Source organism: Anser anser (genome assembly GCF_964211835.1).
Source record: "Anser anser genome assembly, chromosome: 19".
Lineage (NCBI taxonomy): Eukaryota > Metazoa > Chordata > Aves > Anseriformes > Anatidae > Anser > Anser anser.
In genome coordinates this window covers 6,500,743-6,613,077 of record NC_139740.1, presented here as the reverse complement: position 1 = coordinate 6,613,077, position 112,335 = coordinate 6,500,743, and the positions used below count along the sequence as shown (strand labels likewise).

General features: G+C 47.3%; 4 protein-coding genes and 1 long non-coding RNA gene across 13 annotated transcripts in view; 2 read left to right on the top strand and 3 right to left on the bottom strand.

The window, feature by feature from the left end:
• CD7 (CD7 molecule) overlaps positions 1 to 2,714 on the bottom strand; it is an 8,530-nt gene extending 5,816 nt beyond the window's left edge. The window contains exon 1 of one of the 2 annotated variants that reach the window (XM_083805658.1): positions 1,836 to 2,714. In XM_083805658.1, the coding sequence (XP_083661784.1) occupies positions 1,836 to 1,908 (73 nt within the window). In that variant the 5' untranslated portion in view covers positions 1,909 to 2,714. The other variant, XM_083805659.1, reaches the window with a different exon arrangement.
• Positions 2,715 to 3,043: 329 nt separating this feature from the next.
• Positions 3,044 to 14,183, bottom strand: LOC310884206 (uncharacterized protein). 3 transcript variants are annotated; one of them, XM_083805663.1, is made up of 6 exons: positions 13,793 to 14,183; positions 8,995 to 9,194; positions 7,864 to 8,175; positions 6,950 to 7,099; positions 6,358 to 6,474; positions 3,044 to 5,068 (listed from the first exon to the last, which is right to left on the bottom strand). In XM_083805663.1, exons 2-6 carry the CDS (start codon positions 9,155 to 9,157, stop codon positions 4,950 to 4,952), a joined length of 861 nt encoding a protein of 286 aa, XP_083661789.1. In that variant the 5' UTR covers positions 9,158 to 9,194; positions 13,793 to 14,183; the 3' UTR covers positions 3,044 to 4,949. The 3 variants fall into 3 exon arrangements, with proteins under 3 accessions (XP_083661789.1, XP_083661788.1, XP_083661790.1); XM_083805662.1 differs by having other exon boundaries at positions 6,352 to 6,474; positions 13,793 to 14,178; XM_083805664.1 differs by having other exon boundaries at positions 6,352 to 6,474; positions 8,995 to 9,145; positions 13,793 to 14,166.
• A 7,564-nt stretch (positions 14,184 to 21,747) lies between these two features.
• On the bottom strand, positions 21,748 to 83,051 carry LOC310884208 (uncharacterized protein). Its single transcript, XM_083805666.1, has 9 exons — positions 83,041 to 83,051; positions 47,811 to 47,938; positions 28,518 to 28,558; positions 28,376 to 28,485; positions 27,245 to 27,556; positions 26,328 to 26,477; positions 25,730 to 25,852; positions 24,908 to 24,940; positions 21,748 to 23,775 (listed from the first exon to the last, which is right to left on the bottom strand). Exons 4-9 carry the CDS (start codon positions 28,455 to 28,457, stop codon positions 23,657 to 23,659), a joined length of 819 nt encoding a protein of 272 aa, XP_083661792.1. The 5' UTR covers positions 28,458 to 28,485; positions 28,518 to 28,558; positions 47,811 to 47,938; positions 83,041 to 83,051; the 3' UTR covers positions 21,748 to 23,656.
• On the top strand, positions 32,197 to 34,245 carry LOC310884213. Its single transcript, XR_014574081.1, has 2 exons — positions 32,197 to 32,699; positions 32,894 to 34,245. It is a non-coding gene; the product is annotated as an uncharacterized lncRNA (long non-coding RNA).
• A 9,443-nt stretch (positions 83,052 to 92,494) lies between the features above and the next one.
• On the top strand, positions 92,495 to 99,393 carry LOC310884201 (urotensin-2 receptor-like). 6 transcript variants are annotated; one of them, XM_083805654.1, is made up of 3 exons: positions 92,495 to 95,042; positions 95,211 to 97,320; positions 97,689 to 99,393. In XM_083805654.1, exon 3 carries the CDS (start codon positions 97,833 to 97,835, stop codon positions 98,979 to 98,981), a length of 1,149 nt encoding a protein of 382 aa, XP_083661780.1. In that variant the 5' UTR covers positions 92,495 to 95,042; positions 95,211 to 97,320; positions 97,689 to 97,832; the 3' UTR covers positions 98,982 to 99,393. The 6 variants fall into 6 exon arrangements, with proteins under 6 accessions (XP_083661780.1, XP_083661779.1, XP_083661778.1 ...); XM_083805653.1 differs by having other exon boundaries at positions 92,495 to 95,353; positions 96,336 to 97,320; XM_083805652.1 differs by having other exon boundaries at positions 92,495 to 95,353; positions 95,508 to 97,320.
• Positions 99,394 to 112,335: the final 12,942 nt, after the last annotated feature.

The following is a 112,335-nucleotide window of genomic DNA, read 5'->3' as shown; positions in this document are numbered from 1 at the left end:
AAATTATATCAGATTTCTTGATCTATAAATATCAAAGTAAGTTGCAAATATAATTATTTCTGTCTGTAGAACAGCTCTGAAAACCTGAACCTGAGTCTTACTATTCTTTATATGTAGTCTCTTGACTGTCCTAAACCCTAGAGTGCCTTTCATCCCCATTAACCTGCATGATTCAACACACCCCCAAAGCTCAAAAGTTTTTGGTGAAAAAAAGTGGCTTCTGTCACTCACATAAAAAATTTAGTCTGCACTGTAGGTTCCCAGTATGATCCTCTTAGCTCTTAAAATATCAGCTTCATTGAACTGAGCCCAATAATTGCAGCTGATTGAGGATCTAAATCTGGAGTTCAAAGGGATGACAAAATGACAGAACAGAAGAAAATTGTATATTTCAAAGAAAAGAAAAAAAGCTTTAGCAATATGAGGGAACTCAACAATGTAGCCTCTTAGGAAGAGAACTGCAGAAGGTATAATGTTACAGCCTATTTTAAGAAACAAAGGTATAAGAACACATAAGGAGACCCTTTGAGTTCTCTAAAGACCTGAACATCTGAAAAAAAATTAACAGAAAGTACTCATGGAATGAATAGCAAAGAACAGATCAAATAACAAATATAAAAGAAATTACATTACAAGCAAGAAAAAAGAATTGAAATATAGAGTATTGGCTATCTTGGAAGAAAACAGTATAGGAAGGGTTGAATATTCAGGTGTTCACAATCAGCGTAAGGTACCCTACATACTTAAAACAACTTATTTTAATAAGGGAACCATCACAGAAGTCAAACACAGAAAGATTGCATCACGAAAATTCAGATAATGTAGGTCAATCCAACCTGTCCAGACATGAGGACATTCTACATCCTACACTATTAAGAAAATTAAAGCAACCCAGGAGTCATCAGCAATTACCTTTCAGCAACAGAGAAATGGTGCAATGGAGAAGGCTGGAGAAGTGCAAAGCACTCCGCCTTAACAAACAGAGAAGGAAAGTCCAGGGAATTGATCCCCATCAATCAAAAATCAGAAGTTCTAAGCTGACCCCCACTTATGCGTTCTAAGAACCCAGGCAGTTAATGGCAAGCAGCCACAACCACTCAATCATTTCCTCCAAAACATAAGAGTTTTTAAAAGTCCAAAGGTTAAATTATATTTGCAGAAATCAGTATCAACTCCTCAGCAAATGACAAAAACACTTGAAAATGTTAGCACCAGTTTCAATGCATCTTCTATTCAAACCCGTTGATTTGTGGATTTTATTTATTTTTTTTTTCCTCAAGTCACCATCCTTCCCGGTTATTAACAAACAAACCAGACATCATGGGGAGAAAAGGGCTATCTGGCTGTTTGGGGCATCTTTTTCCTCAGTCTCTTCTCCTTAGAGAGCCTCACAGTTTTCCCCAACTGTGCCTCCAGCTTGTGCTCTCAATAGCTACAACAACATACAATTGATATTTCTAGTAAGGTTTTATTACACCTTCACCGATTACATGCCTAGTAAATACTAACACTCATTTCTATCCAGTAACGGGCTCCCCGTGTCAGCCTTGAGAATACATACACAATTCACGTTGAATTACTAGGAAAATAACTTCCACTATTGTTACAGAGAGTAATTTGTGTGTAGAAAAGAAAGCTTCAGAGCATAATCCTCTTTCATTTTTTTCTAAAAATGCATTGTGAAATGTTAGAGAACATTTTTTTCAGAGTACCACCTGCTTTTGTCAATGGTGAATTTCCCAGGAACATCTCTGAGAGGATAAGTTAAGGAGGAGAAAAAAATATATATATTGAAACTTGTGAAATGTAAGAGCAGCGATGTTGTATGTACGTACCACTCTGGCCAGGGACAAACAGGAGAAGCAGAAGAAAGAGAGACACAGCTGGGAGAGATGATGTCTGCAGCATTTTCCAAGGTCTTTTTAGCTGATCTTCTCAATAACCCAACTGATGAGCTGAAGATGTGAAGAAAGGATTGTGTGCCAAAACCTGGCTGATATCTTCCAGCTACATCAGCCGCTTTCTAACCGAGTTCTCTCCCTCTCCCCAGCAACTTGCTTCTTTTGTCTTCACATCACAGAGACTGTGACAGAGAGGGGAGCGACAGATTTAGAGAGAGGTGTATTTTGTTGTTGACTTCACACTGGCAACGCCCACACTTTACTACCACGGAACAACTCCCAGATGTGGGGGCTGTTACTGGAAACATAGGCACGAGCTGCAGTCGATACAGACTGTCAGTGCCCCCCAGGCTCAGCAGCCTGCCAGGTTGCAGGCTGCAATTGAAAGAGCTGGCTTTATAAGGAGAAAGTGGGAGAAAGATACTCCATTACTTCAGCTAAACCTTAAATTATTATACAAAGCCTGCTCACGCACTTGCAGGTTTGACCTGTATTTTGCCAATGACAAGCCTGTGTTCTCCAAGCAATGGTATGGTGTGCATTTTCTGAGCAGCAGCACGGTGTGTACCTCTCCCATAGCTTCACACTTAAAGACGTTCCGTTGCTGCAAGCCACCAGCAAAAGGGAAGCTCAGCTATAGCTCACATCCTACTCTCTCCCTGATAAGACAAACAGCTCTTCTTGCAGGAATGGTTCTCTCTGTGAATGTACAGGGAAAGGGAGTGTTCCCAGAGAAGTTCTTGAATGCTTGACAGCTGAGAAAAGTCATCAATCCTTGTAAAGAAACTCGAGTTCAGGTGGGTTGTGAAATGAGCTTTCAATTAGCCCTATGAAGGCTCACTACTAGATAAAAAAGCAGATGGGAGGAGGGATTCCTACTCCTGGACTTTGGTTTTGCAATACTCAAGAAGTAGATCATCACAATAATGCTGGGTTATGAGTATGGGGCTCATGTGATGGTGATGCTTCGTAAAGGACATGAACAAGCCAAAGAACAAAATGATCGATGCAGGGTTACCAGTGAACAGCCAGTTTTAAAGTTGACATGGCATTGTGATGACTACAAGAACACAAAACTAAGCTCATTAAAATAAAACTGCAACTATCAAATTATGCCATTTATTGAGTCAGGCCACCTGATATTTTCAGTTGATTTTTATTTCAGAACTATTTGCGTGGATATATTTATTTGTCAAAAGGCACATAAAGCAACATCATTCACTTGCTGAGAGCCAAGAGCATAGATCATTAAAGCCCTTTTCCCAAGACATCAGATGACTGGCATTACAGGCAAAACACAGCTCAGGAGGCGCAAATCAGAACAGCTGGGAGTGACACCTCTGACTATCACTGTCTGCAAAATCAGCAGTAGGAAGGCAGAAAAGATGAGAAGGAAAGTGTGTGCTTGGGTGAACCCCAAAGTCAGTTTGTGAATTGCATCTTGTGACAGATTTAGCTGAGCAACTGTCACTGCGCGGAACCAGGCAGGTAACCTTTATTCTCAAGACTTGACTAGCTCTCTGGCCCCAACTGGTGTTAAAGATTAGAAATTAAACTTGCACGCTATTAAACTTGAATCCCCCAAATTACCACAATATAAGTTGTCAAATAGCATGTTGTTTCTTTTTCAAAAAACTCAAAATCTGAGGGTACACAAAAAAAGAACAGTGTCAGTCATCAATTTGACCACCCTACACGCACACACGAATATGTATACACACATTTGTTTTTCCCCATTAAAAGACCACATCAGAGAACTGCGATAGCCTTTAATTTTAAGACAGTGTTTTTCTAGGTCTAGGAAAATCAGGTACGCATCACTGGAATCTCCTGAAGCCCAGCACACAGCTCAATGCATCAATGGGAATGCTTGGCACTTCCACAGAGGCTCTCGCAGCAATGACTTACAGCAGAGAAACAGAGCCAAAAGTAACACCCATGATAGCTGCACTGGAAAAATGCACGTTGAACTAATCATACTGTTGCAAAACAACACAGAAATTCCCTACTTGTATTTGAAGGACCTTCCAAAGTTTTGAGGTTAAGAAAAAAAAAAAGGTCCATAACTTTTTTGTATGCTTTTGTATACTTTTTTTTGGTATTTTTTATGTATACAGAGTCACACAACATCCTATATCCTCTGAGATTTCCTGCCGATAGTGCCAGCTTACAGGTTTATGGTTGGTTAAACCATGCAAAACATGATTCAGCAAGCATCCATCCCGCTTCGGGGATGTGCTTTTGCAATTTGGATGCTGCTGCTTTTTGCTCAAAAGCCTGATACTGGTTTGGGTATAATGCAAATTTTGAGGATTTACTCAAATCAAGCATGAGTAGTAAATCATTTGAAGATGACATGCTGCCTGAGAACTACCCTTTGGGGATCCCTGAAGTGCAGGCCCTCCTGTCTCTGCTGCACAGGACAGAGCCCGCAGAGTAGCCTTCAGCCTGCAGGTGGCTGCAAAACCAGACTTTTGGCTCAGAAGGCCAAACCGCTCTGATGAAACAAGCCGGTCACCTGTACAGGCTGGATGAGGCTCTGGAGAGCCTGAGCTAGCGGGTGGTCTTTAAGGTCCCTTCCAACCCAAGCTGTTCCATGGTTCTACAAAACTCCTCCTTGAGGAAATCTAGAACCCACCTGGGAGTTAACGGATGAAAAACTATGGCCACGCTACTGTGTTATGACATGGAAGATATGCAGAGAACATCTCCATCAGGGTTCAAGACGGCCTGCCTGAGCACAGATGCAGTTCTCCAAAGGATTTTAGGAGAACTGGTAGCTTCAACCATAAAAAGCATTGGAAGGATTCAGCTGGTTTAAGCCTGTGCTGCCGAACAAGCCATGCATCTTGTGATGCTGGGGCTCCTCAACCAAGTACCAGGAGAGGACAGTAGCCCCAGGAAGCTTCTCATATTGCTTGCAAAAGCCTGGAGTTGGATAACTAGGGCAATTGCAGTCCTTGGTGAATGCATGGGAGTGGTGAAAGTACATTTGTGAAAACTACTGTGAGGTCTTGTATAAAAGAAATGTGTTTCTTCAGGTGATGGCTAGACTTTGTTTGAGAAGGATGCTGCTGTCATGAAGGCCTGGTTTGTCTCATTTATAGATGATGCTTCAAATGGCTGTGACCTTCTGCTTTCGTAAGCCTGATTGGGTTTTATAACACCTGCAGAATTGAAGGAAAAACATCTGTGAGGCAAAGGCACAGGTCAATTTCACTGAGAAATAAAATCAAATTGCCTGTTAGGCTTGGAGATGTGAAGTCCTCAGAGAAGCTGCCCTGCCCCACCTGCTACCGTACTGCCTGTTGCTCTGAAAGAGGAAACTTTGCAGATTTGCAGCTTCTTCACCCAGAGAGTTCACAGCCTCTCTGCTGAGACCCTGCCCTGTTTCTGCAGCCATCAGCCTAACTAACTTCTACTTTACAACTAACTTCTAACCAAGTTAACCTTAAACAAATTAAATTGGAATTTCTAGTCTCTTAGAAGGAAACAACCAACTACCAGGGAAGAGCCAACAGGAGCATTTGGTTGGATGAGGTAGTTCAGTAGCTGAGAGGAGACATCTCAGCTTCTGACAATACAGCTTCAGGTCCCATAAACCTTGGAGCCAGGGATGTAGGGGAGGGAGCTGCAGGCTGAAAGGCTGTCTGTAGGGGTGTGTAAATGATCAACACACAAGTATTAAAACCACTGCAGAGTCACATAGGGGCATAGGGCTAGAGATATGGGATTAGAATCTATTAACACAGCCTTGATGCAGTGAGGAAACAGGTATCCACTGAATCCACATGGGTATCCACAATTTCTGAAAAGCTGCTTTAACACTACTGCACTTTAAGAACAGTGCACTATGCTCTCTATTCAGTCCATACAGCCCATCCCAGTCCTTTCTGTGCATATTAGCTTGTAAAAAAAAAAAAATTAAAATATACTCTTTCCTAAGTTAAAACTGCCTCTTTAGTGGGGAGAGGGGGAGAGCTGTGGAAGCAGTAACCTAAAGGATCTGTTCAGCCCCATGGTGGATGTGCAGCCATCTCCTGGGCAGAGGTCCATCTCTGCAGGGGAAGCTGCACATCGCACCTCCTTTCTCATGTCTGCTGTAGCTTGGCCCCTGCTTTCTGGGTTGCCATGTCGCAGTCTGAGTCTGCTCCACAGAGCTGGACCCCACTGACATAAGGCTGAGCAGTGCGATCACTTGGCTGCATTGGTGTGGTAGTGAGTTTATTTTGTGCTTATTTTTCGTACTAAAGCCTGCTGGTTGTGGACTGTGTCACAGCACCAAACGCAGAGCCCAGCCTCCCCTTCACAATGAGTATCACTTAGCAACTTTCTAAACAATTTTATGGAAATGAGATACAGAAAGGAAACGTTATACACTTTCCCACTCCCAAGGCTGCTTGTAAAGGCACATTACCCATGGAAAACATAACATTTTGTCAGACTGTACCTTTACCATTTCGGGTTCTTTGAACACAATACAGTGCCAGTGCTGCTGCTGCACAAACCCCAAGAATCAGGAAAGTGGCAGTAGTGCCAATTCTGTTGCTGCTGCCTGGATCTGTTGGATTATCTGCAGAGCAGGAATAAATACATGGTCCAAATGATCAAACAGGTATGCCAGGAAATGAGCCTGCCTCATAAGCAGTTATTTTAATACCTTAATAAGTGCGCGCAGGACAAGTGTCCTCTTAGCCCGGAGGTAAAGTCCCATTTGCTATTCACTCGTAAGTGGAATTCTGGAATCTTGTTGCACGCCCACCACATTCCATCTTCCCTCAGCATCCCTGTATCTATTGCTGGATAGCTACAGATACAGCCACTTATGCCTATATCCAGGACTGGTATATATGGATAAATATGCCTAGGATGAGGCACCTGCATAGGTTGGGGGAAAGCCCCTGAGTTTGGATGCTACAGCACATGTGGGTCCAAGATATGAATGTACAGAACATTCCTCCCAAAACACCTGTGAAACTACTCACAGCAAGCTATCTGAGCAAAACTGTCTCAGAGCTAAAGGCAGACAAACACATGAAGAGACTAACCTAGAGTTATATCATCAGGGAGCTTGTATGTTGAGCATCTTTTCTTGCTTTCAATGTAGCAGCTCAGGTTACTGACATATGCTTTGGTTTCATCTGTCTCTACTGCACAGCAGATTTTTTCCTCCTCTGTGATGTGATGCGCCCCATTTTCTAGGGAAGGTGAAGGATAAAAGCAGCATTAAATATAAATATGAATCATTTATAAAATTTTTAACCAAGGGCTATAAGTCAACAACTTAGATTCTTTGTGTGCCACACAAAGTTGAGGTTGCTACAATCATCCTTAGTTCAATAGGTGTCAGATTTTCTTCTCACTAAAGCTGATGAACCCTTCTATGAACCAATAGTCAAAGTCTTCAAATATGAAGATAGCAAAAAGTTTTCATAAGTAATTAAGAACATGAAATTTTAGGGGGGGCGGGAAGACACCGTTGTTCAGCGACAGGCTTGGCATCATTCAGCAGGTCATGAGCAATTGCATTATACATCACTTGCTTTTTACGCTTTGCACTCTTGGAGCCACGTCCTACGTGTACTGACAGGCATTTTCATTTCTCATCCTGACAGTCTTGTGAGAAAACTGGCAGGATTATTTACTGAATTGTACAGAAGAACAACACAGAATGGCTTGTTAGGCTAGACCTGAATTTCAGTGTATACTGACTAAAGTATATCAGATTCATACATTGCAAACCAACACAGAATTTGATCATTAGAACTGCCGTTGGAAAAAAAAAAGGTATCTTCATAAATCAGGTTAACATGTTTCACAATGAAAAAAAACAAAAACCACTCATTTTGACAAGTTAGTTTTCTCATTAATCTCACTGTCTGCCCAAATATATTACAGTTTGGTTTCATGACCAGAAAAGTATTATCTATATACTCATAGCTAGACTCCCAGCTGAGTTTACCTCCAAGCTCCAGCTTGCCACAGGATTCTCCTATTCGCCAGTCTGTCTCCCAGATGATGGCATAAACTTCGTTAAGATACTTAATTTCTTGCTGAAAGCACACAATGATGTGAGTTTCACTGGTCACCAACTGAATAATGTCATTAGATAATATCCCATTTTGTGTTTCTCCGATTATTTCAAACCTCTCGTAATTGGATAATTGGCAAATTTTGCTGTCACAATCTTTACAGCGATAAACTGTCACATTTATTTTGTTAGAGGAAGGGCCATTTGTCCCCTCAGCAGGGTAATCTCTGGACACAGCAATACCTACATGAGAAAACAAAGACAGCTATTAATCACCGGTTTCCTCCTCAGACTTCTGGGGAGTTGAGTTCTGGTGGACAAACCCAGTTGTGGCTTAGGAGACATTGTCTGCCAATGGGAAGTTTTTCTAAGGTGCTGGGTTCAGTCCCCAGAATAGTTTTTGGAGTTGAAATGTGATACAACTCCCTCACTGCTGCCTCGGGGGTTTGAACTAGGAAGCTGGCAGCCTGGGAGGTGAGTTGAGAGACATCTCCCCTCTTGAGCTAAGAGACCCCCTGCCCAGGCAGGTTCAGCCAAGTCATCCCTCCTTGTCTTCTCTCCTCCCAAAACTCCTTGGCACAATCCCACCAGGTGCATCTCCAGCACCTACGAGATCTCAGGACCATGCTGCCAGCCGAGCTGCCAGCCTGCAGCTGGATGCAGCGCCACTGACTCAGTCCGCTGTCCCCACAGGCAACAGCTTCCCAGACAAACCAGCAGGCACCGGCAGCCTGGCTGAGGTGCTGGAGCATGCCAGGGCTGGGCACTGACAGCTGACAGAGGGGTTTTGCTCTCTCAGACCCTTCTGGTAAAGGGCCAGTCCTTTAAGAAAGGATTCACCCCACCTGGCTTCAGGAAGAGCCAAAGGGTAAGTCATTCCTCCCAAGGCAGGCAGTTGTAACAGAGAAGTGAATCACCTTCCCCTTCTTAATTTCTTTTCTCACCTTAGTTGTTCTGTGCTCTTAGTTTCAGCTGGACACAACTGAGCTTTCTATTAACAGTTGAAAAGTTTTTAGCTACTGAAGCGCAGTGAGAAGCAAGGAGCTCCATCAGGAGACTCACCTGGCTGCAGAGCGGGGCCACTGAGAAGCAGCAAGCACAGCCACGGGAAGCAGGCAGAGCCCGTTTGTCTGCCTGGGAGCATGGCTCTGGTGCTGTTGGATGCTCCACGATCCTGGGGCAGGCTCACCAGGCTCCTCCTGCACTCATCTCCCTGTTCGGACATTAAATAGCATCCATTACCTCCTTTCTGTTATCTTTCCCTAGTCAAAGAGAAAAACGGCCTTCAGGCTGGGTCTGTGAAGCTTCAAGGTAAGAAAGCTGGAATTCAGGCAAAGAAACACTTGTGCTGCTCAGCTGCTATTGCACCCTGAGCTGCCTCGTGTGAATGCTGAACTCGCACCCCTTCCAGCCCTGGGCCCATGGCAGCAGCAGAAGCCACAAGGTCTTTCTGCAGAGACGGGGAAATCCCGGACAGAGGCTCCTCAAGGCAGTGGCCCCATGCGCATCACTCAGCAATAAATACAACAAATGGCTGCCACTTCCAAAACGACACCAAAAATAGACATGAAAGATGTTCTGTGCTGAATGAATGTTTAGTTTAACCCGATATGAAATATTAAGTGTTAAATGGAATTTTAATTTGGAAAAGCTGATGGGAAATATCTGTTCAAACTAAAAATAAAACCAAATAACCCTTAGGATTTCTTTCCCATGAATATCTTGGATTTAGTCAGAAAAGCATCCTAGATCATTTCAACGAACTATAACAAAAGATTATCTAGTCCAATGCCCCTGCCGGAGCAGGAACACCTAGATCACGTCACACAGGAATGAGTCCAGGTGGGTTTTGAATTTCTCCAGAGAAGGAGACTTCACAACCCCCCTGGGCTGCCTGTTCCAGTGCTCTGTCACCCTCGCCGTGAAAAAGTTTCATATTTAAGCAGAACCTGCTATTTTCCAGCTTGCACCCATTGCCCCTCGTCCTATCTTTGGGTGTCACCGAGAAGAGCCTGGCTCTGTCCTCCTGACACTCACCCTTTACATATTTTTAAAAATTAATAAAGTCACCCCTCAGTCTCCTCCAAGCTAAAGAGACCCAGCTCCCTCAGCCTTTCCTTGTCAGGGAGATGCTCCACTCCCTTATCATTCTCGTGGCTCTGCACTGCACTCTCTCAAGCAGTTCCCTGTCCTTCTGGAACTGAGGGGCCCAGAACTGGAGACAATATTCTAGATGTGGTCTCACTAACGTAGAGTAGAGGGGGAGGAGAACCTCTCTCGACTTACTAACCACACCCCGTCTGATACACGCCAGGATGCCATTGGCCTTCTTGGCCACAAGGGCACAGTGCTGGCTCATGGTCATCCGGCTGTCCACCAGGACCACCAGGTCCTTTTCTCCTATGCTGCTCTCCAACAGCTCAGTCCCCAACTTATACTGGTATCTGGAGTTTTTCTTGCCCAGATGCAGGGCTCTACATTTGTCCCCGTTATATTTCAATAAATTTCTCCCCGCCCAACTCTCCAGCCTGTCTAGGTCCCGCTGGATGGCAGCACAGCCTTCTGGTTTATCAGCCACTCCTCCCAGTTTAGTGTCATCAGCAAACTTGCTGACAGTGCACTCCATTCCCTCATCCAAGTCGTTGATGAATATATTGAATAGTACTGGTCCCAGTACCAACCCTTGATGGACTCCACTAGATACAGGACTCCAACTCAACTCCATCCCTCTGACCACAACCCTCTGGCGTCTTCCCTTCAGCCAGTTTACAGTCCACCTCACTACCCGATCATTCAGACCACACGTCCTCAGTTTAGCTGTGAAGATGCTGTGGGAGATGGTGTCAAAGGCTTTACTGAAATCAAGATAGACCACGTCCACTGCTTTACCATCATCTATCCACCTAGTTATGTCTTCAGAAAAACTATCAGGTTGGTTAAGCATGACTTCCCCTCGATGAAGCCATGTTGACTGCCTCTAATGGCCCCTTGTATCTCTGATATGACTAGAGACAATGCCAAGGATAAGTTTTCCATCACCTTTCCAGGGATGGAGATGAGGCTGACAGTTTATAGTTACCCCGGTCCTCTTTGTTGCTCTTTTTGAACACTGGAGCGACATTTGCTTTAAACCAGTCTTCAGGTACCTCTCCCGATGCCCATGACTTACCAAAGATGATGGAGAGTGGCTTAGCAATGACTTCCACCAGCTCCCTCTGCACCTATTAGGACCCATGGATTTATAGATGTCCAGATTGCTTAATTGGTCCTTAACCCAGTCCTCAGCAACCATGGCAAACTCCTCCTTTATCCTGACTTCTTCTAGGGCCTCAGGGGTATGGGGCTCCTCAGGAGAGCCTCCAGAACTATAGACTGAGATAAAGAAGGCATTCAGTAACTCCACCTTCTCTTTATCTTCTGTCATCAGGGCACCCACCTCATTCATCAGTGGGCCTACATTGCCTCTAGCGTTAGTTTTATCTGCAACAAATTGGAGACTGGCTGCAAAATTTCCCATGGAATAAAATCCGGGTCCAACCTGCAGCACCCCAAGCTCTCGATGCCCCCCACAGGGCCTGAGCCCAGGAGATGCTGGGCATGGCCCAGAGGTGCCGGTGCTGCCACCCGTCCGCTGCCACTTCGCACCACACGAGGGACCAATTCCTCTGCTCTGCGGTCACTGCTGCTGTTTTCACAAATCTTTGATCTTGCAAGAATTTCTCTGGGGACCACCAATTATTCGCACCATTCATAGCATCGCGTGAGCACAGGGTCTTCTCTCCTCCTCTGTCCATACATCTAAAATTAGTTCCAATCTTTTTTCCCCAAAGAAACCCACATCATTCAGCGCCCTTCCACACAATGTTCACTAAAGCCTGTTTCCTGCTCTGTAAACATCAGTTGGTTGTCCCTGACCCCTCCTGCCCTAAGTACCGAGGGTCTGTCACCATCTCTGGCAACATTTCTGCCTCCTCCTCCTCCTCTTTTCTTTATTTCTAAAACCCATAACCCTATCTGCAAACCCCTGCCTCCTCCCACTGCCCTGCCTTAATGATCCTCTCTTTTGGCAGGTTTCTGAGAGTTATCTTGACCACCTCCTACCACTTATTTTAAACTTTCACTAACAATAAAACACATCTAAAAAGGAACGTTTGGTTTGGACAGAAAACATTTTTTTTTTTGACAGTAAACAAGTTTTTACCCCAGCTTGCCTTCCTTTTGGGGGCAATATGAATTCCCACATTCAGAGCTGCTCAAGTTGCCTGCACAGCTGGAACAAGGCAATGCCAGACCCTAAATGCAGACAGCCACAAGCAGCAGATGATTGAAGCATCAGCTGTGTGGAGAGCCCCAACAAGGTGTTCTGGCTTTGTTTTTGAAAGGAGCTACTGGAGAACAAATCCCCCCCTGAAACTCTCCTGCTTTTCCTTCTCCCATAAATTCATAGCAAACAGGTTGCAACAGACAACTCCAGTGTTCATCAAGCCAAGAAAGAGAGTCAATAAAGCAACAGCATCACCTCCCCCGAAGGAAAGGTCCTCTTTCAACAATAAAGCTGAGACACAATGTCCTGGTGAGCCACCTGTGTTTTCCTGCCCCAGCACAAGCCAAACCAGCTCACCGCTGGGGGAGCCCCCGTTCTTCCCCAGCTGCAAACACGGCATTTCCCTGCCCCTCCTCGCTCCTCCACCCAGCAACACATCTCAGGGCTTTGCAGCTTTCTGAGCATTTTACTATGGTCAGGCAGAACGGTCTTGGTGGAATAAAACAATATATTTTCAGAAAAAGTTTATGTGTTACCCTAAGTAGCCTGTGTAAAGGACTGAAGTTTCAAACAGTTTGAAGAATGCGGTCAGAAGGAAGGAAGAAAGCGACAACAAAACAGACGAAAAAAAATCAAAGAACTTCACAAGTGGCTACGGATTTTTTTTACACTCTTAAGTTCTTTTCAGGAAAAGGAGTGGACTTTACATAACTCCAGTATTGCTTACAGTACCCGTTTCACTTTGTTGATCTGCTGACTGACACTCTCAACAAGCCTTTGCAATAAAGAAAAAACATAACCAAAATCAGAGGAAGAGGCAAAACAGCTATTTCCAGAGCAAGCCTACAAGTGCAGTTTGTTACCAGCAGTTCCAGCAAGCAATCAGCAGGACACGGTCCTTGAGCTGAGAAAACTTCTTCAGAAACCAAAATTTAAAAATTCTTCCATCACAGCCAGTGGAAAACACTGCTGAGATTTTGCACTGTTTGCAGCACATTAAGGCAAGTAGTATGAACCGTTTCCCTAGTTTCATTTCTTATATTCTAAAACTAAGGGAGAGAGCTGCAAAGATTTTTACTGCACCCTCCTGGCAAATTATCCTTTACTTGCAAGTTTAGTAGGATGACAACTTTGGTAAGGGGATGTCAGAAATACTTGCAAAGAAGTTATGAGAAAACAACCAATGGTTAACTGGATGTCAGAAAAATTATTTGGGGGTCATATGAGATGAAAATAATATAACAGATTTATTCTGTAATTTCTGCAGTCACTCCCACCTACATTAAATTGCACTAATTAATGAAGCTGTTATGTTTTTGCACTCATATCAACAATGGGACAGCAGTGCAGAGCTGCTCAAAAGCTGACAGGCGGGGCTGCAAAGCGTGGTGCTATTTGTTTGGCACAGTCACACAGAGTAGCGCACGTTTTTCCCTACAGAGAAAACACTGAATGTTTCCCTTCCACCACAGTCACGCTTTTAGTGGCCCTTTCTGAATGTCTCCTTAAAAAGAGGAACCGCTAAGTATTTGAAAGAAAAAATACCGGCTATAGACTATACACGGGACCTCCTAAAGAAAAGCACAGTACAAGTACCTCAAAAGTGATTTGTCACCAAGGAAGCCTTCAAGTGCCTCTTCCTCTGCAGCGAGCCCCGCAGCTGGAAGCTGTGGTTCCTGAGCAGCTTCTCCTTCACCCAGGACATCGAGCTCCGATTCCAAGAGCGTGGATCCCCGAGACAAAGGCAGACCGGTGGCTTTTCCCTCCTTTTAAGGGCAATTCGATTTTCACTTTCACTTCTTGCTATAGGCAGGGCAGCTGATGCAGTGTCAGCAAGGTACGTCCTGTAAAGCATGGAAGATCACAGCAGTCTTCCTGCCAAAACCTGCTCACGGTGTGTGTCCCCCGCACAGGAGCTGGGCACAAAGGCTGCTTCTCTGCATACTGCAGCAGGGTTGTGAGCTGAGTGGGTCTGAGACCTGTGCCTGGCTTTGCTACCACATAACAGGCAGAAAGTTTGCACAGACCTCAGGACAGCAAAGTAACCTCTCCATTTCCTGGAATCACCACATTTCAGGTAAAACAGGCTCACTGGCCTTGGCAAAGCACTTTGAAATTAACGCCACAGGTATTCATTTGTAGCTGAGCACTTTTTCATAGAATAATAGAATCATAGAATAGCCCAAGTTGGAAGGGACCCATAAGGATCATCAACTCCAACTCCTGGCACCGCACAGGTCTACCCAAAAGTTCAGACCAGGTGACTAAGTGCACAGTCCAAACGCTTCTTAAATTCAGACAGGCTTGGCGCAGTGACTCCTTCCCTGGGGAGCCTGTTCCAGTGTGCAACCACCCTCTCGGTGAAGAACCTCTTCCTGATGTGCATCCTAAACTTCCCCTGCCTCAGCTTAACACCATTCCCACGGGTCCTATCACTGGTGATAACGGAGAATAGGTCGCCTGCCCCTCCACTCCCCCTCATGAGGAAGCTGTCTACTACAATGAGGTCTCCCCTCAGCCTCCTCTTCTCCAGGCTGAACAGGCCAAGTGACCTCAGCCGCTCCTCATATGTCCTCCCCTCTAGGCCCTTCACCATCTTTGTTGCCCTCCTCTGGACACTCTCCAACAGTTTAATGTCCTTCTTGTACTGTGGTGTCCAGAACTGCACACAGTACTCGAGGTGAGGCCGCACCAGTGCAGAGTAGAGCAGGACAATCACTTCCCTCGACCGACTAGCAATGCTGTGCTTGATGCATCCCAGGATACGGTTGGTCCTTCTGGCTGCCAGGGCACACTGCTGGCTCATATTCAGCTTGCTGTCAACCACGACCCCCAGATCCCTCTCTGCGGGGCTGCTCTCCTGCGTCTCGTTGCCCAGTCTGTACGTATAACCAGGGTTGCCCCGTCACAGGTGCAGGACCCGGCACTTGCTCTTGTTAAACTTCATGCCAACAGCTCTCTAGAAATGATAAGTGGTAATGAGCTAGCAGGGAGTTGTTCCAGTAAGTCAATATTGTTATAGTAAGCTAGGTCCAGCTCAGCTGCATTACGTCTTTGGTAGGTCTTTCTTATTTTGTTTCATTTCTAAGCTTGGGATACACAAAAGAGCTTGTACTTCTGTGTTTTCTCAGAACCACTTCATGTCAAAACCATTTCAGAAAAGTGAGATCCAACAAAGCCTGGGAGCAGCAGAAGGTGTCTCAGTCCACCTCAAACAACCCCTTCCCTGTAGCACCTCTCCCTGCCACCTGAGACAACCTGGAACTTACCACTGAAAAACAGAGTGCCTCTATGGAAGAAAAACATGCCTCTGTCAGGGCAGCTCTCAAGTCAGTTCACAGAGAAATTAAAAGCAGCCCTGTGCATGAGGTTCTCCGTGACTGCATGGCACCAGTTGTACTTTGAAATATCTACCAGGATATCAACAAGGATATCAACAGGACAACCCTTGCACTTTGCTGACTCATCGCCACCAGTGGGAATGGTGTGGAGGTTTTACCCTGCTGGGCACTGAACTCCACTTGACTGCTCTCTCACTCTCCCTGCTCAAAGAGAAATGGGGAGAAAATACAATGGAAAGGGCTCAAGGGTTGAGATAAAGTCAGGTTTTGGTTTTGCATAAACTCAATAATGGTTATGTTCAGAATTATTGCCCCCAGGGTGCAAGCTCCCTTCCCTCTTAGGGGCAACACTTCCCTGGCCCTATTACCACATAGCTAATACCAACCTTTGCTGTTCAGGACTGGCCATCCGGTTACTGAATGATTCCTGTGCCGTGTTTGGTGTGCATTATATATATTAGCACTCCCATAATTACCATATTCAGTATGGTATAGATAATTCCCTACCTCACAGGTCAGATTTCCACACCCAGGGTCAGTATTATTGCCCCCTGAATTTCCATCAGTATGAAGAATGATATGCATACCAATGTAAACCCTGATATGCATACTAATATAAAAATACCCTGGGAACACTAATTCTATGTAAGCCAACTCTTTTCCCCAATTACACGTGGTATTCATTATTTTTTCCTAAGGAGAAATTAAAGATTAGTTTACAATTGTGATTCACACCTCCTCCTAATTTTTATTTTTAAAGGTTCTCCTATATTCTCTCAGGTCTCGGGGTCAACTTATGCCTTCACCCAGGTGTAATGAGTCCACCATTTCTCAGCTGTTCTTACTGTCATCTCAGTAGTCAGGAGTACTTGGAATGGTCAGTCCCACTCAGGTTGTAGCTTCGATTCCCTCCATGTTCATATCAGAACCCAATCTCCTGCTTGGAATGGATGGATCGGGACTTCCAAGGGTGGGGTCTGAGCTAACAATCCATGGGTCCTGAGAGATGACAAACAGGATGACAGCTCAAGTATATAGTTTTTAAGAAAAGCATCTTTTGTCTCCAATTGAGGCAATTCATTCCCTTTGCCCAGGTACGACAATCCAACTAATATCTCATATGGTGAGATTCCCACATCTTTTCTTGGCTCTGTTTGAATTTAGAGAAGTGCCAATGGTAAGCACTTCATTCAGGTGAGCTGAGTTTCCAGAACTAACTTAGTCAACTGCTTCTCAAGCTCCTCTTCTATAGGTTAAACATGCCCAGCTCACTTAGTCTTTCCTCCTAAGACATATGCTCCAATCCCTTAATCATCTTTGTGGCTCTACGCTGGACCCTCTCTAGAAGGTCTATGTCTCTCTTGTACTGGGGAGCCCAGAACTGCACACAAAATTCCAGGTGTGGCCTCACCAGAGCTGAGTAGAGGGGGAGGATCACCTCTCTTGACCTGCTGTCCACATGCCTCTTGATACAGGCTAGGATCCCATTGGTCTTCTTGGCCACAAGGGCACACTGCTGGCTCATGATTAATTTGTTGTCCCCTACGACCCCTAGTTCCCTCTCCACAGAACTCTCCTCCAGCAGGTCAGCCCCCAACCTGTACTGGTGCCTGGGGTTTTTCCTCCCTAGGTGCAGGACCCTGCGCTTGCCCTTGTTGAACCTCATGAGGTTCCTCTCTGCCCAACTCTCCAGCCTGTTATCCTGATATTCAGCCTAAACCTCCCCTGTTGCAGCTTGACACCATTCCGCGGGTCCTATCATTTGCCACTAAGGAGAATAGATCGGTGCCTTCCTCTCCACTTCCCCTTGTGAGGAAGCTGTAGGCCGCGATGAGGTCTCCCCTCAGATGCCTATTTTCCAGGCTGAACAGGCCAAGTAACCTTAGCTGCTCCTCATACGTCTTCCCCTCTAGGCCCTTCACTATCTTTGTAGCCCTTCTCTGGACACTCTCCAACAGTTTCACGTCCTTTTTGTACTGTGGTGTCCAGAACTGCACACAGTACTCAAGGTGAGGCCGCACCAGTGCAGAGTAGAGCGGGACAATCACTTCCCTCGACCGACTAGCAATGCTGTGCTTGATGCATCCCAGGATACGGTTGGCCCTCCTGGCTGCCAGGGCACACTGCTGGCTCATATTCAGCTTGCTATCAGCTACAACCCCCAGATCCCTCTCTACGGGGCTGCTCTCCAGCGTCTCGTTGCCCAGTCTGTGCGTATAGCTAGGGTTGCCCCGTCACAGGTGCAGGACCCGGCACTTGCTCTTGTTAAACTTCATGCGGTTGGTGATCACCCAGCTCTCCAATCTGTCCAGGTCTCTCTGCAAGGCCTTTCCACCCTCATCCAAGTCCACAATTCCTCCAAGTTTGGTGTCGTCGGCAAATTTGCTCAAAACACCTTCAAGTCCTACATCCAAATCGTTTATAAAAACATTGAAGAGAACTGGCCCTAAAATGGAGCCTTGGGGAACCCCTCTAGTGACTGTCCACCAGCCTGATGCAGACCCATTTACCACAACCCTTTGAGCCCTGCCCATCAGCCAGTTGCTCACCCATCATATGATGTTTTTGTTTAGCTGTATGCTGGACATTTTGTCCAGTAGGATCCTTTGGAAAACTGTGTCAAAAGCTTTACTGAAATCCAAAAAGATCAAATCAGCTGGTTTCCCTTGATCAACTAGATGGGTGATCTTATCACAAAAGGAAATCTAGTTAGTCAAACAGGACCTACGCATCATGAACCCATATCGGCTGGGATCAATGACTGCATTGTCTCCCAGGTGCACTTCAATAACTTCAAGGATAATCTTCTCCATAATTTTACCAGGCACTGACATGAGTCTGACAGGCCTGTAGTTGCCAGGGTCTTCTTTTTTGCCCTTCTTGAAAATTGGTACAACATTTGCCAGCTTCCAGTCAACTGGGACCTCTCCAGATTCCCAAGACCATTGAAAAATAATTGAGAGACATCCCGCGATGACGTCAGCCAGCTCTCTAAGCACCCTGGAATGAATCCCATCCAGACCCATGGACTTGTATGGATCCAGATGGAGCAGCAAATCCCGCACACGTTCAGGGTCAGTTGGGAGTTTGTCATTCCCACTGTCACAGTCCTCCAGATGGGCACCTGGGGTCCCAAACCCATCATCAATGTTGAAGATGGAGGCAAAGAAGGCATTAAATGTCTCTGCTTTGCCTGTGTCCTTGCCTGTGAGGTGACCTTCCCCATCAAGTACTGGACCTATGTTTCCTCTGGTCCTCCTTTTTCTATTCACATATTTAAAATAAACCCTTTTTATCGTCTCCCACAGACCTGGCCAGCTTCAACTCTAATTGGGCTTTGGTCACATGAATTTTCTCCCTACAAACGTGAACAGTGTCCCTGTATTCCTTCCGCGTTGCCTGACCCTGCTTCCAGTAGCCGTACACTTTCTTTTTCCGCCAAAGCTCCAGTAGAAGGTCCCTGGTCAGCCAAGCCGGCCTTACGTCCCACATGCTTGACTTCCGATATTTTGGAATTGCCTGATCCTGTGCTTTTAGGAGGCAGTGCTTAAAGACTGACCAGCACTGATGGACACTGACGCCTTCAAAAGCAGTTTCCCAGGGGACCTTGTTAACTAGTTCACTGAGCAGCCTGAAGTCTGCTCTCCCCATATCCAGGGCTGAAGTTTTGGTGGCTGTTTTCTTCCTGTCACCAAAAATTTTAAACTCAACCATTTCATGGTCACTATGACCAAGATGGCTGTCAATTGCCACGTCCCCCACAAGACCCTCTCTGTTCTCCAGCAACAGATCTAGGAGGGCACCTTTCCTAGTTGGGTTTCTCAGCACCTGCACCAAGAAGTTCTCATCTAGGTGCTTTATGAACCTCCTGGACTTGCTCTTGTCTGCCGTGTGGTGATTCCAGTTGACGTCTGGCAAGTTGAAGTCCCCCATAAGGCAAAGGCAGTTGATCCTGAGGCATCTCTTAGTTCCACAAAGAATAATTCATCGGCGTTGTTGTCCTGGCCGGGTGGTCTGTAATAGACCCCCACAATGACATCCCCCTTATTTGTTCATCCCTTAATCCTTACCCAGAGGCTCTCAACTTGGCCATCACCAACTGCAAGTTCCACACAGTCCAGCCCCTCCTTCACGTACAGCACCACCCCACCACCTCGCCTGCCCTGCCTGTCCCTCCTGAGAAGCCTGTAACCAACTATTGCAACACACCAGTCACAGGACTCATCCCACCAGGTTTCACTTATGCCAATGATGTCGTAGCTGTGGGACTGGACCAAGACTTCTAGCTCATCCAGTTTCTTCCTCATACTGCGTGCGTTTGTGTAAAAGCACTTCAAATGTTCCTCATTGCACACAGCACCTTATGGAGAAGACCGAACGACCTCACTAGCCCACAGTCGCTCTGATTCTAGCACGCCATCCCTTAGCTTATCACCAGTGGGCCTGGTTTTATCCTTTTATCCACCGACAGAAGACTCGGGCACACCCTGCAGCCCAAGACCTGGACGGCTGTGTGTTTCCCTGAGACCTCTGGGTAGCCACATTGGTGACTGTGGCTGAAGAGGCTGCAAGAGATGCAGAGGCCATGGCTTTCTGCTGGGCGGATACCATGGCCGGGCTCTTCAGGAGCGGATTACAACCACCGTTGGAAAAGAGCGGTGACGGAGCCCTCCCTTTGCACACTGCTGCGCAAACTGCCACACCCCGCCCTGCTTGCCCGTCATGGTCGCTCGTGCTCCCTAGAGGCTGCCTTTGTATGGCTGGGGAGGGGATGCTGCTGGCTCTGCCCACGCCTGGTCAGCCTCCCACGTGAGGGCTGCCAGGCCCTAGCAGCTCCCTCGGCTGCCTCGAGTAGCCTTGGTGCCAGAAAAAAAGCCCTGCCCGCCTCGATCCCCCGCTCCGCTGAAGAACATGTCTGGAGCTGATCGCATCGGCAAGTGCAAGAACCCTTTCCTGATATCCAACCTGAACCTCCCCTGTCACAGCTTGACTCCATTCCCTTGGATCCTCTCACTGATCACCAAAGAGAAGAGATTGGCACCTGCCCCCCCGTTCCCCCTCGTGAAGAAGATGTAGACCATGATGAGGTCTCCTCCCAGTCCCCAGCTGATAGCCCAACTGATGAGCTGAAGATGTGAAGAAAGGATTGTGTGCCAAAACCTGGCTGATATCTTCCAGCTACATCAGCCGCTTTTTAACCGAGTTCTCTCCCTCTCCCCAGCAACTTGCTTCTTTTGTCTTCACATCACAGAGACTGTGACAGAGAGGGGAGCAAGAGATTTAGAGAGAGGTGTATTTTGTTGTTGACTTCACACTGGCAACGCCCACACTTTACTACCACGGAACAACTCCCAGATGTGGGGGCTGTTACTGGAAACATAGGCACGAGCTGCAGTCGATACAGACTGTCAGTGCCCCCCAGGCTCAGCAGCCTGCCCGGCTGCAGGCTGCAATTGAAAGTTGGCTTTGTAAGGGGCAAGTGGGACAAAGATACTCCATTACTTCAGCTAAACCTTAAATTATTATACAAAGCCTGCTCACGCACTTGCAGGTTTGACCTGTATTTTGCCAATGACAAGCCTGTGTTCTCCAAGCAATGGTATGGTGTGCATTTTCTGAGCAGCGGCACGGTGTGTACCTCTCCCATAGCTTCTCACTTAAAGACGTTCCGTTGCTGCAAGCCACCAGCAAAAGGGAAGCTCAGCTATAGCTCACATCCTACTCTCTCCCTGATAAGACAAACAGCTCTTCCTGCAGGAATGGTTCTCTCTGTGAATGTACAGGGAAAGGGAGTGTTCCCAGAGAATTTCTTGAATGCTTGACAGCTGAGAAAAGTCATCAATCCTTGTAAAGAAACTCGAGTTCAGGTGGGTTGTGAAATGAGCTTTCAATTAGCCCTATGAAGGCTCACTACTAGATAAAAAAGCAGATGGGAGGAGGGATTCCTACTCCTGGACTTTGGTTTTGCAATACTCGAGAAGTGGATCATCACAATAATGCTGGGTTATGAGTATGGGGCTCATGTGATGGTGATGCTTCGTAAAGGACATGAACAAGCCAAAGAACAACATGATCGATGCAGGGTTACCAGTGAACAGCCACTTTTAAAGTTGACATGGCATTGTGATGACTACAAGAACATGAAACTAAGCTCATCAAAATAAAACTGCAACTATCAAATTATGCCATTTATTGAGTCAGGCCACCTGATATTTTCAGTTGATTTTTATTTCAGAACTATTTGCGTGGATATATTTATTTGTCAAAAGGCACATAAAGCAACATCATTCACTTGCTGAGAGCCAAGAGCATAGATCATTAAAGCCCTTTTCCCAAGACATCAGATGACTGGCATTACAGGCAAAACGCAGCTCAGGAGGCGCAAATCAGAACAGCTGGGAGTGACACCTCTGACTATCACTGTCTGCAAAATCAGCAGTAGGAAGGCAGAAAAGATGAGAAGGAAAGTGTGTGCCTGGGTGAACCCCAAAGTCAGTTTGTGAATTGCATCTTGTGACAGATTTAGCTGAGCAACTGTCACTGCGCGGAACCGGGCAGGTAACCTTTATTCTCAAGTCTTGACTAGCTCTCTGGCCCCAACTGGTGTTAAAGATTAGAAATTAAACTTGCACGCTATTAAACTTGAATCCCTCAAATTACTACAACGTAAGTTGTCAAATAGTGTGTTGTCTCTTTTTCAAAAAACTCAGAATCTGAGGGTACACAAAAAAAGAACAGTGTCAGTCATCAATTTGACCACCCTACACGCACACATGAATATGTATACACACATTTGTTTTTCCCCATTAAAAGACCACATCAGAGAACTGCGATAGCCTTTAATTTTAAGACAGTGTTTTTCTAGGTCTAGGAAAATCAGGTACGCATCACTGGAATCTCCTGAAGCCCAGCACACAGCTCAATGCATCAATGGGAATGCTTGGCACTTCCTCAGAGGCTCTCGCAGCAATGACTTACAGCAGAGAAACAGAGCCAAAAGTAACACCCATGATAGCTGCACTGGAAAAATGCACGTTGAACTAATCATACTGTTGCAAAACAACACAGAAATTCCCTACTTGTATTTGAAGGACCTTCCAAAGTTTTGAGGTTAAGAAAAAAATAAAAGGTCCATAACTTTTTTGTATGCTTTTGTATACTTTTTTTTTGGATTTTTTATGTATACAGAGTCACACAACATCCTATATCCTCTGAGATTTCCTGCCAATAGTGCCAGCTTACAGGTTTATGGTTGGTTAAACCATGCAAAACATGATTCAACAAGCATCCATCCCGCTTCGGGGATGTGCTTTTGCAATTTGGATGCTGCTGCTTTTTGCTCAAAAGCCTGATACTGGTTTGGGTATAATGCAAATTTTGAGGATTTACTCAAATCACGCATGAGTAGTAAATCATTTGAAGATGACATGCTGCCTGAGAACTACCCTTTGGGGATCCCTGAAGTGCAGGCCCTCCTGTCTCTGCTGCACAGGACAGAGGCCGCAGAGTAGCCTTCAGCCTGCAGGTGGCTGCAAAACCAGACTTTTGGCTCAGAAGGCCAAACCGCTCTAATGAAACAAGCCGGTCACCTGTACAGGCTGGATGAGGCTCTGGAGAGCCTGAGCTAGCGGGTGGTCTTTAAGGTCCCTTCCAACCCAAGCTGTTCCATGGTTCTACAAAACTCCTCCTTGAGGAAATCTAGAACCCACCTGGGAGTTAACGGATGAAAAACTATGGCCACGCTACTGTGTTATGACATGGAAGATATGCAGAGAACATCTCCATCAGGGTTCAAGACAGCCTGCCTGAGCACAGATGCAGTTCTCCAAAGGATTTTAGGAGAACTGATAGTTTCAACCATAAAAACCATTGGAAGGATTCAGTTGGTTTAAGCCTGTGCTGCCGAACAAGCCATGCATCTCGTGATGCTGGGGCTCCTCAACCAAGTACCAGGAGAGGACAGTAGCCCCAGGAAGCTTCTCATATTGCTTGCAAAAGCCTGGAGTTGGATAACTAGGGCAATTGCAGTCCTTGGTGAATGCATGGGAGTGGTGAAAGTACATTTGTGAAAACTACTGTGAGGTCTTGTATAAAAGAAATGTGTTTCTTCAGGTGATGGCTAGACTTTGTTTGAGAAGGATGCTGCTGTCATGAAGGCCTGGTTTGTCTCTTTTATAGATGATGCTTCAAATGGCTGTGACCTTCTGCTTTCGTAAGCCTGATTGGGTTTTATAACACCTGCAGAATTGAAGGAAAAACATCTGTGAGGCAAAGGCACAGGTCAATTTCACTGAGAAATAAAATCAGATTGCCTGTTAGGCTTGGAGATGTGAAGTCCTCAGAGAAGCTGCCCTGCCCCACCTGCTACCGTACTGCCTGTTGCTCTGAAAGAGGAAAGTTTGCAGATTTGCAGCTTCTTCACCCAGAGAGTTCACAGTCTCTCTGCTGAGACCCTGCCCTGTTTCTGCAGCCATCAGCCTGTGCCTCAGGGGGGTCTGGGACAGCTCTGAAACATCACCGAGTGTTACACCACAGGGCAGGATGTCAGGAGAGCCACCAGCAGAAAGTTTTTTGCCTACCACACCAATATGTCTACTGATATGTCTTAACAGCATCATCACCATGAGACTACCATGGCTTTGTCTTTACTGAGTTGTGTAAGCACTTGCATAGCTCTTGTTTTTCCCAGATAGCCTTGTGTTTTATCTAACTGTAGATGTTCAACAGTCTCTGCTTGGTACCATTGGCTTCCTTTATAGTTAACAGAGAGCAACAGGCATCTTCACAGGCAAGTTCACGTCACATCTTAAACCTCATTTTAAGTGGGATGAATCACCTTCTCAAGACAGCTGTCTCTCTCCATTCACTAGAAAGGGAGCAAAAGAAAAAAAGCTTAGGCTACAACTAACTTCTAACCAAGTTAACCTTAAACAAATTAATTTGGAATTTCTAGACTCTTAGAAGGAAACAACCAACTACCAGGGAAGAGCCAACAGGAGCATTTGGTTGGATGAGGTAGTTCAGTAGCTGAGAGGAGACATCTCAGCTTCTGACAATACAGCTTCAGGTCCCATAAACCTTGGAGCCAGGGATGTAGGGGAGGGAGCTGCAGGCTGAAAGGGTGTCTGTAGGAGTGTGTAAATGATCAACACACAAGTATTAAAACCACTGCAGAGTCACATAGGGGCATAGGGCTAGAGATATGGGATTCAAATCTATTAACACAGCCTTGATGCAGTGAGGAAATGGGCATCCACTGAGCGTAGTCCTAGTAAACACACCTAGCCTTTTGTTGAACACACTCCTGCCTTTGTAGCTAAATGATTTTACCATTTATCATAATTAAATCAAAAAAAAAGTAATTGCTTACCTTTAAGAATCTGATAGAGCACTATGACAGGTCCTAGGAAAACAAGAGCAAGAAAGTACCAGCATTAGCAAAGAGTTACTTAGAAGATTTAAAACTAATAGACCTGCAGTTGTTTTTCCCTACTTACATTAATCCAGAATGCCTGAGCAACTGCTGTCTATCTAAAACAGATCCACAGGCCTTGTGTTTCTCCACAACTCTGCACCAAGTGTGAGGTATAAATAACCTCTGAGAGGGGTACCTCTCGGCACGGATAATGCTTTGTTTGCCACATGGCAGCACAGCTGCAGCCCAGGTCCTATACTCTGTTCTAGCACAGGAATTTCTGAAAAGCTGCTTTAGCACTACTGCACTTTAAGAACAGTGCACTATGCTCTCTATTCAGTCCATACAGCCCATCCCAGTCCTTTCTGTGCATATTAGTTTGCAAAAAATAACAAAAAAACACCACCACAAACAAAAACATTTAAAATATATTCTTTTCTAAGTTAAGAATATATTCTTTTCTAAGTTAAAACTGCCTCTCAAGTGCGATAACTTGGCTGCATTAGTGTGGTGGTGAGGAAGTTTATTTGTGCTTATTTGTCATACTAAAGCCTGATGGCTGTGGACTATGTCACAGCACCAAACACAGAGGTGGAGTCCAGGCCATGTGCTAGCCCAGCCTTCCCCCTTCACAATGAATATCACTTAGCAACTTTTTAAACAATTTTATGGAAACGAGATACAGAAAGAAAACGCTGTACACCTCCATTTCCACTCCCGAGGCTGCTTGTAAAGGCACGTTATCCATGGGAAACATAACGTTTTGTCAGACTGTACCTTGACCATTTCGGGTTCTTTGAACACAATACAGCACCAGTGCTGCTGCTGCACAAACCCCAAGAATCAGGAAAGCGGCAGTGATGCCAATTCTGTTGCTGCTGCCTGGATCTGTTGGATTATCTGCAGAGCAGAAGAAATCACAGGATTCAAATGATCAAACAGGTATGCCAGGAAATGAGCCTGCCTCATAAGCAGTTATTTTAATACCTTAATAAGTGCGCGCAGGACAAGTGTCCTCTTAGCCCGGAGGTAAAGTCCCATTTGTTATTCACTAGTAAGTGGAATTCTGGAATCTTGTTGCACGCCCACCACATTCCATCTTCTCTCAGCATCCCTGTATCTATTGCTGGATAGCTACAGATACAGCCACTTATGCCTATATCCAGGACTGGTATATATGGATAAATATGCCTAGGATGAGGCACCTGCATAGGTTGGGGGAAAGCCCCTGAGTTTGGATGCTACAGCACATGTGGGTCCAAGATATGAATGTACAGAACATTCCTCCCAAAACACCTGTGAAACTACTCACAGCAAGCTATCTGAGCAAAACTGTCTCAAAGCTAAAGGCAGACAAACACATGAAGAGACTAACCTAGAGTTATATCATCAGGGGGCCTGTATATTGAGCTTGTTTTCTTGCTTTCAATGTAGCAGTTCAGGTTCCTGACATATGCTTTGGTTTCATTTGTCTCTACTGCACAGCAGATTTTTTCCTCCTCTGTGATGTGATGCGCCCCATTTTCTAGGGAAGGCGAAAGATAAAAGCAGCATTAAATATAAATATGGATCATTTATAAATTTTTTAACCAAGGGTTATAAGTCAACAACTTAGATTCTTTGTGTGCCACACAAAGTTGAGGTTGCTACGATCATCCTTAGTTCAATAGGTGTCAGATTTTCTTCTCACTAAAGCTGATGAACCCTTCTATGAAACAATAGTCAAAGTCTTCAAATATGAAGATAGCAAAAAATTTTCATCAGTAATTAAGAACATGAAATTTTAGGGCTGGGAGGGAAGACACCGTTGTTCAGGGACGGGCTTGGCATCATTCAGCAGGTCATGAGCAATTGCATTATACATCACTTGCTTTTTACGCTTTGCACTCTTGGAGCCACATCCTACATGTACTGACAGGCATTTTCATTTCTCATCCTGACAGTCTTGTGAGAAAACTGGCAGGATTATTTACTGAATTGTACAGAAGAACAACACAGAATGGCTCGTTAGGCTAGACCTGAATTTCAGTGTATACTGACTAAAGTATATCAGATTCATACATTGCAAACCAACACAGAATTTGATCATTAGAACTGCCGTTGGAAAAAAAAAAAAGGTATCTTCATAAATCAGGTTAACATGTTTCACAATAATAAAAAAAAACAAACACTCATTTTGACAAGTTAGTTTTCTCATTAATCTCACTGTCTGCCCAAATATATTACAGTTTGGTTTCATGACCAGAAAAGTATTATCTATATATTCATAGCTAGACTCCCAGCTGAGTTTACCTCCAAGCTCCAGCTTGCCACAGGATTCTCCTATTCCCGAGTTGTTCTCCAAGATGATGGCATAAACTTCGTTAAGATACTTAATTTCTTGCTGAAAGCACATAATGATGTGAGTTTCACTGGTCACCAACTGAATAATGTCATTAGATAATGTCCCATTTTGTGTTTCTCCGATTATTTCAAACCTCTCGTAATTGGATAATTGGCAAATTTTGCTGTCACAATCTTTACAGCGATAAACTGTCACATTTATTTTGTTAGAGGAAGGGCCATTTGTCCCCTCAGCAGGGTAATCTCTGGACACAGCAATACCTACATGAGAAAACAAAGACAGCTATTAATCACCGGTTTCCTCCTCAGACTTCTGGGGAGATGAGTTCTGGTGGACGAACCCAGTTGTGGCTTAGGAGACATTGTCTGCCAATGGGAAGTTTTTCTAAGGTACTGGGTTCAGTCCCCAGAATAGTTTTTGGAGTTGAAATGTGATACAACTCCCTCACTGCTGCCTCGGGGGTTTGAACTAGGAAGCTGGCAGCCTGGGAGGTGAGTTGAGAGACACCTCCCCTCTTGAGCTAAGAGACCCCCTGCCCAGGCAGGTTCAGCCAAGTCATCCCTCCTTGTCTTCTCTCCTCCCAAAACTCCTTGGCACAATCCCACCAGGTGCATCTCCAGCACCTACGAGATCTCAGGACCACGCTGCCAGCCGAGCTGCCAGCCTGCAGCTGGATGCAGCGCCACTGACTCAGTCCGCTGTCCCCACAGGCAACAGCTTCCCAGACAAACCAGCAGGCACCTGCAGCCTGGCTGAGGTGCTGGAGCATGCCAGGGCTGGGCACTGACAGCTGACAGAGGGGTTTTGCTCTCTCAGACCCTTCTGGTAAAGGGCCAGTCCTTTAAGAAAGGATTCACCCCACCTGGCTTCAGGCAGAGCCAAAGGGTAAGTCATTCCTCCCATGGCAGGCAGTTGTAACAGAGAAGTGAATCACCTTCCCCTTCTTAATTTCTTTTCTCACCTTAGTTGTTCTGTGCTCTTAGTTTCAGCTGGACACAACCGAGCTTTCTATTAACAGTTGAAAAGTTTTTAGCTACTGAAGCGCAGTGAGAAGCAAGGAGCTCCATCAGGAGACTCACCTGGCTGCAGAGCGGGGCCACTGAGAAGCAGCAAGCACAGCCACGGGAAGCAGGCAGAGCCCGTTTGTCTGCCTGGGAGCATGGCTCTGGTGCTGTTGGATGCTCCACGACCCTGGCTCTGGTGATGTTGGATGCTCCACGATCCTGGGGCAGGCTCACCGGGCTCCTCCTGCACTCATCTCCCTGTTCGGACATTAAATAGCATCCATTACCTCCTTTCTGTTATCTTTCCCTAGTCAAAGAGAAAACGGCCTCCAGGCCAAGTGCTGTGAAGCTTCAAGCCGAGAAAACTGGAATTCAGTGGCCCCATGCGCATCACTCAGCAATACATACAACAAATGGCTGCCACTTCCAAAACGACACCAAAAATAGACACGAAAGATGTTCTGTGCTGAATGAATGTTTAGTTTAACCCAATATGAAATATTTACTGTTAAATGGAATTTTAATTTGGAAAAGTTGATGGAAAATATCTGTTCAAATTAAAAATAAAACCAGACAACCCTTAGTATTTCTTTCCCACTAATATCTTGGATTTAGTTAGAAAAGCATCCTAGATCATTTCAACGAAACAATAACAAATTTGTAAAGTATGTTTTAGTAAAACATGACTTCTAATTTCCAAAGGAGAAAAACTCTCAGAGAAGTAACCTACCTTTCCTCACCAGGCAAGCTCCAACAAACAATTAGCCCTTTGGAGCTTTTTGTTAGAAGTTTTCAGTAAAATAATTTTCTTGATATGTCACTGCCCGAGAAATACCTTGAGTGAGTTTCCAATTTATGCATGAACTCCTCAGCAGAAGTTAATGATCGCGATCATCAGTCCCCAGGAGCAGACGGGACAGGAGAAACACCGTCCCCAAAACAAGCCCCTTCCAGCTGGCACAGGAGGGACGCAGCCGATCTTGGAGACCAGCTGCAAAATTTCCCACGGAATAAAATCTGGGCCCCCCCTGCAGCACCCCAAGTTCTCGATGCCCCCCGCAGGGCCCAAGCCCAGGAGATGCTGGGCATGGCCCGGAGGTGCCGGTGCTGCCACCCGTCCGCTGCCACTTCGCACCACACGAGGGACCAATTCCTCTGCTCTGCGGTCGCTGCTGCTGTTTTCACAAATCTTTGATCTTGCAAGAATTTCTCTGGGTCCCACCAGCTATCAGCACCATTCAGACCATCGCGTGAGCACAGGGTCTTCTCTCTTTCTCTATCCATACATCTAAAACTGGTTCTGATCTTCTTTTTTTCCCAAAAAAATCCCCACATCATTCAGTGCCCTTCCAAACAATGCTCACTTAAAGTCTGCTTCCTGCTCTGCAAAGCATCAGTCGGCTGCCCCTGTCCCCTCGGGTCCCGAGGGACTGTCACCAACCTTGTCCTCCTGGGAGCCTGGCCCGACGCAGTGCCCCCGCAGCAGCTGCAGCACACCGGGCGGTTACTGCCCCGAGGTGAGGGACACCATGGGACTTCTGGTCCGGTTTTCAGCCTCCCATCTATATATTCTGTTTTCTCCTTCCCTTTGCAGCCTCCTTGCCTCATCCTTGCTCCTCCTCCTCTGGAAACATTCCTGCCTTCTCCTCCACCTCCTCTTTTCTTATTTCTAAAACCCATAACCCTATCTGCAAAGCCCTGCCTTCTCCCACTGCCCTGCCTTAATGATCCTCTCTTTTGGCAGGTTTCTGACAGTTATCTTGGCCACCTCCTACCATTTATTTTAAATTTTTGCTAACAATAAAACACTCAAATCTAAAACAGAACAGTTGCTTTGGACAGAAAACATTTTTCATCGAGGTTTTACCCCAGCTTGCCTTCCTTTTGGGGGCAATATGAATTCCCACATTCAGAGCTGCTCAAGTTGCCTGCACAGCTGGAACAAGGCAATGCCAGACCCTAAATGCAGACCAGCCACCAGCAGCAGATGACTGGAGCATCAGCTGCGTGGAGAGCCCCAGCAAGGTGTTCTGGCTTTGTTTTTGAAAGGAGCTACTGGAGAACAAATCCCCCCCTGAAACTCTCCTGCTTTTCCTTCTCCCATAAATTCATAGCAAACAGGTTGCAACAGACAACTCCAGTGTTCATCAAGCCAAGAAAGAGAGTCAATAAAGCAACAGCATCACTTCCCCCAAAGGAAAGGTCCTCTTTCAAAGATAAAGCCGAGACACAATGTCCTGGTGAGCCACCTGCATTTTCCTGCCCCAGCACAAGCCAAATTAGCTCATCGCTTCCTTGGCGTGTGCCCTCACGCTCCCCGTCCTCCCCCTCCAGCCAGGCTCAGGCGGGGCTGCCCCTTCTGCAGGAACCCCAGGGTGATGAGCGCAGGGCTGTGGGGGGTCCCCATAGCCCCCTGAAGGGCAGGAGGGAGCAGGGCTGCTGCCCTGGGCTTCTGGAGCACTTCCCCCTCCGGTTGATCCTGACACACAGTCACCAGCCCGCGGGAGCCCCCATTCTCCCCCAGCTGCAAACACGGCATTTCCCTGTCCCTCCTCGCTCCTCCACCCAGCCACACATCTTTGCAGCTTTCTGAGCACTTTAGTGTATGGCTCTTACAGTCAGGCAGAACGGTCTTGGTGGAATAACACAGTATATTTTCAGAAAAGGTTTATGTGTTACCCTAAGTAGCCTGTGTAAAGGACTTAATTAGGTTTCAGTTTGAAGCAAATGGTCAGAAGGAAGCAACAAAAACAACAATCAAAGAACTTCACAAGTGACTACGGATTTTTTTACACTCTAAGTTCTTTCCGGGAAAAGGAGTGGACTTTACATAACTCCAGTATTGCTTACAGTACCCGTTTCACTTTGTTGATCTGCTGACTGACACTCTCAACAAGCCTTTGCAATAAAGAAAAAACATAAGCAAAATCAGAGGAAGAGGCAAAAACAGCTATTTCCAGAGCAAGTACCTACAAGTGCAGTTTGTTACCAGCAGTTCCAGCAAGCAATCAGCAGGACACGGTCCTTGAGCTGAGAAAACTTCTTCAGAAACCAAAATTAAAAAATTCTTCCACCACAGCCAGTGGAAAACACTGCTGAGATTTTGCACTGTTTGCAGCACATTAAGGCAAGTAGTATGAACTGTTTCCCTAGTTTCATTTCTTTTATTTTGAAACCAATATCCTTACTGCCCGACCCTTTCTGTTTTGGTTCTCTGTTTTGTTTAGCTCTGAACCCAGAGCCTTCGGGGTCTGGATCCCCACAGGTCCATTTTGGGGTGCAGCAGCAGCCCCAGGGAAACACACCACCATCAGCTGCAGCGTGGGTGACAGCTTCTCAACGGAAAGGGAGAGAGCTGCAAAGATTTCTACTGCACCCTCCTGGCAAATTATCCTTTACGTGCAAGTTTAGTAGGATGACAACTTTGGTAAGGGGATGTCAGAAAAACATGCAAAGAAGTTATGAGAAAATAAATAATGGTTAACTGGATGTCAGAAAAATTATTCGGGGGTTATAGGAGAAGAAAGTACAATAATAGATTTATTCTGTAATTTCTGCAGTCACTCCCACCTACATTAAATTGCACTAATTAATGAAGCTGTTATGTTTTTGCACTCATATCAACAATGGGACAGCAGTGCAGAGCTGCTCAAAAGCTGACAGGCGGGGCTGCAAAGCGTGGTGCTATTTGTTTGGCACAGTCGCATACACAGAGTAACGCACGTTTTTCCCTACAGAGAAAACACTGAATGTTTCCCTTCCACCACAGTCACGCTTTTAGTGGCCCTTTCTAAATGTCTCCTTAAAAAGAGGAACCGCTAAGTATTTGAAAGAAAAAAGACCGGCTATAGACTATAGACAGGATCTCCTAAAGAAAAGCACAGTACAAGTACCTCAAAAGTGATTTGTCACCAAGGAAGCCTTCAAGTGCCTCTTCCTCTGCAGCGAGCCCCGCAGCTGGAAGCTGTGGTTCCTGAGCAGCTTCTCCTTCACCCAGGACATCGAGCTCCGATTCCAAGAGCGTGGATCCCCGAGACAAAGGCAGACCGGTGGCTTTTCCCTCCTTTTAAGGGCAATTCCATTTTCACTTTCACTTCTTGCTATAGGCAGGACGGCTGGCGCAATGTCAGCAAGGTACGTCCACGCTGCTACATAGGATGCTGCAGCTGGACAGCGTGGAAAGCACTGCAGCCTCCCCTGCCAAAACCCACTCCCAGGATGTGCCCCCCGCACAGGAGCTGGGCACGAAGGCTGCCTCTCTGCGTACTGCAGCAGGGATGTGAACTGAGAGGGTCTGAGACCTGCACCTGGCTCTCCTACCATGTAACAGGCAGAAAGTCTGCACAGCCCTCGGGACAGCAAAGTAACCTCTCCATTTCCTGGAATCACCACAACTCAGGTAAAACAGGCTCACTGGCCTTGGCAAAGCAGTTTGAGGTTAACGCCACAGGTATTCATTTGTAGCTGACCACTTTTATATTTGCTGTTTAATAGAGAAAATATTATGTGTTAGCTCTGACCATGGAATAAAATCTTCAAGCATCTGTTCTGCAGTATTTCACATACTATGTGGTGTGTTTATCTTCTCTGCAGCCACTAATAGGGCTTGTGGAAGACTTCTTTAAATGCTGCCCTCAGTATGTCAGAGAATCCCAGAACGGCCGAGGTTGGCAGGGACCTCTGAAGATCACCCAGTCCAACCCCCAGCCGAGAAGGATCACCTAGAGCACCTTGTGCAGGATGGCACCCAGGCGGGTTTTGAGCAGTATCAGGGAGCGAAGAGGTGCATGCATCAGCTCCCAGTACCGGAACACCAGATGATGCAGACACTCTCCCAGTAGGACTACATTTTCTTAAATGCAGCCTGCCACCCTGGCTCTCAGCGCAGTCTGTTAAGGGGCGAGCTTAGATTCAAAACAAATGTTTGTCCCATGCACAAATAGTCCAGACTGCCAAATTAACACACATTAAAGCTAGACGCAGACATTTGTTGCCTGTCTTCTTGTCTGTGTTGTGGAAGACATCTGTGTAGGATCAGCAGAGAGTGCCCTATTGCCAAGGAAGAGGAGGCTGAGGACAGCGGACAGGCAGGTGTATCCCTGAGCTGGCTGCTTGCAGACTGCAGCTGGGCTGGGAGCACATTCTCCAGTTATTAGGCTCACGGAAAAGCAGAGAAAGGTCCCCGTGGGCTGGGGCTCAGCACCAACACAACACAAGACCAATCCCTGAGGTGCATTATCACTGTAGCTGCAAGGTTTCCTTTCTATTTTCCTTTTCTGCTGCCTGCTCTCAGAGTTCAGGACAATTACCTTGCCCAGATTTTTTTGGAATTCCTCTCATCTATGTTTTTTTGTTTTGTTTTGTTTTTTTTTGCTTTCCTGTGCCAGACATGCACCCATACCTTACCTGTTACATTCTTTGCCTGCACAGACTGGAGTCAGATTTCCTGTAAAGCCTTTCTAGTTCTGACATGACAAGCATGTACTTTTGAATAACTCCAGCACATAAATTTGCTGCATATTGGAAAAGTGGAAAGACAGTGAATCCAGTATAATGCCTATGCTTCTTCTGCAAAAGCTTATTCCAAAGAGGAATAAGCAGAAATATGACATCCTCCTCCACAATAAACTCTGGGAAAGGAGAGAAAAGGATTCTTCCACCCTTCTAGGCTCCAAACAAATTTCTATTTGGGTTTTAACTCAGCCTCCTGAGAAGTTATCATAGACAGAAGAAAAGTATAAAGAGAATGAAATACTTGTCCTCAATGACTATCCATCCACTGTATTTAAATCTTGTAATCCCAATAAAGACCCAAGAAGAAGCTTTATCCATAACATTAGAATAAATATTTTGAGAACTAAACGTAAAACAAGAGATTTCTTTAAATGCAAATGTGAGAATAAATCAACAAAATAACTAATACTCCACAAATTAGAAAAGAAACAAGCAAATGTGAATGACAGCTAGGGAGGAAAGGTGTTGTGCCTTCCATCAGGTTGTCTGGGAACCCCAAGCTGGTACATCCCTCAGCACGGGTAGCTCCTGACTCAGTAAGAGGGAGCCAGAAAAAATAGTAGTAACAAATCTAAGTTAATTTTCCAGACAGAACTCAGGGTCTTGCAGTGGCCTGAGAAACTATGTTGGGAATTACTGCCTATATTCAACATTTGGTTCCCACACCATGAGTGCACTGAAGTAGTCAGAAAACACTAGTAGGCAAATAGAAAAGGACAGACTTTCTTGCACCTCTGGGCAGCTCGTGCTATCTGTAGCACAGAAAAAAAGGCAGTAGGTTGAGCCAACGGCTCTGTAGAAATGATAAGTGATAACGAGCTAGCAGGGAGTTGTTCCAGTAAGTCAATATTGTTATAGTAAGCCAGGTCAAGCTCAGCTGCATTACCTCTTTTGTAGGTCTTTCTTATGTCATTTCCTCAAGGCTTTACCTTTTCCTCCTAAAAACATGTTTCTTTGAGAAAAACATGCAATACCAGTTACATGTCACAGTCCCACACGTTAAAGACTTTCTTTCACCTGAGCCTCTGGCTCCCTGGTAGCTGTGCTACTGCTCTGCTGTTAGCCAGAAGCAGCTCCACCAAATTAGGTGCTGTGACAGTCTCTAGGAGGGATGCTACCCACTCCAGCCTGCACGACAGAGCTCAGTGTGGCTTCTGGAAATGAAAAGGGAGTGCAGAGTTCAGCAGAGCTACATAGGAGTGCGACGGGATACAATTATATGCTATAATATACTACCACATACTATAATTTAATCAGGTAGGACAGCCAGTACTAAGAGCTTTCACACATACCAAATATCAGCTTGCTGTCATATAGCTTGTCCTGGAGGCTGGGATCTTGCCTGAGGCAAATCAGTTCTTGTCTCAGGAACCCAGTAAAAGTCAAGTAAAAGGTGTGACACATGACAGTACGCGAGGAGAACCCCATGGAGCCGATATGGGAATTGACAGCCAAAGCCCACTGCTGGGCCAACATAGGTGGCTGAGACAAAAGAGTTGCACTGTATTAAATGGTACGCAGCACCTCTCAGGACACCTCGGTCCGTGGAGCCTCCTCATCTCAAAGCCAGGGTACAGCCAGAGAGAGACCAATCCCCCCCTGCCTCCTCCTGAGAAGTCTTCTGATCCCCATGGCTTGAGACTGGAGCAAGTGGCTGCAGGGAGGGTCGCTCTTGTGCCTTTGCCCAAACATCCCTATAAGCAGGCTTGGACAAGAAGAGGAAGTGGTTTTGGTTGCCTTTCAAGTCAATTTTCACAATGAACAATCAAATCATCACAGTTTTGCTCTTTCTAAGCTCAGGATACACAGAAGAGCTTGTCGTTCTCTACTTTCTCAGAACCACTTTGTGTCAAAAACATTTCAGAGAAAGTGAGATCAACCAAGCCTGGGAGCAGCAGGAGGCGACCTGTGCTCTAAATCCCAGTGCTCCTGCCACAGCCTGGACAGCCAGCACAACCTGTTCCTGGCCCCTGGCCATGGGGCTGAGCACCTTCTCTGCCCAGCCCCTGGTCAGGGCACAGCCCCACAGGACAGGCTCCGGATTCAAGCACGAGTGCTTTGGGGTGGGACCAGGCATACAAGCACTATGGGGGTGGTTGGAGCTCCCTCAGGACCTCTGGCAGAAGAGGTTTCTAGCACTCACAGGCTGCTGCTTTCAGGTTTGGGCTGCTCAGTCCACCTCAAACAACCCCTCACCTGTTGCACCTCTCCCTGCCACCTGAGACAACCTGGAACTTACCACTGGAAAACAGCGTGCCTCTATGGAAGAAAAACATGCCTCTGTCAGGGCAACTGTCGATGTCAATTCAGTTGATAGAGAAACTAAAAGCAAACCTGTGTGTGAGGTTCTCAGTGACTGTATGGCACCAGTTGTACTTTGAAACGTCTGCAAGGGACAGGACAACCCTGGCTCATCGCCACCAGTGGGAGTGGTGTGGAGGTTTTACCCTGCTGGGGACCTGAACTCCACCTGATTGCACTCTCACTCTCCCTCCCCAGCGGGGGAGGGCTCGGGGGAGCCTTTGAGATAAGGACAGGAATATCACTCAACAATTATCGTCATGGGCAAAACAGACACAGCAATAAGTTACATTAATCTCCCTATGCTTATTACTAACAGATAAGCGCAGCAAGAATCTAAAAGCAAACAAAAACTACACCTTTGCCTGGTCCACTCTCTTCTCCCTCCTCACGCTGAATGGCACAGGGGAACGGGGAATGGGGGCTGCGGTCAGTCCATAATGTTTTCTCACTGCCGCTCCTTCATCCTCCCTCTGCCCCTGCTCCACGTGGGGTCCCTCCCACGGGATGCCGTCCTTCCCAAACTGATCCTGCGGGGGCTGCCCACAGGCAGCAGCTCTTCAAGAACTGCTCCCATATGGGCCGTATGGCTCCATACCACAGGGTCCATTCCCCAGGAGCAAACTGCTCCAGCACGGGTTCCCCACGGGCGGCAGCTCCCCCCAGACCCCCTGCTCCTGCGTGGGCTCCTCTGCACGGGCTGCAGCTCCGGCCCGGGGCCTCCTCCTGCAGGAGCTCTCCATGGGCCGCAGCCTCCTCCAGGCCACATCCACCTGCTCCACCGGGGGCTCCTCCACGGGCTGCAGCGTGGAGATCTGCTCCGTGTGGGACCCGTGGGCTGCAGGGGGACAGCCTGCTCCACCAGGGGCCTCTCCACAGGCCGCAGGGGAACTGCTGCTGTGAGCCTGGAGCACCTCCTGCCCTCCTGCTGCACTGACCCTGGGGGCTGCAGGGCTGCTTCTCGCTCCTCTCCCAGCTGCTATGCAGCAGGTTTTGTCCCCCTTCCGTAAATCTGCTCTCACAGAGCTAACACTGCTCACTGGCTTGGCCCTGGCCAGCAGCGGGTCCCTTTTGGAGCTGTCTGGAGCTCTGATCAGCTGGCTCTGATCTGACACAGGGCAGCTGCTGGGCTCTGCTTACAGAGGCCGCCCCTGCTACCAAGCCGTTGTCACACAAACCCAACGCAAACAAGTAGAGCTGGCCCAAGTCCGAGCTGCTGCTTTTGACACACATGGCCTCGGTCCCACGTACTGCAGCATACAGCTCCTCCATTAGGAGACGAGGGCCCTTATGGCCCCCGTGAATCCTGCCCTGACCCCTTTTCTCTGCTACATCACCGTCTGATCCTGTTTCCTGGTTGCAAGTGGTCTCAAGTGACAGAAAAAACAAGGGCAGGAAAAGCACACTGCCACCCCCTACATCTGAGATGAATCCCCTTACATTTCCCACCAAGAATGAGTTTTCAGCCATGTGCACTGTTGCACCCTGGTGCCTGTCTCAGATACAACCTCACGGACTCTCCCTGGAAGTGTGCACTGGCCAGTGCAGTGCAGAGAGCACTTCGGAGCTCATTCCTTCTGCTGCTCCAACAAGCAGTCCTGAGCATCTCTACTGAGAGGCACTCAGGGTGAACAAACCCTTTTCCTTGCTGGACAAGACTTTATTTTTTATTTTTTATTTTTAACATAAACATCATGGTTATTTCCAAACCTCCCATTTTTGCCAGCTCCTAAGTGTGACAGCTGCAAATAGCAGCACAAGGGAGCAAGTTACAGCCAAGCAATACAGCGGTCGATTGTTCTGTTCTTCTGGATGACTGAGTGGTGTGGGGAAGTGCTGGCAGGACCAAACTCTTCCTGTGAAACCAGCTAGTTCAAATAGTTTATGACTCAAGTTCCAGTGCATGCTGTCAGTCCAAAATATATCAATATTCTGAGAAACTGACTCAAAAATTTACTTTTCTTTTGCCCCACATCATTATTATTTTTTTTCTCACAGAAAATAAGTTACTTTTGAAGTTAAAGAAAAAAGAGAAGACTGGAAAAGAAAAGACTGACGAGAGACCTCATCAATGTGTGTAAATATCTGAGGGGAGGATGTCAAGAGGATGGAGCCGGTCTCTTTTCAGTTGTGCCCAGTGAGAGGATGAGAGGCAACGGGCAAAAACTGAAGCACAGGAGGTTCCAGCTGAATATGACAAGGCATTTCTTTACCATGAGGGTGACAAAGCACTGGAACAGGTTGCCCAGAGAGGTTGTGGAGTCTCCTTCCCTGGAGATATTCAAAACCCACCTGGACGCCATCCTGTGCAAGGTGCTCTAGGTGATCCTGCTCAGGGTGGGGGGGGGGGGAGGAGGGTTGGACTAGATGATCTTCCGAGGTCCCTTCCAAACTTGGCCATTCTGTGATTCTGTGAAGGACAAACCATTGATAATACCTTCTACAAGCACAGAACAGAATCTAGGGAAAACATACATTGCCTATACTATAATTCCAGGAACAGGCAAAGAACTTCAGTATCCAAGAACTGCTCTGAGAACTGTTTATTCTCATAATGTCCATCCTGCCACTCAGCCTCTTACAGATGTAGCTAGCACTGCAACCTTTAACTATAAATTCAGTACCTGATAAACAGGAAAAATATTTTAATGTCTGTCCTCAGTAATGAAATTCTCCTCCTTTTATTTACGCAGAAAGATGCTTTAGAAATGAATGGTTTTCTGTGGGCTGCCATGCCTTATCTTATGTTAGCAATGCAAGATCTTCTGCAAATAAGGTTGTAACGTGACATTAATCTGCTAAAACATATATAAAACCATGGAGTACAAAGTAAGAGCTGAACATCAGCCTACTCCTGCATATGCACCAATTTCCACTTAAGGCAAAATTTTCAATCCCTGCCACAGTTCTGTCCTCAAAGTCCAACCAACATGCAGGCAACCAAGCCAATGGGTGAGGGACAGACATTTGTATTCTGCTTTACTGCTGTCACCACCATTAGGGTCCTTATGTATACAGCAGTGATACTAGAAACTCTACTATTGAATCAGGCTTTATTTTGACTTCCAGAAATCCTCCACCTTGAACCTTCTCCTATGGCCAAGCAACTTTCTGCTTTCTTTGATCCACCCTGACCCCATTAACCTTGGCCAGAACCTTACCCAGGAACTCAATGTCAGAAGTGGACAGGAGATGAAAATAAAATACTATGAATACAGAGAAAGCTAGACTTTCTCTAAGGCATGACTACAAGTAGTGTTTAGGGCTTCTGTTCTTTGTTCCATAAGAGAACTTTCTATCTGCTTTTTTAACATATCTTTTTTCATGTGATGTTTGTTTACATATCTTATTTCATTATTAGGTTAAAGGTTTGACTAGATGATCTTAGAGGTGTTTTCCAACCTGAATGATTCTATGATTCTATGTTCTGGGAAGCTGGGAGGGTAATAATAAAGACCAGGGATCTATCCCAGACCTGTCCATTGACAGTCACTGTATCATTACGTCATTGATCCCAGTGTGTTTTGCCACAGGTTTTGCTTTCCAAATCTTACTTTCTGACAAAACTTCCTCTTTCATATGTGCAATAGGCTGGCCTGCTAACCTGACACGTCAGGAAAATAGCTCACGAAATCATTTACGGCTGAAATATAAAACGAGAACCATAATTGTTTATGACAATCTACGTAGTATCATAAAAGTGATTGTTATTGCTAAAGTAATTCACCCATCCAGGCTTCGACATATCTGCTGTGAACACAAGGAAAAAAAAAAGCTTTTTCTGGTGACACTGCCTTACAAAATTTAGCGTACACAATAAATTTTGTTCAGGAGAAGTGTAAGAGATATTACAATGAAAAACAGCAGCCACAAATATCTCTTGGCAGTGGTGACTTACTGCAACAGAAACCAATGCAACTACTCAAAATACTGCTAGCAGAAAGAGCTTTTGTAGGTCAGCATAAGAACCACATCATGAGGTTCAAACAGCTGTTAGGTTTTAAAGTCTCCATGTATATTTAAAATTTTCTTAAAAGGCCAGAATTCATCCCTCACAGGAGTCCACTGCTTTGAGAAAGAAATATCACGGTTGATTCTTCACCAGGTGGACAACTGAGTAAGAATTCACCGAATGCAGTTCCCTGAGGTTTATATATCACCAATTCACTCTCCAATTCAGCATCTCACACCTGCAATATCATTCAGTGTTTATGCAACATCAGTGCTTGGAGGGCTTGGCAGAAAATGAGAGCCCCTTGGTCAAACACCCCGTGAGGCAAGCTCTACCCCAAAGGTGCTGCCCTTGAAGTAGAGAAGATGGAACAAGGGCAAAAGGGAGGAGAGATTTCCTTTTAATTCCGTGGACGGGGAAGCCTCACAGAGAGATTACAGCAGTAATTTTGATCCTTGACTTCCCTGATGTCAAGGCTATGGTCAGTAACAGAGTTGCAGCCTCACTAGCTCCCAGCTAGCCAGGGCTGGCGGCAATGCCAGAAAGCTGCACACCAGCCAAGCACAGGATCACAGAATCGTAGGGGTTAGAAGGGACCTCTGGAGATCATCAAGTCCAACCCTCCTGCTAAAAGCAGGTTCCCTACAGTAGGTTGAGCAGGAAAGCATCCAGGCAGATCCTGAATATCTACAGAGAAGGAGAATTCACCACCTTTCTGGGAGCCTGTGTCAGCGCTCTGTGACCCTCACGGTAATGAATTTCTTATGCGTGTTTGTGTGGAACTTCCTGTGTTCCAGTTTTTGGCCATTGCCCCTTGTCCTATCACTGCATGACATTGAAAAGAGCCTGGCCCCATCCATTTGCCTCCTGCACTTTAGATCTTTATAAACATTGATCAGATCACACATCTCAGTCTTCCCCATGCTGATCAGACCCAGGTCTCTCAGCCCCTCCTCATGCTAGAGATGCTGCAGGCCCTTAAACATCTTTGCGGCCCTCCTTTGGACTCTCTCTAGAAGATCCTTTTTTAACTGAGGAGCCCACAGCTGGACACAGTATTCCAGAGGTAGCCTCACCAAGGCAGAGCAGAGGGGAAGGATCACCTCCATCAGCCTGCTGGCCACGCTCTTTTAAATGCGCCCCAGGATGCCATCGGCCCACTTGGCCACGAGGATACATTGCTGCCTCATGGCCAACCTGCTGTTCACCAGGACCCCCCTGACAGGACACGGGGTTTTCACCGGATTTGTGATTTTTGTACCAAAGTGCTGTGAACAAAGCCAGAAATGGTGCAATGCCTCCTGCTCCAGGACACTGCAGGGAGCTGGAGGAGTCAGCAGGGCAGAGTGGGTGCTGCACAAGAGCCAGATGGCTGAGGGGGCTCTTTCTGGAGCGTGTGATGAGTACACCACCACTGTAGCCAGCTGCTGAGCCTCCTCTGGAAACACAGATTCCCCACCTTTCCCTCTGTGTCCTGCTTCATCTTAGTACTGTTGAACTTTCTACAGCAAAATTACCTAATATCTGAAAGCTGATAAAAGGCACAAATCAAAGCAACCTTGAACATCATGAGGGAGCGAGGACCAAGCCAGTGTTTGCTTGCCAGGCTGGGCCATTTCATGGCATGCTGAGCATCCACCACTGCCAGGAGCTCGCACCAAGGCCAGCACACACAGAGCCATGCAGAGAAGCAGCCAAATCACCGTCACCCACCTGCAAAAGGTCCCCTCTACCAAAAGCCCTAGGGAAACTGCAGTGGCTGGTGGCAGCCTGGGAAATGTTCACATTTTCCACAGACCTGATCGTACCTTCTATAGCATTCAGATCCACTGCAGAATGACGCAACTGTAATTTTTGCCTTCCCTAGCATCAGGCAGTTTCTGTTACAACTGGCATTTTGTTTAAGGGAAGTGATGGGAGAATTATTTTGAAGCCTGCATAAAAGTGGCCCTACCTATACACCACATACACCATGCTCTCACACTGCTTGTGTTTCTGCTTTATTTCACTGTCAGTCTGTGTAGAGCTGCAGACATTGGCTGAATCGGGTTGAAACAGTGATGTTGTCATATCTGGGGAGAGAAAAAGTCTGAAAAAAGCAGCTCTCCAGAGCTGAACCTTGTCTGTACTGGCTTAGAGCAGCATTTGGAAAATTCCCAGATGAAGTGTGACCTCATCTGTTGGAAGAAATGAATGCTGTCAACTCCAGAGTTTACATCAGTGTCTAAAGGCCCTGTCACATGCACAGCTGAGCTTCCTCCAAAAGGCAGATTGTTTTCTAGAAGAGCACCAAGTTCCCAGATGGTGCCAAACAGGAACCACATCTGCAACTGTGAACCTTTAACCTAGACACAGTTTGTTGGGTTTTCAAGACAGACACCGTGCACCAAACACCAAGGGAGGTTTTGATCAAAGACACATAGCACAAGTAATATCCAAAAGCATCTCAGATATCAGAAAAGAAAGGGAGCTCAGATCTAAGATGTTTCAAGTGTTATAAGCACACTCACAGCCAACATTATAGATAAAAAAGTTTGGCCACAGCCAGTCAATAAATTAAAACAAAATCCAAAGTGTTCTGTAAAAGGAAACTGAAAGAATTTAGCACAATTATTACTGCTTAATATCAAAACTAGCTATTAAAATTTCCCTTTAACTGTAGAGACCAAGGACTACAGAAAAGAAACTGCAATTAAAATCCAGGGTTTGGTTCATGATTACTTTGATTTCTCCCTGAAAAAAACAAAATGGTGACCCTAACTCTTCATTTTTTTCCATTGCTAAGTAGGTGTTATGGAAATTATGCAAGCCAATCACCATAAGAGGGTTTGAGTCTAGGTTTCCTCAATGTTAATAAGCCAGCAAAAAGTCTTCTACAGAGTTAAGTTACAGCTACAGCTCAAGCTAGGTGCCTCCAAGGAGCAACCCTGATTTTCCGATAGCCTTCCAGTTTACAGTCCTCCCTCCTCCACATCCCTGGTGCACACCGTCTATGTTGTCCAGCTGCATTTCTGGGCCTGGGGCTTCATCTTCTCCTGGCTGGTCTCCTTCTGTCTCCAGGCAATTCTTTGCATATGTGACTTGTCTTTTCCTCTTATCTCAGGATTAGGAAACTTTTAAGTAAAAGTTTTGTTCCTACTCCCTTGTATTCTAGTTTCAACTGGGGCTGGGTTACAGTTTCTCTGCTTAAAACCAAAAGGTTAAAAGTAAGTTCCCATGGCCTAAGGTTCCATTAATTGTAGCTACTAGGGCTAAGCTACTACCTATCTTTCTACAGTAGGACATCAGGAAATCTCGTCTCCTGAGAAATCAAATTACTGAGACCATCAGCCAAAATGCATGGGTTACTTTTCCTTCAGTACAGATTTTTACATGCACCAAAAAGCACAGCTTTTCACAGACTAAAAAGAAAATGAAGAAGGAAGGAATATTAGGGTCCCTGGAGCAGGGCACAGACACTGCTCCAATCTCGTCTGCCTGGCTATAGGACTAAGGATATTGTTGGGTGATTACTGAAATTCAGGCTTGCCCCTTTGAAGCACACCTGTAACAACAATGAAATCAAAACTGAAAAGAGAAATAAAGGCAACCTCTGAGGAAGGATTTGTAGCATCAAGCCTGGTTGATAAAACGCCACCGACAAGGTCTTCCTTTCCGTGGGACAAAGCTCTCTGTGGTGGCTACAGGCACCAACTGCTACTTCCAGATAAGAGGTTTCAGAGCTTTCAAATGCAGCGCCAGAAAACCACAGCCAAGTGTCTGCAAGCAGCTCAACGGCACAGCAAGGAAACTCATGTCTAAGTAAATAAACAAGGCGCCATTCCCTGATGGTCCTCCTCGCGTCTCCTTTAACTACGAAGAGAACTCTGGGTTTTAAGTTCCTGACACATGGCCAACACAACCTTCTTGTTAATGATCGTACCGGCCTTCTGGTTTCTGTGTGCCACATCAACCCACTTCCCTCATTTCCCTTTGGCATCACGGCACGAAGGCAAGAGCTCTGCTTTGCCCCCAGGCAGCTGCTGCTCCAACGCACTGGTGCTCGCGGAGCCTCATGCACAGCAGGAGAGGTGCCTGCACCCACCAGCGGGCACCTAAGGGGGAGAGCTGCGGGCATCCTTCCCCTAGGGACTCCAGGTGTTTAGGAAACAAGACAAAATCTGTGCATCTCTCTCCCCTGTTGTTTTTCCCCCAGGGAACTGCTCTTTTTGCTTTCATGGACATCCCTCCATTGTCAGGAAGCAGATTCAAGCAAAACCACTGAACTGCTCCGCTTTATAGCTGCTTAGAAAGCACCACTTCCAGCACTTCAAAGCTTCACCATGCACCTTTCTGTGGAGAACAGCAATTCAGCTATTACTGTTCAGATGGCTTACCTCACTGGAAAGAGCAAGATTTGGGGGCTAGCAACTGTGCCAGAGCATCATCCCCATGCCAATACAGCACGTTTCTGCCCTGTTTGCTGCATCCTGCTGCAGCTGCCCATTTCTTTCCTTATCAGGAGCTGTTAGGGGGGAAAGCCCCACTGCTGATAAGGAGAGCTTTCAGACCTGTCTGTTCTCTTATTTCACTAGCAGGTTTGTTTGATTATGGTTTTTGTTTTGATCTTTACTTCTTGCTTAATGATGATAAGATGCAATGTGACTTGCCAATAAAACGAGCCCTTTATAGTAAAAGGTGCTGCTGCTGGCATCAGGAGAACGAGGGGAGGAAGACTTCAAAGCCTATGAGCACAGGTTTAGGGATGTGGATAATACCCATTTCTTTCTTTCTATCTCAATTTGGTTTTGGGGGGGAAGGGAGGGGCAAAAACTATAAACATTCATTTTAGTTACCGACCAGTGCATTATAAGGTTACAACAGGCCAGAGACCTACAGGGTGTTTGACCCCACTCCTTCCCCTCTCTGCCTGTGTAGCTCCACAGAGCCATAACCCCTGACCTGACAATAGCTTTTGGCACATGCAAGGACCTTTCCTGGTCCCTCACTGTCACGTTAGGGTGTGTATGGAACCACGGATTCATTATACATTCTCGGGATGAGGATTATCGAGTCTATGTATATTGTGTAGGGATACTGAACGTTTCATTATAATCCAGATTTTAACATAAAAAATAATTGTTAGCATAAAGTACAATAGAGTGAGTATTAACAAAACAACAGGGTGAAGCACCTTGCTGAAGATTCCTGTGGCAGTTAGCTACCATCCAAACAAACTATCCCACCAACAGTGTTTATCATCTTTCTTTACTCTTTCCATCACTCGATGTATTTCTTCTACACCATGATGGACAGCAGAGTCTTTTGTCCATTTTCTCGAACTTGTTTCATCAGCCGCTTCAAGTCTTCATGTCACAGTAATTTCTTCACCAAGGTAAGGTTCATTCCAATAGGAGTAGGCGGCAGATCATGAAGCCATGGATGTAATAAGTTGATAAGAGGTGACAGAAGCTGAGCAACTAAATCACATCCTCGAATTTTGGTAAAATTACAAACAAACATTAGAGTGATTACTGGTATCTTCAGTAGTATTATCTATGACTATAGAATCACCATAGGTTCTCATGCATTTAAAATTAATTGATGATCATTTTCTTCAGTTTGTTCCCCATAGGGTAAAATGTCTGATAGAAGCCATTGACTTGCTCCTAAGGCCAATAAGAATGATTTTATCGGTCTTTCCAATTTCCTTACGTCATCCGTAGTAGCAGTTATTCTACTCATTAGGACATCAGCATCAATGTTATTTAGTATACCTAATCCTGTTCCAAATAACCCAGTTGCATCCCATAACTTGTGCCAAGATTGTTTCAGAGAATTTCAGAGAACGTCCACGTAACCACGCTAACCAAAGGAAATTAAAAAAGGAAATAAAATATGCTCGGTTTTATTCAGCCTGCAGGGTTAGAAAGAGGGTGAAATAACAATCTTTGACTTCCCATGCGTAGGGATATTTGGGACTAGTTAGTACCATTGCTACTGTTCCAATGTGAGGCATTTTCACTAGCACAGGTTGTCCAGTGTAAAATCCTGTAGGATGTTCTTCTGGTTTATAACAAACCTTTGGGGTGATTGTAGCGGTAGACGCACAGAAGGCTTTCACTATCTCTGCCATGTTTGGAACTGCAGAAGGCAACGGTGTGGTGTTAGCAGTTAACTGTCTGTAATCCCCCGTAAAACGCCATTGCCTGTTTGGTTTCTTTACCAGCCATACTGGTGAACTATAAGGTGAATGAGTCCTTTTAATAATGCCTCTTTGTTCTGATTATGTTACCACCCCGTCAATCCCCATAAGTGCTGCTGCTGGCAACAGATATTTCCGAACATGAGTGATTTTAGAGGGGTGTAAGGTCATGGATGTTTGTAACAGACTCAGTTTCACTATGCCTGAATCCCTTTGATGTGTCACCAAGCTCCCCACAGTACCATCTGGGAGTTTCTACGTTTGCCCATGTAGTATGTCAAATCCTAAAATATTAGTATATGCAGCACCTACTAATACTCCTGCCCTGGTTAATTTTTGTTCCTCTAGCAGCCAGAGGGAAATTTTTGCATTGGGGCATTCTTTTTCCACATCATTGATTCCTGTGAATTTAACCCTGTGTTGAGCAGGTGTTATGCGCAGAGTTTGTGCTGTCTCGTGTAATTTTCCTAGTTACTTTAGGCAATTACTCCACACTCACCACCCCTGTGTGGTGCAGGGGCGCCCATGGCAGCCTCAGCTTGGCACTGACACGAGCTCTGCACGCCAGGGAGTGATGTCTCCTCCCGGTCCACAGTCCACTTTTAGCCCAGGACAGAAAGCTGTGACATGTTTGTGTGCACCTTGTGCCTCTTTCTGTCACCTGACCCATAAACCAGAAGGTCTGAACAAGGTAATTGTGTTTACAAGTTGTACTCTGGGAATAAGGCATGCTTCTTGGAAAGCTAGCTTCGGGTATTTTTTAAGCAGCTATCACACATACACGATCAGGCTTCAGTTTAATCACAGTGCTGCAAAACAACTGCTGCCCTTTCGGAGCATCTATGGATAATTTAGTTTGCTTTTACAGTCCCAGTTCAGGGCTACAACTACTCTATTAGAAAAGCACTTCAAACACTTGGTGATTTGTCTATTGTTATACTCACGTTCCAGGCTCAGAACATTGAATTAGAGTTATTTCCTCTAAATTAAAATAAAACAACAATTCCTCTCTTTTCTTTGGCAGGCATGCTGGCCCTGGCTAAGACCCATGGTATAATCTCATGCACAAGGTTGAATTAACATCTCTCTTCAGTACCTTCTTACACCTAGTTTCTTTTTTCCCCTACTGTTAGCTTTAGTCCAGGCCACCATCCTCTCGAAAAACCCTAGATGCATTGCACCAAACTTTTCTACTTTATTTTTTTAGTGCTCTTTAAAACCAGCACCACTTACTTCCAGATTCACCCTACAGCCACCAAACCTGCCAGGATTTACACACGCAGCTCCCAGGAGAGCTGTCCCGTCTCTTTGCACAGACAGACTCACAGACAGACAGCCTGCCCGCCCCAACCAGTGCATCAGCCAAATGTGCGTACCCCAGCCCCAGTACCTCATCCTTGAGCTGGAAGTCCCAAAAGCTCACAGCCCGAGACCAGACAGCAGAGGTGGAACCGACAGCGCTCTGTCCCCATCCCGCAGCAGCATCACATCAGGACACGGGTATCAGAACCGCACAGAGCGGCTGAGAGCACCTGCACTGGGGGCTGCTCACTGCCCACCTTCGGTTCATGGAGCTCATCTCTGCACCCAGCCTTGCTCTTGCTTGCGGCTGTATGACTTCCATGTGCCCTCTCTTTCTTTGTTTGCCAAGAGAAAAAATTAATCTTGCTCTGCTGCGTCTTGTACGCTATTAAAACAAACAAACAACAAAAAAAAAACAAATAGGTTTTACTGGAGCAGTTATGTGAAAAGTCACCGCTGAGGAATGTTGGCAGCTGGCTGCACCCCCCTTCACCTATCAATTGCATTCGGAAACGTACCGGCAAAGTTCCAGTGTTGCTCGATTTGCTTTACAACTGCCCCACAGCTGGATGTGATACGTGCTGCTCTGGAAGGGAGAGCTTGTGTACCCAAGCATCCACTACATGGCACTACTTGATTGTACAGCATGTTTGTGTTTGTACTCATTAGCAGAAGTGAGGAAAAGCAGGCTGATTGGGTAGACAACTGAATAAAAGCGTTAAGCCAATCTGAATTAAAACCTATTTAGCATTCTTTGCTGCAGGCTTAGCATCCAGTCTCCACCCCGGGATTAGTGCAGCGGATGCCAGCAGGGGATTACCATGGATATCAGCAAATTTGGGGCTTCACAGAACGGTTGAGGTTGGCAGGGACCTCTGGGTCTACCTGGCCCAAGCCCTGCCCCAGCAGGGCCACCCAGCACCATGTGCAGGCGGCGTTGGGAGATCCCCAAGGAGGAGCACTCAGCACCTCTCGGGGCAGCCTGTGCCAGGGCTCCAGCACCTGCCCAGCAGCACAGGAGCGTTCCTGGTGTTGTGAGGGAGCCCCTGTGCTCCAGGTGGCACCCAGTGCCTCTCGTCCTGTCCCTGGGCACCACCAAAAAGAGCCTGGCTCTGTCTTCTCTGCACCCTCTCCTCAGGTATTCATAGACATCGATGAGATCCCCCACCAATGAGCTGCCCCAGCCATCCCTGCCTCTCCTCGCAGCAGAGCTGCTCCAGGCCCTTCAGCATCCTGGCACCCTTCTGTTGGACTCTCTCCAGTATGCCCAGTCTGCCTTGTTCTGGGGTCCCAGAACTGGACACAGCACTCCAGGTACAGCCACACCAACACTAAATTGAGGGGAAGAATCACAGCTCTTGACCTTCTGGCAATACTTGACCTAGTGTTTGCTTTTCCAAGTCCTTTTCTTTGACGTTGCATTTGGCACTATGACAGGTAGATAAAGCTTAGCAAAGCACAGTGTGGCTGCAGCACAGCGACACGGCTGTGTGCAGGCCCTGGCAGGACAGCCCAGGGGAATTCCCTGTAAGTCTCAATGCAGATATCCCAGATCAGAGCCTCCCTAGCTGGCCCACGTAACGCAGCCATCGCTGTCAATTCTGTCTGTGCAGACTGGGGGCACTGCCAGCGCAAGGCACAGTGGATCTGGGAGTTACAGCCAGAATTACATTGAGTCCCAGCTAACTAACATGAAGAGAGATCTAAATACAAGTATATTCCTGCCTTGAGGTACTATGGCTCCTAAGGACTGCTGACATGGTGACGGCACACACAAGCAGCGAAGGGAGCATTTTTCATTCTCCTATCACACATTTTGGACCACAACTGAAAGCACCTCCAGCATGGGCTGATTGATAGCCCAACTTCAGAGTTTATATTTTCTTTTAAACACATCACACGGTATCCGTAGGAGACAAGGTTTCTCCAGGTTTGCAGGTCCAAGAAAAATAGCAGTGCAATCTTTTCCTGCCTCAGCACACGAGGTTTCATTCACCTGGCTAAAAACACTGCTTGTCAGTGTGGCATCCTGCCCTACCAAGCACGGCACTGGCTGGAGCAGCAGACGACGATTTCCCTTCTGTGAGGGGAAATGCTTGAGCAGAGCAAAATCTGCTTTATACCACTGTGAAAATCCCCAGTTAATTTTACAGGAGATGAAAAGCATGACTGGGAGGACAGAAGTGCAGCCACAACTCCACTCTGATCCAAGCCTGGCAATGCAAGCCCTGGCCGCAGGTCTTGGTTTTTGTTCTCAGCCCGAACAGACAACAGTAATGCATTCCCTTGGGAACATTTATCAGAGGGTGGGGGGGCTGGCAGCCTGGAAAACGCACAAGTTCAAAACACGAATACACTGCCAATAAGCAAACTTATGCCACATGACAAGCCTGCAAGCTTAAAAGCCGAGACCACCAAATAACTCCAACTCCCAGGTGGACACGCAGCATGACCTGGAGCAACCTCCCCTTTCCGTGGTCTGGTCTACCCTCTGCAAAAGCACAAGCACCTCTCGGCTTCAGAGGGGGCACAGAGCATCCTCTGCCCGAGAAAGTCACCCCTGAGATGGGTGCCTGAGTGTCACACCTGCACCCCTGAGTGCCACAGCTTGCTGTAAAACGTCTGCATGCTGGACAAGGATTTTGTAACCTACCCAGCCACCTTCTGACACCAGGCAGTCTTGTTTGTGTTTGCATTGATAAAAAGCAGATTCTGCATCTTTGGACATTTTTCATCAAGCCTAAAATGGAAGAATTGCATAACAATACCACTCATGCAAATAAAAACAACTGTATATTTGCTCTAAACTACAGAAGGCAACTGAATACTTAAAAGGCAATGACCTTACTAACATAATCCTCAGCATCTCAGGGTGCCTCATCCCGTGTGCCTTCTGAAAATCTTAAACCTAGGTATGGCCTAGGGAATAAGAGAAACACAAAGGTTACAAATGTTGCAAGTAAAACCTTTGCCAATAGATAGGGATCAATCTATGTCTCCATGTGAGAGCTGGCAGCACTCCTCAAATAACAAAGCAAAGGAAACAGCCACAGCACTCTGCCTGTTGTCTCTGAGCCCTTGTTTTTCCTTGTATGACTCATGCTCCACATCTGACCATTGCTACTCATTTGGCCGTTTATAAGAATTGGATATATGTGATGTGGATTTCGCTCTCGGAGGAAGTTACTTCAGCCCTGGAACATAAGACAGGGGATTTGGGGCTACTTCCTTGACCTCTGGTATTGTGCTGGAGTCCAGCGACCCAAGGAGTTCCCATGTTTCCCCGATCACTGCTTCCCTCAAGTAAGGGAGAACCAGCTAACATCTCCCTCTCCACATACACATTCCAGAGGATAAATAGACACAGATTTAACAATACACACAGGCAACCTTTGACACAAGTGGGCCTTTTCTGCTTCCCCTTCTGAATAGAATGCACTGGTACCAGAGATCTGGAGAATTTTAACTTCTTTTCTCTCTAAAAGGGTTGTTTAATCACTAGTTTGGGTATTTAGCACTTTACCATTCACTGAGAAGATAGGAGCCGTCCATCCTGCAGCAACCCAAGCCCCTTGATGGCTGTTGCATTCACCAGCCCGGGCAGGCAGGTGGAGGGCACCATACTGCCTCCTCTGACACTACAAGGCACTCGCACGTCCTCTCCAATACAGTTACTGTCTGCAAGAAGGCTCATGGCAGCTCAGACCCATCATTCCAGGCCAGGCAGAAAATCCAAGAAGAAACTCCTTTTGCACCAGGTTTTCCCTCTGGGGTGTGCTCTGTGCCACACACCCCCTCAGCTCTCCTACCATGACAAAGCTGGTGTTGGGGTCTCCCTTCCAGCTGTGGAGACATATGAGCTCATGGTGGAAAAGGACCTTGTAACAGCCGTGTAGATGCCAACACTGTTTCTGAAGCATCAGAGCAGATCTCTGTACCATCAGGCTAAAAGATGGGAATCCCAGCAAAAGATTGCCCTTGTTTCATAAGCGATGCAACTGTGCCAACAGAGCTGTCTCTAGAGCAAGGCCATGACTTAATAACTTGGAATATGGAGATCTTCCTTGAACAAACTCATGAAACAGGACACTGTGCTCCAGCTGAGGTCCCACTGAAGTAACCAAGCTAGTTACCACAGTCCCATTCAGTGTGGGATCCCTTCCAACCCACAGTTCTGGTGGAGCTGCCACCAGCAGGTCACCCCCCAGCGTGAACCAGCACAGCTGCTTACTCAAACAGTACTACAAGGCTCACGACTACACCCACACATGCCAGGCAGGCTGTGAGGCCACTCTGCGGCCACCTGTGCCTCTTGGACAGGGCACACCAGAGAAGAGACAAAGTAAGGTGGGTCCCCAGGTAACGTGCTGTGTGGCCAGATGCTGCTCCCCAGACGGACCTCAGGGAGCTTCTATAATGCAATCTGCCACCCAGCAAGGGGAATCCAATCCCCCTTTAAGCATCAACTTGAAAGTAAAACTATTGAAAGCATCACATAAACAGCAGTTTTTAAGGTCTAAGATTTCTGCTTCTCCCATCCTGTTTCAAGACCACTGGCTGAGGACGTCTCACATCAGCAGCTTTGGCAGATGATATTTACTCCCATGAAAGGTTAATCTTTACATCTACTTTTAAACAAGATTCTTGTGCCGATGTCAGGGAAACTACTCTGATTTGTTTAATGCCTATAACATAAGGACATTGTTTACAAGGAAGCAAGCAATGAGTAAGGTTCATTTCCTAGTTGATAGTGGCTGGTTTACACCATCTGTCAAGAAAGTCTTGCACTCAGAGGCAGCGAAAAATCCCCACACAACATTATCTCCTTGAAGTTCACCCTCTGCCGTGGTTAACCAAGAGAAAGGCATCCTGAAACAGGCATTTTTACTTTCTGTTTTTAGCCCAGGCTCCCAAGCATTAGTGCACACGTGACCCAGTGAAAACACAGCTACCACAACGGGGAAGCACATCCAAGCCCAACTTCACCACTATAAAAGGAAACATTTAAACAACAGAGAAGTTTGGGTTTGTGCATAACATGGATAAAGTAGGAGTCTCTGCAGTTAAAATGGAATGCGTTCAGTGAAGAAGAATTTCATTCTTCATGACTTGATTGTAACTAATTAAATCTGGCTGAAGTATCACATGCAGGACCTGCATTAAGGATACGTGTTTTATTTGAAAAGTTGATCTGGCAAACAGATTGCCGTTTTTAAATTTTTTTTAAGCATTCAGAGGAAATATTTAAACAGTATTTTTATTGACATGACCTGTCAGAGCATGAAACAGTGGAGAGCACAACCTACTTCAGGCTGAGCAGAAGTGTAGAAGCTGCACAAGGCAGTTGTTTCACTGTAAGATGAGCTTTTTCCTCCCCCCCAGCAAACACCAGGTGAATCGCCCCTTCATTCACTCAAGCATTAGCTCCAGGCAAAATGTTATAGCTAACTCACCCCAAAATGACCCATCCGACAGCTTTTCTTTTCCCAGCAAGGGACACTAAGCCACCACTTGCTGATGGATGCCTTTCTGGTACACAAACAGAAGAGGAGGAGGACACAGACCAGGGCTGATACTGGGCACTGGAACTCCCACAGGACCCCTTTGCTCTGCAGGAACCTGTCCTGCTCCAGGTGCCATCTCCAGATCCCATTGGCACGGCACAAAAAGGATCACGGAGAAGAATAGAAAAAGCAAGGGTGAACCTGTGAGGAGCCACCATCTGACTGAGACCAGAACACACGAGAGGTTTTAGTTCTTCCCATGTGCATGGGAGGCACACTGCAACAGCTCAGTGGCTCATGAGAGACCCTAGCCTCTCAAGTAAAATTAACAGCTACATGAAGGAACACTTCATTTATTGCAACCAAAGGCTTCCTCGTTTGAGCACAGCTTTTCTTTCGTGCCCAACAAGAAAGTGGCTTAGATCTATTTATCCTGATGTTCTCAATTGACCTTTTCACACCAAAGCCTGACTCTTGCTGAGGACACACTTTTTTTTTCCCTTCCTCCGTTTGCCATAACTACAGCCCTCTGAGGACTCACACAACATCCTGTGACAGTGGCTTTCACCTTTCTGAAACCTTTCAATCTGCAGAGATATTTTTCTTCCATAAGGCAGTCAGACACTGGCAAACTACAGCTCAGATCCGTCAGGACACTCACTCACTCACCACATATTTTCCTTGTTGCTGTCACTCTTGCTAGCATTTTTTAGTCAAAGCCTTGCCAACTGTTCTGTACAGAAGAGATTTAAGTTTCAGAGAAAACATGGCAAATGAGCGACTTCAGGCAGCTCACAGTTCAGTATCGCCCAAGATTGCACTTTCTCCCCCTCCAAACCTTAACCCCAATTATGACCCAACACCTACCTCGCAAAATTCTCCCATGAAACAGTGCTCACAATGGATGCCTTTTGGTAGCCCTCAACATCCCTCACACAACACCACTCACAACAGGACTCTCCACTTTCTCTGTCTCCAAATCCTAACCCTAATTAAGACCCTAACCCAATACCCACTCCACCTAAGGCTCCCATAAAATGGCACTCACAACAGGAGAAGGTAGGCCCCACAGGTAGCTCTAGGATGCCCATGAGGCCTGCCAGGAACCTCACTGCACCCAGAGGCCTCCCAGTGCACCCTAGAGTCTCCGCGGGCCTCCCAGTGTAGTCTAGCATCTCCTGAAATAATTAAAAGTAGTTGTGAAACATCCAAACTATAGACAAAGTTCATTTAACCTACCCTGAAGTTTGTTCAGTCCCATAAACCACCAAAATTCACACCACAAAACTACAGCAGAACACTAACAACTTACACATTTCCATCAGGAACTGAACCCGAGCCCCAGAGTCCCCATTTCCCTTGTCTTCATTCACAAATAGGATATGTGCTTTCATGTCAGACTGTATCCGGTTTTCCTGCAGGTTTGATTGTTATCTATTCCATGCTCATGCTCAGATTATTGTCTGCAAATACTAAGTTTTTTTTTTTTTAGAAGGCTAAGCGGAAAAAAAATATCCAGGAAATAGTTTCAAAGCAAAAGGCCTTCCTTCTCTGTGACTCATAGTCTCATACATTGCTTAGGAACAAATACAGCTTTTTCCTCACCATTCTGTGAAACAAATAGCACAAAGTCCTTCTCTTCCTGCCCCTTGCAAAGGTAAATGAACTCATGAAGACTTGGAGACCACAGAGCAAGGGATGCAGAGGAGCACGGTAGCACAATCCACTGCCTTCAGGTGATCATGAAATAATCCCTTTACAGTCACCGAGAACAAATCTAGAGCTGAGGATCACAAGCTGGAGTGGTTTTGTTTCAAAGAGTTAAAGACCCTGGCTCAGCAAGCCCCAAGTCACAGCCACCGGGCTCTCGGCTGCCTGCTTTGCACTGCTGGGGACCTTCCTCTGCAGGGCCCCGCTGCGGTGCTCCCCCAAGGACAACCCCCTGCTGGTGCCGGCAGATTTGTAAATCCTGTGCTGCCAACCAGGCCTAGGTCTGCCACATGCATGAAGTTTTGCCAAAGACAAACAGCTGTAAGGCCCAACCACTGCAAAACAGACATCACTTTCTTTTTTCTGATGGGTTCCCATCATCACTATAGGGTTGGGGGAAAAAACAAAGCCAAAAGAGATCAAGCAAAGCCAGTTTCAAACAGATTCATTGTTCCTCGCCTCCTGAAGAAGCTGGAGGATCACTGGTCCCAGCAACACCGCAGAAACCCTGCAGTAAAGGAGCAGCTGCAGGAGTTGCTCCAAGCAGACAGAGCACGCTGGAGAAGTGCCGGCAGCCTTCGTGCTGCACCTTCCTTTGCTTAGCCGGAACGTTAACGTGATTACCTCAGCATAAATACAGCTTGTTCTTCCAGTTTGTTTTAAAATAATACGAGCAGAAAGGAAAACAATGTTTTGATGTGATAAAGCAGGGAGAGTAAACAAATACTGTTGATGTGATAGTATCTGCAAATGTACACAGAAGAACTTGACTTGCTGAATCTGATAATCAGCTGCCACTTCTCTGTCATTTCAGGAAATTGGTTTTGTTTTTATGGAAAACCAGGAAGAGGTAATGACATTGGAATTACGAGCTTCACATTTGCCACGGGAAAGAGGAGAAAACCACAGAGCTTGGGGCAGATGAGCAGGGCAGAAGCTGCATGGCTGGAGCTGCTTGCAGTGGTCACCCAAGGCTGGAGCCCACGAGTGAGGAACAAAGGGAAGAGTTCATTGTGCAAAATGAAGTGCTCAGCACAGCAGAGGGAGAAGCCACACACTGCTCAGAACAGAGGGAGTTTCAGATTTATCCATATTTGAAGTATTTTCCTTGCTGAAACTCTGTCTCCAACACGTCTCTCAACTTCCATTTCTGCCCCCTATTGCTGCAGGGGACATCGGCTTCTTGGGTAGAGGCCAGCAGTACTGCAGATGCCATTCATTTAGAGTCCACAATTACCCATCCTGGTGCAGTAAAGTTGCATCTTTCAAGAACTTTCTGCTTTGAGTTATTGCCTGATTATTTGAAAACGCGTTACGTTTGTTTAGGATCATCACACCACATTTGAGCTTTTAGAAGAGGCTTCAAAGCCCAGACAAATGGCCTTGCACCCAGGCAGGTGGCAGGAGGACAAAGCTGCTAGAGGAGGAGTAACATGCGTTTGGCACTCAGGCACCACTGACACCATGCAGTCACATCACAAGTCACCAGCAACACAGGGAAATGCTCTCCTAGCTCTTTTTCCAGAGGCAAAGCTTGGTCCCTTCACACTACTGAAGTTGTTTCCTATAACAACATTCTGGTCTGCTAAGTAACGCAGTGATCTTCATTAACTTTTTTCTTCCTAAATTCTTGCAAAGCCAAGTCGAGCAAATAAACTCTCATCAGCAGAGCCACACTTGGTCACAGCCACCACTGCTGTAGGATATATAGAGTAACATCTCTGTTTCAGATCGGTATTTCCTATAATGTTTTTCTAAATACACTGCATACTCCTACAATGCAATGGTGTTAAACTCTGAACCCCTGCCCTACAGTGGAAGTGCTGTACAAACACATACCATAAAAACTTTATCTCAGATTTTATAGTTACGCTAATTGCTGGCACAGCTGCAAGAGATGGCCAGATGCAGGGAGGCTGGGATAACACTGCAAGCCTGGTTTATTATGAATATATTCATTACATGGTGAAAAAGGATGCTAAGCTGCTGAGTGACCAAGACATTTAGTAGATAGGTGGGGAAAAAGTGGGGCTGGAGAGACTATTGTGAGATCTACGTACGCATTTCACCTAACATTTTGCTGCAGCTCTCCTAGCAGCCAAGTACCCTGGTGTTCATGTGAGAACACTGTGTTCTTACCCGCAGGATTTTGGTTTTAAGCATTGCTCACTAGTGGTTGTCTCGTAAGCCTGGAAAAGCCCAGAGGGCAAACTTGAACTGGCTGACTTGTTTTTATATCTAAAAAAAAAAAAAAAAAAAAAAAAAAAAAGTGCATTCACAAGGAGTTGGAGTTGCTAACACCAGTCCCTTTTCTCACGGAAGCAGTCTAAGATGGAGAAAACTGGACACACAGCTCCGCTGCCACACACAGTCCCACGACCATAGACAGCACATGAGTGGCACCAGGACGGCAGTGGGAGCAATGGCAGAGCTGCAGGGCACCCTCTGCCCCTGGAACCCCATGCCTGAGTACTCTGCTGTCTCACACAGATCTCCTTACTCATCCACACACCCTTTTGCAGAGGATCAGGATGTCTACAGTGCCTGGGGCTAGCAAGGAAATAGATTGAGACATTAGCAAATTTGTCTCAATTGGAACCATCTGTAACCCACATCTTCAGAGCTCAGCCTGGTTCAGACATCACAGCCTCTGGCTCAACATTCATCACCCTGAGAGGAGGCACTGCCTTTCTGAGAAACGATTAGCACCCAAAGGTGTCATTAATACTAATATGGAGCAGATACTGCCCCTTTCACAGTGCTCCATTGGATGCCTGTGGCTGTCTGCAGCGTTCACGTACCCCGGTCCCCAGACACAATGCAGGATGCAATGGGCAGCACCAGAGCATGGCTGCATCCCCCGACCAGCTGTATCCCCAAAAAACAAACTTGGGGTGCCCCAGGAACACTCCCCATGCTGTCATTGCTTACAGACCTGAAGCAGTGGGGAGAGAACAAGCAAAAACACACACTCACAGCACTTGAGCCAAGAGGTAGGGTGCCTGGAGCAACAAAGACAGCTGGAGAAGGAAACACAGGACCAGGGGAAACATCTGGGCAGAAACGTCAGGATACAGATGGGGAGACTGTCACGCACCCTGGGGTGGTGGCACTGAGATGCTGCCCCACACCCTCTGCATCCCAGGGGCTGGGCACTGCTGTGTGAGCCTCTCCTGCCGCTCACAGGCTTCAGAGCACCTGGTTAGGAGTTCTGCTCACTGCATTTACCTGGTTCGACTGTCAACAGGACATGCACTCCTGGTTAAAAAGCAAAAAAAACAACCCCCGCACCTTTCCCTAAAGGCTTCCACACGTCATAGTGCTGGTGCCCATTTGCACAGGTCCAAGTACTTCCTCTCAAATAGCAAGCTAATAGATTAGATTTTAATCCAGAAACCAAAGGCAGCAGCACGATTTGGATTACCATGGTATTTTTACACAGCACTTTCTTGCCAACACAAAATCACTAATCCTTTCATTTGCTTTAGCGTTTTAATTTCCTCACAAGGGGCAGGCGCTGAGTTCTGCTGTCTGGGGACAGCAACAGGACCCGAGGGAACGGCATGGAGCTGGGACAGGGGAGGGTCAGGCTGGGGGTTAGGGAAAGGTTCTGCACCCAGAGGGTGGTAGGGCACTGGGACAGGTTCCCCAGGGACATGGTCATAGCACTGAGCCTGCTGGAGGTCAAGAAGCGTTTGGACAGTGCTCTCAGACACAGGGGGTGGTTTTTGGGTGGTTCTGTGTGGAGCCAGGAGGTGGACTCCATGGTCCTTTGTGGGTCCCTTCCAACTTAGGATGTGAATCAATGATTGTCCTTAAATTGAGTCAGATTTTCCCTGACGGTCTATCTAGTGGAAAAGAAATTAAACAGATAATGAGACTGAACCACAGAAGGTACCTGTCTTTTCCCAAACTCTTAAAAAATAATAATAATAATAATTTAAAAAAAAAAAAAAACTTGAGAAAGCCTTCCCTGCAAAAGCTCCAAGAACTGTGTGGTTAGATAAGTCAGGAACGAGACCTTCCCCAAGTTTTTTCTACTTCCATAACAAAACCAGGCATTTCCTTACCCCTTCAGTTGTGTACAATAAAGGCTGGCTGCCAGCCCAATGTCTCTTTATCCTATGAAAGTCTGAAATAATTCAGATCTGAGGTTTTAGGCTTTCTTCAGTTCAAATATGAGAAACCCAAATGCAGAGTTGTAAGCGATCGCACCCGCTCCCTTTCAAATTGTTATCAGTGCATCACAGAAAAGAGGAGGGGGGGAGGCCCAGTTTCAGCAGATTTCTTCACAGATGAGAAGATGGAAAGTCTTTGCTATGGGAGGCCTCTCTGATCTTCCCCAGGGCCATAAATTTAGAAGGACAATAAAGTTACAACACAGCCTCAGATTCACTTTCCGTCTTAGTGCTGGGGGAATTTTGAAAGCGGGAACATCAACAGGCTGCATCCAAACCGGGTGCTCGAAAGCTCATTCCTGAGCAGAGCTGCCTTTACCCCTTCCTCTCCTCTCCATGAGCTTGCTCTGCCTCCCATTCCCATTCCCAGGGCAGGGAATCACTCTCCCTCATCCCAGGCTTTTGTTGCCACCACCCAGGCACTCTGGCAGCTCCTGATGTTTTCTGCAGTTTGTACTGTGAACAGGCTTCAAAACGGAGCTGGGTAAGATGTGAAAGCACTTACAGATGAAACCAGCTGGGACACATGCTTTTCATTCCTTTTCTAGAAAGAGGCTTGCAAGGGATTAATTTCTTTCCTCCTTTTTCAAAAGGGCCAGAAGTATGAAAAGCAAGTTAGTGGAATGATGCTTGCTTATAGGTATCAGAAAAAGCTTGTACAACTTCCTAACTAATCTCTGTCGCAGGAGTAGTTCCACTAGGCCTGGCACGCAATCACATTATGCTCAACACTGCACAAATACAGAAACAAAAGCCTAAACAATTATTATTTCTAATCTTTGCAATCCAGAAGTTCCTACAACTTATTGAAAACAAAAACAATAGCAAGAAACAACAGCCTCTGAACCCCAAATGGGGAGCCAATCCTAATACAGCCAGAGTCAGTAGTCCTATCGACACAAAAGAAAGTACAAAAGTTGTCCATCAAAGTTGCTTCTGCTCCGAAACATACATGACCCAACCAAAGCTTCTCCTTGTGCTCTTGCAATTTGGGTGTTGCGCTGCATTCCCAGAGTGAGTGTGTGTGTGTGTGTGGGGGGGGGGGTGTTGAAGAAGATGCATACACTAATTTGAAGTAATTATTGCTCTAATACTAAGCTTCTCTTCAGCAGCAGGTATCTGCTACAAAGCCACCTGCAGGCTCTCCCCTTCGCTCACCTGCTACCTCACAGCCCCATCGCGGTCCCTGCAATACATCTGTGCCTGATGCCATGCGCAGCCTCGTATTCAAGGATTAAAGGCTGCCCCGAGCAGAAAAATGCTCAGCTAGGACTCTCACCCTTAGTGGGGACAGCAATATTAATTTCAGATTGACCCAGTGATCAGAGACGAAGCGCCCTTCGCCAGCCTGACGCTTCTGACTGCAGAGCAGGACTGGAATTTCACATCTGGAACAGTTTGGGATGAAAAGCTCCTGTGCCAGTCCCAGCATCAGCCACTTGATGGCCATCCTGCTTTACACAAGGGCAGCAACAGGGACAGAGCGAGCCCCCCGAGCTGGGGACCTGCCTGGGACCCCACCAGCAAGCGGGGAGCCAAGGGGTCCCCAAACACCTCCCGAGCAGGGCTCAAAGGCACCGCCACGCTCCCCTCGCTGCCGCAGCCACCCAGGGTGTTTTTAGAAGTCAGCATGTTCCCAAAAGCCACCCGAGGTGGCACAGAGCAGGCAGGTTGCATGACAAGAAAGCCTGAGGAGGAACAGGTACTTCTTAAAGCAGCAATGAAATCTCCTGATGTTTCCTGTTTTACTCGGCAATGCTTTGCTCTGGGTCCGTTTCTGTGGACATGGATCCGAGTGGTGAATAGACTGAGGAAAGTATGTTGTAAGGCTGCAAGGGGGCATTTAAATCATGGGAGCACTAAACACCAGCTGGCTTCTGATGCTCTGATTTGGCTCAGCTTGGTCTCCAGAACAAAGGACCCTGCAGTGCTCCTGCCCCTGTGCTGAGAAAGCAGCCCAGCGGCTGGGGCACGTCTGTACAACTCCATCTCAGCCTCCTCCATCTCAGTTACCAACTCCCCAGCTGCTTTTTATTTCCATAAACACAATCCGGAGATGTTGCTTGATTGCATCTCAGCACTTCTTTACCCAGGGCTTGTCGGGGCACACGGTGTTGGCAGCTCAGGACCCGGCAGAGGCGCGACGCCCACGTCCCACTGCACAACACCCGCATGGCACTGGGTGTGCACAGCTTCCCACTGGCACCAAGTACACCAGTTCACAAACCCAGAGCGGGACACACCACTGCCAACATCCTCTGACACTATCTGGGGACACACATCAGCTCTGGGAAGCGCTGTGGGTACGTGTGGAGGAATTGGCATTGTGGGGCCATCTAGGTTCCTCTTAGGCAAGCAGGCAAGAAGTCTAAAGGAAGGCAAATGGAAAAGGAGGGGAGGGGAAGGGAGAGGAGGGGCCACATTTAAGAGCTCTCTCATCTAACTTCTTGGCTCACACAAACCAGAGGAGGAAAGCTTTGCCCTCTTGATTTGTTTTGATTTCCCAAGAAGATCAAGACATCAGGAAAACTACCCTCAGCCAAGATGGTTCCACAATCTCTTTTCCATCAGGAGAAAAATATGACTGTTAGCAGAAGTCACGTGCTCAAAAAGTGTTTTAAGTAGCCTAGGGGAGAGAAAAAAGCAGTTGTGCACAGCTGATTCCCATGTCTTCATGACTCCAGGTGAAATGAGCTCCATAGGTGACCTACGGTCTTCCAGAAAGATTAAATTAGATGTCACTTTGCAAAGGGGGAAAAAAAAAAAAAAAAAGGTCTTTCAGATTTTCTGTATCCACCGTAAAGAAAACTATATTCAAGCAAAAACACTCCCCTCATTTAACTTCTTTATGATGTTCAGAGGGTAGCTGAGCCAGAAATCCACCAACAAGGCATTTCTTGGGAACACTCAAGATAAAGAGACAAATCAGTAGCTGATTTTTAGAACTTCGGTGGCTGGAGTGCATTGCAATCAACCATCGTGCCAAAGCAATCAGCCGATCAGTGACAGGGACACACCAGTCCCTGAGGAGCTCAGTGAGCAGAAGAGCCCAGCCAACTTCCCCACTCACAAGCCCTTGAACCAAAGGCAGTGTCCCATGGAAGCCCAAAGGCTCCCTGTTCCCCTTGCTCTTCCACAGCAGAAGAGTTGAAATGTAAGAACAAATAAGTAGCCTTCCCCCCAGGCCCAGTCTGGGCTGCTCCCTAAACACCTCTACATTTTATTGCTCGATTTCTTCGTTCAGGTTTTGCATAGGAGCAGCAGGAGACGCCAACTCTGCCACCAAGTCTCCCCAAGGACAGCGTGGCTGTGCAGCCACATGAAAGCCACAGGCAGTGCTGTGACATCTCAAAAGCTTGTGCAGTGCCCTTCTCCCAGATTGATGGACAATGAGGGGAAAAAAAAAAGCTGAACCAAAAGGATCACTTTAACATCAAGACAGGTGCTCCTCTTCATTACTGCTATTACTGAACAGATTGCAGCAGTACTGGAAGCCCACATGCTGTATTCTCGCACTAAGAAAAACAAATAATAACCTTCCCCACACATTTCTGGGACTGCAGTCACTGGGATGAAGTGAGGAGAGGGCTAAGACACGCTGGTGGGTGGTGTGGGAGCGTGCACGTGCTCCTGGGCACAATTCCTTCTGTACCTTGCCTGCATAGAAAGCAAAGCTCAGTTCCTTGAAAAACAAAGTGCCAAAAAAGCTCTGTATCGCTTTGCCTGCTCGAGTTAATGATTTTCATTAAGTGCCAAGTTCATTCCAGTTGATCACGCAAGGTGAGCAGGGCACCCACACAGGTCACATAGGAAACTAACACCAAAGCTCCAGGGTCAAATCATTTTCTGAGAAACTGTACTACAGGAGTAATTCAGGAGTCAGAAAAGCCACAGCCCACACAGGTTAGGGCTTCAGCCCAGAGAGGGGAGCTTTTACAGGAAATATTACTACTGTAGCTAATAATAACAGCAGCTTGAGTAAACACAAATCAATTACTGTTTGAGTTAAAAAATACTGAAATAGATAAAATCATTAACAGGGTACCTCCAAAATTGACAAGGAAATGCATGTTAAAAACCCTGACAACTGTACTTGCTCTTTCACCCCAGCTGGGAGAGTTCACGTAGCTCTGCACTTATTTTATGATGATCCATTTGATCCAGGCAGGATAAGTAATTACACATGACACCAGGTGCCACTCCCCACACAAGTGGATGTTCCCGAGCACAGCTCTGTTTCACACCAAATCTTTGCTTCCTCTTTGCTCGCAGTCGTGAATTGGAGCAGTGAAGCTTGAGGATGGTGTCTGTCTTACTGTCTCCTGGGGAAAACAAAGTGACAAAAGATGAGTGTGCCAGGGTGGCGGTGACAAGCAGCAGGTTTCTCTTTTCCATACTGCTTGTCATCCACTAGCCATCATTATCTGAATCCTAATCTTATCATAACCTCCACTATCAGCTTTAAATGGATTTTAATATAGCCAAATGAAATGCAAATGCTTTCAACAAACAAATCCAGTCAAGCAATCACCCTTATGACCTGATACCTGTAGCAATTCGCCTTTCTTCCTCACCCAAGAGAGGAGCACAGTGCAAAAAGCTGAAGGCTTCTCCTCCCTTCGGTGGGAGCTGCCCAGGCTGGGGCAAGTTCTCAGCGCAGGGGCACAAACAGGGCTTTGCACTAAAGCAGCTCCTGGAGCCTGCAGCAGCCTTCAGCCAGGTGCACATTTTTTAATTGGTTTGATGAGATTTTCTGGACTGCTGATCACTGTGAGGTAATTAAAAACCTGTGCAGCATGTTGAACGCTACATCACATTTTAGATTTTAAACTCCGAGAGCTCCTGTTAGCAGCAATGGTGCCTCATTTTGTGTGTAACATCCAAAGGGGAGGGATCTGCAGGTGGGTGAACCAGGGAGCACACAGGGAGAGTGTCCGTAGCAGCATGCCAAGGAGAAGAAGTGAAATATTCATATAGCTTATGAAAAGCATCCATGGTTCATGAAAATAAAGATTTAAAAGCCATGAATTTTGGAGGTGACAAGTTCTCATTCTTACGTGAAAAGGCTGTCTCACTCACTAGGAGAAAAAAAAAAGAAGTGTAGCTTTACTTCATGGTTTGAGTTTATTAACTGTTCACTAGGTTTCTGAGGTTTCTAAGATTCTTACAGCTTCATGAATTTTTTCATCATTTCTCAGGAACCAGCTACAATTTCTAAGAAAGTTTGGCCATGCCCTCACGTTTGTGCATGCAGTGGGGTGAGACCACTTCATAACAATAGCCAATATCTCATTCTGTCATTCTCTCTCAATACATTCTCCAAAGGCACAGTTTTGCTCAAGAAGCACACCAAACAGATAACAGGGCATGCAGAGAGATGTCATTACACAGATGTCTTTAAATTAGAGACCATACTTGTGCCATCTTCCAGGAGTTCAGCACCACATCTGCCTGGTTTGACCTTTCCCCAGAAGCTTTTCCTAAGCAGTTCTACCTCTAAAATGCCCTGCACAAGAAATCAAAACAATCAAGTTGTACATCACCTCAAATGATCGTCTTTAATTACGTCTCTCTACAGGATGCCTTTTTAACAAGATCCCCATTGCAGCCAGGGGCCGTACATGATACTGCGATTCAAAAAATAGCCATAAACCACAACAATGAGCACTACATGTGCAATTCGAGTTAGACAGAGTTACTGTTTAATTCTAAATCTAGCACATGCTCAATCCCAAAAGCTCATCCATCCATTTCGGTCCCAGCTAGGCATACCAAATCCTAGCTATGCACTGCACTGCAGCATCCCCCCAGACTGCTGCTTTGGGGACAAAAAGCTGCTGAGAGTTGCTGTTCACCTCCTGGATGGGTTTTAATGGTGACCAACACAAAGAGGGAATAAGGGTTGCAGGCTCCACTGGATACTGAACATCTCCCCTGGGAAGGCACTATTGAAGCAGCTTCATCTGCTTAAAACTTTCTGCAACGTGCTCTTAAAACCACAATACTTCTTCTCACGGCTTTCTGTTGCACAACCCAATATCCACAATCCCCAAGCTAATCAGGCTGCAAACAAGCTGTTCAGGAATTCCTGACATCCCTTTTTGTTTAGCTTTTGTTTTTACCCCAGTGTCAATACAGGAAAACCCCAGCAACACAGATTTTTCAGGTTTCTCATGGTGTCACTGGTGTTTACTTAAAGCATCTCATCCAGCAGATGATGTAGAGTCAGAATAATAAGCTTCCAGCAGTCACAGAGGACCCAGTCAGCTAAAGCCACGCTTGCTCCTCTTTACTCCTTGTGCAGCAAGTATTAGAAGACCAAGGGGCAACCAGCTCACTTCATCACTCCACCAGCTGCAGCAGAGGTTCACAGTAACACAAAAACTCCTCTGGCAGCTCAGGAGGCTAAAGAAGGATGTTTTCCACAGGAAGCAGATTTTTTAAGACAAACAAATAACAAAACAAAGTAGCATACTTCCAAATCAAGCGGCTTCAGGGGGGAGCTTCTACCTCTGCCAAACACCCCCAAGCCCATGCCTCCCCAAGGGTCTGCTCTCCAGTAAGGGTGATGGAGCACCCAGCTCACAGGCCTCACCTCTGACATCCTCCTTCCTGCTAAGGACAAGTCAAAGAAGCCTTTCCTTCAAAAGGTTCCGCCAAAGAAGCTCCTTTGGGCACAGATTTTGTCTTATTTCCTTATCCCCTTCTGCCCCTCCAGAGAGCTGTGGAGATGCAAGCAGGACACACTAAACAGGTGGAAAGACTGGAACTTTGACTATAAAGAAAATCCCAGAAGTACTTTCAAACACCATGGCCGTAAGATGCAAGCCACATGTCTGGTGTGATAGTTTCATACGATCATCTTTGACCAAGCAGGCTTTCAGCCTGTTGAAGCATCACGCACCCTTGTTCAGGAGTATTGCCACATGCCCACACCTCACCAGAAGCCTGCCAACATGAAGCCAAGCCAGTGACAGTTTGGATCCCTATCTCGCTAGTGCTCGCATATCCTGGGTCTCCCTCCAAATTCACTGCTTATTTCTAATCCAATACTTCTACCTGATGCACAAGTCCACCTCAGGCAGCAACTCAACAGCAGAGCCAAAAACGCCACTGAAGTCTGTCCAGTCTCACGGGGCTCAGTCCCCAGCTGCACGTGGTGGAGCCTCTCCCTCCGAACAACAGCGCTGCTCACACGCCTGAAGTCAGAGAGGACTGTGAAATGACAAACGTTCTGGCATCCCCCAAACCTATTATATCCAAAAGAAATAAGACACTGCTTGCTTTCCAGGGAAAACAGGAGCTGAAATCAAAGTGGGCCATTAGAGGAAATACGAGTCGCTCTGTTCTAGGCAGCTTTGGTTTTACTCTGTGCCTCCCCAGCCCGAAGAGCCAGGCTTTGAACTGGAGAATCCCATTTTTGGTGGGTAGATTGTCAGTGGGGAGAAACAGCTTTTGCTTGCACATTTGTTTTGTTGCCTTGTGTGCTTTCTAAATGTTTTCCCACTGGCTTTAAAGAAAAACAGTTCCTGAGTCAGGCTGAATGGGATTCTGTATTTGTTGTTTTGATCTTTAAAACTTGAGGCATTTTGCTTGCTTCCCCCATTCCCCTCAAAAGACTGACATTTTGGCAGTCAGAGGTAGAAAACCCATGGTTTGAAAGCAGGGATGTAACACAAAACCAATGCTTGTCTCAATAAAACAGCTGTCTGGCTCAGCCAGTGAAGATGCCGCTCATTTCTGCGGTAGCGCTGCTGGCAGAGAGGACCACAGAGCCTTTCCAGCCAGCCTCGTGGTGAACATCTCCAGCTCGCCATGGAACCAGGCCTGATGGCGAGGACCCTGGCTGAGGCCTTCAGAGTGGTTTCTTGACCTTGGCAGGCTCCCTCAGCTTGTACTGCAGCCTCTGCTCCCTTTCATCAGGAAAATAGTGGATAATGCGCTTGTTGATAATTGCAGTTCCTGACATTGTTACAAGAATAGTTCATGTTAAGTAGTTATTAAATGAGCTTCCTGTAGACTACCCTCAAGACTGTAGTATGCAACTTGGCTTCTGGAGAAGCAGTACAACTTCCCTTGGCTAAAGACATCTCTGCATCCTTTGTCGGCTCAGCACAAGTTCTACTGAAGCCTTCCCCTCCCTCCTATCCCCAGGGAGATGTCCACCCTGCAAGGCAGCTCCAGGAAACTTCACACCCAGCCCAAACGCCTCGGGCAGTGCAGAGGCTGCTGTTGGAAGAGTTGAAATAACTTTTTGGCCCTAAATTAGAAAAGGGAGTTATGAGAGTGAGATTTAAAATCCTCATCTCAAGAAAAAAATAAAATTGAAATGTTATAGAAGTGCCTGCAGATCTTACTGAGAAGAACACCACAGAAGCTGAGAGGATTGGTGGTGTTTTGTTTTCACATTACCAATGTAATTGTACCCTATCATATGAGCACTCCTGATGCTGGAACTTCTTTGCTGAGGGTGCTGGGGGGAAACATATGGCAGGGTATTTTGAGAAAGCCAGCCTGAGCTTAGTTCTTTGGTTGAAAAGTTTTCTAACTTCAGTTATTTTTAGCATAATAATATTAATCTTTACAACCAGTTTAGATTTTTGTTCCCCAAAACATTACAGTAACACGAATGAAAGCAATTAGCCCTGTGCTTCCTGAAATTATATGTATTCCCAGACAAGGGCTTTGTAAAAAGTGCTTAAAGGACCAGGGTGTTTTTAATACCCAGGGAGTGCTTTGTATGCTCAAAAACCTGCTTATTTAATAAATAATAATAAAAAAAAATTTAACTTTCCATACAAAACCTTTCCTCTTTTTAAGCTCTCAGACTAGAAAGCTCTGTAATTCCCATTCAGCTTGCAGCAGCAGTAACTTCTGCCTCCAACATCAGGAGCTGGTCAACCTCCAGCCCTCTTCTCTTCCATGCTCCTCATAAGTCAGGACACAGCGGTGCCATCTCACCTCCAATTATGGCAAGGCAATATCCCCAGTTTATGGAGGTAAATTAGAGGGAGAAGAGACAGCAGGCAAAGGCCATTCCACACAAAGTAAAGTGCTGCTACTCACTGTTTCAAGGGAGCTTTGACCACTTGCAAGCAGATAAAAATGAAAGACTGCCAGTATTTCTGACTGGTCCTGAAGTGTGGGTGGGCATGGGGCAGAAAGATGTCCCTGCCACAAACAGGGATTTCCCTCCCCCTGCCCCAAAAGCATAGGGAATAAGGGAAGCCATTGTCAACAATACTGCTTCTATTTAATGTGCCAAAAGAAACTCAGCTCATGGGACACTGGATTTTGGCAGATTGATTTCGCCTTCCTCCAAATCCACCGAGAGCAGCTACCACAAAGGCCTTCCAAGCAGCGTTTGCAAATGAAGAAGCCTTACGGTAAATGGCACCGCACACCACTGGCACTGTACAGAGGCGCTGGCCGTGACTGCTTCAAACCCCGAAGGACCGGAGAAACCCACGCAGCCCATTCCCAAACACAGCACTTCAAAGTCCCAGTGCATTCCTGACGAGCTGACCAAGGAGGCAGCCTTCATGCCCACAGAGAGCTGCTCTGCTGGGCACAGCACACAAGTGCCAGTGAAAGAACACGCTGTTCTTCCACGCTAAGGCAGGACAAGGTCAATATTACGAGGAGGGACCTACCAAGACCCATAAGGAGAGACCAAGACACTGCTGCTCATCAAGACCCAAAAGCGATCAACAACATCTGGCTAACACAGACGCTCAGCAGCAAGCAGACCCCAGTGCAGAAGGCCAAGCCCAACCCCAGCTTCTACCTCAGCCCCCCATTACAGCCCCAGATCTTCCCCAGCAGAAGGGAAAAGCAAGAAGCACGCCTGAAGCAACCAGCGGGCTGCGGCCTGTGTTGCAGACAGAGCAGAAGGGTGAGAAGAGCCATACGGTCTTCGCCAGCAGGCAGGGGAAGCCAGGAGAGGTCAGCCTAGAAACCAGCACTGCAGTTATGGCCAATTTGATTTAGGAATTTCACTACGTTTTTTCCTTTTCTTCCTTTTATATGTCCTTCAGCAAAGAGGCTCAACTCAGAATATACATCATTCGCCTCACCATCCCTCCTCCCACCACCAAACAAAAGTAACAGCCTTCATTTGTGTGGGAGACAGAGGGGTTTGGCCAACCTCTTTTCAGTGGTTTGTGGGGACAGGACAAGGGGCAATGGCCACAGAATGGATCACAGGAAGTTCCGCACCAACATGCGAAAGAACTTCTTCACGGTGAGGGTGACGGAGCACTGGGACAGACTGCCCAGGGAGGTTGTGGAGTCTCCTTCTCTGGAGATATTCAAGGCCCGCCTGGACGCCTACCTGGGCAGCCTGCTCTAGGGAACCTGCTTTGGCAGGGGGGTTGGACCCGATGATCTCTTGAGGTCCCTTCCAACCCCTACAATTCTGTGATTTTGTGATTTCCCTGCTCTGGAAGCACCAAAAGCCGCTTCCCGCACTACCTCAGAAACGAGAGGCCTAATTACTGTTTGCTCCCAGTGCCGAAAGAAATAACAAACAAACAAACAAACAAAAAAGCCACCCTCACACAACGAAACAGACAGGAAGGCAGCATTAACCCTACACCACCATGGGATGCAGGGCAGGCCAGGGTGTGCAGTTCCCTGCTGCGTAGCAGTACCACGTCTGTACTGAATCATGAGGATAAAAATTGAGCACATAAGTCACAAGAGACCCAAATCGCTTCCTTGTATTACAACTTTTTAGACATTAATCTTCAAACCTTCTGCAAGAAACAATTACTACCTTGAAGACAGATTTTGAAAACTAGCCTTTATCAGATCACTTTTAAAAAATAATCGTAACTTCAGTCCTTAGCAGGCAAGCAAACAAAGAGTAATGACAACAGCAAACACAGGCAGTGTGGGCAGGATGACAGTGCTCATTTCCCAGAACCTGCTCCCATTTCTGTCTGATTTCAGCTTGGCTCCATCCAAACCAAAGGGGGAAAGACTTCTTCCAACAGACTTCCCCCATTACAGACAGCCACCACCTTCCCTCAGTCAGGTACCTGCTCATGCCACCTCCGAGCTCAAACCAGCCCTCAAGTTTTCAGAGCTGTAACTAGGATCAAAGTGACGGGCCAGCTCAGTCAACACCCCAGCAGGGACACGAACATCATGAAGGACCTGAACGAAGGTGACAGCCCTCCCAGGGTTACACAAATCAAAATCACCGCAGATGAAAAGGTGACCGAGGGTGACAGCTGCTCTGCCCATCTGTCTGGTTCAGAATGCGCAATTATTTAAGGACAGCATGATTTCTAAAGGTTTCCTCTGGATCAAGTCTGAGGCTTTAAAAGAAGTGGTTGCATCTGTGAAAACAACCCCCCTTTTCTTAATTACAAAATGGATGAAAGATTTGTTTAAAGAAACCAGAAGCCAGGAAAAGAAGAGCTGAAGAACAGTGCAGTGAATTATCAAAAGTATGACTGGTACAATGCAACACACCTGTAAGGGGCAGGAGTACAAAATAAGGTTTTAAGAGATTGCAACAAACTGAAAGGACATTCAGAAGACATGAGAAAATGGGATGAACTGCTCAGAACAGAGTCACGAATCCAAGCGTGTAACACATCCGTGCTCTTAGGATGGACTACTTCCTTGCAGATCACCCTGCCTAATACGGTAGCCAGGATTTTAATATAAATAAATAAAATAAAATAAAAATTGAGCTCTCAAAATAGCCGCCCAAGCTGATGACTCAAGCATGAGTTGTCACGGGCATGAAGCCATCAAAGGATTGTCACGTACCGACACAACTGCACATACCTTCTTAGAAATACTTATAATGGATGAGAAACATTGAGCACCATACATCTTGAGTCCTTAAAAATGTTTCAGCAATTGTATTTGATGCATATTGAACATAAGCGTCTTTCCCAGACATTTTCCACAATACATGAAGATTTACTTCTACATGAAAACTGTTTTAATTATAAATTTCACTCATTCCTGTAGTCACCACGATCATTAACCAATGCAGTACTTGACAGCAGAAAACCCTAAAGCCTTACAAAGGCTTTTAGTCATTATTTTGTGTTTTTAATCCCCAGCAGACTTTTCTTACTGGCATATAGAAATTCTTAAATACATCCCCAACCTGACAAGTGATGCTTACACAACCCTGCTAGCACAAGCACTTTTTTTTTCTTCTTTTTTTACTCAATATTGCTATAGAAATCCTTTCTCATGGTTGGTGCGCACACTTCTAGTTGTGTTAATTCACTCGAATGCTAATGCCACAACTTGGTGGGATGTTGAGTCTCCAGTGATGTGAGACCTGTCCCCACAGCCGCGTTCTTCATTAACGCGGCAACAGGAACAAACCTGCTCATCTAATAACTGCTGCACAAGGAGCATGGCCAAACACACCTCCAACAGGGCATCCCTCTGAGGTAAGCCATGTGCCCCTGCAGTACCACAGAAACCAAGGGGAAAAAAGAGGGTATTGGGTTTGAGGAACACAGCCCCATGCAGGGGAAAGATCTAGTCACTCTGCAGAAACTGAGGAGGGGTGAGATTTATTTGTAGCCTTATTAGCTTCTAAGAAGGAAGGAAGTCAAGTATGCCTTCTTTCTGTTCTTGACTGCAACTATCTCAGGCCCATGGTGCAGATAACTTTGTTAACAATCCCAGGACTCTCACATGTTCCTGGGAAGTGACAGCTCTTTGGGAAATGATTTGGTCACTTGCATCCCCCAGGTCACCCCCTGCCACCCTGGTGGGTGACTCCAGATCCATCCGTCTCAAGAAGCCATACAAGAGCAGAAGGCATCCTACAGAGGATGCCACCATGGCTGATATGTGGAGATGAATCATGAACCATAGGAGAAACCTAGTTCCTTTTTTAGGGGAACTAGCAACTCCAGGAAGAGACTCACAGCCTCTTAGCACAGGCTGGACTTCCTTTTTCCCCATTTTCCCTCAGCAGTTCTTGGAAAGATTCAGAGCCCATTGGAATTGCTACAGCCCTTGGCATCCTTTCATCACAGGGATGACTGCAGAGGGGACATTCAAGTCTGCTCCTCCTTCCCCAGGGCATTTCTTGGGTGCTACTGCAGGGACCCTCCTCAGTTCAGGGGGGAAGAGCCCAGGTGCTTCAGTACCCAAAATGCCCCTTTTTAGCCCCAGACAACAGCCAGGAACTTGTGCTAGGGAGGAGGAGGAATCAGTAACTGGCCCTGAGGCTTCCTGGGAAGGTGAAGGCCTGTGAAGATTATTCTCTGAGCAGATCAGATTTCTTCTTGCTGGGAAGGTTACTGCTTTATTTTGAATCTTGCACTTTAAAGCCCTTTATAGCTCCCCCTCTGCTCCCAGGTGGCTGCTCCAACACAGCTGTGAGACAAGGCAGCCGTCCCCAGCCACCAGCCAGCCACAACGGGCAAAGCACCAGGGATGGAGCTCTCTGGGGACAGCAGCGGTGACAACAACCGTGTCTGAACTGAGGCATAAATCACCATCCAGGTGATCCTCTTCCCAGGGGACATGCATCTCACTGCCCTGGGGTATTTTGCCACCTCCAAGCTGCATATTGTCTGGAGTTTTTAAGCATGTCGCTCACTGGGGCCCAGCTCTCCAGAAGCTTCCAGCTCCACACCAGCTCAGAGGGAGCCTGAAGGGCTGGCTCCAGCTGGACTTGTAGTTGGATACATGGATAACTTAAGGGAGGTGAATCCCTTCTGACAGGAGTCGTGCGAGGTCATGCACAGAAAGAATTAACAGAGTTGGGACCTGAGCACGTCCCTCCTAAGTCTCAGCTTGGTGCCTCATCAGCTGCTCACTCTCTTCTCGATAGACACAGTAAGAGAAGTTTTCATAAAATATAGTAAATAGCACACCCCAAGCGTGGAACTAATCCCTGAGGATTACAGATTGCTCCCTTGCTGTTATCAACTCACTCTGCAACAGCAGTTATGAAGCTTTCATCAGTCAGGCCAAACCTCTTTTAGCAGATAGAAACATCAGCAATGATGCATGGGAAACATCGAACTCAAGGCCTTGTTTCAGCACTGCACAGGGCCACACAAATCACCCTCCATTGCAAGAGAGAAAGATCTAAACCCTCATGAGCAAGTGTTTCCTACACCCACAGAAAAATTGGGTTTTAAAACACAGTGGATTTCCACCCCCCACACACACACACCCCTGATGCTGGATTATTTATTAGAAGAGACTGCAGGAGAGGTAGGGGGAGTAACAGAGCCATTCCCATCAGAAGCACTGAAACTGGGGTCAGGCAAGGTAGGGCTGCTGTCTGGACTAAACCATGATTGGCAAAGGCATTAATCAAACCTCTATCTATTTAGAGATCTCGGAACACATTGCAGACCAGGACTAATGATGCGGCTACAGCACCTAGAGTAGCTGCTAGGGTAACCACGGTGCCCAAGAGAAAGGAGCTGCTTACCTGCCACTCAGTCTGTATTCACACAAAAACAGAGATTGAGAGCTTCGGCTTCAGATGCCAGCTGCTTTAAGCAGCGTGATAAGATCCAATATTAAGCGTGACATACAAATCCCTTACTTGTGAGCACAGAAATCCCCCAGCTGATAGATGTGCAGGAGGCAGGGACAGCCGTGCTCCTCTCCTGCAGCCCTCTCATCCCCAGCACGAAGACCTGCTCAGCACCTCCGGCCAGCTCCTAGCAGACCCCTGCTCCTACCACTGCCACCATGGAGGTACCACCAAGCTTGTTCAGCAACAGCCATTGCAAAGTGTTATAAAAACAGAAAAACAAATGACAAGTAAGCACCCCAAAGCCTAAGAGACCAATTCCAATTTCTTCTTACAATCCCTTGCAGGCCACCGTGACAAAGTCTTGGCCCACAACACAAGCTCCCCAGAGCAGTCATAACACAGACAGCCCCACAGGGGTCTTCTGCTCTTCCTTCCACACGTACAACCTTATTCAGCTGTGATAAAAATGGCAAGAAGAGGTACCACAGACAGAGGTACCACAGGACAGCTGCATGCTGCTGCCTGCCCACAGGTGCAAAGATGAGCAGTCATTTGGGGCTGGCACCAGGGCATCCTTACACTCACAGACATCGAGAGAACAGCTGACATTACACTTTCAGAGGTTGCCGATAACCAGTTCACAGTTGCATAGAAATGAGGAAATTAATATCTTAGTGCTTGCAGTCTGCTACTTCAGCTTCACCCTCTTCAAAAAGGAGGCTGGCTATGACATGCTGGCAGGGTTTTAAAGAGACTGGTCCTCCAAAGGACAAAAACTTGTACAAATCCTGACCTTTGAGGAGGTGACAAGGTGATGAACAAGGTATTTGATAACCTTGAAAGAGGCAACAAACAAGGAATTTGATAGAGCTACAGGCCTGACTGAAGAGTCCACTGAGATAAAGGTTGATCATTTCACTGGACTTGGAGCCATCTCCTATGGCACACAGATTTGTAGTGAGCCTTTCTGCCAGTTCTACACTGCTTTCTGTTCTTTAAAGTAAAATCCCAAAACCACGTTTAATAACAACAGGAAAAATCAATGAGGTTTTATTTATTTTTACAGTATCACTTAGGAAATTAGCAGGACACAAATACAGTAGCTGCAAGGAGACACAAGGTAGTAAAGAACAAGGATTGGATAAGCTGTGGAAAAATATAAAACATTTCACTAAGTGTTCTCAAGAAAAGCTCTGCTCCTGCTGAGAGCGGTGCGCCCTTTCCTTGCTTGCTCTGAAGTTTTCCACAGCTGCACCAGGGCTGCTGCAGAGCAGCCACCTGCCTTTGCAGCACTGTGAGCAGGGCTGGGTGAAGCCATTTGAGCAAGCACTGGCCATGCACCCATCAGTGGCCAAGGAGCAGCTGTTAACGGACACCGTCCCCATCAGCTTTTCTCCTCCATGCCTGAGCTACAGTCCTGTGGGACCCACGGGGTGAGAACATGTCAGAAACAAGACCAGGAGGGCAGGACACCAGGACAGCAAGCCTAAAGGGACAACTAAATCCTCCCTCCAGTGCCCGGATGGTGCTTGAGGAGCAGCATTAATTCACACATCAGCCAGCAGCAGCTCTGTCATTTTGCTCCACTTGTCTGGGTGGAAATGTCATGGAAAACCAGCAGGTGAGAAACAACACAGAGCTCCCCCAAAAGCCGGGGGTAGCTGTGCTGTTGCCTCTTATCCTGCAGAAAATATGGCTAATGGAGGAATTGAGATGCCAGGCAGGTCTGACTGGAAGCAATGAGAAAATTAGAGCTGCCCAAGCAAGTAGTGCTGCTGGGCATGTTCTGATAACACAATGAAAGAAAAAAAAAAAAGGAAAAAAAGTACTCCATCCCCTACTGCACTCCTCCACCCTGCTGGATTAAAGTTTCCCAGCCTAGCAGGGGAATTACTCAGCTGGATGTGCCAAGATTCACAGAGCCAGAGACGAGTTCCAGACAGGAGAGCTTTCCAAGCTCTGTGTTTTGGAGATAGGAGGGTAGCTGCATACACTCCTTTCCCCATGGAAGTTTCTCAGTGCAGCGAGAGTCCCAGGTGTGGGTGCTGCCAACTCCTTTGGGATGGGGAGCGGTGCACAGTGTGATACAGGACAGAGGTGACAGCGCACAGCACCTACAGAGCTGCTCTCCTCTGCAGCCATTTGGTTCTTCAGAGCAAGAATTAATCACTGAACTAATCTGCAGTGAGGAAAGGCACTGAAGCATCAGAGCCCCGCGGCTGCCCGTGGAGCTGAGGATTTCACATCCCCTGAGCAAGCTCCTGCTCGCATTAAGCTGGCCCCAGCTGCCTGGGAGCTGGGAAGTGCTTGACACAGATTGAAACAAGTTTGTTATCTGGGATACAACAGAAGTATGGGACAGGGCAGACACTGCTTTTGTAAACACAATGAACCTCAGTCCCAAGAACAGCTCAGATTTTGTCCCTACAGCCTCCTCTGAGCAGCTGCTCATGCAGGCAGGGTCCCCAGAAACCCCCCAAACCATCCCCACCTCATGTTAGTGGTCTAATGCAGTACTTCAGTTGAAGAAGCATTTTCCTCCCCTTGTCTTCACCCCTATCCCTGCCTCTGCTCCACCAGGCAGGATGAGCCCCAGCCAAGCTTCCCTGTTCCCCACCAAGGGAACAGCCATACTTAACCCTTCCTGCACCTGCCCACTCAAATTCCACATTCTCCCTCAAAGTCAAGACAGCCATATACTCCTCTTATTTCCCAGAAAGATTTAAGACCAACCTGCAGTTTGCACCCTGGTATATTACTCAAAGTCTTGATCATCTTAAAATAAGCCCTTCTTCAAGGGCTTGCTTCAGAAGAGGAATTACCTCTGGGTCCCTTCCCAAGAAGGGGTCAGAGAGGCAGCTCAGGGTTCACAGGCCCCCATTTCCCACCCTGATTCTTCAGTCTGAAGAGGCAAGGGCTGGCTTTACAGTAATCCTCCTCTCCTGTCCATGCATCTGAATAAACTACAGAAGTGGAAAGCAGGAAATCCAAGCAGCCTTGCCTGCACCCAGCCAGCCCTCATAGCTTGAGAAACCCAGGGTGGGGGCAACACAAAATCAAGGCAGAAGGTCATCTTCTTCCCTTTCCATCCCCATTAGAGCCATAAACTCCAATCCCAGCAGATGGTCCCAAAGCTAAAATACCTGGAAGGAATAGGCAAGGAGAGACCAGCATCCCTGTGATCTGATCATGGACTTTTTGTAGAGGACCATGATGTACTGTACGAAAACAGGAATTATGTGATTCTATGAAACTCCAGGATGTGCTGCTGTCAGGACTAATGCGAAAGACTACCGACTCCCATTTTGAAAAGCTACTGATAGAAAGATTATGGAAACTGATTTCTGAACTGCTTGCTGCAAGGCAGAGGTGACACACTGCCAACAAATCACTTCATGGCGCACAGAGGACTGTCCTCTGGTATCATCATCTGCAGCAACAGCCAAGAAAAGCCTATGAGGAGACCCCAGGGCTGCCATGGAAGGAGCTGTTAGCAGTTCGTCCGGTGTGCATGACCACAGCCATGCAAACCTCCAGAGAGAAGAGCCTCTGCTCCCTGGTGCAGCTACAATTTTGAAAGTGTTGACACAAAGCAGAGCCAGAGACAGGAGGTGCATTTGGGTGAGCTGAGCAGCCCAGAAAGCTTGAACCTTTGGCCAAGACAACAATTCTTCTTAGATTGCTATTCTAAGCAACAGCAGCATCCAGGAAGAATTAACGGCCTAAAAACTGGAAATACAGAGGAAATTGGTTTTAATCCTATTTTCTTCCTTCTTTCCCTGCTGGTAGGAGCCTGCATGGCAGACTTTTGTAACCTCTTCACATTCCCTGGGATGGGGAGTGTGCCAAAAGACACCTTCCCTATAGGAGCCAGCCAAAACTTTGCTTGATCACAGGCTCGTCCATGCTTCAAAGTGGAAAAGCAGCTGGGCAGAGCACAGCCCAAAGCAGAGCAGCAGGAAGAGAGCACATCAAGCCACTGTCACAAAACCCAGAGCAGACACTGGGACAGAAGCACCCAGAATTGGAGAGCTGGCTGCAGGAGTGAGGCCCTCGCAGCTTTCTGCTTTACTGAGACAAGCAATGCCCTGCAGAATTTCATGCCAAGCTCAAGATTGGCTACGGGAACTGGGAAAGAGCGTTCATATCGGGAAAAGGGAGAACTGCAGATCTGAATGTGGGACCAGGGAACCGGATTGCTGTTACTACTGCTGTAGAATGGCTCTGACCACAAGCTACAGCTGTTTTAATCCCATCGGTGTCCTCCAGCAGAGCCGGATGGGGCAGCTCCAGGTGTTTCAGCTCCTTCCCTACACTTCAGCTCCAGCCTTTCAAGCACGAGCAGTCAGGCTCCATGCACAGGGAAAAGAGGAAAGCGGTACTTGATAGCATCTGTATTTTGTCTACACACTTAAAATAGGATAAAAGCTATTAAATAAACCACTTTGGCGTTATGGGAGGACTCTCTTGGTTAGACCTAACACTGGGAAAACCATTAGATTTGCAAATACAATTCATACTGGGAAGCATGAGGCAGAAGCTGGTTCCTAGCAAAATTAAAACATCCTGATGCCACACGGTAAGAGTGGTTTTTTTTTTTTCTTGTAGATTCTCATTTTCTTCAAATCAGGGAAATGCTTGCACACACAGTTAAAACTGGGCAGAAGGGCATGGACACAAACTAACATATCTTCTTCCTAGTTTCAATTCCTTTTTTGAGGGGGGAAGCAATGATTTTCTGTATAGAAATGTGAAATTACTTTCTTCTCCAAACTGAAACAGAAAGCTAGAATGCTGAGATTTCACATGACCTGGAAAATGAGAAATTAAGAAGTTCTTGGTAAGGAAGACTGAAATGGAAAATCTCTTTTCAATAGAAGCCATAATGCTCAGCTAAATCTAAGTACTCTTTCTTGCTCAGATAAAACAATAGGAAGAAAAGCTTTAAAAAATAAGTGTCGATGAATGTTTACCACAGAAGATCTTAGCGGAACCACATTTTTCAGGAAGAAAAGCCTTTTCTCTGACATCTCCTATCTGTTTCATTAAAGGAGCTTTGGAGATAGCTGAGATTTTGGAGGAGGTGCACGAGTTGATTAACTTGGCAGGAGCACTGCAAGCTGCAAGTCTCAGAGCTGGAAAGCACCACATGAAGAGGGCAACCACGTCATCTTTACATCATCTGTAGGTAGGAAATGTGGCAAGAAAAGTAGCATGAGATGTGCACGTACTGCTCTGCTTAAGGGATTGAGGTGTAACTACAAGCAGGATTTCAAACTAGGAGGTAACATCAATAGCATGGTAGTTATGGGTTGATAAGTCAATAACAACGGGACTGATCCCTATTTCTTCTTCCAAGTTAAAGTCTTACTAGTTACAGGTCTTGGACTGTTACTTCATACCCAGAAGTAACGCAACAGAGCTGTCTGCAAAGAATTAGTTTGTGGTTATACTGTTATTCCATGTGCACGCAGCTGAGACCTGGGCTCATTAATGGGAGCAGCACATGATTACGGGAGATGTTAGAGCTGCCCAGCCACAGGAGAGTTGGGGCAGATTACACTGCCCGTGGCTGGGAGCCTGCACTGATCTGTGCAGAGTGAACATCTGTGGTGGTTGTACCCAGCCGGGCAGCTGAACTCCACCTGACTGCTCTCTCACTCCCCCTCCTCAAAGAGAAAGGGAGAAAAAATACAATGGAAAGGACTCAAGGGTTGAGATAAAGACAGGGAGATCACTCAGAAATTATCATCATGGGCAAAACAAATTCAGCATAGAGAAATTAATGTAATTTATTGCCTATTACTAATAGATTAGAGCAGCGAGAAACTAAAAGCAAAGTAAAGATACCTTCCCCCATCCACTTTCTTCCACCTCCTCCCCCCAAGCGGCACACCGCTCCTTCTCGGCCACTCTCTGCCCCTGCTCCCCGTGGGGTCCCTCCCAAACTGATCCTGCAGGGGCTGCCCACAGGCAGCAGCTCTTCAAGGACTGCCCCAACATGGCTCCGTACCACAGGGTCCATCCGCCAGGAGCAAACTGCTCCATCCAGCACGGGTTCCCCACGGGCAGCAGCTCCCCCCAGACCCCCTGCTCCTGCGTGGGCTCCTCTCCACGGGCTGCAGCTCCGGCCCGGGGCCTGCTCCTGCGGGGGCTCTCCATGGGCCACAGCTTCCTCCAGGCCACAGCCACCTGCTCCACCGGGGGCTCCTCCACGGGCTGCAGCGTGGAGATCTGCTCCGTGTGGGACCCGTGGGCTGCAGGGGGACAGCCTGCTCCACCAGGGGCCTCTCCACAGGCCGCAGGGGAACTGCTGCTGTGAGCCTGGAGCACCTCCTGCCTCCTGCTGCACTGACCCTGGGGGCTGCAGGGCTGCTTCTCGCTCCTCTCTCCCAGCTGCTGTTATGCAGTAGGTTTTGTCCCCCTTCCGTAAATCTACTCTCACAGAGGCACAACCAATGTCACTCGTGGCCTGGCTCCTGCCAGCAGCGGGTCTGTTTTGGAGCTGTCTGCAGCTGGCTCTGATCCAACACGGGGCAGCTGCTGGGCTCTGCTCGGGAGCCACCCCACAGCCCTGCTACCAAAACCTTGCCACCTAAAACCAACGCAGTATCAAAGCAGAACACAACTGAACTACAAGTCAAAGAGTTCAAACATCTCCAGAACTACAGTGCACAAGCTGTTGCTGCCAAGGCATCACATTGCCCAGCTCAGCTATTTGTTCCCCCCGTGGGCAGCCTAGCAATCATGGCAGCACTGCTCTTCTGGGAAAGGCCCAGCCTGCTCCAGTCTGCTTCAAAATTATTTCATCACTCCACACATCGAATGCAACAGTTCCTCACCCTGGTAGACAGCTCTCAGAGGTTCCTTTTCTTTTACAAACCACAAGAAGGGAGGAGGCGTTTTCATTTGTTCCCTTAAGAGCTCCTGGTCCCTCCCTGCTGGATGCTATCTCCAAAAATTGCTGCAACGCTGCACACAAGCCTGCATGGTGATGGACAGTGTGTCCATCCTGCTTTTGGGACTGGAGCTTGGCATGGATTTGTCCTGAGCTCCATCCTGAGCAGGGACATTTCTGTAACAAGCAGCACAAAGTTCCCCTTCCACCTGCCATCAGGCACAGCCCAGGACAGAGACACCATCTGATCTAACTGGTTCCAACAACCGCTTCTTCCTCCCCAGCCCTCACACCAGGAGCACACAGTAGGTGTGCACATACGAAACCCTAGCTCGAGGCTCAAAGATCCCCACAGACCAAACCTGGGTGCACCCGGCATATGCTCAGCTGTGCAAGCAGCCCCATTTCAAGGTTTCAGCAAAGTCTGGAGGGGTTTTAAAAGCATTTAGAGAAGAGTCTAGACATTCAAGCAGCTCTCTGAACTGGGGCAATCTGAAGTTTCATCCACCATATTTTCGCCTTCCCCTCTCAGTCCTCACTCTGCGACTTCACTGTTCCTCCACAGTCATCTTTTACCATGCTCTCCTACAAGCCACCAGGCCCTACTTGCCAGCTGCCAAAGGCCCAAGTTTTTGCTGGTGCTAAAGATGCCACAGACACAGGGACTGCCAGGTTGGCACAGGGTTGGGAACAGCAGTTCCTGGAAATAGTAAATCTCTAAGCAGCCCACAATAAGTAAAGAAAGCTCTTCAAGGATGCACACACAGGGGAGGTTCTGGAGAGTCAGAAGCCACCTGTACTGCACCCCTATTAGTGCATTTGGGATTTTGCTCACACGAAACAAACGGAATATGGATGCAGATAGGAAGGAAGCAGTGACAGAGACGCAAAGAAGTCTGGCACAAAGCAAACGTTGCGCAAGACGACAGATAAACAGGTGAGGCAGAAGCTGGCATGTGGCAGAGGAACAAGCAATGCAGATGGATGCATTTGAGAAACACTCCAACTGCCAGGTGCGGGCACATGCCAGCGGAAATCACAGCAAAACTTGTCCGATGCTCTGACAAGAAGCTTTGCCAGGAAATGCTGACAGATGAGAGCTAGAATATTTTTGGAGTATGTGCTACGAGCTTTGAGACAGCTGAGAGCTCCGGTCAGAACAGCAGAGCACCCCTTTCCTCCTACCCCTCGTACGTTCCAAAATCTTGAAAGCTCTTCTGGATGGGAAAGCTCGGTGTTGTTCAGCTGTGAATCACAGCTTCAGGGAACAGCCAGCACTGCTCATGGGAAATGCTCCAGCAGCAGCAAGTTTTTTTGTTTTTTGTTTGTTTGTTTTTACAAGTTTCCTCGTTCTCTTGGCTTCAGCAAAGCTATTCTCACAGGACGTTCTTGTGGGAAAGAGGCACAAGCACACACACATCTTCTGTTCCAGCCCCGTCATACTGGGATTTGGGGTTGAGTATCAGCTCTAGTTCAGGCAGGCGGGGGGGGAGTTTCCACCAGGCCCTTTGGCCCACTTTACTTGGTAATGAAACGCAGCTGAACAAGTTTTAGGGTTCCCTACCATGGATCTGCAGCAAAGCCTGAGAAGGGGCAGCACCACCGGCTGTTGTGCAGCGTCCGCTTAGAGACCATCAGATAGGAAACCCGCACAACTATCCTCAGCAAAAGCCACAGGAGCCTTCCTGGCCTCAGCGTCTTCCAGACATGGAAGAAGCAGAGTTTCTTCCTCAGCAGGTTTGCTGACATATTGAGGGCATGAACAGCACGTCAGACCTAGAAAACTTTCTGCCCGGCTTTGAATCCCAGTTCTTAGTTCCTCCTGACAAAAGCCTACATTATGATCTGCTTTATCAGCCTGAGCCATGGCAGCAGGAGATGGAGAGCTGCACTTTACGTGAGATATATAAAAGAGCCACTGAGTCAACTTTATCTTACGCCAGGAAGAAGGGAATGAGAAAGTACTACATGTGCAAATATTGCAAAAGCAAAATATTGAAAGCAAAAGGAGGATTCAACAGTGGAAAAGGAGAGCTGGAGTGCTTTAGGATTATACTGGCTGCACATGCCCCAACGTAGTCACCTGGAAACAGAAAGGGACTACACACACACACACACACAAAAAAAATGCTTCTTTGTGCAAAACTGGAGAAAGTCTTGTGAGGAAACAGGGAACTTCCCAGCAGAGAGGCAAAGAAGATGAGATTCTCCACTCAGCTAGAGGCTGCTCAGTGGGAGATGGGGCAGGTACAGTGCCCCGGTGGGACACTGAGTGCTCTCAGCTACGAGTGAACACCAAAACCCTTCTTCTGCCGCAGCTCAGGCTCCACTGCTGAGATTTCGGAAGCTGCTGAGGCCATTTCACTCCATTCCTCTGCACTCTGGTGGCCCTCCTACCTTCCCCCTTGCACTCTACAGCTGCCCCTAGTAACCAAACCACCTGGAGGCACACGCACACAGCAAAAAAACCTGCACCACCAAGGACATCCCGACTCACAGAAAAGCAGCTAGTGGGTAGGTACCACATGCACATGGGGAGAAAACAATGTACCTTGCAGACAGCTCAAGAATCGTTCCCAGCTTTCATATACTATAAGGGTAAAAGGGTAAGACTCCTCTGTGGCTTCTGCCACCCCCCAACCCAATTGTCACAGGATGCAAGCATAAAAAACAGCAAGACCCCTCTTCAGGAATAAGAAAACTTACAGCTGCAGCATGCTCACACTCCTATTTCACAGCTCCTGTCACCTATCAGCCCTCCTGGACCTCCAGGGCTTCAGCAGCTTCCCACAACCACCCCCAAGCCTGGAACAGCTCAACCACACCACGTACTACTTCTTCATGGTTCAGCCCCTAATTACAGCTGGAGCAGATACACTACAGCCACCTCTCACCACAGCTGACGGGCATCAGCCACTCACTTAAACACAGCCAATTTGCATTAACAGCCTCCGTTGGGATTTATTTTCCAGGATCACAGATGCAAAATCTGCAGAAAATGTTTCTGAGAAGGATGTGTAGAGGCATGGAAGCAATGAGATTTACAAGATTTATGATCACAGAAAGCAGACAAAGAGCTGTAAAGCAGGCAGCCTGGAACGGGGAGAACTCCGGGCACAACATGTCCTAGAAGGAAAGAGTATTTTCTGTACAGTGCAAAAATTATTATAATTTTTCTTCCTGTTCATTGTTCCTTTTCTTTCTAAGCTGCCCCCTCCCTGGTAACTCTGGTTATGTATTAACAGTTGCTGATGTCAAAGAGCACTCTCTGCTACATTTAGCAGCTCCTTTACCCCTCCAAAAAGGACCTGGGATCATGTCACAGAATAGATTTTACACAACTGCAACGTAGCAATAATTAAGAATTTATTATATACTTTTACGATAAATCACAAGATTAGATTATATGTTTTTTAACAGCACTTAATCAGCATTTAAGTATTAGTCAATTAACACAATGATTTTAAAGAGTTTATCACAATACAAACAGCGACTTAATTGCAGAAAGGCAAGGTTCACCCAAGACTTACTGCGGGCTATGGGGGGTGGTTCTAAATTCAGTTGGGCACTTCTAAGATCCCCTTGAAAGTGAGTTTCTCACCCCTCTCCTTGTTGGGATCTGCAGATGACTTGTTCCTCAAGGAGTCAGCCACAAGAGACGCTTCCTTCCAGGGGTGCCCTCAGAGGTGTCCCAGCCCAGGGGGGCATCGGGGGCGCAGCCCTCTCCTGTCACCCAGAGAGCTCAAAGAGTTCTTGCTTGGGATTGCTATTTGTAGGATCATGACATAATTTACTTTGTTCAGCAGTTTTTCAGGATTCAGGTCCCTTTCACTTTGTGTTTCAGCTTGTGCAATCCCCCTCCCCTTAGCACTTAATTTGTGCTTTTGCCAACTAGTTACATCACACATTTATGGCTGGGGGGGTCTGATTGTCCCATGCCTGCACCAATAACAGGGGAGCGATGCAGTGTCAGGCTGCACCACACTCTGTAAAGACCAGAGGAAAGAGTCTGTGACAGATTTTCCTTGAATTATAGACAACAGAGGGATGATGCCGTGCCATTTTGTTAGATAAAGTGATTGACTCATAGTCAAACTCAGATCCTTTATCATTTTCCTGGACTTCAGTGTGATTCATCACTTTCCCATGAGGGACTTCATGGCATTGAGCATCTGCCTGACGCTCCATTATTAACGAGCTGTCCAGTTCAAGGAACGATCACATCGAGGCATGCTGTGGCTCGTAAGCCTGAGCAAGACTTATGGCAACCACAGACACAGAGCGCACCCACCACAGGCCAGCAGCCCAGACCTGGCATTTCTAAATGAACTTGTAAGAGCAACATCCCCAGCCACACATAGTGCATCGCATGCTGTGCTGTTTAAAACACAGATTTCTTTCTACACAGTGAGCTAAAGGCCAGACAATCAATGAAGCAAAATAAATGCACCTATGACCTCCCTTCCCGTCTGAGCTTATTTCAGGGATGCCAGATTTCAGGATGCGGTCACCAAAAAGCCATAAAGAAACCTGAGGATGAAAGAGCTTCAGCATTAACTGTGGCATGCAACTTCTTGCTTAAAACTCTCCGTAGCTCTCTGTGTACTAAATGACTAGAAAGTGCCTAATGTGACACCGACTTTCCAAAAAGGTCTCAGTGGAGATAAGGGAAAATACAGAGCAGTAAGTAGGATGAATTAGGAGAAACTGGATTAAAAAGTAGAGTGAACAGGCACACGGATAAACATAAGATATTGGGGAAGAGCATTTCACAAGAGAATCTCTGCCTCAAATGGGAGCTCTCTGAAGGAGTCTGTGAAGAAGCAGAAAAGGGAAATATAGTTATGGTTGGATTAACAAATTTTACAAAATTTAACAAAAATTAACAAATTTAACAAAAGCTTTCAACCAGGTCCTTCAACAACTAGTCTTTCATGAGACAAGATCAAAGGTTGTCATGCAAGTAATTGGTTAAGATAAGAAACAAAATGCAGAAGTAAAGGAGTAAATAGTCTGTTTTCAGAGTGGGCAGAGTCACCGTGGCGTCCAGCCATCCTGTCCCTACGTGAACAATCTGGAAAAAGGAACGAAGAGGAAAACAACGAAGTTTGTTGATGTTGCAAAGTGATTCTGGATAGTAAAGATGAAGTCCAATTAAAAAATAAAGTTAGTTGCTTCTTGATCCCAACAATACCTTAAATTCACAGCTAGGTCTGAGTAACAGGGCTCCACCAACAAATGCTCCTCTGCTTACAGAGACCAGGATGGCCCCGTGATGCTCAAGGCAGGCCCCAAAAGGAGCTGGTGGAGCTGCACAGGGAGCCTCCTTTCAGAAACCATAAATAACCGGCCAGGCATTCCAGACGGAGCAAACAAAGCGTAAAACCGGGCGAATTTCAGTATTTCAACAAACAGTTCGGAAAGGTTTACCTTTCATGAAAATCTTACAAACTGGGGGAAAATTTTAGCTTGAAACTCAATCAACTCAAAGTAAACATTGCCCACGCCAGTACAGGATATCTTGTTTAGAAAAGAGAAGCCAGCCTGGTGATGGTCATGCGGAAGAAGCAAGACCCTAAAACGAAGGACCAGGTTCAGCCAAGGAGGGTGTGAATTGCTCAGGTGAGACGCAAACGACATTAGTTTCTTCCTATCACCTAGACATGGGCTTTAGTTCCCTAAAAACGTTACCCTTATATAATTCATAGCGATGTAATTAATTTGAGGCAATTAAAGCAGTCAAACGAGTCCCTGCACTGCATGCTCTGGGCACGGCAGAGCCAGCTGCAAGGAGCAGCTCATGAGAAGGGCTAGCAGTGGAAGATAAATGAATTTGAAAGGGAACTGCTTCCCACCTCTGGCAGAAGCTCCCATCTGGCACAGGTAGCAAAGATCCCCCTCCCTTCTGCTCCAGCGAAACGCTGTCAGTTCCCATTGAATTGTGCACACGACTGAGAAATTCAGGGCAATGCTGTGCTGCAAGGAGGTACGGCCAGATGTTGCGGCGGCACAATGTCCTGGATCAACACCTGGGCAATGTCCCGAGAGGACTGGGACTCAGCACAGGTCACCGAAAGCCTCTTTGCAAAACGTTTTGGGACACCTAATTGCACCGAGTCACGCACTACTAATGCAGGCTGGAAAAAGTAGCTGAAAGCCACTAAGACCCTTGAATATTTTGCTTGGAGTTAATGTTGGGGGTGTGTAAAGGCTCACAACATCACTGGGCTGTGCACCAACCACTTATATTCATCATCCTGCACAACAGGTTCCCAATTTCTCTCATTTGTGCAGGACACAAATGACTTGCAAAATGGAAACCACTTAAACGCATCCTGCCAGCCCCAGCCCCAAAAGCCCATCTGTATTCCTGACTGTCAGTGTGCTGGCACAAAGAACAATTATATTCAAAATAGGGCATGAAAACAGTGCTGGCAACCCGGGAAGAGCTAAATTTTGGGTTAACAAGAAACCGCGGGGCTTTGGGAGCTGGGCAGGGAATGGGGACCCAGGAAGGCACCATGCTGCAGCCTGCAGCGCCCGGAGCCCTGAAGGTGCGCGGGGAGCCCGGCTGCAGCCCCGAGCACACATGTTGGAGGCGATCTTCCCTCCTGCTCACACACGGAGCAGCCTTCACAGTGAAACAGGAGCGGCTTTGAGCACAGCTGCAGTGAATACACATGTGAAATGAAGCACTTCCCTCTGTTCGTACAAGCCAGGACGCTGCAGAGCGAGGCAGGATCCAAAACCTGAGGATAACACAGGAGACAGCACAGGTGCAGCTGTAGCAGCCGCCCTCAGTGCTGAAACCTCAATCATGGCCAAAAATCGCATCCTACATCACCTTGAAGGGAACCGAGAGGTGATGTGATCCGGGTTTTCTGTTTTATGTATTTTTTCAGTTTTTATTTTTTACTGAGGCAGGTGTTTGCATACTCTGGCATTTACAGTCTAAGAAGCAAGGGACGCTGCTCCCTTTGACTCATCAATAAAACAGCTGTGACTTTGACACCGCTTCAAAAACCCGAGAAAACAACCCCCTTCAGCCACACACAGCCCCGAACGGCAGCGGCACATTCTGGAGGCGGGTCCCCAGCCCATGGGGAACGCTCTGTCTTGAACATAAAGATTTTACAATGCCTCCAAATGTGCATTAAAAGGACAATTAAAACGTTCTGAAGCCACAAGTGCATTTTACGACAGAGCTTTGCGGTGACTTTTACACAGCAGCTTCACAGTGCCTGCTGCCAGAAGCTTTCCCATGATATGGAGCAGCTGGGCTCAACTCCTCCTGGGAAATCAGCAGAGAGAAAATAAAGGATGGGCAGTGGGGCCATCCGGGAAGGACGCTGTGCCTTCACACAGAGGTGAGGTGAGGTGAGATCAGTGAAGGAGCACTGAGGAGGAGGAGGACAACCTCGTCGCGCTGGCGGGTGCTGTCTGAGCAGCTCAGCGTGGCTGGGGCAGGATGCGCCCAGCACAGGCAGCATCTCCCTGGGCACGAGCTGCCACTGCTGTGCTGCACCACAATGGTGCAAATACTCGATAAATCGAGTTACACATGACCGATGGGTCCCACAGGGGCAGAAGGCATTACTCGGGCTGCAACCAGGCAGAATTTCCCTCACAGACCTCCACCTCAGCTCCAGATCAGTGCTGGGGGCTGACCTCAGCTAGCCCGTCCTCATGCCCATCCTCAGGCCCCACCACACTGGGTTTGCTGCATTAATCGAAGTGTTACTTGGGAACAAATCGAGGCACAGAGTAGCATTTTGAAACAATAAATACACACTCTGATTGTGAAATCAGGCACCTGCTCGACGTTCCTTCTGCTTTCTGCTGGGGAATTAAGCCCCTTTGTCACCATTAGAGCATTTCCAAGAGAATTTCCCTCTGGAATAACATGCCAATGACTAAATGAATGCTGCATCCTTCTTACTAGAAAAACAACAAAGGAATGAACGCTGAGGCCCTTGTGGCCTCTGTGGCCAGCAGCCACAGCCATCCCAGCCCTGCTGGGTCCACCTCTGCCACCCAGACCCCGTCCTGGGGACACACCGGTCCCCACAGTGAGGGACTGACTCACTGGCATAGGGACACACATGCTGCCTGCTCCTCATCACAGGGCGCAATCTGCAGAGGGCAAACCTCTCTGTCTAAAACTGGCACGAGCTTTGGGGTCTTTGAACTAACACCTGCCACTTCTGGCACTGCTTTTAGCTCAGGGTCTTCCTCGTTCCAGCAGCCTACCATCGCTCCCACCCGCCTTGGCAATGACCTCTCAGGGGCACGAGAGGCCTGGAGCTCACCATACCTGGGCAGGTGCTGCACTGCTGGATTTCAATGAAAAGCGAGCCTTTATCAAATCATCTTGTCGGTGAGAAGCCCAGCCTGTCCTGCAGCCCTCTTGAACCACAGGGCTGTCCCCAGCAGCACCACCATGACCTTCAGCAGGGAACATCTCCATCTACCGCTTCATGGGGTGGCCTTTACCGCCTGCCACCGTCCCCAGTCCTTCGGGCCCTGCTCCCACGTGTGCAGCACAGCAAATGCCACCGCAGCAGCACACACTCCGTGCAATGACATTTGCTATTTTTACATGCTGCCAGACCACCCTTCGTGCTGCACCTTGCGTGTCTTGTGAGAGGTTTTTGAAAGCTCCAGCAGAAATGTTTGCTGCCAGCCACAGGCATTCAGAGCTGAGAAAACACCCAGGATCAGCAGCAGGAACTTCTGCTGGAAATGGTGGGAGCCTGACTTTTCCCACAAGCTTTCTTGCTTCACAAAGATTTTTCAAAATCCTCTAATTCCTAGCCACGAGGAGGAACCAGACTGAGAAATGTGGAATACTCCCCCAGGATGGAACAGAGTGCTGGAGGGAAGGATGGGATGGTTGAGGACACTGAGCCAAACTGCAAAGCATTGGAGCAGTCAGCACAGCCACGCAGACGTGAACTGGGAGGTGCTGTGCAAGATACGGGTAACAATGGGGAGAAACGTTTGTCTTTAGCATAGGTTTTATCCCATGGAAGGGGCTTGGCTGAGCTTAGCTGAACTCCCCGAGGCTTTTCTGATGATGCTTTGGAAGACTTCCAGAAGTCTAGTGCAGTTTTTGGTTTGTTTGTTTGTTAATCCTGAGTGCATTCAAATAAAGAGAATAAAGGCACTGTGTCCTCCTATTCCAGTTACTCTCAAAATACCTTTAATATGATGACCAGGTTATAATTGGTGCAAAGGGAAATGTGAAATATTGCTGAGGACAAAGCCCCTTTGTGCTGCAGAGATTCTACCCCGAGACCTCCTCTGTCCACCTGCACCTGCCTGCCCCGAGCACCCGCACCTCTGTGGCTCTTGATTTAAAGTTTTTCATGAGGCAGTTGGGCAAATGACACAACAACCACACCGTGTAGTGCAGAAGGCTGTCACCAAAGCCACCAGCTTATATTTGCTGTAGCAGCACTCAGCTATAAGCACTGCCAAAATAGCTATAACACTGCCAAAACAGCTTTAGCACTGCTAAAACCTCTCCCAAAAGTGGCTGAGGCTCAGATCAGCCTACAACTTAGCACAGGCTGGCACAGACAGGATCCATCCCTCCCACTGCAGACATCAGCACCCAGCCAGGGACATGCTTGACTGAGACAAGCGCACCAGCAGCCGTATTAATTACTGATGTGAGATATAAAACCCACTTACAGCTGATCACAATTACCTCTACCGGTATGAAATATATGCAACCTTAACTCCATCCTTGGTATGTCCTGGGTACTTTGTCGTTTTCACAGATCTCAGGTCTGGGACACAGGCGGTTACGTGATGGTTTCTAAGGGTGACAGAGGACCAAAGAGCTTGGAAAAAAACAAAAGGCAGAAGAAGTGAGTAACAACGTGTGCACGTAACAGTAATCACTTAGAGAGGAAAGCCTCAAAAACCTGTGCTCCAGCAAGGTGCTGCTGGTACGCTGATGAAAATCACAGGACTTGGGCTAGATCTAATCATTGATCCTGTCCCCATGGGCTACACTTGCAAATACACCAAGAGAGAAATGGATTGGGCAAAGCAGACTTGTCAAGTTTAAATGTATTGCAAATCAATGTATTTAAGTTCTTGTCTGCATTTGTAAGGAGGTCCTTTGGTATTACCATAAGCACATTAGAAATTTGTAAACTGCGCAAGTGTTAGGTGCAAACCACCAAGCAACGTGGCCACTGCTCTGCCTCCCCACTGGCAGGAAGGTTTTCGCCCAGCCGTGCCGTTTGGTCAAGCCCCCAGCACACGCCGCAGCCTCCCAGAAATGCAGCAACCTGAGCCTCGAGAGGAACACCAGGGCTGCGGGGACCAGCCATGACCACATCAACCTGGAAGAGTTCACCCCAGCACAGCCCAAATGGATTCAGGGCAGCTTCCAGCATCCTACAGCAATCTTCGGACCTCACAGGAGTCCTAAATCTATGCCATCTCTGGGAGCTTGATGAGATCCCGGTAACAGCGAGGTGAAATTCAGGAGACAGAGGAGCAACGGTTCGTTAGAGATACAGCAGCAGTCCCAAGAGGAAAGGCAGAGGAGCTCTGGCCCCATCCCTGCAGGACCAGCTTGCACAAAGATCCAGGGATGGGGTTCATGCAGCTTTTACCTACAAATCCCAGGGAGTCAGAGCTTGAGCTCTCTGCCCTTTCCCTACCCAAATTCCAGGGCACCAGCACAGAACACCTCATATTCTTCCCTGCCCTGGGCAGTGGCACTGTTTGGGCCAAAACCAGCACAGATGAGGTAGCTAACAGCCTGGCATGGCACCTCTCAGTCCCCTTCCAGCACCACCCCTTGGATTGTCTGTGCAATTCACCTCCATGCAGCGGAAAAGCTGTCAGCAGCACAGAAATCCTGGGCTGGCAGAGCTCAGCAAGAGATGAATGCCCTCCCCAAGCAGAGCATCTGTAAACCTGGTGTCCATGTAAGGGATCCTGGATGAGGGAAAACAAGCTGGTTATTGCAGCCCCCAGAGTCTCACTTTCATACAGACTAGCCAAGAACAAAGCAATACTGCCTCGGAAAGGACAACGGAAGTTTCTTGTTTGGGGAAGAAAAAAAAAAATGAAAAAAAAACAGGAAGAAAGGAGACAAAAATGCCAAAAAGTTCAGTGATGTCTCCAAATGCGTTGGCTAACTTTGGGTGGCTCTTTCACTGGCGGGGACAGATAGCAGGAAGAATGAGAAAAGCAGTTGGGAATTAGGACATCGCATTTACATGTGCCAAGACCATTAAGAGCCGGAACGGGGATTTAAGTGCGGGATTTAAAGAGGTGACCCGGGGAGCACCGTGTCCTGCAGGAGTCACCACCTCGGCAGTGTTCTGCCTCGGGAGCTGCTCCCAGCTGTCAGCGTGGTGCTCACGGTGGTGGTCCTGGGCTCAGCACTTGTCACCCTGGTGCTGTCACACAAGGTATAACATGGGAAGAGCCTGCCCTCAACCGTCCCGCTGTGACCCTAGCGAAGGAAGACAAGTCATGTGAAGCCCTCCCAAGACCTCGGTTTAATCCACATCAGCATGCACGATGCTGCAAATGCTTAGTCTTCTTTGGGCTGCCCCAAAGTCAGGGCAGTTTCTCTGAAGCTAAAGCGAATTTCTGTGTGACCGCAATAACATCTGTAGCAGAGACAAGGCACACACGGCGCCCTGACTGCTGCGGGCATTAATGGAGGTCATGTGTGGAGATGAGTAAGCCAAGTCAGGCAAATGAGAATCCCATCTTATCCAAGCTTGCATGTGTTTCTAGACCTGGCCCAGACCAAGAATGCAGACACATTTATGAGATTTGTTTCTTTTATCAATTTTTGGCTGCGTTTGTACAAGCTCTTCCCTGCACGGGGGAGCAGGGCTTACATTTTGAAAAATGTGATTTGTAGGCAAGCTGTCCTGCAGGAATCCTTCAGCGTGCAGCACAAGGGAGCCCACGGCTGCTGGCGAGGCTGATCTCAAAGCTGCCCCAGCAAAAGCAGAACAAAATTGTCCAGGGGCCCTGCGCAGACCGGGGAAGGCAGGTTCAGGGCAGGTTAGGTGCACAGCCCAGCTCGGGGCGCACAAGAGGTTTGTCTGGTTCAGTGAGGTTTGAACCAGTAACCAAGCACAATCAAACTCACATACCGTTGGCATAAGTTATGTTGAAGACGTAAACAGTCTTTTTTGTCCTGTGTTTGAAAGAATAACAACAGCTATTGCCTCTGCAGTCCCGTCAGAAGGCTCCTATGCAGAACTTGAACCCCGTGGCTGCAGATGCTGCCTGAATAATTAAACAGACCTAGTCCACATCTCAGAGGGCTCCTACCTTCATACGATACTTACTGCACAGTTCCTAGCCCTGTTACAAATCCTGCTGGCTGGGACTCCTGCCTATAGCTCTAAAAGCATCTGACAAATGTGAAAAACCCTGAAACTCAAGGCACCGGGAGACGAGTGAGTGCAATGATCTCTGTTTTACAGATGAGGAAAATAGGGGAAACAGGAGAAGAAGAACTACAATCACAAACAACCCTCTGAGCCAGGGCTGTGAACCTGACACCACAACATCGCTCTCAAACGTCTCTCCAGACACTTCCTCAAATGGCTCCAGCGGCCCACGGGAGCTTTCCAACCATTTGGGGGCTCAGCTTGCTCTGACAGCAGCCCCGGCAGCACTGACATTTCCTGATAAACCAGCACACTGGTATAATATTTTCCAGAAGGTTTGTACACCAAAAAGGAACTACCGGGTTAGGACCAACAGGTCCAAGGAAGCGATGGGTTGGCCAGAAGCTTTTCTCCCATCCCATTCCCCCTTCCTTTCCCTGGCACAGGTCAGTACAAACCCAACGGGCACCTCAGTGACAGAGGAGTGACAGCGTGACAGTTCCAGCATAGGTGCCCAGAGAGAGAGACGGTGATGGAAGCAGCATGCCCAAGCCATGCCCAGCAGGTCACCCACATCCCCATCACTCACTGCATGGGACCTGCTCCCAGAGGGCTGTCCCCAGCACAGGACAGAAGCAGAGCAGCCCGTGGGGCTGAATTACTCAGCTGCAGGTAACTCGGGTGCCCTTACTCAGTGCATCTGTCACCAGAGGGACCGGGACAAAAGCCATGTGGGGACACATTCTTTGGGTTACATGAAGACTGGCAAGGTGATTCCAGGATACCAGCAGGTTGCCCCTGCTTTGTACAGGAAGAAGAATGTGCCACGTGAATTACCTTCACACTTTGCCAAAGATTTGCCAAGAGAGAGAGACAAAGCATAGAGTTAGAACAAATCTTTGGAGCAAAACACCGTTACACCGGGGTGCTTTGGCTGGGGTTTTAGGGCTCAACCAGCCCTTCTAAAAGCTACTAACGTGAAATGTATTTTCATTGCAAACTCAAGCCTCCCCATGAGGATTTGCTCCTAACCCAAGTCCTCCCCAGATGCAAAAGCCCAGGTCTCAGAGAAGCCCTGCTTTGAGCACCAGCTGCCCAGCAGAGATGGCTGCAGCTGGTGCCCAAGACCCTTCCCAGGTGCCACCACTGTCCCCCAGGCAGCCCGAGCACCATTCAGAGGGTGAGCACTCTCCAAAACTGGGCTTATGCTGCAGGAAGCCAAGACCTTGGAGATGAGAGGAGATGCATTTGAAAGCTCCCAGAAGGCAGAGTGTAAAAGGCCAAGAACAGAGATGACACAATACCCAGAAAAAGAGTTTGAGGAGGAAACAGCTCCCGGTTTGTCAGGTCAACGCAGGAGGGACCAAGTGCAGAGCCAGAGACAGCTGCTGCCTCCCTGGAGCCCCATGCCAGGAATTGGCACCTCCTTTCAGTGGCCACCTGAATAAAAACTGGTGAAACTACAGTGGGTATCTCCCACACACCCACATCCAGCTGCAGCCACCCCGGGAGAGGTGGATGCTCCTCACCTCCCATACATCAGAAGCAATTCCCCTGTTGCACAGAGCTAGAGCAAGGAACAGGGAGGAAAAGCAACCCCACGGTGTACAGGTCACCAACCCAATATTCAGCTGCTAACAAAATAATCTCAAGTTCGCTTCAGCATTTCTCAGCACCAGCCCCTTCCTCACAGTGAGGCTTTCGAGGAGCTTGGGTGATCTTGCTCCGTCTTCACCTCGTTGAGAACCACGGGGGAAAAGCAAGCAGCCGAACCCCAAACAACCCGGACAGCGTTTTGTTATTGCCAGCCTGAAATATCTCAGATGCTGTCGTGCATGATACCACCACACAGATTCGTTTGTGAATACGCTGTCCAACCCAAATAAACTTTGACTTCGTTTTGGAATTGATCTCCGAATGGAGGAGCTTGCCATTTCCGTGGGCAGCCGACCCTCCCGCAGGAATTTAACCCTCCCCAACCCGGCCACTGTGCCCAGACACAACGGTTTTGCTCAGGCAACACAAGATGCTTGTGCCCTTCTGTGTGACATAAGGAGGGGCAGGACAGCTCTTCATATCGCCAGTCCTGAGATGAACACAGCACCGACACCTCGCAGCCCCAGCTGGCTCACAGCCAGGCGGGGAGAGCGCGCTCAGCCAGCCCCAGCTATCCAAATGCTGCTGCTTTAAAAAGGCTCTTTGCCGGCTGCAGTCAAAGCCACGCTATGCCTAACGTCACCGAGTAACAGAAATAGCAAGCGTGAGTGAAGGGAGGAGAATGAGAGTATTAAGAGCGCACAGATTTCAAACATACTTGGAGAGGTAGCACGCTCCCTTCCTGTCGCTGCCTTTCCAGATGCGACGGAGCACGGGGAGCTGGCGTTGTCTTCCCATGAAGGAGGATTCTCTTTTTTTATTCTTTCCTTTTTTTTTTTTTTTTAAGTTTCAGCTTTAAAACTGCCAGCTGCATTTTTATTCCGTTTCTTGTAGGAAACTTCACCTGCTGGATTTAAAAGCAAGGTTTGAGCAGGAGGAATTCCTTTATGTTCGTTGCTACCGGAACGTGCACGGTGCCCCTCGGTGCTGATAACGTAGAAGAAAAGGCAGGAATGGCTGAGAAAATTGCTTAGACCGTAAGATGCTTTGAATGGCTGCTTGGAATAGCAGGCTCTTTATTGTGTGTGTCTGCATGTGTTTGTGTGTATGCATGCATGTTTGAGTGCAGCAATGCCAATAAATTTAAAGTGATGCAAGGCTTCCCCAATCTGTACAATTTTCATCCTCTAGGAACGAGGACCTGCCTAGCTGCGAGCTCTGCCTGCAGATAGCTGGAGTGTTTGAATTGAATTAGCGCTGTAGTGATTTTATGAATGAAGCAAAACGCAGGTTCGGTGCAGGAGCAGAGCAGGCTGCTGCGGTGCGGGAGCTCTCTCTAGCAGGAGCTGTCACACAGGGACTCGCGCTGATGAGCACAGGCACGACACAGACCTGCTACAAGTGCCCAGAGCACAAAGTAAGGCAGCTGCAAGGAGCCAGCACCTGGGCCACGGAAACATGCTCCTGAAAACAAGCTAGCATAAATCCAACCGAGCCCAAGAGCTGCGTGTCACCGGAGCTGGGCTTAGCTGGAGCATCCCGTGCAGAGCGCTTCCCTTCCAACCAAGCCTGCTGGTGACCGTGTGGCAGAGGAGCAGGCAGAGCCTCCGTGCATCTGCGTCTCCTCCACGCATCGATGCTTGTGCTGCCAGCACAGCTTGTACGGTAGCATGGACGAGGCAGACGATGAGGGAGCCAGCCGGTGCGTGGATGGGCTGGCTGCACGTGCCCAAAGCCAAGCAGGAGGGATCGCACAGCACGGCGGGGAGAAGGCAGATTTGCGTTTGCAGGGTCCAGAAAAGCTGAGTGAAGCTGATGGAGATCAGCTGAGAGAAGCAACCTCCCAAAGAACTGACCACTGCCAGACCACGCTTCACCTCTCCTGCTCGGCTGTCTGTACCCGAGGGACATGGGGGGAGGAGAAGGGCTCCGTGTAGTGTTTCTGCCTTTTTTGCACCCCTATCCCAACTGTTAAGGAAGGAGAAATCTGTCTGTGCTAGGTTACCCTCTTTTCTGCAGACTTTCTGCATGAGATCTCCACAGCACCCGTCACCTGGTAATGGGAAGAAGAGAAAATGGGGGCAAGTCATCAAGAAGATGAACATTGCCCGTCCTCTAGTGCGACAGTGGCCATCAGCAGTTTCTGACCCAAGGACAGCTGGAGCAGGACACGGTGCTGCCATCCTGCCAAGCAAGCAAGCGGGATGAAGAGGGCAATGGAGTCACTGGGTGTGGAGGCAAAAGGACACCAAATTTACTGGGAAAAGCTGCAAAACTTCACAAATTCCCATGATAAAACCAACCCAACCTGCCCCATGGAAGAGGCAGTGTGATGTCTTTGCCTGCGGAGCCCTGCAAGGACAAGGCAGTCCAGCACCTGCTCTCGCAGCGTTTTCTAAATGAATAGACAACCTGAGCTGCGTAAAATATGTACTGCAAACATTTCTGTGTGCAGTGACCTTTACATTGGTACAGGCTTCTTGTTATGCCTTAAAATCCTGGTGTTTTACGTACTTTTTCGTGTGTTTTTCTGAAGCAGGTTCGATATCCCTTTGCCTACACCCCAAGCCAGCACAAATTCAAAGCAACAGTCATGATTTATACAGCACTGGGCTTAAGCTAACCAAAAGCTCACGTGTACAAAGAGCGACTACCTGCCTAAAGCGCTGCAGAGCAATCTCACAGCCCGCTGCATAAGACACATTCGCAGACAGGACTGTCTGAAATAGATATCTCAGCATGGGCACACAAACATCTGTGGGCTCACACTTGACAGAGCACATGAAAAGAACCGTGTTTACACATACCTAGAGCTCACAGCGCAACCTACAGCTTGTGCTACGTACAGAAAATGCCTTTTTTGTCTATCACTTGACAATTGGGAACTGCAGGTCACAATATAGCAGGAGCTTCTCATTCAAGGAAAGCTGTTCAGGGAAAGCACTGCAGAAATGCTGGACTTTGTCATCTATTCCCTGTGATACATTCCCTTGAGCTGCAAATGGTAAATACAAAGTTTGTTTTCCCTTTTGGGTCTTGGATTCCTTCATGTTAAGAGCTTAGCAAAGAGCTTATCAGCAAATGCACTATGAAATTAGGAAGGATACTTTTCTTTCCCAACCCCAAACTAACTTTAAAGATTGCAGCAAGTGGTTCCAAATATCTGCACGATCTCTCATCTCTTTTCCATGCACACTAAAAGACGTCATTCCTCAGAGCTGTGCTCTCGTAATGACCGCGTAAGCGGCCTCAATGCAGACCTTTGGTACATGCAGGCAGTAAAGATGTAATCAGGGACAAGTAGCTTCTCAACAATAGGTTTTGTTGCTTTGGCAGGTTCTAATCTGTTGGTTTTTGATGTCTTTCCTCTAGTGGAGGATGCAGATCTTCCTCGGATGAGACCCCACTAAGCAATGGTTCACCATCTCCCAGCAGTCGCGTTTCTCAGAACAGGAACAACAGCTCTCCAAAAACCTGTGGCATGAGCAAAGCCTCTGACATTCAAAGGCCAGGAGGATGTCCCTAACTGACGAGCTGGAGAGCCACTTCTCTGCAACCCCCTACATGGTGACGGACACCAGCGAGAGCAGCCTGTTCAGAATCAGACCCAATGCCTCCACGAACACCACCGGGGCCGGCATGGCAGCCGCCGGTTCCATGGAGGACATGATTGCCATCTGCACCATTGGGACCATCCTCTCCCTGATGTGCGTGATTGGGGTGACCGGCAACGTCTACACCTTGCTGGTGATGTGCCACTACCTGCGATCATCTGCCTCCATGTATATTTACATCATCAACCTCGCTCTGGCAGACCTCCTCTACCTTCTCACCATCCCCTTCATCGTTGGGACCTACTTCATCCAGAAATGGTACTTCGGGGACGTTGGCTGTCGCATCCTGTTCAGTCTGGACTTCCTCACCATGCACGCCAGCATCTTCACCCTTACAGTCATGAGCACAGAGCGCTACTTTGCTGTGCTGAAGCCCCTGGACACAGTGAAGAGGTCCAAGAGCTACCGAAAGGCCATTGCTGTTGTCATCTGGCTGGTATCGCTGCTGCTCACTCTCCCAATGCTCATCATGATCCAGTTGGTGCAAAGGGACAACAAAAGCATCTGCCTGCCCACCTGGAGCAAGCTGTCCTACAAAGTCTATCTCACCATCCTCTTTGGCACCAGCATCGTGGGCCCAGGGGTAATCATTGGCTACCTCTATATCCGACTAGCTAAGATTTACTGGGTGTCGCAAACAGCATCCTTCAAGCAGACCAAGCGGCTGCCGAACCAAAAGGTGCTCTATTTAATCTTCACAATCGTGCTGGTGTTCTGGGCTTGCTTCTTGCCTTTCTGGATATGGCAGCTCCTCTTCCAGTATTATGAATCCTTCCCTTTATCTCCCAAGGTGATGAAGAACATTAATTACCTGACAACCTGCCTGACCTACAGCAACAGCTGCATCAACCCCTTCCTCTACACCCTGCTCACCAAAAACTACCGGGAGTACCTGAAGAACAGACAGCGGACCCTCAGCAGCAGCAGTGGGTACTTCCAAAGAAGGAATCGGTTTCAGAGGATTTCGGGGAGATCCCTGTCCACAAGCAGCCAGCACTGCACAGAGACATACGTTCTTGCTCATGCTCCTTTGGGAAACAGCAGTGCCTGAAGGTAAAATGCATCTCGAAGAACAATCAATATTGACTTCAATGTTGCTTTGATTTAAAGTGTACATTGTAAAGGCAAAGCCTTAGCAGCTCCATAATGTGCACACATTTAGTCCAGAGGCTGTGCCGTTTGTCTGTTCTCATTTCCTCCAGCGCCACTGATTTGAAGCTCGCAAATAGCCTTTCGCTTTTCATCTTTATATTTTATAGTGTGTGTCTCCTCAAGTAGCTATCAATAATGAAAACCTATTATAGGGCCATGTTTTTTAATAGTATCAGCTGTCTCACAGAGTTTAAAATTATGTTATCCCGTGAATGGCTGTAGTTTGTTCTTTTTAAAGCAGTAATGCTAGATTAGTACTTGTATGAGAACTGAAAACAATGAAATAAAGACAAAGCGGCTGATGGTTGTGACATGCAATCCAGCTTGAATTTGGGGTAGAATTGGACAGCTTAGATGAGGAACGTCCAGGGGTTTTTGTCCTGGTTTTGGTTGCCTTCACATTTATTGTACACTCTCACGTATGCACTCGGCTTAATGCTCCACTCACACAGATGTCTGTAGCTGAGTAGCTGCTGCAGTATATTGTGACTCCTGTTAACGAGACAGGCTTCCTGTGACAGTGCCACATTCAGGGGACACTCAGCATCCCCTCATGCACTGACCCCCAAAACATGAGCACCAATGGGGGGAGCATCATCTGTCCCAGACAAACCTTTCCTTCGCCAGTGGAAAGCTTTCCAGTTTCCAGCTCCAGTTTCCTTTGCTTCACTATCTGCCCTCTTCCCTCCTCCCAGGAAGGATTGGGAACCTCCGCTTTTGTTGTTCCCAGGGCATCCATCAGCAAACACAGCCAGAGGGACCAGACCTCCATCCCCGAGTCCAGGGAGAAAGGACTAGAGGGAGAGGAGTGGGTGAGGAGACGTGAGCTCCAGTTGGCAGAGCTGTGCTAGCAGAAGTCTCTAATACACTCAATTATAAAAGCAAAAGTTCCCAATCACTGAGATCTCTTGTTCTGTTCACAGGAGATGATTTTGCTTTACTGCTACAAAACGTGAACGCAGCCCTGCCTGCACCGAGAACACTTTGCCTGTCCTGGCTTTCACTGATGATAAAGCATCATTAGGCTAAATATCCCCTCTCCCTGATGCTTGGCGCTTCTCCAGCAAGTCTGAAAGTCCCTTCCCTGGGGCGCTGCCAACATCCGCGCAGGAGTCCTCTGCTTGCATTAGCCTTGTTACCTCGTTAGCAAGGATACAAGGATGCAGTGCCAGCACAATTCTACCCAAGCCATGGAGCCGGTCACAGACTGATGCTCAGGAGCAAATTCAGAACTGCAGTGCAATCCTCCAGTGTGCAGCAAGCTGAATTTGCTTATACGGGAATTGAATTTAGTTTTTAACAATCTATTCCTCTTTAGGGCAATTAACATGGTAACTTACGTAGTTAGGTCTTTATCATAAGACAATGTAAATTTTGGCCTTTTTTCTTTTCTTTCTTTATGAGATTGCAGTTTTAACTGCTTCTTGCTCAGGAATAGCTCAAGCCAAGCTCAGCACCAGCAGCTCCCCTCGCTGTGAAGGAAAGCCAATGTGGGTTGAGCTCTTAGAAAGCAGAGTCCATCTTTTCTAAGATTAGAGTCAAAATGGGAGGGCATTTGGAAATATCTCAGCTCATCCAGGCTTTACACACCAATGAGGACAGTACCAAAGAGTGACCAAAAGACACGGGAGCGGATCTGTCACCAGAGCTGGTCAGCCAACGCCCCCTGTCCCCAGCAGGACTGCTCCGGTAACTTCCCCAAGCCCTCCACAACCAGCGCGTCTCAGAGAAAATACCTGCAACAAGCCTGCCGCTGCAAATATGTGCAACAAACAGCCTAAAAACAGGGGGAGTGGGACCATGCCAGAGGTTCTCCCATGCCCAGGGAGGAGGCCGGGGCTCTCTGCCTCCCCAGAGGCTACCCATCCTCGGCTCTCAATTGCAGCCGTCACTGCGCTCTCCGCAGGGGCTGTCAGCGTGTTTGTCAAATCAGCACAATAAAGGCAAGAGAAACGATGACACCCGCAAGTCAGGGAACGACTGCAGGTGACTTTCCATCAATACTTGCTCCTCTTTGAAAGATGAGATGTTTCATTTGAGCCTTTCAATTTCCACCCTAGGCTGGCTTTTATGTTTTTATTTTCTCATTTTTTTTTCTTTTTTCCCCACCTTCCAACATTCACATCTGTGAAACACTCACTAGCCAATAACGCAGGCTCAGGCAGGGACCTCAATGAAGTAATGTTTTATTCACGATTGCAAAGGCAGGCATCTCAACTTTCACATCCTCTACACCGTTTCCTAACTCTCACTCTATCCCCTGGTTCCTCACTGGCTGAGTACTGCAGATTCACAGGCTATCAGACATTTGTTACTAGTTTCATACAAGTGTTATTAACCTTTAATTCCTCCCTTTGTTTTTTCTATCTTTTGCAACCTCCTTACTGTTTTTTTTATAGCTTTTTAGCCTTTTGGTCCCGTATACCCCGTCAGTCCTTTTTCCTTTGGATATCAGCCCAGTACTTGTTTCCCCCCATGCGTCATGCAATCCCAGGAAGCCACATGCCTTGCACTTCCCATGCTTATGTTACCAATTCTGATGCAAAAACAACATTTTTGTTCCCAAAACATCCATCACCACCCAGCGCAGGCAACTATAAGGGATATTATTCCAAGTCTGCAGGTAAAAGCAAGGCTCTGAGCCATTCACAAGCAGCTTGTGCCTCAGCTCCATGTCCCCAGCTAACTTAGGGGCATCAGCCACACTCAGATACCAAACATCAGACAGCTGTCCTGCTCCTAAAACCAGCCTCTGCATATAAATGGGTGAGCCTGTGAAGTCCAAAGGAGGAACTGCCTCCTCTGAGACGCAGATGAATTCCTTGTTAATTATAGCCATAAAGCAATTATTCCTCCTTGCAGAAAACTATTATCAGTCACACATCTGAGAGCTAATTTTTGCCACTGGGTTTGCATAAACAGATCACAGGAATATGTGTGCACACATGGCTGTGTGCCTGCTGACCCCCTACACCTGCATCCTAATATTTGCTCCCTGTTTCTTCTCCACTGGGTGAGAACAGGAGCGAATTCATCATCCTGATGTCTGAAATCCCCCATTCTCCAGGGCATTCGGTGCCCCACAGTCTAGATGGCACCAGCTTGACTCCAGGCACCAGAAGTCAAAATGCAAAACTTTTTTTTTTTTTTTTGGGAGGGGGGATGGGGGGGGCTAGCTTAAGCTAGAGAGCATTTTAGCAACAACCTGAGACTCAAAAAAAAAAAATTAAGTTACCAATAGAGCAGAGCAGGGTATCCAGAAGGACCAGGACACAGAAGCCAGCCCCTTCTGTGGTCCTGCAGGCTGGGAAAGGTTGGTACCCACTCTGGTGGCTGAAACAGGCACAAAGCACAGCTGGGGCCAGGCAAGGTTTTCAGCTGGACAGTGCCTTTGCCACAAAACGATGACGTTTGTGTTTACTTAAACTATTTGCAAATCTGCCCAGAAATTGAAGAATCTTTTTTTATATATTCCTTTCAAATACTGAATTGTCTCATTTTAGCCTTTAGGAGGCAAAACAGCACAATTTCTCACTTCAGGAGGAAGTTTTACTCCTGTTTGCTTACATTTGATTTTTAGAATGCCTTCTCTCTGTTTTGTTCAAACCACAGGATTCTTACAAAACATCCCAGGGCTCCAGTAGCACTGCTCAGAGGACAGCTCACAGTGCCCTGCATCCGTCTGTCCCAACCCTCCTGGGACACGGTGGGTGCCCAAGGCAGGGAGCACTGCAGCACCCACCCTCTGCCCAATTCCTATGTGCAGAGGAGGGCACAATCCCTCCTTCCCAGCTGCTCCTACACCCGGGCACCTGAGAGATAAATGGACACCCATATTTTGTTTCATTTAAACCGCAAAATGTGCAAGGTCTGCCTGGGTTAAGATACGCATGGGAGGAGCTTTCCAGCTCTATCTCACAGGTTCAGCAGGTAGCCAAATTGTGAGGGGTGGTGTATGGAGCTGTGCCAGATCCTTCCTGCGTGAGCTGTCACATCCTGGACAAAGTCTCACCTCTAAACGATTCCGATCACTTTTGCATCTCTAAATTCAACACCTGAGCTGTAAGTCCTGCTTCTGCTCTGGTACACCTGGTTTGCAGTTAAGGGTGCTGATTTGGGCGTATCAGAAACATGGTGGAATCAAGATAATTGAGGAGATGGTGTAATAGCATGGAACACATCATTCTGCAAGAACAGAGAGGTATATTTGTAAGCAGGCTGCAAAAGGGGATGTAAAATAAAAGCAGGAAATTTGTTGCTGATTCTAGATTTTCCAGTGTAGTAAAGCTGAGAGCCAACTGCAAACATTGCAGAAAAAAATCATACTTGGTTGAGTGGGTGGCGAGCAGCAGATAAATCCATTGCTGATATTAACAAAGAAACGCATAGGAGGAAATGTAATCTTAGTTTCACACATCCAGCGATGGGCTCTTCACTAACTCATTACTCGTTAGCGAAGAGACCTTGGAGCTGTAATTAGTCACCAGCTGCATGCTCAGCAGCAATGCAACAAGCAAACACGCCAGCTGTGCAGAAAGGCACCAAGAGCAAAAATGGTTCAGCCCACTCCAGCCACTTCTCGTTCACAATTGAGACATTTCCCTCAGTTTATCACCTCTCACGTTCTGCAGTCCATCAGGCTGTCACACGCTATCACCAAAGCTACTTCGCCTCATTCAGCCCGTACTTCAAGCAGCCACTGATGCAAAATACTACAGGACAAGCACACTGACCCACTGTGTGCGAGAGCCTCACCAGCAGACCTTCTGCAAGTCTCCCCATGCAGCTTTGGGACTGACCTGCAGCAGCTGGTTAAATGCAGGAGCTGCATTGTTTGTTCCCAGGAACAGACACCCCAGCACCACAGTCAGAGAGCAGGGAATCCAGCAGGCAAAAAAAGTAAGAGTTTTATATGTGAGCTGAAGGCTTGCTGCTAAATCCAGTCTGAATGTTTATCATCTGGAAATCCATCTGTCTGCCAGCAGAGCTCATGTTTTTGCCACAAGAGGAAGTGCAAATCTCATAAATTTAGTTTCAAAGAGCAAAACACTCAAGCATTCAGAATTTTAACTGCCATTAGATTTAATTACACATCAAGTAGCTGCTGTGACTCGTTTAAAGCTGTCTAGAAATATGATCAAATAATACAATAACAGCAAATATATACAAAATCAGTGAAAGAAGCTGCCTCGATGACAGAGAAAAATTTCTTCCACTAGCACAGGGCAGCACAGGACAGGATTTATCACAGCACTTCTGACTACCAAGCAGCCTGGCTGGTTCAGGCAAGACTCGTGTCACACGGCCAGTCTGTAACTCCTGGGAGAGAGTTAACTCTCTGGCACCAGTGGCAGCTCCAGCCACAAACCATCCCAGACCTGGTTTTGCAGATGTGCCAAAGGCAGCACAAGTGGCGCACCCACCGACGGACAGAACCCCAGAATAAATTAATCTTGATGGAAAAGAAAGGCAAACGCCAGTAGCAGCATCAGTAGGGCATTTCTTTGAGCCCTGTAAAACTGAAGATGAAACATTACAAGGATTCCCAACTCTTCATCGCTGTGCCACAAAAGGAAAAATGAGCAGAGAGGTTTCTTCTGCAGCAGAGCTGCAGCAGGTACCCACAAGCTTTGGGAACTGAAGCAGCAATCACCCCCTACCCAGGCCTTCCTTTGCAAGGAGCTTTGATTGCTTTCAGTTACTGACCCCAATGCACGAATCTGAGTACATGTGGATAGCAGTGGTGCAGCTCCAGCTTTTCCCATGTTTGCATTTATTTGAAATGCTAAGGGAAACGCGCCCAGCCAACCTCCTGCTGATTACTTGTTTAGTTTATAGTTCATTGCTTGAAAGAGAGTATAACACCATTAATTCATTAACTGCAAGCATTACACAAACAGAATGGCTGCATCCAAAATGTTGATGCGAGCCGGTGACTCACTAGCACTCCGTGATATCTTTGGAGGCAAATTTCAGTTCTGTTCCCAGAGGGAGGACAGGGCTCAGTACCGAGGACAACCATACTGGGGAGAGAAGTGCTGCAAGCCCCAGCAGTCCCCAGGAAAACCTCTCTGGGGAACCAGAGAGGCACCAGGAGACCACTCCAGCCAAGCAGCTTTGGAGACCTGGCTTCAAAATGAGAGAAGCAATTCCACTGAAGGCAAGGGAGGAAAAGAGTTTTGTGGATTTCATCCTTGTCCTGCATATTGCCAAAAATACTCAGACAAAACTTGCATGGGAGTCAGCAGCAGCTGGTGGGTCCTACCTGGTGTTGGCTGAAATGTGCAGGCGGCCGTGGACAAAGGAAAGTTGTGGGCCAGGCCACCCAGGGAGCCCCCGGAGCTGACAGAGATATATCACAGCCCATGCCGGGATCTCTGGAAGAACTATGTTTTAAAGTTGGTACCAAGTCAGTTATGAATCTCTTATTGTGTGCAAACTTACCAGGAGAAAAAATCTCTAAAGCCTCTAAAAAATACAAACAGGTTGATTTCCACTGGAGCCAAGGCTGTTGTACAGGTTTATGCTAAAAAAAGTTTGGACTCTGATAAACATGATTGTTATTGATGTGGACGACTGAAGTTCAAGACAGCAAATAGCAAATGATTTTGTGAATGACAAATTCCTTTACTAGGACTTGCAGTATTCGATCTGAGGTCTACCCAAAAGTCACATTAGAGACAATACAAAATAACATAACACAAGGTGGAATTTCCAATCCTTGGAGCATCAGAAAATGGTACAGTTCCCTTCTCTTATGTCAGCCTGTGCTGTTCCAGCCTTCTCCTTCATGGCTGGATTTCAACAGAGCAGCTTTGGCCATCTGGCTTCGTTTAAGCATTGTCGTGTCCCCAGCTCTTTTTGATGGACCAAAAATAGTAAGAGCAGTTCCCATTTAGCAAACCCTCATTAATCAGTGCTATCTGGAGGACTGATTACACTTTAATTTAGCTAATTCAAGAAGAAAACATTTTTGTAAGCTGCTGGGGCTTGATTCATTACCTACTGTCTGAAAATTCTTGATTTGAAACTTATGTCTGAAAATGACCTGTCCTTGGGCCAGCCTATGACAGAACATGCCCTGAAGCAAACCCTAATGCTGCCACACTTCTGCACCACGGCAAGAGACGGGCTTCCATTTATGCATTTATCCCTGATCAATGGATGGACTTAGGAGCTAAATAACCTCTAAGAAAAAACAACAGGCACCAAAGCACCACACAGCAGGACCAGGCATAGGATTTTGGACAGTCAACGCTCACGCTGACCCCAGTGCGCTTGCTCTTTGTGGTTGCCCTTGCCTGGGAGGTAAGGGGTATGCCCAGCTGGGAGAGGGCTCCACAGCCCCATCCCATCCCATCCCACCCCATCCATGCAGCTTCCATGCAAGGTAAAGCTAAAGGAAAAAGTTTAACTAATTTATGCAGAAGCTATACTCAGCCCCTGCAGAGCTAAAATTTTATTTTTCCTATTCTACAGGAACTATACTATTAAAATACTTAACTGAAAAGAGAAGCCCAGAGCCTTTGATAACAGAGTGTGGAGTTCCTGAAGATATTGGATGTGCTGAGAATCACCAATAACTGCTTCAGGATTTTTCTCAGATTGAAGGGGAAAAAAAAAAAAAAGAAAAAAAAGGAAACCAAAGCCTTGGTGGTGCAAAGGAAAGGCCTAGTCTATGTCCCCACAGCAAAACAAAATACCATTCCTAGGGACAGGAGGTGGTTCCTCTACCTTTCCCACAGAACTGAGAAAAACAACGGGGATGTGCTGCAAACAGTTGGCTGAACTTCAGTAAATTCTAGTTAAAGGGTCTTCAACACAGAATTTTCATGCAAACCCATGCCAGCCACTCATTTTTTCTGTTTAAGATTCTCTTATCAAAGGTGCCCTTCCTTTGGTGTTCCCTAATTTGCCTCAACCTTTGTCTATCTTTCCTACTTCGGAAAATTATCTGCATAACTCGGCTAAGGAAAGCAGGCTGCTGTCAGATAACCCTGGTGTTAGTTAAATGCAGTTGTTTCTCCTAAGAGACACAAGTTGAATTTTCAGCTTCGGGAGCATGAAGCATCCATGGCACTGCCCAGTGCTGCTCCGCCACCCTCTGTAGCCACCCGCAACCAATCCAAGCCTACAAGCTACACCTGAAAATCAGTGTTGAAAGGCTGAGAAACTGCCACTCAGGGCTTCCCCACACGTGCCACAGTTCAGCAAACTTTATAAAAGTGCTTCTTCAGGGGAGGAGCTGGAAACATCAGCCCACAGCAGTCCTAAATGCACAGCTGTGAGACAGGGAGATGAGAAGGTGTGCACAGAGGAAAGGACTTCTGCTTTAGATATCTGAATTTGCCAGGCAGGGATGTGAAAGGGCTGTGTATATCCATCTCCTATGGGTTAGCAAACTCCTCCAGAAGAAAATACATCTCAAACTGCTCAGCTCCTAACAGGAGGGACAGTGTGTGGGGACATCCCCTCTGCCTCTCCTGCAGGGTAGCTGAGGTCCCATCCCAGGTCTGGACCTCAAACAAGGACCATTGAACAAGGACCACCACATTCCTGTCCATAAAGAAAAGCTTATATTTACTTTCCTTACTGAAGTCCTTTGAGATCAACACATGAAACAACAGTACAGCTTGCTGTATACTTTTTGGACCTTCTCTTTAGCATAAACTAACACACAGTTCTGTGCCTCCTTTATTTCTGAAATAAATAATTCTCAAGAAGAGAGAGGAGCTGCCAAGTTGGTTGGGACATGGAGTAAGAAACGTTGGGGTACAAGCAGGGAGACCTGAGAGCTGTGCCCAAGGCCCCGAAGCCATCTACTCAGCGTGGTGCAAAACAGCTGCAGCACCAGGAGATTGGATTTAGCACCTCCTTGCTGCAGGAATGGGCGAGCTTAGGGAAAAACCTGCCCTCCTGGGAGGCGAGCTGAAATGTGAAGACTGCTCAGCGTGCTGCCACTCACCCAGGAGCAGAACAATGCGGAGTTATCCTTGGCGTGCCTCCCGGAAGCTGAAGTGATGTTTATGAGGGCGCTCTTTTAAATGAAAGAAAAATATACCCCAGCTGAGTTAAATGGCAGATGTTTCTTTGGACCAAAGTTTGGCAGGGGATGCAGAACAGGATTGTTCTGGCACCAGCCAAGGCGGTACTCTTGTGGAGGCTCCTCTGACACCGTTTTATTTATTTATGTGCTTCTTGTGAATTTGTAGCTCTCCCTGGGGGCTGTGCAGCGCCTGCACGGCGCAGGGTGGAAGGGATTCATGCTGACTACTGATGAGGGAACTGGAAATCATCTACAGACAGCAGAATAACAACGTAGGAGAGAGGATGCATATCAGAGGGTACGTGCACATGGTCCTATCACTGTGAAAGGGAGTAGAAGAGCTACTGTATCATCCTTTCGTATGACAGAGTCAGTGTGTGGAGTTCAGTGCACACATATGTCCAGGCACACGAGCAAAAGCATCGCATTCCTCCTAGCCAGCTCCAAGGCAGCTTTGTTAACATTCCCGGTGGATCAGCAGCAAAGATAACAGAGCCGTCTTTCAGTCCTGGCAGGAGCAAGTATAAGCTTTGGGTGAGGGGTCACAATGAGACAATCAAAAGCCACTCATACAGATGTTCATCCAAGGAATTTTCTAAGACTTTTTCTAAGACTTTCGCAACCACAGAAATGCGTATCACATCTGCTTAGCACTGCCCCCGCAGCCTCCAAGCATCTCCTGCTGCAAGGTGCCAAAGCAGCTGCGCAAAGCAGAGGGAATACAAGAGCCTTGCAACAACAGCACCTAAAACCCCTGCAGGGAGGAACAATTTGTCCCTTATCATTCCTATAACAGAAAGCTAAATTGTACTACAGTGAATTTCTATGATTTCCTACAACCACTACATTGAAAAATCCTCAATGGCAGCAATACGCCAGAAGTGCCATTATAACAGGCAAACCCAGCTCAACGCATAGCACAGAGCAAGCAGAGAACAAGGGCCAGGCTCTGAATGCAAAGGGTGAGGAAAGCATCATTTGCAAGTCCTTTGCTACACCTACAATTACAGGAATATGCAAACAGACGTGAAGATTGCTCATATCTGACATGGTCCAGAAGCTCAGTCTGTTAAACAGCCAGAGTCATGGGGGTGAGATCCCATCCCAGCCTCAAGCAGGAGACCTCAATGTCCACGTCCTCCTACAGACCGTGTTGTAGGTGCACCACTTGCTTCCTCTCCATCCTGGGAGGGACCTGACTTTTCGTAGGGGCTAGACTATAGGAGATCATTACCACAAAGCACTGGGATAGACCTGCATCACATGGGAGTCAGGGCATCAACACGTGGCATCCTTCAGTTTGGCTCGTAATCTCGTAGATAGCACAGGAGTTACAGAAACTTGGTCAGTTCTGAAACCCAGTCTAGCAGGAACAGCGTGCACCCTCTCTAACTAGTGGAGTCTGAATGCCATTAGTCAGTACCTGACAGCAACGGGAAATCAGTGTAATTGGCGTTGTATGGTATGTGGTTATCCCACAGGAAACTGCACCTTGCTGGACCCAGCCACAATAAAAGACCTTGATATAGCTCTGCAGCTCAATGCACTGGGGCCCTAGAGCAAAACACTGTTATTTGAAGTACAGTACACAGGAGACCAATTCAAAGGGCACTGCAGACAGTGCAGAGCATCCTGCTCCCTCAGTAGGCTTTGGATCAGCCCCTGCAGGACTGAGCCTCCTGCTGGCTTGAGCCCTTGCCCATGTTCTGCAGCACACAGAGACCTCTTGCAGAGCCCCAGCTTGGTCAAATGTGGAATGAATGCTGCCCATTTTCAACAAGAGGGAGATGGGGAAAGCAGGAGACAGCACACAGAGGGAGAAAAATCATTTTTTCCCCCCTTTCTCCACTACTAGTGGTTTCTGTGACTATCCCCACGTCATTCAATACATCATAAATTAAAAAAGCTATTATAGAGAAACAGCAGGTGTGTATGGGTGGGAGAGACTTAAAATAAGCGCTTCTAAATTACTTATTAGATAACAATGTTGGATCTGAGGCTACTTAGATACTGGCCCATTATTACCAGCTGGCAGGACCGGCAGGGTGCCTGCTCTGCTCACACGGGCGCACCAGAAGCGTGTGCTTTGTCTCCCAGCCATGCCGGGGGCAGCTCACATCTCTATGAAGGTTTTCTTTTCATTCCCCCTCAAAGCATTTTGAAAACAAGGACAGCTGTTTGCCGAACTATACACCCAGCTCCTCCCTTGTCCCCCCCCCGGGTTCCTCAGGGCTGGAGTTCAAGCAAAAATGCCTGCTACATTCTCAGAAATGTGCTCTTGGCTTTGCAGGCTCACACCGCACTGGGCCCACAATAGCCACCGACAGCGCCGGGCTGGAAGTACCAGAGATGAAATCCTCCGCTGCCAGCAGGGACTGGCAGATCCCAGGATTGTGGGATGAGGAAAGCATTGAGGTCCCATCATTTCTGAGGCCCAAGAGCAAATGACCATTTCAAGGCTTGGCACCTAGAGGCAGAAATCAAATACTTTGGCTGGTGGCACTACTACAGCAATGAGAACAAATGAGGTAGACAGATGTCGAGTAACTAAGCTGATACACATCAGGCAAGAAAGGAATCTGAATCGGCCCCTGAAAGAATGGAGTATCAGCATCGCCAATTTTTAAGCTAGCAGTCATCCTGGAACATCAAGTTTTATGGAAACGTTACCTTGGCATTCACTACAGGCCTTTTCAGAAGACTTTGGTAGATTAAACTTTCTCCCTAATGGACATCTTTCTTCCTTATGGAGTCAACAGCCTTTTTAATTTCTCTTTCTATCCAAGACAGAGGAAGGACCGAAATCCCTGGAGAGCATGAGGAGGAGGAGGGTTGGCACAGCAGCGAGAGGGGGGAAACTTGCGCCCATGTCACACCCACACTGGAGAGGTTTCTTGGTTTTGCACTTTCATCTCCCATGAGCAGTCAAGTTTATTCCAGATTTTTTTTTTCCCCTAAATGACCATACGTCTCCAGTGGGACTGCATTTTGTTTTAATCCAATCAGCAGCAATAGTAGCGGTTTTTGGACTGCAAAAAGCAGAGTGAAAAAGCAGAGAGCAGTGGAGGAAACAAAACACAGACATCCTAGTGCCAGCGCTGATGTCACGCTGAAGAGAGATTTGAAAGAATTTAGTGGCTCAGTATCATTTACTTCCAGAAGCAGCAGCCATCCAAAGCACTTGGGCACAATTCGCACTCAGGAATTCTGGCCTCTGAGAGCCCAAATGGAACAAACTCTGCGTTTTGTATCTCTCTGTCCCTTCTCCCCGAACTGCAGGGACAGAATGGACTGAAGCAGCCTACGTTTTGGAGTCTGTCTGCTTTGCAGAAATTTAAAGGTCTTTACTGATTGTGCCTAAGACTGGAAATTCCCCTCCACAGGAGGTGACCCAAATTGAGGGGCAGGACTTCACAGGGTAGCACCAAGTGGGATCCTCTTGTCTTACTACTGAGGCTCAGCCACGCTCAGGCTCCTGCACTGCTCCACATGCAGGGACACGGTCTGCTGATGGCAAGGAGGTGGGCAAGTCCGACCTCGCAAGTAAAGCCTAGGGCATATCCTGCTCTTCACATAAAGAAAAAAAAAAGGGGGACAAGCAAGCAACACCAGGAGATGCTGTACCCTTACCTTCTACATGTCAGACCCCCCAGCAGACCTGGGGATACACTGCAGGGGACAGCACCAGGCTCCCTTTGGGCACCCAAAATCTGACGGTGGCTGTTCCGTCCTGCTCCTTCCTCCAGCACCATGCCCCAGCCCACTGCGATCGGTGCAGCTGGGCCAGAGGAAAAGCAGGAGCCAGTGCCAGCCCTTCTGATGCCAGCAGGACAGCATGCTGCAGAGGCTGGCACTGCCTTCCTCCACCACGAGAGCCAGTTTTAATGAGCTCCTTCACCTCCAAGGGAACAAACATGCCTTCAGCATCAAGTGGGACCACCGACAGGGCTGGGGATGCTGGGAGGATGCATCCTGAGGGACAGGTAAGAGCCCTCCTGCTCCTGTTATTCCACAGCTGTCCTGGTCTATTATCCATGTTATTCTCAGCAGGTGAAACCTGACCTGTGCTGACAGCAAGCAAAAGGCATCTGAACCATATCCTGCTTCTGCAGCACCCAGTGGTAAGAGAAGATCAAATAATTTACTGCTAATTATTTGGCTGACAGACTTGGCATTCAAAAAACCTCTCTATCCAGATGCTGAGATG

Coding starts and splice junctions, on each gene's coding strand:
- LOC310884206 (XM_083805662.1), bottom strand. CDS start 9,157: ATGTCCGAACAGGGAGATGAGTGCAGGAGGAGCCTGGTGAGCCTGCCC. Junction 7,100..7,863: donor TGGCAAGCTGGAGCTTGGAG/GTAAACTCAGCT, acceptor CACCTTCCCTAG/AAAATGGGGCGCATCACATC. Junction 6,475..6,949: donor CCCTGATGATATAACTCTAG/GTTAGTCTCTTC, acceptor CCTGCTCTGCAG/ATAATCCAACAGATCCAGGC.
- LOC310884208 (XM_083805666.1), bottom strand. CDS start 28,457: ATGCTCCCAGGCAGACAAACGGGCTCTGCCTGCTTCCCGTGGCTGTGC. Junction 27,557..28,375: donor TGGCCCCGCTCTGCAGCCAG/GTGAGTCTCCTG, acceptor TTTCTCATGTAG/GTATTGCTGTGTCCAGAGAT. Junction 23,776..24,907: donor GCTCTATCAGATTCTTAAAG/GTAAGCAATTAC, acceptor TCAATTCTGCAG/GTGTTATAAAACCCAATCAG.
- LOC310884201 (XM_083805654.1), top strand. CDS start 97,833: ATGTCCCTAACTGACGAGCTGGAGAGCCACTTCTCTGCAACCCCCTAC.